Raw genomic sequence first — 144,179 nt, 5'->3', positions numbered from 1 at the left:
CTAACTCTACCCCATACCTAAACTTAACCCTAAACCTAACCCGTCACCTAACTGACGTTAAAGGTAAAGCGTCAGTTGTATGACGGCCCGGGATCGCCATCTACCGACGTTTAAGGGGGCCCTAAAAAGGCGGATATTGACGTATGGTCAAAATACGTCCCAAAACGTCAGTTATATGACGATTTGGGATGAGACTGTGTTAACTGATTCGAAAGCGTATACTTTGATCACCTTGACGAAGCACTATACTGCAGTGTACAGACGATTGGTGTATGACATCACAGTACTGATTCGAAAGCATACACTATACTTTGATCACTTTGACGAAGCACTGGGGAGACCGGGGGCAATTGTAACAGGGGGCAATTGTACCACACTCAATTCCTCCAATCAGAAACAAGCTAGAGTGATGACACTTAATCTGTACATGCCCAATAGTATTCTCTCTCTATCTGTGGAAAAGAAGCGTGACATTTTCAACTTTAGCAGAAGTTATTAACGACAAACTGATTTTGTGGTGTGAAAGTTATTTTTTGGATGTACAGTATTTTTCTTCTGCTGTCTAAAGTTTAGATGTCTGTCAATTTAAACTTGTATACATTTTATCCCTAGGTTATTGATTAAAAACGAACATGAACAACACTGTAACACTGTGTTACAGTTGCCCCCGAGCCACAAGGTCCATTGTAATAAGCTTGTTTGTGTGTGTTGACATACTTTTCTGTAAAAAAAAATGAACATATTTCACTAAATTCTATTGTAAAACTTCATTTTAAAAGGGTGTATTAAAATAAATGTTTGTTCCAGTATTAACAAATCATCAATTAACATTTTTTATATAAAATAATGAGTGTTTTATATGTGCTTGACAAAGTGGGAATATTATATAAACTCTTAAAATTAACAGCAGTAACGTGATTACTTTGACGTATGCTTTTATTTGAGATAAAGTGGGTTAATAGGAGTTATTTCTCAGTGTTACAATTGCCCCCACACTGCATTTAATTAAATATTTTAGTCTTGTACTTATAAGTGAAAATATATAAATTGTATTATTAATTAGTGCACATATATATGTTTCTTGTATCAAAAGATGACTAGTCTATCTCAAGTAGTTTGTGAGTTATTAAGGAAAATGTAAAATACCTTACAATTGCCCCCGGTCTCCCTTACAGACGATTGGTTTATGACATCACAGTCCTGATTCGAAAGCATACAGTATGATCTTAAAGCAGCACTGTACAGAGTACATACGATTGGTGTGTGACATCACAGTACTGATTCGAAAGCATACAGTATGATCTTGAAGCAGCACTGTACAGAGTACAGACGATTGGTGTATGACATCACAGTACTGATTCGAAAGCATGTATGATCTTGAAGCAGCCAAAAACCAATACTTATAAAAGTAATTGGATCAAACATAAAAAATTAAGTATTCCTAACTTTTCAACGTTTACTTAACATATAGCCTAACAAAAAAAATATAAGTTACTAGGTTCACTTAAATGTATGCATAAATAAAATAATAAAAAAACATAATGCATGTCAACTACTACAATAATTGCATAAAAATTAAGTAAATCGATTGTATCATTTTAAGTAACTGTATGAGCCAGGTGATATAGGCTACAATTTCCCGTGATGCCTATCCAGACAAAAAATTATGAAACACATGTGAAGACGTTGAGAAGCGGTAAGCTTATTTTTTGTACTTAGGCCTACACATGATCATTTATTGCATTTTTGGTCAAAAAATTTACTTTTAACTGAATTTCAGAATTGCTACAAATTTTGCATCAACAATTAGAAACGTTTCTTACAAATGCAAACATTTGTAGTCTACATGTTAACGAATGAAATAAGTGTTTTGCACGCGAGTAGCTATATATTGTGTTTTTTCAAAATATATGACCATGATGTTGGCTCGTATATGCATTAATGGTGTGTTCACACCGAACGCGAATTTAATTGCGATAGCAGAGTACATTCATAGTCAATGCAAAGACGCGAAGACGCATCATTCGCGCCGGGCGTCGCGAATTGGGTGACTCGTTTGCCGCGAACGTCTTTCTCAGTAGAACATTTTTAACTTGAGCGGGCTGCGGAAGATTCAAGCGTCTAAATAGACGCGACGTGTTTGACACGTTCGGTGTGACCAATTCGGATTGCGCTCTCTCTCCCACGGATAGATTATAGGCCTACTTTATTAGCGAGTTGTTTTTGGATAAAACAAATGTACTTTGCATACTTAATTCCCATGTTCTCTATCTCTATTGTCTATAGGCCTACATGGATCGCGGGAAAGGGGGCCTTGGGCGCGGGTTAGCCTACTTTTGGTAACGTTAACATACAAATATTAAATTCGAAAGCACATTGCCTACAGATCCGTGTGCACGATTTATCATTAAATAATGGCAATCTTGATTCTAGCACAATATTATTCTTAAATGACAGCGACAATTCAGTAAATTAAACCTTCAAAATTATTATCAAAATAAGTAAATACCCTTTAAACAAAAGTTTAGCTTCAAATAAAGATTGTAGATCTTTACTGTTTTCCAGTAGTTACTGCTAAAATGTTTTTGAAGAGATTCGTTCATAACCTCTGGAGGAAAGTCATTAATTAACTTCTGTTTTGTTTAAATTAATAGATATTATTTAATAGACTATTTTTTTATATATTTATAGGCATTTAATAATGGACTAATTTGTTGCATTTAATTGTTTTTTATTGATTTTTGAAAAAATTAATATGTATATATATATATATAGACACACACACACACACACACACACACACACACACACACACACACACACACTAAGATTGTTTAATATTTTTAAAAGAAGTCTCTTCCGCCCACCAAGCCTTCATTTCTTTGATCCAAGAAAAACTTTAATATTGTGACTATATTATTATTATTATTTTAACAACTATTTTCTATTTGAATATATTTTAAGATGCAATTTAAATAAATAATAAAGTGAAATGCTTTATTGTGTGTGATTTGCATGTTATTTATTTTAAGACATGTAAGCTGAAGATCTAAACTAAGTTAAAATGGTTGGTTCAACTGATTTAATTGTCTTATTTTATATATATCAATGAGCTTAAATTTTAAGTTAACAGAACTAAGATTTGTTTTGATCTCACATGGCCTGCACTGTGTTGGATTTACTTAAAAGATATGTGCACATTTTTTGATACAAAAATGGTGCATATATATTTTAAGTAAATCCAACTCATCATTTTTTAGAGTGTGGACAATATGAAACTAAAACGACATAAGCTTAATTTAAAATGTCTTAGGAACTACTGGATATTTAGAGGTGGATAAACGCAATTGAAAGGTGGATAAACGCACTTTGGATGTGCAAACGCAATTCCCGAATATTGGGAGGTGGGTAAACGGCATTTACGTGCATTTAGCCTCCACTACATCCCTGGGTGTATGTATGACATCACAGTACTGATTCGAAAGCACATACAGTGATCAAATAGAAGCAGCACTATACAGAGTACAGACGATTGGTGTATGACATCACAGTACTGATTCGAAAGCATACAGCAGACAGTGATCGACAGCACTGTACAGAGTACAGACGATTGGTGTATGCAGAGGTGTAGTTGTAAAAAAAGAGGTGGGTAAACTATAAATTCTGGTGGACCAAGACGTGGTCACCAGGTAAGGTGGGCCACTGCCTACCGGTGTATGTGTGTCTCCTGATGACATTGCTATATAGGGAGGGCTCGACATTAAGCCTTTTCATACGCTAAGTAAATCTGCCTTTCACTTGTCCGAGTAAAAAAGTTGCTTGTTCGGATTTTTTTTTTAAATTTGACTTATTCTTAAAAAAATATTCTCATCACTGATATATCAGCTTTGATATTTAAATCACCATATTGTAATTTCTGCACCTTTAAAGGGCACCCCCTCCCCCAATATTATTAAATGTATATGCTTCATATTTCATTTTAAATTCCTAAATTTGATCAATAAATTCAATTATTTCTAATAATAAGACACCATAGGGCTGTTACCCTAGGGGTTGATCAAATTAAATCATTTACACTGAACAATTACAATTGCATGAAATAATGTTATGAAATTGATTTTAATTTACATATAAGAAAGAATGATGCTACTTTTAAACATTTAACACTAAACCGCCAGTAGGTGGTGGCAGGCGACCGTCTTAATGAGTGAAAAAGTTCGTCTTAGGTTTAACAACCTATACTAAATTAACTAAATTAAAGAAACTAAATTAACGACATAAGCTTAATTTAAAATGTCTTAGGAACTAGGATATTTAGAGGTGGATAAACGCAATTGAAAGGTGGATAAACGCACTTTGGAGGTGGGTAAACGCAATTCCCGAATATTGGGAGGTGCGTAAACGGCTTTTGTGCATTTAGCCTCCATTACATCCCTGGGTGTATGACATCACAGTACTGATTCGAAAGCGTATACTTTGATCACCTTGACGAAGCACTATACTGCAGTGTACAGACGATTGGTGTATGACATCACAGTACTGATTCGAAAGCATACACTATACTTTGATCACTTTGACGAAGCACTGGGGAGACCGGGGGCAATTGTAACAGGGGGCAATTGTACCACACTCAATTCCTCCAATCAGAAACAAGCTAGAGTGATGACACTTAATCTGTACATGCCCAATAGGATTCTCTCTCTATCTGTGGAAAAGAAGCGTGACATTTTCAACTTTAGCAGAAGTTATTAACGACAAACTGATTTTGTGGTGTGAAAGTTATTTTTTGGATGTACAGTATTTTTCTTCTGCTGTCTAAAGTTTAGATGTCTGTCAATTTAAACTTGTATACATTTTATCCCTAGGTTATTGATTAAAAACGAACATGAACAACACTGTAACACTGTGTTACAGTTGCCCCCGAGCCACAAGGTCCATTGTAATAAGCTTGTTTGTGTGTGTTGACATACTTTTCTGTTAAAAAAAAATGAACATATTTCACTAAATTCTATTGTAAAACTTCATTTTAAAAGGGTGTATTAAAATAAATGTTTGTTCCAGTATTAACAAATCATCAATTAACATTTTTTATATAAAATAATGTGTGTTTTATATGTGCTTGACAAAGTGGGAATATTATATAAACTCTTAAAATTAACAGCAGTAACGTGATTACTTTGACGTATGCTTTTATTTGAGATAAAGTGGGTTAATAGGAGTTATTTCTCAGTGTTACAATTGCCCCCACACTGCATTTAATTAAATATTTTAGTCTTGTACTTATAAGTGAAAATATATAAATTGTATTATTAATTAGTGCACATATATATGTTTCTTGTATCAAAAGATGACTAGTCTATCTCAAGTAGTTTGTGAGTTATTAAGGAAAATGTAAAATACCTTACAATTGCCCCCGGTCTCCCTTACAGACGATTGGTTTATGACATCACAGTCCTGATTCGAAAGCATACAGTATGATCTTGAAGCAGCACTGTACAGAGTACATACGATTGGTGTATGACATCACAGTACTGATTCGAAAGCATACAGTATGATCTTGAAGCAGCACTGTACAGAGTACAGACGATTGGTGTATGACATCACAGTACTGATTCGAAAGCATGTATGATCTTGAAGCAGCCAAAAACCAATACTTATAAAAGTAATTGGATCAAACATAAAAAATTAAGTATTCCTAACTTTTCAACGTTTACTTAACATATAGCCTAACAAAAAAAATATAAGTTACTAGGTTCACTTAAATGTATGCATAAATAAAATAATAAAAAAACATAATGCATGTCAACTACTACAATAATTGCATAAAAATTAAGTAAATCGATTGTATCATTTTAAGTAACTGTATGAGCCAGGTGATATAGGCTGCAATTTCCCGTGATGCCTATCCAGACAAAAAATTATGAAACACATGTGAAGACGTTGAGAAGCGGTAAGCTTATTTTTTGTACTTAGGCCTACACATGATCATTTATTGCATTTTTGGTCAAAAAATTTACTTTTAACTGAATTTCAGAATTGCTACAAATTTTGCATCAACAATTAGAAACGTTTCTTACAAATGCAAACATTTGTAGTCTACATGTTAACGAATGAAATAAGTGTTTTGCACGCGAGTAGCTATATATTGTGTTTTTTCAAAATATATGACCATGATGTTGGCTCGTATATGCATTAATGGTGTGTTCATACCGAACGCGAATTTAATTGCGATAGCAGAGTACATTCATAGTCAATGCAAAGACGCGAAGACGCATCATTCGCGCCGGGCGTCGCGAATTGGGTGACTCGTTTGCCGCGAACGTCTTTCTCAGTAGAACATTTTTAACTTGAGCGGGCTGCGGAAGATTCAAGCGTCTAACTAGACGCGACGTGTTTGACACGTTCGGTGTGACCAATTCGGATTGCGCTCTCTCTCCCACGGATAGATTATAGGCCTACTTTATTAGCGAGTTGTTTTTGGATAAAACAAATGTACTTTGCATACTTAATTCCCATGTTCTCTATCTCTATTGTCTATAGGCCTACATGGATCGCGGGAAAGGGGGCCTTGGGCGCGGGTTAGCCTACTTTTGGTAACGTTAACATACAAATATTAAATTCGAAAGCACATTGCCTACAGATCCGTGTGCACGATTTATCATTAAATAATGGCAATCTTGATTCTAGCACAATATTATTCTTAAATGACAGCGACAATTCAGTAAATTAAACCTTCAAAATTATTATCAAAATAAGTAAATACCCTTTAAACAAAAGTTTAGCTTCAAATAAAGATTGTAGATCTTTACTGTTTTCCAGTAGTTACTGCTAAAATGTTTTTGAAGAGATTCGTTCATAACCTCTGGAGGAAAGTCATTAATTAACTTCTGTTTTGTTTAAATTAATAGATATTATTTAATAGACTATTTTTTTTTATATATTTATAGGCATTTAATAATGGACTAGTTTGTTGCATTTAATTGTTTTTTATTGATTTTTGAAAAAATTTATATATATGTATATATATATATATATAGACACACACACACACACACACACACACTAAGATTGTTTAATATTTTTAAAAGAAGTCTCTTCCGCCCACCAAGCCTTCATTTCTTTGATCCAAGAAAAACTGTAATATTGTGACTATATTATTATTATTATTTTAACAACTATTTTCTATTTGAATATATTTTAAGATGCAATTTAAATAAATAATAAAGTGAAATGCTTTATTGTGTGTGATTTGCATGTTATTTATTTTAAGACATGTAAGCTGAAGATCTAAACTAAGTTAAAATGGTTGGTTCAACTGATTTAATTGTCTTATTTTATATATATCAATGAGCTTAAATTTTAAGTTAACAGAACTAAGATTTGTTTTGATCTCACATGGCCTGCACTGTGTTGGATTTACTTAAAAGATATGTGCACATTTTTTGATACAAAAATGGTGCATATATATTTTAAGTAAATCCAACTCATCATTTTTTAGAGCGTGGACAATATGAAACTAAAACGACATAAGCTTAATTTAAAATGTCTGAGGAACTACTGGATATTTAGAGGTGGATAAACGCAATTGAAAGGTGGATAAACGCACTTTGGATGTGCAAACGCAATTCCCGAATATTGGGAGGTGGGTAAACGGCATTTACGTGCATTTAGCCTCCACTACATCCCTGGGTGTATGTATGACATCACAGTACTGATTCGAAAGCATATACAGTGATCAAATAGAAGCAGCACTATACAGAGTACAGACGATTGGTGTATGACATCACAGTACTGATTCGAAAGCATACAGCAGACAGTGATCGACAGCACTGTACAGAGTACAGACGATTGGTGTATGCAGAGGTGTAGTTGTAAAAAAAGAGGTGGGTAAACTATAAATTCTGGTGGACCAAGACGTGGTCACCAGGTAAGGTGGGCCACTGCCTACCGGTGTATGTGTGTCTCCTGATGACATTGCTATATAGGGAGGGCTCGACATTAAGCCTTTTCATACGCTAAGTAAATCTGCCTTTCACTTGTCCGAGTAAAAAAGTTGCTTGTTCGGATTTTTTTTTAAATTTGACTTATTCTTAAAAAAATATTCTCATCACTGATATATCAGCTTTGATATTTAAATCACCATATTGTAATTTCTGCACCTTTAAAGGGCACCCCCTCCCCCAATATTATTAAATGTATATGCTTCATATTTCATTTTAAATTCCTAAATTTGATCAATAAATTCAATTATTTCTAATAATAAGACACCATAGGGCTGTTACCCTAGGGGTTGATCAAATTAAATCATTTACACTGAAAAATTACAATTGCATGAAATAATGTTATGAAATTGATTTTAATTTACATATAAGAAAGAATGATGCTACTTTTAAACATTTAACACTAAACCGCCAGTAGGTGGTGGCAGGCGACCGTCTTAATGAGTGAAAAAGTTCGTCTTAGGTTTAACAACCTATACTAAATTAACTAAATTAAAGAAACTAAATTAACGACATAAGCTTAATTTAAAATGTCTTAGGAACTAGGATATTTAGAGGTGGATAAACGCAATTGAAAGGTGGATAAACGCACTTTGGAGGTGGGTAAACGCAATTCCCGAATATTGGGAGGTGCGTAAACGGCTTTTGTGCATTTAGCCTCCATTACATCCCTGGGTGTATGACATCACAGTACTGATTCGAAAGCGTATACTTTGATCACCTTGACGAAGCACTATACTGCAGTGTACAGACGATTGGTGTATGACATCACAGTACTGATTCGAAAGCATACACTATACTTTGATCACTTTGACGAAGCACTGGGGAGACCGGGGGCAATTGTAACAGGGAGCAATTGTACCACACTCAATTCCTCCAATCAGAAACAAGCTAGAGTGATGACACTTAATCTGTACATGCCCAATAGGATTCTCTCTCTATCTGTGGAAAAGAAGCGTGACATTTTCAACTTTAGCAGAAGTTATTAACGACAAACTGATTTTGAGGTGTGAAAGTTATTTTTTGGATGTACAGTATTTTTCTTCTGCTGTCTAAAGTTTAGATGTCTGTCAATTTAAACTTGTATACATTTTATCCCTAGGTTATTGATTAAAAACGAACATGAACAACACTGTAACACTGTGTTACAGTTGCCCCCGAGCCACAAGGTCCATTGTAATAAGCTTGTTTGTGTGTCTTGACATACTTTTCTGTTAAAAAAAATGAACATATTTCACTAAATTCTATTGTAAAACTTCATTTTAAAAGGGTGTATTAAAATAAATGTTTGTTCCAGTATTAACAAATCATCAATTAACATTTTTTATATAAAATAATGTGTGTTTTTTATGTGCTTGACAAAGTGGGAATATTATATAAACTCTTAAAATTAACAGCAGTAACGTGATTACTTTGACGTATGCTTTTATTTGAGATAAAGTGGGTTAATAGGAGTTATTTCTCAGTGTTACAATTGCCCCCACACTGCATTTAATTAAATATTTTAGTCTTGTACTTATAAGTGAAAATATTTAAATTGTATTATTAATTAGCGCACATATATATGTTTCTTGTATCAAAAGATGACTAGTCTATCTCAAGTAGTTTGTGAGTTATTAAGGAAAATGTAAAATACCTTACAATTGCCCCCGGTCTCCCTTACAGACGATTGGTTTATGACATCACAGTCCTGATTCGAAAGCATACAGTATAATCTTGAAGCAGCACTGTACAGAGTACATACGATTGGTGTATGACATCACAGTACTGATTCGAAAGCATACAGTATGATCTTGAAGCAGCACTGTCCAGAGTACAGACGATTGGTGTATGACATCACAGTCCTGATTCGAAAGCATACAGTATGATCTTGAAGCAGCACTGTACAGAGTACATACGATTGGTGTATGACATCACAGTACTGATTCGAAAGCATGTATGATCTTGAAGCAGCCAAAAACCAATACTTATAAAAGTAATTGGATCAAACATAAAAAATTAAGTATTTCTAACTTTTCAACGTTTACTTAACATATAGCCTAACAAAAAAAATATAAGTTACTAGGTTCACTTAAATGTATGCATAAATAAAATAATAAAAAAAAACATAATGCATGTCAACTACTACAATAATTGCATAAAAATTAAGTAAATCGATTGTATCATTTTAAGTAACTGTATGAGCCAGGTGATATAGGCTGCAATTTCCCGTGATGCCTATCCAGACAAAAAATTATGAAACACATGTGAAGACGTTGAGAAGCGGTAAGCTTATTTTTTGTACTTAGGCCTACACATGATCATTTATTGCATTTTTGGTCAAAAAATTTACTTTTAACTGAATTTCAGAATTGCTACAAATTTTGCATCAACAATTAGAAACGTTTCTTACAAATGCAAACATTTGTAGTCTACATGTTAACGAATGAAATAAGTGTTTTGCACGCGAGTAGCTATATATTGTGTTTTTTCAAAATATATGACCATGATGTTGGCTCGTATATGCATTAATGGTGTGTTCACACCGAACGCGAATTTAATTGCGATAGTACATTCATAGTCAATGCAAAGACGCGAAGACGCATCATTCGCGCCTGGCGTCGCGAATTGGGTGACTCGTTTGCCGCGAACGTCTTTCTCAGTAGAACATTTTTAACTTGAGCGGGCTGCGGAAGATTCAAGCGTCTAACTAGACGCGACGTGTTTGACACGTTCGGTGTGACCAATTCGGATTGCGCTCTCTCTCCCACGGATAGATTATAGGCCTACTTTATTAGCGAGTTGTTTTTGGATAAAACAAATGTACTTTGCATACTTAATTCCCATGTTCTCTATCTCTATTGTCTATAGGCCTACATGGATCGCGGGAAAGGGGGCCTTGGGCGCGGGTTAGCCTACTTTTGGTAACGTTAACATACAAATATTAAATTCGAAAGCACATTGCCTACAGATCCGTGTGCACGATTTATCATTAAATAATGGCAATCTTGATTCTAGCACAATATTATTCTTAAATGACAGCGACAATTCAGTAAATTAAACCTTCAAAATTATTATCAAAATAAGTAAATACGCTTTAAACAAAAGTTTGGCTTCAAATAAAGATTGTAGATCTTTATTGTTTTCCAGTAGTTACTGCTAAAATGTTTTTGAAGAGATTCGTTCATAACCTCTGGAGGAAAGTCATTAATTAACTTCTGTTTTGTTTAAATTAATAGATATTATTTAATAGACTATTTTTTATATATATTTATAGGCATTTAATAATGGACTAATTTGTTGCATTTAATTGTTTTTTATTGATTTTTGAAAAAATTACACACACACACACACACACTAAGATTGTTTAATATTTTTAAAAGAAGTCTCTTCCGCCCACCAAGCCTTCATTTCTTTGATCCAAGAAAAACTGTAATATTGTGACTATATTATTATTATTATTATTTTAACAACTATTTTCTATTTGAATATATTTTAAGATGCAATTTAAATAAATAATAAAGTGAAATGCTTTATTGTGTGTGATTTGCATGTTATTTATTTTAAGACATGTAAGCTGAAGATCTAAACTAAGTTAAAATGGTTGGTTCAACTGATTTAATTGTCTTATTTTATATATATCAATGATCTTAAATTTTAAGTTAACAGAACTAAGATTTGTTTTGATCTCACATGGCCTGCACTGTGTTGGATTTACTTAAAAGATATGTGCACATTTTTTGATACAAAAATGGTGCATATATATTTTAAGTAAATCCAACTCATCATTTTTTAGAGTGTGGACAATATGAAACTAAAACGACATAAGCTTAATTTAAAATGTCTTAGGAACTACTGGATATTTAGAGGTGGATAAACGCAATTGAAAGGTGGATAAACGCACTTTGGATGTGCAAACGCAATTCCCGAATATTGGGAGGTGGGTAAACGGCATTTACGTGCATTTAGCCTCCACTACATCCCTGGGTGTATGTATGACATCACAGTACTGATCCGAAAGCATATACAGTGATCAAATAGAAGCAGCACTATACAGAGTACAGACGATTGGTGTATGACATCACAGTACTGATTCGAAAGCATACAGCAGACAGTGATCGACAGCACTGTACAGAGTACAGACGATTGGTGTATGCAGAGGTGTAGTTGTAAAAAAAGAGGTGGGTAAACTATAAATTCTGGTGGACCAAGACGTGGTCACCAGGTAAGGTGGGCCACTGCCTACCGGTGTATGTGTGTCTCCTGATGACATTGCTATATAGGGAGGGCTCGACATTAAGCCTTTTCATACGCTAAGTAAATCTGCCTTTCACTTGTCCGAGTAAAAAAGTTGCTTGTTCGGATTTTTTTTTAAATTTGACTTATTCTTAAAAAATATTCTCATCACTGATATATCAGCTTTGATATTTAAATCACCATATTGTAATTTCTGCACCTTTAAAGGGCACCCCCTCCCCCAATATTATTAAATGTATATGCTTCATATTTCATTTTAAATTCCTAAATTTGATCAATAAATTCAATTATTTCTAATAATAAGACACCATAGGGCTGTTACCCTAGGGGTTGATCAAATTAAATCATTTACACTGAAAAATTACCATTGCATGAAATAATGTTATGAAATTGATTTTAATTTACATATAAGAAAGAATGATGCTACTTTTAAACATTTAACACTAAACCGCCAGTAGGTGGTGGCAGGCGACCGTCTTAATGAGTGAAAAAGTTCGTCTTAGGTTTAACAACCTATACTAAATTAACTAAATTAAAGAAACTAAATTAACGACATAAGCTTAATTTAAAATGTCTTAGGAACTAGGATATTTAGAGGTGGATAAACGCAATTGAAAGGTGGATAAACGCACTTTGGAGGTGGGTAAACGCAATTCCCGAATATTGGGAGGTGCGTAAACGGCTTTTGTGCATTTAGCCTCCATTACATCCCTGGGTGTATGACATCACAGTACTGATTCGAAAGCGTATACTTTGATCACCTTGACGAAGCACTATACTGCAGTGTACAGACGATTGGTGTATGACATCACAGTACTGATTCGAAAGCATACACTATACTTTGATCACTTTGACGAAGCACTGGGGAGACCGGGGGCAATTGTAACAGGGGGCAATTGTACCACACTCAATTCCTCCAATCAGAAACAAGCTAGAGTGATGACACTTAATCTGTACATGCCCAATAGGATTCTCTCTCTATCTGTGGAAAAGAAGCGTGACATTTTCAACTTTAGCAGAAGTTATTAACGACAAACTGATTTTGTGGTGTGAAAGTTATTTTTTGGATGTACAGTATTTTTCTTCTGCTGTCTAAAGTTTAGATGTCTGTCAATTTAAACTTGTATACATTTTATCCCTAGGTTATTGATTAAAAACGAACATGAACAACACTGTAACACTGTGTTACAGTTGCCCCCGAGCCACAAGGTCCATTGTAATAAGCTTGTTTGTGTGTGTTGACATACTTTTCTGTTAAAAAAAAATGAACATATTTCACTAAATTCTATTGTAAAACTTCATTTTAAAAGGGTGTATTAAAATAAATGTTTGTTCCAGTATTAACAAATCATCAATTAACATTTTTTATATAAAATAATGTGTGTTTTATATGTGCTTGACAAAGTGGGAATATTATATAAACTCTTAAAATTAACAGCAGTAACGTGATTACTTTGACGTATGCTTTTATTTGAGATAAAGTGGGTTAATAGGAGTTATTTCTCAGTGTTACAATTGCCCCCACACTGCATTTAATTAAATATTTTAGTCTTGTACTTATAAGTGAAAATATATAAATTGTATTATTAATTAGTGCACATATATATGTTTCTTGTATCAAAAGATGACTAGTCTATCTCAAGTAGTTTGTGAGTTATTAAGGAAAATGTAAAATACCTTACAATTGCCCCCGGTCTCCCTTACAGACGATTGGTTTATGACATCACAGTCCTGATTCGAAAGCATACAGTATGATCTTGAAGCAGCACTGTACAGAGTACATACGATTGGTGTATGACATCACAGTACTGATTCGAAAGCATGTATGATCTTGAAGCAGCCAAAAACCAATACTTATAAAAGTAATTGGATCAAACATAAAAAATTAAGTATTTCTAACTTTTCAACGTTTACTTAACATATAGCCTAACAAAAAAAATATAAGTTACTAGGTTCACTTAAATGTATGCATAAATAAAATAATAAAAAAAAACATAATGCATGTCAACTACTACAATAATTGCATAAAAATTAAGTAAATCGATTGTATCATTTTAAGTAACTGTATGAGCCAGGTGATATAGGCTGCAATTTCCCGTGATGCCTATCCAGACAAAAAATTATGAAACACATGTGAAGACGTTGAGAAGCGGTAAGCTTATTTTTTGTACTTAGGCCTACACATGATCATTTATTGCATTTTTGGTCAAAAAATTTACTTTTAACTGAATTTCAGAATTGCTACAAATTTTGCATCAACAATTAGAAACGTTTCTTACAAATGCAAACATTTGTAGTCTACATGTTAACGAATGAAATAAGTGTTTTGCACGCGAGTAGCTATATATTGTGTTTTTTCAAAATATATGACCATGATGTTGGCTCGTATATGCATTAATGGTGTGTTCACACCGAACGCGAATTTAATTGCGATAGTACATTCATAGTCAATGCAAAGACGCGAAGACGCATCATTCGCGCCTGGCGTCGCGAATTGGGTGACTCGTTTGCCGCGAACGTCTTTCTCAGTAGAACATTTTTAACTTGAGCGGGCTGCGGAAGATTCAAGCGTCTAACTAGACGCGACGTGTTTGACACGTTCGGTGTGACCAATTCGGATTGCGCTCTCTCTCCCACGGATAGATTATAGGCCTACTTTATTAGCGAGTTGTTTTTGGATAAAACAAATGTACTTTGCATACTTAATTCCCATGTTCTCTATCTCTATTGTCTATAGGCCTACATGGATCGCGGGAAAGGGGGCCTTGGGCGCGGGTTAGCCTACTTTTGGTAACGTTAACATACAAATATTAAATTCGAAAGCACATTGCCTACAGATCCGTGTGCACGATTTATCATTAAATAATGGCAATCTTGATTCTAGCACAATATTATTCTTAAATGACAGCGACAATTCAGTAAATTAAACCTTCAAAATTATTATCAAAATAAGTAAATACCCTTTAAACAAAAGTTTAGCTTCAAATAAAGATTGTAGATCTTTACTGTTTTCCAGTAGTTACTGCTAAAATGTTTTTGAAGAGATTCGTTCATAACCTCTGGAGGAAAGTCATTAATTAACTTCTGTTTTGTTTAAATTAATATATATTATTTAATAGACTATTTTTTTATATATTTATAGGCATTTAATAATGGACTAGTTTGTTGCATTTAATTGTTTTTTATTGATTTTTGAAAAAAATAATATATATGTATATATATATATATATATATAGACACACACACACACACACACACACACACACACACACACACACACACACTAAGATTGTTTAATATTTTTAAAAGAAGTCTCTTCCGCCCACCAAGCCTTCATTTCTTTGATCCAAGAAAAACTGTAATATTGTGACTATATTATTATTATTATTTTAACAACTATTTTCTATTTGAATATATTTTAAGATGCAATTTAAATAAATAATAAAGTGAAATGCTTTATTGTGTGTGATTTGCATGTTATTTATTTTAAGACATGTAAGCTGAAGATCTAAACTAAGTTAAAATGGTTGGTTCAACTGATTTAATTGTCTTATTTTATATATATCAATGAGCTTAAATTTTAAGTTAACAGAACTAAGATTTGTTTTGATCTCACATGGCCTGCACTGTGTTGGATTTACTTAAAAGATATGTGCACATTTTTTGATACAAAAATGGTGCATATATATTTTAAGTAAATCCAACTCATCATTTTTTAGAGCGTGGACAATATGAAACTAAAACGACATAAGCTTAATTTAAAATGTCTGAGGAACTACTGGATATTTAGAGGTGGATAAACGCAATTGAAAGGTGGATAAACGCACTTTGGATGTGCAAACGCAATTCCCGAATATTGGGAGGTGGGTAAACGGCATTTACGTGCATTTAGCCTCCACTACATCCCTGGGTGTATGTATGACATCACAGTACTGATTCGAAAGCGTATACTTTGATCACCTTGACGAAGCACTATACTGCAGTGTACAGACGATTGGTGTATGACATCACAGTACTGATTCGAAAGCATACACTATACTTTGATCACTTTGACGAAGCACTGGGGAGACCGGGGGCAATTGTAACAGGGGGCAATTGTACCACACTCAATTCCTCCAATCAGAAACAAGCTAGAGTGATGACACTTAATCTGTACATGCCCAATAGGATTCTCTCTCTATCTGTGGAAAAGAAGCGTGACATTTTCAACTTTAGCAGAAGTTATTAACGACAAACTGATTTTGTGGTGTGAAAGTTATTTTTTGGATGTACAGTATTTTTCTTCTGCTGTCTAAAGTTTAGATGTCTGTCAATTTAAACTTGTATACATTTTATCCCTAGGTTATTGATTAAAAACGAACATGAACAACACTGTAACACTGTGTTACAGTTGCCCCCGAGCCACAAGGTCCATTGTAATAAGCTTGTTTGTGTGTGTTGACATACTTTTCTGTTAAAAAAAAATGAACATATTTCACTAAATTCTATTGTAAAACTTCATTTTAAAAGGGTGTATTAAAATAAATGTTTGTTCCAGTATTAACAAATCATCAATTAACATTTTTTATATAAAATAATGTGTGTTTTATATGTGCTTGACAAAGTGGGAATATTATATAAACTCTTAAAATTAACAGCAGTAACGTGATTACTTTGACGTATGCTTTTATTTGAGATAAAGTGGGTTAATAGGAGTTATTTCTCAGTGTTACAATTGCCCCCACACTGCATTTAATTAAATATTTTAGTCTTGTACTTATAAGTGAAAATATATAAATTGTATTATTAATTAGTGCACATATATATGTTTCTTGTATCAAAAGATGACTAGTCTATCTCAAGTAGTTTGTGAGTTATTAAGGAAAATGTAAAATACCTTACAATTGCCCCCGGTCTCCCTTACAGACGATTGGTTTATGACATCACAGTCCTGATTCGAAAGCATACAGTATGATCTTGAAGCAGCACTGTACAGAGTACATACGATTGGTGTATGACATCACAGTACTGATTCGAAAGCATACAGTATGATCTTGAAGCAGCACTGTACAGAGTACAGACGATTGGTGTATGACATCACAGTACTGATTCGAAAGCATACAGTATGATCTTGAAGCAGCACTGTACAGAGTACAGACGATTGGTGTATGACATCACAGTACTGATTCGAAAGCATGTATGATCTTGAAGCAGCCAAAAACCAATACTTATAAAAGTAATTGGATCAAACATAAAAAATTAAGTATTCCTAACTTTTCAACGTTTACTTAACATATAGCCTAACAAAAAAAATATAAGTTACTAGGTTCACTTAAATGTATGCATAAATAAAATAATAAAAAAACATAATGCATGTCAACTACTACAATAATTGCATAAAAATTAAGTAAATCGATTGTATCATTTTAAGTAACTGTATGAGCCAGGTGATATAGGCTGCAATTTCCCGTGATGCCTATCCAGACAAAAAATTATGAAACACATGTGAAGACGTTGAGAAGCGGTAAGCTTATTTTTTGTACTTAGGCCTACACATGATCATTTATTGCATTTTTGGTCAAAAAATTTACTTTTAACTGAATTTCAGAATTGCTACAAATTTTGCATCAACAATTAGAAACGTTTCTTACAAATGCAAACATTTGTAGTCTACATGTTAACGAATGAAATAAGTGTTTTGCACGCGAGTAGCTATATATTGTGTTTTTTCAAAATATATGACCATGATGTTGGCTCGTATATGCATTAATGGTGTGTTCACACCGAACGCGAATTTAATTGCGATAGCAGAGTACATTCATAGTCAATGCAAAGACGCGAAGACGCATCATTCGCGCCGGGCGTCGCGAATTGGGTGACTCGTTTGCCGCGAACGTCTTTCTCAGTAGAACATTTTTAACTTGAGCGGGCTGCGGAAGATTCAAGCGTCTAACTAGACGCGACGTGTTTGACACGTTCGGTGTGACCAATTCGGATTGCGCTCTCTCTCCCACGGATAGATTATAGGCCTACTTTATTAGCGAGTTGTTTTTGGATAAAACAAATGTACTTTGCATACTTAATTCCCATGTTCTCTATCTCTATTGTCTATAGGCCTACATGGATCGCGGGAAAGGGGGCCTTGGGCGCGGGTTAGCCTACTTTTGGTAACGTTAACATACAAATATTAAATTCGAAAGCACATTGCCTACAGATCCGTGTGCACGATTTATCATTAAATAATGGCAATCTTGATTCTAGCACAATATTATTCTTAAATGACAGCGACAATTCAGTAAATTAAACCTTCAAAATTATTATCAAAATAAGTAAATACCCTTTAAACAAAAGTTTAGCTTCAAATAAAGATTGTAGATCTTTACTGTTTTCCAGTAGTTACTGCTAAAATGTTTTTGAAGAGATTCGTTCATAACCTCTGGAGGAAAGTCATTAATTAACTTCTGTTTTGTTTAAATTAATATATATTATTTAATAGACTATTTTTTTATATATTTATAGGCATTTAATAATGGACTAGTTTGTTGCATTTAATTGTTTTTTATTGATTTTTGAAAAAAATAATATATATGTATATATATATATATATATAGACACACACACACACACACACACACACACACACACACACACACTAAGATTGTTTAATATTTTTAAAAGAAGTCTCTTCCGCCCACCAAGCCTTCATTTCTTTGATCCAAGAAAAACTGTAATATTGTGACTATATTATTATTATTATTTTAACAACTATTTTCTATTTGAATATATTTTAAGATGCAATTTAAATAAATAATAAAGTGAAATGCTTTATTGTGTGTGATTTGCATGTTATTTATTTTAAGACATGTAAGCTGAAGATCTAAACTAAGTTAAAATGGTTGGTTCAACTGATTTAATTGTCTTATTTTATATATATCAATGAGCTTAAATTTTAAGTTAACAGAACTAAGATTTGTTTTGATCTCACATGGCCTGCACTGTGTTGGATTTACTTAAAAGATATGTGCACATTTTTTGATACAAAAATGGTGCATATATATTTTAAGTAAATCCAACTCATCATTTTTTAGAGCGTGGACAATATGAAACTAAAACGACATAAGCTTAATTTAAAATGTCTGAGGAACTACTGGATATTTAGAGGTGGATAAACGCAATTGAAAGGTGGATAAACGCACTTTGGATGTGCAAACGCAATTCCCGAATATTGGGAGGTGGGTAAACGGCATTTACGTGCATTTAGCCTCCACTACATCCCTGGGTGTATGTATGACATCACAGTACTGATTCGAAAGCATATACAGTGATCAAATAGAAGCAGCACTATACAGAGTACAGACGATTGGTGTATGACATCACAGTACTGATTCGAAAGCATACAGCAGACAGTGATCGACAGCACTGTACAGAGTACAGACGATTGGTGTATGCAGAGGTGTAGTTGTAAAAAAAGAGGTGGGTAAACTATAAATTCTGGTGGACCAAGACGTGGTCACCAGGTAAGGTGGGCCACTGCCTACCGGTGTATGTGTGTCTCCTGATGACATTGCTATATAGGGAGGGCTCGACATTAAGCCTTTTCATACGCTAAGTAAATCTGCCTTTCACTTGTCCGAGTAAAAAAGTTGCTTGTTCGGATTTTTTTTTAAATTTGACTTATTCTTAAAAAATATTCTCATCACTGATATATCAGCTTTGATATTTAAATCACCATATTGTAATTTCTGCACCTTTAAAGGGCACCCCCTCCCCCAATATTATTAAATGTATATGCTTCATATTTCATTTTAAATTCCTAAATTTGATCAATAAATTCAATTATTTCTAATAATAAGACACCATAGGGCTGTTACCCTAGGGGTTGATCAAATTAAATCATTTACACTGAAAAATTACCATTGCATGAAATAATGTTATGAAATTGATTTTAATTTACATATAAGAAAGAATGATGCTACTTTTAAACATTTAACACTAAACCGCCAGTAGGTGGTGGCAGGCGACCGTCTTAATGAGTGAAAAAGTTCGTCTTAGGTTTAACAACCTATACTAAATTAACTAAATTAAAGAAACTAAATTAACGACATAAGCTTAATTTAAAATGTCTTAGGAACTAGGATATTTAGAGGTGGATAAACGCAATTGAAAGGTGGATAAACGCACTTTGGAGGTGGGTAAACGCAATTCCCGAATATTGGGAGGTGCGTAAACGGCTTTTGTGCATTTAGCCTCCATTACATCCCTGGGTGTATGACATCACAGTACTGATTCGAAAGCGTATACTTTGATCACCTTGACGAAGCACTATACTGCAGTGTACAGACGATTGGTGTATGACATCACAGTACTGATTCGAAAGCATACACTATACTTTGATCACTTTGACGAAGCACTGGGGAGACCGGGGGCAATTGTAACAGGGGGCAATTGTACCACACTCAATTCCTCCAATCAGAAACAAGCTAGAGTGATGACACTTAATCTGTACATGCCCAATAGGATTCTCTCTCTATCTGTGGAAAAGAAGCGTGACATTTTCAACTTTAGCAGAAGTTATTAACGACAAACTGATTTTGTGGTGTGAAAGTTATTTTTTGGATGTACAGTATTTTTCTTCTGCTGTCTAAAGTTTAGATGTCTGTCAATTTAAACTTGTATACATTTTATCCCTAGGTTATTGATTAAAAACGAACATGAACAACACTGTAACACTGTGTTACAGTTGCCCCCGAGCCACAAGGTCCATTGTAATAAGCTTGTTTGTGTGTGTTGACATACTTTTCTGTTAAAAAAAAATGAACATATTTCACTAAATTCTATTGTAAAACTTCATTTTAAAAGGGTGTATTAAAATAAATGTTTGTTCCAGTATTAACAAATCATCAATTAACATTTTTTATATAAAATAATGTGTGTTTTATATGTGCTTGACAAAGTGGGAATATTATATAAACTCTTAAAATTAACAGCAGTAACGTGATTACTTTGACGTATGCTTTTATTTGAGATAAAGTGGGTTAATAGGAGTTATTTCTCAGTGTTACAATTGCCCCCACACTGCATTTAATTAAATATTTTAGTCTTGTACTTATAAGTGAAAATATATAAATTGTATTATTAATTAGTGCACATATATATGTTTCTTGTATCAAAAGATGACTAGTCTATCTCAAGTAGTTTGTGAGTTATTAAGGAAAATGTAAAATACCTTACAATTGCCCCCGGTCTCCCTTACAGACGATTGGTTTATGACATCACAGTCCTGATTCGAAAGCATACAGTATGATCTTGAAGCAGCACTGTACAGAGTACATACGATTGGTGTATGACATCACAGTACTGATTCGAAAGCATACAGTATGATCTTGAAGCAGCACTGTCCAGAGTACAGACGATTGGTGTATGACATCACAGTACTGATTCGAAAGCATACAGTATGATCTTGAAGCAGCACTGTACAGAGTACAGACGATTGGTGTATGACATCACAGTACTGATTCGAAAGCATGTATGATCTTGAAGCAGCCAAAAACCAATACTTATAAAAGTAATTGGATCAAACATAAAAAATTAAGTATTCCTAACTTTTCAACGTTTACTTAACATATAGCCTAACAAAAAAAATATAAGTTACTAGGTTCACTTAAATGTATGCATAAATAAAATAATAAAAAAACATAATGCATGTCAACTACTACAATAATTGCATAAAAATTAAGTAAATCGATTGTATCATTTTAAGTAACTGTATGAGCCAGGTGATATAGGCTGCAATTTCCCGTGATGCCTATCCAGACAAAAAATTATGAAACACATGTGAAGACGTTGAGAAGCGGTAAGCTTATTTTTTGTACTTAGGCCTACACATGATCATTTATTGCATTTTTGGTCAAAAAATTTACTTTTAACTGAATTTCAGAATTGCTACAAATTTTGCATCAACAATTAGAAACGTTTCTTACAAATGCAAACATTTGTAGTCTACATGTTAACGAATGAAATAAGTGTTTTGCACGCGAGTAGCTATATATTGTGTTTTTTCAAAATATATGACCATGATGTTGGCTCGTATATGCATTAATGGTGTGTTCACACCGAACGCGAATTTAATTGCGATAGCAGAGTACATTCATAGTCAATGCAAAGACGCGAAGACGCATCATTCGCGCCGGGCGTCGCGAATTGGGTGACTCGTTTGCCGCGAACGTCTTTCTCAGTAGAACATTTTTAACTTGAGCGGGCTGCGGAAGATTCAAGCGTCTAACTAGACGCGACGTGTTTGACACGTTCGGTGTGACCAATTCGGATTGCGCTCTCTCTCCCACGGATAGATTATAGGCCTACTTTATTAGCGAGTTGTTTTTGGATAAAACAAATGTACTTTGCATACTTAATTCCCATGTTCTCTATCTCTATTGTCTATAGGCCTACATGGATCGCGGGAAAGGGGGCCTTGGGCGCGGGTTAGCCTACTTTTGGTAACGTTAACATACAAATATTAAATTCGAAAGCACATTGCCTACAGATCCGTGTGCACGATTTATCATTAAATAATGGCAATCTTGATTCTAGCACAATATTATTCTTAAATGACAGCGACAATTCAGTAAATTAAACCTTCAAAATTATTATCAAAATAAGTAAATACCCTTTAAACAAAAGTTTAGCTTCAAATAAAGATTGTAGATCTTTACTGTTTTCCAGTAGTTACTGCTAAAATGTTTTTGAAGAGATTCGTTCATAACCTCTGGAGGAAAGTCATTAATTAACTTCTGTTTTGTTTAAATTAATATATATTATTTAATAGACTATTTTTTTATATATTTATAGGCATTTAATAATGGACTAGTTTGTTGCATTTAATTGTTTTTTATTGATTTTTGAAAAAAATAATATATATGTATATATATATATATATATAGACACACACACACACACACACACACACACACACACACACTAAGATTGTTTAATATTTTTAAAAGAAGTCTCTTCCGCCCACCAAGCCTTCATTTCTTTGATCCAAGAAAAACTGTAATATTGTGACTATATTATTATTATTATTTTAACAACTATTTTCTATTTGAATATATTTTAAGATGCAATTTAAATAAATAATAAAGTGAAATGCTTTATTGTGTGTGATTTGCATGTTATTTATTTTAAGACATGTAAGCTGAAGATCTAAACTAAGTTAAAATGGTTGGTTCAACTGATTTAATTGTCTTATTTTATATATATCAATGAGCTTAAATTTTAAGTTAACAGAACTAAGATTTGTTTTGATCTCACATGGCCTGCACTGTGTTGGATTTACTTAAAAGATATGTGCACATTTTTTGATACAAAAATGGTGCATATATATTTTAAGTAAATCCAACTCATCATTTTTTAGAGCGTGGACAATATGAAACTAAAACGACATAAGCTTAATTTAAAATGTCTGAGGAACTACTGGATATTTAGAGGTGGATAAACGCAATTGAAAGGTGGATAAACGCACTTTGGATGTGCAAACGCAATTCCCGAATATTGGGAGGTGGGTAAACGGCATTTACGTGCATTTAGCCTCCACTACATCCCTGGGTGTATGTATGACATCACAGTACTGATTCGAAAGCATATACAGTGATCAAATAGAAGCAGCACTATACAGAGTACAGACGATTGGTGTATGACATCACAGTACTGATTCGAAAGCATACAGCAGACAGTGATCGACAGCACTGTACAGAGTACAGACGATTGGTGTATGCAGAGGTGTAGTTGTAAAAAAAGAGGTGGGTAAACTATAAATTCTGGTGGACCAAGACGTGGTCACCAGGTAAGGTGGGCCACTGCCTACCGGTGTATGTGTGTCTCCTGATGACATTGCTATATAGGGAGGGCTCGACATTAAGCCTTTTCATACGCTAAGTAAATCTGCCTTTCACTTGTCCGAGTAAAAAAGTTGCTTGTTCGGATTTTTTTTTAAATTTGACTTATTCTTAAAAAATATTCTCATCACTGATATATCAGCTTTGATATTTAAATCACCATATTGTAATTTCTGCACCTTTAAAGGGCACCCCCTCCCCCAATATTATTAAATGTATATGCTTCATATTTCATTTTAAATTCCTAAATTTGATCAATAAATTCAATTATTTCTAATAATAAGACACCATAGGGCTGTTACCCTAGGGGTTGATCAAATTAAATCATTTACACTGAAAAATTACCATTGCATGAAATAATGTTATGAAATTGATTTTAATTTACATATAAGAAAGAATGATGCTACTTTTAAACATTTAACACTAAACCGCCAGTAGGTGGTGGCAGGCGACCGTCTTAATGAGTGAAAAAGTTCGTCTTAGGTTTAACAACCTATACTAAATTAACTAAATTAAAGAAACTAAATTAACGACATAAGCTTAATTTAAAATGTCTTAGGAACTAGGATATTTAGAGGTGGATAAACGCAATTGAAAGGTGGATAAACGCACTTTGGAGGTGGGTAAACGCAATTCCCGAAAATTGGGAGGTGCGTAAACGGCTTTTGTGCATTTAGCCTCCATTACATCCCTGGGTGTATGACATCACAGTACTGATTCGAAAGCGTACACTATACTTTGATCACTTTGACGAAGCACTGGGGAGACCGGGGGCAATTGTAACAGGGGGCAATTGTACCACACTCAATTCCTCCAATCAGAAACAAGCTAGAGTGATGACACTTAATCTGTACATGCCCAATAGGATTCTCTCTCTATCTGTGGAAAAGAAGCGTGACATTTTCAACTTTAGCAGAAGTTATTAACGACAAACTGATTTTGAGGTGTGAAAGTTATTTTTTGGATGTACAGTATTTTTCTTCTGCTGTCTAAAGTTTAGATGTCTGTCAATTTAAACTTGTATACATTTTATCCCTAGGTTATTGATTAAAAACGAACATGAACAACACTGTAACACTGTGTTACAGTTGCCCCCGAGCCACAAGGTCCATTGTAATAAGCTTGTTTGTGTGTGTTGACATACTTTTCTGTTAAAAAAAAATGAACATATTTCACTAAATTCTATTGTAAAACTTCATTTTAAAAGGGTGTATTAAAATAAATGTTTGTTCCAGTATTAACAAATCATCAATTAACATTTTTTATATAAAATAATGTGTGTTTTATATGTGCTTGACAAAGTGGGAATATTATATAAACTCTTAAAATTAACAGCAGTAACGTGATTACTTTGACGTATGCTTTTATTTGAGATAAAGTGGGTTAATAGGAGTTATTTCTCAGTGTTACAATTGCCCCCACACTGCATTTAATTAAATATTTTAGTCTTGTACTTATAAGTGAAAATATATAAATTGTATTATTAATTAGTGCACATATATATGTTTCTTGTATCAAAAGATGACTAGTCTATCTCAAGTAGTTTGTGAGTTATTAAGGAAAATGTAAAATACCTTACAATTGCCCCCGGTCTCCCTTACAGACGATTGGTTTATGACATCACAGTCCTGATTCGAAAGCATACAGTATGATCTTGAAGCAGCACTGTACAGAGTACATACGATTGGTGTATGACATCACAGTACTGATTCGAAAGCATGTATGATCTTGAAGCAGCCAAAAACCAATACTTATAAAAGTAATTGGATCAAACATAAAAAATTAAGTATTTCTAACTTTTCAACGTTTACTTAACATATAGCCTAACAAAAAAAATATAAGTTACTAGGTTCACTTAAATGTATGCATAAATAAAATAATAAAAAAAAACATAATGCATGTCAACTACTACAATAATTGCATAAAAATTAAGTAAATCGATTGTATCATTTTAAGTAACTGTATGAGCCAGGTGATATACATAGTTCCCACATGACGTCACAACATACGGGCATTTGCCGACCCGGCGCCATTGCTTAGGGCAAAACATAAGAAGAAGCAATACGAGTTGAACGAAGTGAAATGAGTTTCGTGCTATAAAGTGAAAATGGTCATCTCTTGCTGAGTCAATGGATGATAAAATCGTGCCGGATGTTCAGTTAAATCGGGATTTTACACTATACCCGTCATTAGACTCCATATGGATGTGAGAAGACTAAGCTTTTGTCCGAACAACGACGGAGATTATGGCTGGCGAGCATAAACAGGAAAGAAACTCACTCAAAACACGCAAGAATTTGTTTGACAAAAGCACAATGTTGTTTTATTGCGAGTGTAAATAAATATAAGTTAACACATTGCAGTTTGAATAATGTCCTGTATGAACAAAATGACGAGGTATTAAAAACATACTAAACAACATTGTTTCCACTGTTCGATCTCACATTCCAGCATTACAATCTCAGATTATGTCCCTAAAGATCCCGCGTATAATGTAGTTCCTCATTTATTACATTAATTAAATTGCACGCGAGTTATTTATTTTAATATTCATGCACCGAACCATGACGCCCGCAAGTACATGCATATTACAGAAATCACCGGTGACTGGGGAACATAGGAATTAAGTTGTGCAGGCTATGGCTTTTTAATAGACAGATTAGCATCATGCTACTTCGCTATGATGACTTAAGTTACTTTTCCATTGATTGCACTTGAGCAAACGTCACCAAACCAACCCCACGTCAATCTGATCGTACACCTCCAGTGATTTCCAGGCTTGGAATTGCTCACATGTGTAAAAACTCCTCACCAATACCAGATAATTGTACACATGAAAATACTGTATCTGAGGCAAAGTTGCATAATCGGTGCTCAGTGCTTCTTTTGTTGCATAAGGATACACACCATTTATGAATGAAATTTTCGCATTGTACCTCTCTATGTCTTGTTTTAATAGTCTCTTTATAATCTATTACACTTTGTCTTTTCATGATTTGCATAACAATATAAACAGACATAAATATTTGTTTGTAAAACGACATTCTCTGATAAAACGTTGTAAACGCCTATGGTAAACACAGCGGTTTTGCCCTCAAAGATGGCGTCTCCGGGGAGGTCACGTGACAATTTTTTTGCCTGTGGGAACTATGTATAGGCTGCAATTTCCCGTGATGCCTATCCAGACAAAAAATTATGAAACACATGTGAAGACGTTGAGAAGCGGTAAGCTTATTTTTTGTACTTAGGCCTACACATGATCATTTATTGCATTTTTGGTCAAAAAATTTACTTTTAACTGAATTTCAGAATTGCTACAAATTTTGCATCAACAATTAGAAACGTTTCTTACAAATGCAAACATTTGTAGTCTACATGTTAACGAATGAAATAAGTGTTTTGCACGCGAGTAGCTATATATTGTGTTTTTTCAAAATATATGACCATGATGTTGGCTCGTATATGCATTAATGGTGTGTTCACACCGAACGCGAATTTAATTGCGATAGTACATTCATAGTCAATGCAAAGACGCGAAGACGCATCATTCGCGCCTGGCGTCGCGAATTGGGTGACTCGTTTGCCGCGAACGTCTTTCTCAGTAGAACATTTTTAACTTGAGCGGGCTGCGGAAGATTCAAGCGTCTAACTAGACGCGACGTGTTTGACACGTTCGGTGTGACCAATTCGGATTGCGCTCTCTCTCCCACGGATAGATTATAGGCCTACTTTATTAGCGAGTTGTTTTTGGATAAAACAAATGTACTTTGCATACTTAATTCCCATGTTCTCTATCTCTATTGTCTATAGGCCTACATGGATCGCGGGAAAGGGGGCCTTGGGCGCGGGTTAGCCTACTTTTGGTAACGTTAACATACAAATATTAAATTCGAAAGCACATTGCCTACAGATCCGTGTGCACGATTTATCATTAAATAATGGCAATCTTGATTCTAGCACAATATTATTCTTAAATGACAGCGACAATTCAGTAAATTAAACCTTCAAAATTATTATCAAAATAAGTAAATACGCTTTAAACAAAAGTTTGGCTTCAAATAAAGATTGTAGATCTTTATTGTTTTCCAGTAGTTACTGCTAAAATGTTTTTGAAGAGATTCGTTCATAACCTCTGGAGGAAAGTCATTAATTAACTTCTGTTTTGTTTAAATTAATAGATATTATTTAATAGACTATTTTTTATATATATTTATAGGCATTTAATAATGGACTAATTTGTTGCATTTAATTGTTTTTTATTGATTTTTGAAAAAATTACACACACACACACACACACTAAGATTGTTTAATATTTTTAAAAGAAGTCTCTTCCGCCCACCAAGCCTTCATTTCTTTGATCCAAGAAAAACTGTAATATTGTGACTATATTATTATTATTATTATTTTAACAACTATTTTCTATTTGAATATATTTTAAGATGCAATTTAAATAAATAATAAAGTGAAATGCTTTATTGTGTGTGATTTGCATGTTATTTATTTTAAGACATGTAAGCTGAAGATCTAAACTAAGTTAAAATGGTTGGTTCAACTGATTTAATTGTCTTATTTTATATATATCAATGATCTTAAATTTTAAGTTAACAGAACTAAGATTTGTTTTGATCTCACATGGCCTGCACTGTGTTGGATTTACTTAAAAGATATGTGCACATTTTTTGATACAAAAATGGTGCATATATATTTTAAGTAAATCCAACTCATCATTTTTTAGAGTGTGGACAATATGAAACTAAAACGACATAAGCTTAATTTAAAATGTCTTAGGAACTACTGGATATTTAGAGGTGGATAAACGCAATTGAAAGGTGGATAAACGCACTTTGGATGTGCAAACGCAATTCCCGAATATTGGGAGGTGGGTAAACGGCATTTACGTGCATTTAGCCTCCACTACATCCCTGGGTGTATGTATGACATCACAGTACTGATCCGAAAGCATATACAGTGATCAAATAGAAGCAGCACTATACAGAGTACAGACGATTGGTGTATGACATCACAGTACTGATTCGAAAGCATACAGCAGACAGTGATCGACAGCACTGTACAGAGTACAGACGATTGGTGTATGCAGAGGTGTAGTTGTAAAAAAAGAGGTGGGTAAACTATAAATTCTGGTGGACCAAGACGTGGTCACCAGGTAAGGTGGGCCACTGCCTACCGGTGTATGTGTGTCTCCTGATGACATTGCTATATAGGGAGGGCTCGACATTAAGCCTTTTCATACGCTAAGTAAATCTGCCTTTCACTTGTCCGAGTAAAAAAGTTGCTTGTTCGGATTTTTTTTTAAATTTGACTTATTCTTAAAAAATATTCTCATCACTGATATATCAGCTTTGATATTTAAATCACCATATTGTAATTTCTGCACCTTTAAAGGGCACCCCCTCCCCCAATATTATTAAATGTATATGCTTCATATTTCATTTTAAATTCCTAAATTTGATCAATAAATTCAATTATTTCTAATAATAAGACACCATAGGGCTGTTACCCTAGGGGTTGATCAAATTAAATCATTTACACTGAAAAATTACCATTGCATGAAATAATGTTATGAAATTGATTTTAATTTACATATAAGAAAGAATGATGCTACTTTTAAACATTTAACACTAAACCGCCAGTAGGTGGTGGCAGGCGACCGTCTTAATGAGTGAAAAAGTTCGTCTTAGGTTTAACAACCTATACTAAATTAACTAAATTAAAGAAACTAAATTAACGACATAAGCTTAATTTAAAATGTCTTAGGAACTAGGATATTTAGAGGTGGATAAACGCAATTGAAAGGTGGATAAACGCACTTTGGAGGTGGGTAAACGCAATTCCCGAATATTGGGAGGTGCGTAAACGGCTTTTGTGCATTTAGCCTCCATTACATCCCTGGGTGTATGACATCACAGTACTGATTCGAAAGCGTATACTTTGATCACCTTGACGAAGCACTATACTGCAGTGTACAGACGATTGGTGTATGACATCACAGTACTGATTCGAAAGCATACACTATACTTTGATCACTTTGACGAAGCACTGGGGAGACCGGGGGCAATTGTAACAGGGGGCAATTGTACCACACTCAATTCCTCCAATCAGAAACAAGCTAGAGTGATGACACTTAATCTGTACATGCCCAATAGGATTCTCTCTCTATCTGTGGAAAAGAAGCGTGACATTTTCAACTTTAGCAGAAGTTATTAACGACAAACTGATTTTGTGGTGTGAAAGTTATTTTTTGGATGTACAGTATTTTTCTTCTGCTGTCTAAAGTTTAGATGTCTGTCAATTTAAACTTGTATACATTTTATCCCTAGGTTATTGATTAAAAACGAACATGAACAACACTGTAACACTGTGTTACAGTTGCCCCCGAGCCACAAGGTCCATTGTAATAAGCTTGTTTGTGTGTGTTGACATACTTTTCTGTTAAAAAAAAATGAACATATTTCACTAAATTCTATTGTAAAACTTCATTTTAAAAGGGTGTATTAAAATAAATGTTTGTTCCAGTATTAACAAATCATCAATTAACATTTTTTATATAAAATAATGTGTGTTTTATATGTGCTTGACAAAGTGGGAATATTATATAAACTCTTAAAATTAACAGCAGTAACGTGATTACTTTGACGTATGCTTTTATTTGAGATAAAGTGGGTTAATAGGAGTTATTTCTCAGTGTTACAATTGCCCCCACACTGCATTTAATTAAATATTTTAGTCTTGTACTTATAAGTGAAAATATATAAATTGTATTATTAATTAGTGCACATATATATGTTTCTTGTATCAAAAGATGACTAGTCTATCTCAAGTAGTTTGTGAGTTATTAAGGAAAATGTAAAATACCTTACAATTGCCCCCGGTCTCCCTTACAGACGATTGGTTTATGACATCACAGTCCTGATTCGAAAGCATACAGTATGATCTTGAAGCAGCACTGTACAGAGTACATACGATTGGTGTATGACATCACAGTACTGATTCGAAAGCATACAGTATGATCTTGAAGCAGCACTGTCCAGAGTACAGACGATTGGTGTATGACATCACAGTACTGATTCGAAAGCATACAGTATGATCTTGAAGCAGCACTGTACAGAGTACAGACGATTGGTGTATGACATCACAGTACTGATTCGAAAGCATGTATGATCTTGAAGCAGCCAAAAACCAATACTTATAAAAGTAATTGGATCAAACATAAAAAATTAAGTATTCCTAACTTTTCAACGTTTACTTAACATATAGCCTAACAAAAAAAATATAAGTTACTAGGTTCACTTAAATGTATGCATAAATAAAATAATAAAAAAACATAATGCATGTCAACTACTACAATAATTGCATAAAAATTAAGTAAATCGATTGTATCATTTTAAGTAACTGTATGAGCCAGGTGATATAGGCTGCAATTTCCCGTGATGCCTATCCAGACAAAAAATTATGAAACACATGTGAAGACGTTGAGAAGCGGTAAGCTTATTTTTTGTACTTAGGCCTACACATGATCATTTATTGCATTTTTGGTCAAAAAATTTACTTTTAACTGAATTTCAGAATTGCTACAAATTTTGCATCAACAATTAGAAACGTTTCTTACAAATGCAAACATTTGTAGTCTACATGTTAACGAATGAAATAAGTGTTTTGCACGCGAGTAGCTATATATTGTGTTTTTTCAAAATATATGACCATGATGTTGGCTCGTATATGCATTAATGGTGTGTTCACACCGAACGCGAATTTAATTGCGATAGCAGAGTACATTCATAGTCAATGCAAAGACGCGAAGACGCATCATTCGCGCCGGGCGTCGCGAATTGGGTGACTCGTTTGCCGCGAACGTCTTTCTCAGTAGAACATTTTTAACTTGAGCGGGCTGCGGAAGATTCAAGCGTCTAACTAGACGCGACGTGTTTGACACGTTCGGTGTGACCAATTCGGATTGCGCTCTCTCTCCCACGGATAGATTATAGGCCTACTTTATTAGCGAGTTGTTTTTGGATAAAACAAATGTACTTTGCATACTTAATTCCCATGTTCTCTATCTCTATTGTCTATAGGCCTACATGGATCGCGGGAAAGGGGGCCTTGGGCGCGGGTTAGCCTACTTTTGGTAACGTTAACATACAAATATTAAATTCGAAAGCACATTGCCTACAGATCCGTGTGCACGATTTATCATTAAATAATGGCAATCTTGATTCTAGCACAATATTATTCTTAAATGACAGCGACAATTCAGTAAATTAAACCTTCAAAATTATTATCAAAATAAGTAAATACCCTTTAAACAAAAGTTTAGCTTCAAATAAAGATTGTAGATCTTTACTGTTTTCCAGTAGTTACTGCTAAAATGTTTTTGAAGAGATTCGTTCATAACCTCTGGAGGAAAGTCATTAATTAACTTCTGTTTTGTTTAAATTAATATATATTATTTAATAGACTATTTTTTTATATATTTATAGGCATTTAATAATGGACTAGTTTGTTGCATTTAATTGTTTTTTATTGATTTTTGAAAAAAATAATATATATGTATATATATATATATATATAGACACACACACACACACACACACACACACACACACACACACACACACACACTAAGATTGTTTAATATTTTTAAAAGAAGTCTCTTCCGCCCACCAAGCCTTCATTTCTTTGATCCAAGAAAAACTGTAATATTGTGACTATATTATTATTATTATTTTAACAACTATTTTCTATTTGAATATATTTTAAGATGCAATTTAAATAAATAATAAAGTGAAATGCTTTATTGTGTGTGATTTGCATGTTATTTATTTTAAGACATGTAAGCTGAAGATCTAAACTAAGTTAAAATGGTTGGTTCAACTGATTTAATTGTCTTATTTTATATATATCAATGAGCTTAAATTTTAAGTTAACAGAACTAAGATTTGTTTTGATCTCACATGGCCTGCACTGTGTTGGATTTACTTAAAAGATATGTGCACATTTTTTGATACAAAAATGGTGCATATATATTTTAAGTAAATCCAACTCATCATTTTTTAGAGCGTGGACAATATGAAACTAAAACGACATAAGCTTAATTTAAAATGTCTGAGGAACTACTGGATATTTAGAGGTGGATAAACGCAATTGAAAGGTGGATAAACGCACTTTGGATGTGCAAACGCAATTCCCGAATATTGGGAGGTGGGTAAACGGCATTTACGTGCATTTAGCCTCCACTACATCCCTGGGTGTATGTATGACATCACAGTACTGATTCGAAAGCATATACAGTGATCAAATAGAAGCAGCACTATACAGAGTACAGACGATTGGTGTATGACATCACAGTACTGATTCGAAAGCATACAGCAGACAGTGATCGACAGCACTGTACAGAGTACAGACGATTGGTGTATGCAGAGGTGTAGTTGTAAAAAAAGAGGTGGGTAAACTATAAATTCTGGTGGACCAAGACGTGGTCACCAGGTAAGGTGGGCCACTGCCTACCGGTGTATGTGTGTCTCCTGATGACATTGCTATATAGGGAGGGCTCGACATTAAGCCTTTTCATACGCTAAGTAAATCTGCCTTTCACTTGTCCGAGTAAAAAAGTTGCTTGTTCGGATTTTTTTTTAAATTTGACTTATTCTTAAAAAATATTCTCATCACTGATATATCAGCTTTGATATTTAAATCACCATATTGTAATTTCTGCACCTTTAAAGGGCACCCCCTCCCCCAATATTATTAAATGTATATGCTTCATATTTCATTTTAAATTCCTAAATTTGATCAATAAATTCAATTATTTCTAATAATAAGACACCATAGGGCTGTTACCCTAGGGGTTGATCAAATTAAATCATTTACACTGAAAAATTACCATTGCATGAAATAATGTTATGAAATTGATTTTAATTTACATATAAGAAAGAATGATGCTACTTTTAAACATTTAACACTAAACCGCCAGTAGGTGGTGGCAGGCGACCGTCTTAATGAGTGAAAAAGTTCGTCTTAGGTTTAACAACCTATACTAAATTAACTAAATTAAAGAAACTAAATTAACGACATAAGCTTAATTTAAAATGTCTTAGGAACTAGGATATTTAGAGGTGGATAAACGCAATTGAAAGGTGGATAAACGCACTTTGGAGGTGGGTAAACGCAATTCCCGAATATTGGGAGGTGCGTAAACGGCTTTTGTGCATTTAGCCTCCATTACATCCCTGGGTGTATGACATCACAGTACTGATTCGAAAGCGTATACTTTGATCACCTTGACGAAGCACTATACTGCAGTGTACAGACGATTGGTGTATGACATCACAGTACTGATTCGAAAGCATACACTATACTTTGATCACTTTGACGAAGCACTGGGGAGACCGGGGGCAATTGTAACAGGGGGCAATTGTACCACACTCAATTCCTCCAATCAGAAACAAGCTAGAGTGATGACACTTAATCTGTACATGCCCAATAGGATTCTCTCTCTATCTGTGGAAAAGAAGCGTGACATTTTCAACTTTAGCAGAAGTTATTAACGACAAACTGATTTTGTGGTGTGAAAGTTATTTTTTGGATGTACAGTATTTTTCTTCTGCTGTCTAAAGTTTAGATGTCTGTCAATTTAAACTTGTATACATTTTATCCCTAGGTTATTGATTAAAAACGAACATGAACAACACTGTAACACTGTGTTACAGTTGCCCCCGAGCCACAAGGTCCATTGTAATAAGCTTGTTTGTGTGTGTTGACATACTTTTCTGTAAAAAAAAATGAACATATTTCACTAAATTCTATTGTAAAACTTCATTTTAAAAGGGTGTATTAAAATAAATGTTTGTTCCAGTATTAACAAATCATCAATTAACATTTTTTATATAAAATAATGTGTGTTTTATATGTGCTTGACAAAGTGGGAATATTATATAAACTCTTAAAATTAACAGCAGTAACGTGATTACTTTGACGTATGCTTTTATTTGAGATAAAGTGGGTTAATAGGAGTTATTTCTCAGTGTTACAATTGCCCCCACACTGCATTTAATTAAATATTTTAGTCTTGTACTTATAAGTGAAAATATATAAATTGTATTATTAATTAGTGCACATATATATGTTTCTTGTATCAAAAGATGACTAGTCTATCTCAAGTAGTTTGTGAGTTATTAAGGAAAATGTAAAATACCTTACAATTGCCCCCGGTCTCCCTTACAGACGATTGGTTTATGACATCACAGTCCTGATTCGAAAGCATACAGTATGATCTTGAAGCAGCACTGTACAGAGTACATACGATTGGTGTGTGACATCACAGTACTGATTCGAAAGCATACAGTATGATCTTGAAGCAGCACTGTACAGAGTACAGACGATTGGTGTATGACATCACAGTACTGATTCGAAAGCATGTATGATCTTGAAGCAGCCAAAAACCAATACTTATAAAAGTAATTGGATCAAACATAAAAAATTAAGTATTCCTAACTTTTCAACGTTTACTTAACATATAGCCTAACAAAAAAAATATAAGTTACTAGGTTCACTTAAATGTATGCATAAATAAAATAATAAAAAAACATAATGCATGTCAACTACTACAATAATTGCATAAAAATTAAGTAAATCGATTGTATCATTTTAAGTAACTGTATGAGCCAGGTGATATAGGCTGCAATTTCCCGTGATGCCTATCCAGACAAAAAATTATGAAACACATGTGAAGACGTTGAGAAGCGGTAAGCTTATTTTTTGTACTTAGGCCTACACATGATCATTTATTGCATTTTTGGTCAAAAAATTTACTTTTAACTGAATTTCAGAATTGCTACAAATTTTGCATCAACAATTAGAAACGTTTCTTACAAATGCAAACATTTGTAGTCTACATGTTAACGAATGAAATAAGTGTTTTGCACGCGAGTAGCTATATATTGTGTTTTTTCAAAATATATGACCATGATGTTGGCTCGTATATGCATTAATGGTGTGTTCACACCGAACGCGAATTTAATTGCGATAGCAGAGTACATTCATAGTCAATGCAAAGACGCGAAGACGCATCATTCGCGCCGGGCGTCGCGAATTGGGTGACTCGTTTGCCGCGAACGTCTTTCTCAGTAGAACATTTTTAACTTGAGCGGGCTGCGGAAGATTCAAGCGTCTAACTAGACGCGACGTGTTTGACACGTTCGGTGTGACCAATTCGGATTGCGCTCTCTCTCCCACGGATAGATTATAGGCCTACTTTATTAGCGAGTTGTTTTTGGATAAAACAAATGTACTTTGCATACTTAATTCCCATGTTCTCTATCTCTATTGTCTATAGGCCTACATGGATCGCGGGAAAGGGGGCCTTGGGCGCGGGTTAGCCTACTTTTGGTAACGTTAACATACAAATATTAAATTCGAAAGCACATTGCCTACAGATCCGTGTGCACGATTTATCATTAAATAATGGCAATCTTGATTCTAGCACAATATTATTCTTAAATGACAGCGACAATTCAGTAAATTAAACCTTCAAAATTATTATCAAAATAAGTAAATACCCTTTAAACAAAAGTTTAGCTTCAAATAAAGATTGTAGATCTTTACTGTTTTCCAGTAGTTACTGCTAAAATGTTTTTGAAGAGATTCGTTCATAACCTCTGGAGGAAAGTCATTAATTAACTTCTGTTTTGTTTAAATTAATATATATTATTTAATAGAATATTTTTTTATATATTTATAGGCATTTAATAATGGACTAGTTTGTTGCATTTAATTGTTTTTTATTGATTTTTGAAAAAAATAATATATATGTATATATATATATATATATATAGACACACACACACACACACACACACACACACACACACACACACACACACACACACACACACACACACTAAGATTGTTTAATATTTTTAAAAGAAGTCTCTTCCGCCCACCAAGCCTTCATTTCTTTGATCCAAGAAAAACTGTAATATTGTGACTATATTATTATTATTATTTTAACAACTATTTTCTATTTGAATATATTTTAAGATGCAATTTAAATAAATAATAAAGTGAAATGCTTTATTGTGTGTGATTTGCATGTTATTTATTTTAAGACATGTAAGCTGAAGATCTAAACTAAGTTAAAATGGTTGGTTCAACTGATTTAATTGTCTTATTTTATATATATCAATGAGCTTAAATTTTAAGTTAACAGAACTAAGATTTGTTTTGATCTCACATGGCCTGCACTGTGTTGGATTTACTTAAAAGATATGTGCACATTTTTTGATACAAAAATGGTGCATATATATTTTAAGTAAATCCAACTCATCATTTTTTAGAGCGTGGACAATATGAAACTAAAACGACATAAGCTTAATTTAAAATGTCTGAGGAACTACTGGATATTTAGAGGTGGATAAACGCAATTGAAAGGTGGATAAACGCACTTTGGATGTGCAAACGCAATTCCCGAATATTGGGAGGTGGGTAAACGGCATTTACGTGCATTTAGCCTCCACTACATCCCTGGGTGTATGTATGACATCACAGTACTGATTCGAAAGCATATACAGTGATCAAATAGAAGCAGCACTATACAGAGTACAGACGATTGGTGTATGACATCACAGTACTGATTCGAAAGCATACAGCAGACAGTGATCGACAGCACTGTACAGAGTACAGACGATTGGTGTATGCAGAGGTGTAGTTGTAAAAAAAGAGGTGGGTAAACTATAAATTCTGGTGGACCAAGACGTGGTCACCAGGTAAGGTGGGCCACTGCCTACCGGTGTATGTGTGTCTCCTGATGACATTGCTATATAGGGAGGGCTCGACATTAAGCCTTTTCATACGCTAAGTAAATCTGCCTTTCACTTGTCCGAGTAAAAAAGTTGCTTGTTCGGATTTTTTTTTAAATTTGACTTATTCTTAAAAAATATTCTCATCACTGATATATCAGCTTTGATATTTAAATCACCATATTGTAATTTCTGCACCTTTAAAGGGCACCCCCTCCCCCAATATTATTAAATGTATATGCTTCATATTTCATTTTAAATTCCTAAATTTGATCAATAAATTCAATTATTTCTAATAATAAGACACCATAGGGCTGTTACCCTAGGGGTTGATCAAATTAAATCATTTACACTGAAAAATTACCATTGCATGAAATAATGTTATGAAATTGATTTTAATTTACATATAAGAAAGAATGATGCTACTTTTAAACATTTAACACTAAACCGCCAGTAGGTGGTGGCAGGCGACCGTCTTAATGAGTGAAAAAGTTCGTCTTAGGTTTAACAACCTATACTAAATTAACTAAATTAAAGAAACTAAATTAACGACATAAGCTTAATTTAAAATGTCTTAGGAACTAGGATATTTAGAGGTGGATAAACGCAATTGAAAGGTGGATAAACGCACTTTGGAGGTGGGTAAACGCAATTCCCGAATATTGGGAGGTGCGTAAACGGCTTTTGTGCATTTAGCCTCCATTACATCCCTGGGTGTATGACATCACAGTACTGATTCGAAAGCGTATACTTTGATCACCTTGACGAAGCACTATACTGCAGTGTACAGACGATTGGTGTATGACATCACAGTACTGATTCGAAAGCATACACTATACTTTGATCACTTTGACGAAGCACTGGGGAGACCGGGGGCAATTGTAACAGGGGGCAATTGTACCACACTCAATTCCTCCAATCAGAAACAAGCTAGAGTGATGACACTTAATCTGTACATGCCCAATAGGATTCTCTCTCTATCTGTGGAAAAGAAGCGTGACATTTTCAACTTTAGCAGAAGTTATTAACGACAAACTGATTTTGTGGTGTGAAAGTTATTTTTTGGATGTACAGTATTTTTCTTCTGCTGTCTAAAGTTTAGATGTCTGTCAATTTAAACTTGTATACATTTTATCCCTAGGTTATTGATTAAAAACGAACATGAACAACACTGTAACACTGTGTTACAGTTGCCCCCGAGCCACAAGGTCCATTGTAATAAGCTTGTTTGTGTGTGTTGACATACTTTTCTGTTAAAAAAAAATTAACATATTTCACTAAATTCTATTGTAAAACTTCATTTTAAAAGGGTGTATTAAAATAAATGTTTGTTCCAGTATTAACAAATCATCAATTAACATTTTTTATATAAAATAATGTGTGTTTTATATGTGCTTGACAAAGTGGGAATATTATATAAACTCTTAAAATTAACAGCAGTAACGTGATTACTTTGACGTATGCTTTTATTTGAGATAAAGTGGGTTAATAGGAGTTATTTCTCAGTGTTACAATTGCCCCCACACTGCATTTAATTAAATATTTTAGTCTTGTACTTATAAGTGAAAATATATAAATTGTATTATTAATTAGTGCACATATATATGTTTCTTGTATCAAAAGATGACTAGTCTATCTCAAGTAGTTTGTGAGTTATTAAGGAAAATGTAAAATACCTTACAATTGCCCCCGGTCTCCCTTACAGACGATTGGTTTATGACATCACAGTCCTGATTCGAAAGCATACAGTATGATCTTGAAGCAGCACTGTACAGAGTACATACGATTGGTGTATGACATCACAGTACTGATTCGAAAGCATACAGTATGATCTTGAAGCAGCACTGTACAGAGTACAGACGATTGGTGTATGACATCACAGTACTGATTCGAAAGCATGTATGATCTTGAAGCAGCCAAAAACCAATACTTATAAAAGTAATTGGATCAAACATAAAAAATTAAGTATTCCTAACTTTTCAACGTTTACTTAACATATAGCCTAACAAAAAAAATATAAGTTACTAGGTTCACTTAAATGTATGCATAAATAAAATAATAAAAAAACATAATGCATGTCAACTACTACAATAATTGCATAAAAATTAAGTAAATCGATTGTATCATTTTAAGTAACTGTATGAGCCAGGTGATATAGGCTGCAATTTCCCGTGATGCCTATCCAGACAAAAAATTATGAAACACATGTGAAGACGTTGAGAAGCGGTAAGCTTATTTTTTGTACTTAGGCCTACACATGATCATTTATTGCATTTTTGGTCAAAAAATTTACTTTTAACTGAATTTCAGAATTGCTACAAATTTTGCATCAACAATTAGAAACGTTTCTTACAAATGCAAACATTTGTAGTCTACATGTTAACGAATGAAATAAGTGTTTTGCACGCGAGTAGCTATATATTGTGTTTTTTCAAAATATATGACCATGATGTTGGCTCGTATATGCATTAATGGTGTGTTCACACCGAACGCGAATTTAATTGCGATAGCAGAGTACATTCATAGTCAATGCAAAGACGCGAAGACGCATCATTCGCGCCGGGCGTCGCGAATTGGGTGACTCGTTTGCCGCGAACGTCTTTCTCAGTAGAACATTTTTAACTTGAGCGGGCTGCGGAAGATTCAAGCGTCTAACTAGACGCGACGTGTTTGACACGTTCGGTGTGACCAATTCGGATTGCGCTCTCTCTCCCACGGATAGATTATAGGCCTACTTTATTAGCGAGTTGTTTTTGGATAAAACAAATGTACTTTGCATACTTAATTCCCATGTTCTCTATCTCTATTGTCTATAGGCCTACATGGATCGCGGGAAAGGGGGCCTTGGGCGCGGGTTAGCCTACTTTTGGTAACGTTAACATACAAATATTAAATTCGAAAGCACATTGCCTACAGATCCGTGTGCACGATTTATCATTAAATAATGGCAATCTTGATTCTAGCACAATATTATTCTTAAATGACAGCGACAATTCAGTAAATTAAACCTTCAAAATTATTATCAAAATAAGTAAATACCCTTTAAACAAAAGTTTAGCTTCAAATAAAGATTGTAGATCTTTACTGTTTTCCAGTAGTTACTGCTAAAATGTTTTTGAAGAGATTCGTTCATAACCTCTGGAGGAAAGTCATTAATTAACTTCTGTTTTGTTTAAATTAATATATATTATTTAATAGAATATTTTTTTATATATTTATAGGCATTTAATAATGGACTAGTTTGTTGCATTTAATTGTTTTTTATTGATTTTTGAAAAAAATAATATATATGTATATATATATATATATATAGACACACACACACACACACACACACACACACACACACACACACACACACACACACACACACACACACACACACACACACTAAGATTGTTTAATATTTTTAAAAGAAGTCTCTTCCGCCCACCATTCTTTGATCCAAGAAAAACTGTAATATTGTGACTATATTATTATTATTATTTTAACAACTATTTTCTATTTGAATATATTTTAAGATGCAATTTAAATAAATAATAAAGTGAAATGCTTTATTGTGTGTGATTTGCATGTTATTTATTTTAAGACATGTAAGCTGAAGATCTAAACTAAGTTAAAATGGTTGGTTCAACTGATTTAATTGTCTTATTTTATATATATCAATGAGCTTAAATTTTAAGTTAACAGAACTAAGATTTGTTTTGATCTCACATGGCCTGCACTGTGTTGGATTTACTTAAAAGATATGTGCACATTTTTTGATACAAAAATGGTGCATATATATTTTAAGTAAATCCAACTCATCATTTTTTAGAGCGTGGACAATATGAAACTAAAACGACATAAGCTTAATTTAAAATGTCTGAGGAACTACTGGATATTTAGAGGTGGATAAACGCAATTGAAAGGTGGATAAACGCACTTTGGATGTGCAAACGCAATTCCCGAATATTGGGAGGTGGGTAAACGGCATTTACGTGCATTTAGCCTCCACTACATCCCTGGGTGTATGTATGACATCACAGTACTGATTCGAAAGCATATACAGTGATCAAATAGAAGCAGCACTATACAGAGTACAGACGATTGGTGTATGACATCACAGTACTGATTCGAAAGCATACAGCAGACAGTGATCGACAGCACTGTACAGAGTACAGACGATTGGTGTATGCAGAGGTGTAGTTGTAAAAAAAGAGGTGGGTAAACTATAAATTCTGGTGGACCAAGACGTGGTCACCAGGTAAGGTGGGCCACTGCCTACCGGTGTATGTGTGTCTCCTGATGACATTGCTATATAGGGAGGGCTCGACATTAAGCCTTTTCATACGCTAAGTAAATCTGCCTTTCACTTGTCCGAGTAAAAAAGTTGCTTGTTCGGATTTTTTTTTAAATTTGACTTATTCTTAAAAAATATTCTCATCACTGATATATCAGCTTTGATATTTAAATCACCATATTGTAATTTCTGCACCTTTAAAGGGCACCCCCTCCCCCAATATTATTAAATGTATATGCTTCATATTTCATTTTAAATTCCTAAATTTGATCAATAAATTCAATTATTTCTAATAATAAGACACCATAGGGCTGTTACCCTAGGGGTTGATCAAATTAAATCATTTACACTGAAAAATTACCATTGCATGAAATAATGTTATGAAATTGATTTTAATTTACATATAAGAAAGAATGATGCTACTTTTAAACATTTAACACTAAACCGCCAGTAGGTGGTGGCAGGCGACCGTCTTAATGAGTGAAAAAGTTCGTCTTAGGTTTAACAACCTATACTAAATTAACTAAATTAAAGAAACTAAATTAACGACATAAGCTTAATTTAAAATGTCTTAGGAACTAGGATATTTAGAGGTGGATAAACGCAATTGAAAGGTGGATAAACGCACTTTGGAGGTGGGTAAACGCAATTCCCGAATATTGGGAGGTGCGTAAACGGCTTTTGTGCATTTAGCCTCCATTACATCCCTGGGTGTATGACATCACAGTACTGATTCGAAAGCGTATACTTTGATCACCTTGACGAAGCACTATACTGCAGTGTACAGACGATTGGTGTATGACATCACAGTACTGATTCGAAAGCATACACTATACTTTGATCACTTTGACGAAGCACTGGGGAGACCGGGGGCAATTGTAACAGGGGGCAATTGTACCACACTCAATTCCTCCAATCAGAAACAAGCTAGAGTGATGACACTTAATCTGTACATGCCCAATAGGATTCTCTCTCTATCTGTGGAAAAGAAGCGTGACATTTTCAACTTTAGCAGAAGTTATTAACGACAAACTGATTTTGTGGTGTGAAAGTTATTTTTTGGATGTACAGTATTTTTCTTCTGCTGTCTAAAGTTTAGATGTCTGTCAATTTAAACTTGTATACATTTTATCCCTAGGTTATTGATTAAAAACGAACATGAACAACACTGTAACACTGTGTTACAGTTGCCCCCGAGCCACAAGGTCCATTGTAATAAGCTTGTTTGTGTGTGTTGACATACTTTTCTGTTAAAAAAAAATGAACATATTTCACTAAATTCTATTGTAAAACTTCATTTTAAAAGGGTGTATTAAAATAAATGTTTGTTCCAGTATTAACAAATCATCAATTAACATTTTTTATATAAAATAATGTGTGTTTTATATGTGCTTGACAAAGTGGGAATATTATATAAACTCTTAAAATTAACAGCAGTAACGTGATTACTTTGACGTATGCTTTTATTTGAGATAAAGTGGGTTAATAGGAGTTATTTCTCAGTGTTACAATTGCCCCCACACTGCATTTAATTAAATATTTTAGTCTTGTACTTATAAGTGAAAATATATAAATTGTATTATTAATTAGTGCACATATATATGTTTCTTGTATCAAAAGATGACTAGTCTATCTCAAGTAGTTTGTGAGTTATTAAGGAAAATGTAAAATACCTTACAATTGCCCCCGGTCTCCCTTACAGACGATTGGTTTATGACATCACAGTCCTGATTCGAAAGCATACAGTATGATCTTGAAGCAGCACTGTACAGAGTACAGACGATTGGTGTATGACATCACAGTACTGATTCGAAGCATGTATGATCTTGAAGCAGCCAAAAACCAATACTTATAAAAGTAATTGGATCAAACATAAAAAATTAAGTATTCCTAACTTTTCAACGTTTACTTAACATATAGCCTAACAAAAAAAATATAAGTTACTAGGTTCACTTAAATGTATGCATAAATAAAATAATAAAAAAACATAATGCATGTCAACTACTACAATAATTGCATAAAAATTAAGTAAATCGATTGTATCATTTTAAGTAACTGTATGAGCCAGGTGATATAGGCTGCAATTTCCCGTGATGCCTATCCAGACAAAAAATTATGAAACACATGTGAAGACGTTGAGAAGCGGTAAGCTTATTTTTTGTACTTAGGCCTACACATGATCATTTATTGCATTTTTGGTCAAAAAATTTACTTTTAACTGAATTTCAGAATTGCTACAAATTTTGCATCAACAATTAGAAACGTTTCTTACAAATGCAAACATTTGTAGTCTACATGTTAACGAATGAAATAAGTGTTTTGCACGCGAGTAGCTATATATTGTGTTTTTTCAAAATATATGACCATGATGTTGGCTCGTATATGCATTAATGGTGTGTTCACACCGAACGCGAATTTAATTGCGATAGCAGAGTACATTCATAGTCAATGCAAAGACGCGAAGACGCATCATTCGCGCCGGGCGTCGCGAATTGGGTGACTCGTTTGCCGCGAACGTCTTTCTCAGTAGAACATTTTTAACTTGAGCGGGCTGCGGAAGATTCAAGCGTCTAACTAGACGCGACGTGTTTGACACGTTCGGTGTGACCAATTCGGATTGCGCTCTCTCTCCCACGGATAGATTATAGGCCTACTTTATTAGCGAGTTGTTTTTGGATAAAACAAATGTACTTTGCATACTTAATTCCCATGTTCTCTATCTCTATTGTCTATAGGCCTACATGGATCGCGGGAAAGGGGGCCTTGGGCGCGGGTTAGCCTACTTTTGGTAACGTTAACATACAAATATTAAATTCGAAAGCACATTGCCTACAGATCCGTGTGCACGATTTATCATTAAATAATGGCAATCTTGATTCTAGCACAATATTATTCTTAAATGACAGCGACAATTCAGTAAATTAAACCTTCAAAATTATTATCAAAATAAGTAAATACCCTTTAAACAAAAGTTTAGCTTCAAATAAAGATTGTAGATCTTTACTGTTTTCCAGTAGTTACTGCTAAAATGTTTTTGAAGAGATTCGTTCATAACCTCTGGAGGAAAGTCATTAATTAACTTCTGTTTTGTTTAAATTAATATATATTATTTAATAGACTATTTTTTTATATATTTATAGGCATTTAATAATGGACTAGTTTGTTGCATTTAATTGTTTTTTATTGATTTTTGAAAAAAATAATATATATGTATATATATATATATATATAGACACACACACACACACACACACACACACACACACACACTAAGATTGTTTAATATTTTTAAAAGAAGTCTCTTCCGCCCACCAAGCCTTCATTTCTTTGATCCAAGAAAAACTGTAATATTGTGACTATATTATTATTATTATTTTAACAACTATTTTCTATTTGAATATATTTTAAGATGCAATTTAAATAAATAATAAAGTGAAATGCTTTATTGTGTGTGATTTGCATGTTATTTATTTTAAGACATGTAAGCTGAAGATCTAAACTAAGTTAAAATGGTTGGTTCAACTGATTTAATTGTCTTATTTTATATATATCAATGAGCTTAAATTTTAAGTTAACAGAACTAAGATTTGTTTTGATCTCACATGGCCTGCACTGTGTTGGATTTACTTAAAAGATATGTGCACATTTTTTGATACAAAAATGGTGCATATATATTTTAAGTAAATCCAACTCATCATTTTTTAGAGCGTGGACAATATGAAACTAAAACGACATAAGCTTAATTTAAAATGTCTGAGGAACTACTGGATATTTAGAGGTGGATAAACGCAATTGAAAGGTGGATAAACGCACTTTGGATGTGCAAACGCAATTCCCGAATATTGGGAGGTGGGTAAACGGCATTTACGTGCATTTAGCCTCCACTACATCCCTGGGTGTATGTATGACATCACAGTACTGATTCGAAAGCATATACAGTGATCAAATAGAAGCAGCACTATACAGAGTACAGACGATTGGTGTATGACATCACAGTACTGATTCGAAAGCATACAGCAGACAGTGATCGACAGCACTGTACAGAGTACAGACGATTGGTGTATGCAGAGGTGTAGTTGTAAAAAAAGAGGTGGGTAAACTATAAATTCTGGTGGACCAAGACGTGGTCACCAGGTAAGGTGGGCCACTGCCTACCGGTGTATGTGTGTCTCCTGATGACATTGCTATATAGGGAGGGCTCGACATTAAGCCTTTTCATACGCTAAGTAAATCTGCCTTTCACTTGTCCGAGTAAAAAAGTTGCTTGTTCGGATTTTTTTTTAAATTTGACTTATTCTTAAAAAATATTCTCATCACTGATATATCAGCTTTGATATTTAAATCACCATATTGTAATTTCTGCACCTTTAAAGGGCACCCCCTCCCCCAATATTATTAAATGTATATGCTTCATATTTCATTTTAAATTCCTAAATTTGATCAATAAATTCAATTATTTCTAATAATAAGACACCATAGGGCTGTTACCCTAGGGGTTGATCAAATTAAATCATTTACACTGAAAAATTACCATTGCATGAAATAATGTTATGAAATTGATTTTAATTTACATATAAGAAAGAATGATGCTACTTTTAAACATTTAACACTAAACCGCCAGTAGGTGGTGGCAGGCGACCGTCTTAATGAGTGAAAAAGTTCGTCTTAGGTTTAACAACCTATACTAAATTAACTAAATTAAAGAAACTAAATTAACGACATAAGCTTAATTTAAAATGTCTTAGGAACTAGGATATTTAGAGGTGGATAAACGCAATTGAAAGGTGGATAAACGCACTTTGGAGGTGGGTAAACGCAATTCCCGAATATTGGGAGGTGCGTAAACGGCTTTTGTGCATTTAGCCTCCATTACATCCCTGGGTGTATGACATCACAGTACTGATTCGAAAGCGTATACTTTGATCACCTTGACGAAGCACTATACTGCAGTGTACAGACGATTGGTGTATGACATCACAGTACTGATTCGAAAGCATACACTATACTTTGATCACTTTGACGAAGCACTGGGGAGACCGGGGGCAATTGTAACAGGGGGCAATTGTACCACACTCAATTCCTCCAATCAGAAACAAGCTAGAGTGATGACACTTAATCTGTACATGCCCAATAGGATTCTCTCTCTATCTGTGGAAAAGAAGCGTGACATTTTCAACTTTAGCAGAAGTTATTAACGACAAACTGATTTTGTGGTGTGAAAGTTATTTTTTGGATGTACAGTATTTTTCTTCTGCTGTCTAAAGTTTAGATGTCTGTCAATTTAAACTTGTATACATTTTATCCCTAGGTTATTGATTAAAAACGAACATGAACAACACTGTAACACTGTGTTACAGTTGCCCCCGAGCCACAAGGTCCATTGTAATAAGCTTGTTTGTGTGTGTTGACATACTTTTCTGTTAAAAAAAAATGAACATATTTCACTAAATTCTATTGTAAAACTTCATTTTAAAAGGGTGTATTAAAATAAATGTTTGTTCCAGTATTAACAAATCATCAATTAACATTTTTTATATAAAATAATGTGTGTTTTATATGTGCTTGACAAAGTGGGAATATTATATAAACTCTTAAAATTAACAGCAGTAACGTGATTACTTTGACGTATGCTTTTATTTGAGATAAAGTGGGTTAATAGGAGTTATTTCTCAGTGTTACAATTGCCCCCACACTGCATTTAATTAAATATTTTAGTCTTGTACTTATAAGTGAAAATATATAAATTGTATTATTAATTAGTGCACATATATATGTTTCTTGTATCAAAAGATGACTAGTCTATCTCAAGTAGTTTGTGAGTTATTAAGGAAAATGTAAAATACCTTACAATTGCCCCCGGTCTCCCTTACAGACGATTGGTTTATGACATCACAGTCCTGATTCGAAAGCATACAGTATGATCTTGAAGCAGCACTGTACAGAGTACAGACGATTGGTGTATGACATCACAGTACTGATTCGAAAGCATGTATGATCTTGAAGCAGCCAAAAACCAATACTTATAAAAGTAATTGGATCAAACATAAAAAATTAAGTATTCCTAACTTTTCAACGTTTACTTAACATATAGCCTAACAAAAAAAATATAAGTTACTAGGTTCACTTAAATGTATGCATAAATAAAATAATAAAAAAACATAATGCATGTCAACTACTACAATAATTGCATAAAAATTAAGTAAATCGATTGTATCATTTTAAGTAACTGTATGAGCCAGGTGATATAGGCTGCAATTTCCCGTGATGCCTATCCAGACAAAAAATTATGAAACACATGTGAAGACGTTGAGAAGCGGTAAGCTTATTTTTTGTACTTAGGCCTACACATGATCATTTATTGCATTTTTGGTCAAAAAATTTACTTTTAACTGAATTTCAGAATTGCTACAAATTTTGCATCAACAATTAGAAACGTTTCTTACAAATGCAAACATTTGTAGTCTACATGTTAACGAATGAAATAAGTGTTTTGCACGCGAGTAGCTATATATTGTGTTTTTTCAAAATATATGACCATGATGTTGGCTCGTATATGCATTAATGGTGTGTTCACACCGAACGCGAATTTAATTGCGATAGCAGAGTACATTCATAGTCAATGCAAAGACGCGAAGACGCATCATTCGCGCCGGGCGTCGCGAATTGGGTGACTCGTTTGCCGCGAACGTCTTTCTCAGTAGAACATTTTTAACTTGAGCGGGCTGCGGAAGATTCAAGCGTCTAACTAGACGCGACGTGTTTGACACGTTCGGTGTGACCAATTCGGATTGCGCTCTCTCTCCCACGGATAGATTATAGGCCTACTTTATTAGCGAGTTGTTTTTGGATAAAACAAATGTACTTTGCATACTTAATTCCCATGTTCTCTATCTCTATTGTCTATAGGCCTACATGGATCGCGGGAAAGGGGGCCTTGGGCGCGGGTTAGCCTACTTTTGGTAACGTTAACATACAAATATTAAATTCGAAAGCACATTGCCTACAGATCCGTGTGCACGATTTATCATTAAATAATGGCAATCTTGATTCTAGCACAATATTATTCTTAAATGACAGCGACAATTCAGTAAATTAAACCTTCAAAATTATTATCAAAATAAGTAAATACCCTTTAAACAAAAGTTTAGCTTCAAATAAAGATTGTAGATCTTTACTGTTTTCCAGTAGTTACTGCTAAAATGTTTTTGAAGAGATTCGTTCATAACCTCTGGAGGAAAGTCATTAATTAACTTCTGTTTTGTTTAAATTAATATATATTATTTAATAGAATATTTTTTTATATATTTATAGGCATTTAATAATGGACTAGTTTGTTGCATTTAATTGTTTTTTATTGATTTTTGAAAAAAATAATATATATGTATATATATATATATATATAGACACACACACACACACACACACACACACACACACACACACACACACACACACACACACACACACACTAAGATTGTTTAATATTTTTAAAAGAAGTCTCTTCCGCCCACCAAGCCTTCATTTCTTTGATCCAAGAAAAACTGTAATATTGTGACTATATTATTATTATTATTTTAACAACTATTTTCTATTTGAATATATTTTAAGATGCAATTTAAATAAATAATAAAGTGAAATGCTTTATTGTGTGTGATTTGCATGTTATTTATTTTAAGACATGTAAGCTGAAGATCTAAACTAAGTTAAAATGGTTGGTTCAACTGATTTAATTGTCTTATTTTATATATATCAATGAGCTTAAATTTTAAGTTAACAGAACTAAGATTTGTTTTGATCTCACATGGCCTGCACTGTGTTGGATTTACTTAAAAGATATGTGCACATTTTTTGATACAAAAATGGTGCATATATATTTTAAGTAAATCCAACTCATCATTTTTTAGAGCGTGGACAATATGAAACTAAAACGACATAAGCTTAATTTAAAATGTCTGAGGAACTACTGGATATTTAGAGGTGGATAAACGCAATTGAAAGGTGGATAAACGCACTTTGGATGTGCAAACGCAATTCCCGAATATTGGGAGGTGGGTAAACGGCATTTACGTGCATTTAGCCTCCACTACATCCCTGGGTGTATGTATGACATCACAGTACTGATTCGAAAGCATATACAGTGATCAAATAGAAGCAGCACTATACAGAGTACAGACGATTGGTGTATGACATCACAGTACTGATTCGAAAGCATACAGCAGACAGTGATCGACAGCACTGTACAGAGTACAGACGATTGGTGTATGCAGAGGTGTAGTTGTAAAAAAAGAGGTGGGTAAACTATAAATTCTGGTGGACCAAGACGTGGTCACCAGGTAAGGTGGGCCACTGCCTACCGGTGTATGTGTGTCTCCTGATGACATTGCTATATAGGGAGGGCTCGACATTAAGCCTTTTCATACGCTAAGTAAATCTGCCTTTCACTTGTCCGAGTAAAAAAGTTGCTTGTTCGGATTTTTTTTTAAATTTGACTTATTCTTAAAAAATATTCTCATCACTGATATATCAGCTTTGATATTTAAATCACCATATTGTAATTTCTGCACCTTTAAAGGGCACCCCCTCCCCCAATATTATTAAATGTATATGCTTCATATTTCATTTTAAATTCCTAAATTTGATCAATAAATTCAATTATTTCTAATAATAAGACACCATAGGGCTGTTACCCTAGGGGTTGATCAAATTAAATCATTTACACTGAAAAATTACCATTGCATGAAATAATGTTATGAAATTGATTTTAATTTACATATAAGAAAGAATGATGCTACTTTTAAACATTTAACACTAAACCGCCAGTAGGTGGTGGCAGGCGACCGTCTTAATGAGTGAAAAAGTTCGTCTTAGGTTTAACAACCTATACTAAATTAACTAAATTAAAGAAACTAAATTAACGACATAAGCTTAATTTAAAATGTCTTAGGAACTAGGATATTTAGAGGTGGATAAACGCAATTGAAAGGTGGATAAACGCACTTTGGAGGTGGGTAAACGCAATTCCCGAATATTGGGAGGTGCGTAAACGGCTTTTGTGCATTTAGCCTCCATTACATCCCTGGGTGTATGACATCACAGTACTGATTCGAAAGCGTATACTTTGATCACCTTGACGAAGCACTATACTGCAGTGTACAGACGATTGGTGTATGACATCACAGTACTGATTCGAAAGCATACACTATACTTTGATCACTTTGACGAAGCACTGGGGAGACCGGGGGCAATTGTAACAGGGGGCAATTGTACCACACTCAATTCCTCCAATCAGAAACAAGCTAGAGTGATGACACTTAATCTGTACATGCCCAATAGGATTCTCTCTCTATCTGTGGAAAAGAAGCGTGACATTTTCAACTTTAGCAGAAGTTATTAACGACAAACTGATTTTGTGGTGTGAAAGTTATTTTTTGGATGTACAGTATTTTTCTTCTGCTGTCTAAAGTTTAGATGTCTGTCAATTTAAACTTGTATACATTTTATCCCTAGGTTATTGATTAAAAACGAACATGAACAACACTGTAACACTGTGTTACAGTTGCCCCCGAGCCACAAGGTCCATTGTAATAAGCTTGTTTGTGTGTGTTGACATACTTTTCTGTTAAAAAAAAATGAACATATTTCACTAAATTCTATTGTAAAACTTCATTTTAAAAGGGTGTATTAAAATAAATGTTTGTTCCAGTATTAACAAATCATCAATTAACATTTTTTATATAAAATAATGTGTGTTTTATATGTGCTTGACAAAGTGGGAATATTATATAAACTCTTAAAATTAACAGCAGTAACGTGATTACTTTGACGTATGCTTTTATTTGAGATAAAGTGGGTTAATAGGAGTTATTTCTCAGTGTTACAATTGCCCCCACACTGCATTTAATTAAATATTTTAGTCTTGTACTTATAAGTGAAAATATATAAATTGTATTATTAATTAGTGCACATATATATGTTTCTTGTATCAAAAGATGACTAGTCTATCTCAAGTAGTTTGTGAGTTATTAAGGAAAATGTAAAATACCTTACAATTGCCCCCGGTCTCCCTTACAGACGATTGGTTTATGACATCACAGTCCTGATTCGAAAGCATACAGTATGATCTTGAAGCAGCACTGTACAGAGTACATACGATTGGTGTATGACATCACAGTACTGATTCGAAAGCATACAGTATGATCTTGAAGCAGCACTGTCCAGAGTACAGACGATTGGTGTATGACATCACAGTACTGATTCGAAAGCATACAGTATGATCTTGAAGCAGCACTGTACAGAGTACAGACGATTGGTGTATGACATCACAGTACTGATTCGAAAGCATGTATGATCTTGAAGCAGCCAAAAACCAATACTTATAAAAGTAATTGGATCAAACATAAAAAATTAAGTATTCCTAACTTTTCAACGTTTACTTAACATATAGCCTAACAAAAAAAATATAAGTTACTAGGTTCACTTAAATGTATGCATAAATAAAATAATAAAAAAACATAATGCATGTCAACTACTACAATAATTGCATAAAAATTAAGTAAATCGATTGTATCATTTTAAGTAACTGTATGAGCCAGGTGATATAGGCTGCAATTTCCCGTGATGCCTATCCAGACAAAAAATTATGAAACACATGTGAAGACGTTGAGAAGCGGTAAGCTTATTTTTTGTACTTAGGCCTACACATGATCATTTATTGCATTTTTGGTCAAAAAATTTACTTTTAACTGAATTTCAGAATTGCTACAAATTTTGCATCAACAATTAGAAACGTTTCTTACAAATGCAAACATTTGTAGTCTACATGTTAACGAATGAAATAAGTGTTTTGCACGCGAGTAGCTATATATTGTGTTTTTTCAAAATATATGACCATGATGTTGGCTCGTATATGCATTAATGGTGTGTTCACACCGAACGCGAATTTAATTGCGATAGCAGAGTACATTCATAGTCAATGCAAAGACGCGAAGACGCATCATTCGCGCCGGGCGTCGCGAATTGGGTGACTCGTTTGCCGCGAACGTCTTTCTCAGTAGAACATTTTTAACTTGAGCGGGCTGCGGAAGATTCAAGCGTCTAACTAGACGCGACGTGTTTGACACGTTCGGTGTGACCAATTCGGATTGCGCTCTCTCTCCCACGGATAGATTATAGGCCTACTTTATTAGCGAGTTGTTTTTGGATAAAACAAATGTACTTTGCATACTTAATTCCCATGTTCTCTATCTCTATTGTCTATAGGCCTACATGGATCGCGGGAAAGGGGGCCTTGGGCGCGGGTTAGCCTACTTTTGGTAACGTTAACATACAAATATTAAATTCGAAAGCACATTGCCTACAGATCCGTGTGCACGATTTATCATTAAATAATGGCAATCTTGATTCTAGCACAATATTATTCTTAAATGACAGCGACAATTCAGTAAATTAAACCTTCAAAATTATTATCAAAATAAGTAAATACCCTTTAAACAAAAGTTTAGCTTCAAATAAAGATTGTAGATCTTTACTGTTTTCCAGTAGTTACTGCTAAAATGTTTTTGAAGAGATTCGTTCATAACCTCTGGAGGAAAGTCATTAATTAACTTCTGTTTTGTTTAAATTAATATATATTATTTAATAGACTATTTTTTTATATATTTATAGGCATTTAATAATGGACTAGTTTGTTGCATTTAATTGTTTTTTATTGATTTTTGAAAAAAATAATATATATGTATATATATATATATATATAGACACACACACACACACACACACACACACACACACACACTAAGATTGTTTAATATTTTTAAAAGAAGTCTCTTCCGCCCACCAAGCCTTCATTTCTTTGATCCAAGAAAAACTGTAATATTGTGACTATATTATTATTATTATTTTAACAACTATTTTCTATTTGAATATATTTTAAGATGCAATTTAAATAAATAATAAAGTGAAATGCTTTATTGTGTGTGATTTGCATGTTATTTATTTTAAGACATGTAAGCTGAAGATCTAAACTAAGTTAAAATGGTTGGTTCAACTGATTTAATTGTCTTATTTTATATATATCAATGAGCTTAAATTTTAAGTTAACAGAACTAAGATTTGTTTTGATCTCACATGGCCTGCACTGTGTTGGATTTACTTAAAAGATATGTGCACATTTTTTGATACAAAAATGGTGCATATATATTTTAAGTAAATCCAACTCATCATTTTTTAGAGCGTGGACAATATGAAACTAAAACGACATAAGCTTAATTTAAAATGTCTGAGGAACTACTGGATATTTAGAGGTGGATAAACGCAATTGAAAGGTGGATAAACGCACTTTGGATGTGCAAACGCAATTCCCGAATATTGGGAGGTGGGTAAACGGCATTTACGTGCATTTAGCCTCCACTACATCCCTGGGTGTATGTATGACATCACAGTACTGATTCGAAAGCATATACAGTGATCAAATAGAAGCAGCACTATACAGAGTACAGACGATTGGTGTATGACATCACAGTACTGATTCGAAAGCATACAGCAGACAGTGATCGACAGCACTGTACAGAGTACAGACGATTGGTGTATGCAGAGGTGTAGTTGTAAAAAAAGAGGTGGGTAAACTATAAATTCTGGTGGACCAAGACGTGGTCACCAGGTAAGGTGGGCCACTGCCTACCGGTGTATGTGTGTCTCCTGATGACATTGCTATATAGGGAGGGCTCGACATTAAGCCTTTTCATACGCTAAGTAAATCTGCCTTTCACTTGTCCGAGTAAAAAAGTTGCTTGTTCGGATTTTTTTTTAAATTTGACTTATTCTTAAAAAATATTCTCATCACTGATATATCAGCTTTGATATTTAAATCACCATATTGTAATTTCTGCACCTTTAAAGGGCACCCCCTCCCCCAATATTATTAAATGTATATGCTTCATATTTCATTTTAAATTCCTAAATTTGATCAATAAATTCAATTATTTCTAATAATAAGACACCATAGGGCTGTTACCCTAGGGGTTGATCAAATTAAATCATTTACACTGAAAAATTACCATTGCATGAAATAATGTTATGAAATTGATTTTAATTTACATATAAGAAAGAATGATGCTACTTTTAAACATTTAACACTAAACCGCCAGTAGGTGGTGGCAGGCGACCGTCTTAATGAGTGAAAAAGTTCGTCTTAGGTTTAACAACCTATACTAAATTAACTAAATTAAAGAAACTAAATTAACGACATAAGCTTAATTTAAAATGTCTTAGGAACTAGGATATTTAGAGGTGGATAAACGCAATTGAAAGGTGGATAAACGCACTTTGGAGGTGGGTAAACGCAATTCCCGAATATTGGGAGGTGCGTAAACGGCTTTTGTGCATTTAGCCTCCATTACATCCCTGGGTGTATGACATCACAGTACTGATTCGAAAGCGTATACTTTGATCACCTTGACGAAGCACTATACTGCAGTGTACAGACGATTGGTGTATGACATCACAGTACTGATTCGAAAGCATACACTATACTTTGATCACTTTGACGAAGCACTGGGGAGACCGGGGGCAATTGTAACAGGGGGCAATTGTACCACACTCAATTCCTCCAATCAGAAACAAGCTAGAGTGATGACACTTAATCTGTACATGCCCAATAGGATTCTCTCTCTATCTGTGGAAAAGAAGCGTGACATTTTCAACTTTAGCAGAAGTTATTAACGACAAACTGATTTTGTGGTGTGAAAGTTATTTTTTGGATGTACAGTATTTTTCTTCTGCTGTCTAAAGTTTAGATGTCTGTCAATTTAAACTTGTATACATTTTATCCCTAGGTTATTGATTAAAAACGAACATGAACAACACTGTAACACTGTGTTACAGTTGCCCCCGAGCCACAAGGTCCATTGTAATAAGCTTGTTTGTGTGTGTTGACATACTTTTCTGTTAAAAAAAAATGAACATATTTCACTAAATTCTATTGTAAAACTTCATTTTAAAAGGGTGTATTAAAATAAATGTTTGTTCCAGTATTAACAAATCATCAATTAACATTTTTTATATAAAATAATGTGTGTTTTATATGTGCTTGACAAAGTGGGAATATTATATAAACTCTTAAAATTAACAGCAGTAACGTGATTACTTTGACGTATGCTTTTATTTGAGATAAAGTGGGTTAATAGGAGTTATTTCTCAGTGTTACAATTGCCCCCACACTGCATTTAATTAAATATTTTAGTCTTGTACTTATAAGTGAAAATATATAAATTGTATTATTAATTAGTGCACATATATATGTTTCTTGTATCAAAAGATGACTAGTCTATCTCAAGTAGTTTGTGAGTTATTAAGGAAAATGTAAAATACCTTACAATTGCCCCCGGTCTCCCTTACAGACGATTGGTTTATGACATCACAGTCCTGATTCGAAAGCATACAGTATGATCTTGAAGCAGCACTGTACAGAGTACATACGATTGGTGTATGACATCACAGTACTGATTCGAAAGCATACAGTATGATCTTGAAGCAGCACTGTCCAGAGTACAGACGATTGGTGTATGACATCACAGTACTGATTCGAAAGCATACAGTATGATCTTGAAGCAGCACTGTACAGAGTACAGACGATTGGTGTATGACATCACAGTACTGATTCGAAAGCATGTATGATCTTGAAGCAGCCAAAAACCAATACTTATAAAAGTAATTGGATCAAACATAAAAAATTAAGTATTCCTAACCTTTCAACGTTTACTTAACATATAGCCTAACAAAAAAAATATAAGTTACTAGGTTCACTTAAATGTATGCATAAATAAAATAATAAAAAAAACATAATGCATGTCAACTACTACAATAATTGCATAAAAATTAAGTAAATCGATTGTATCATTTTAAGTAACTGTATGAGCCAGGTGATATAGGCTGCAATTTCCCGTGATGCCTATCCAGACAAAAAATTATGAAACACATGTGAAGACGTTGAGAAGCGGTAAGCTTATTTTTTGTACTTAGGCCTACACATGATCATTTATTGCATTTTTGGTCAAAAAATTTACTTTTAACTGAATTTCAGAATTGCTACAAATTTTGCATCAACAATTAGAAACGTTTCTTACAAATGCAAACATTTGTAGTCTACATGTTAACGAATGAAATAAGTGTTTTGCACGCGAGTAGCTATATATTGTGTTTTTTCAAAATATATGACCATGATGTTGGCTCGTATATGCATTAATGGTGTGTTCACACCGAACGCGAATTTAATTGCGATAGTACATTCATAGTCAATGCAAAGACGCGAAGACGCATCATTCGCGCCTGGCGTCGCGAATTGGGTGACTCGTTTGCCGCGAACGTCTTTCTCAGTAGAACATTTTTAACTTGAGCGGGCTGCGGAAGATTCAAGCGTCTAACTAGACGCGACGTGTTTGACACGTTCGGTGTGACCAATTCGGATTGCGCTCTCTCTCCCACGGATAGATTATAGGCCTACTTTATTAGCGAGTTGTTTTTGGATAAAACAAATGTACTTTGCATACTTAATTCCCATGTTCTCTATCTCTATTGTCTATAGGCCTACATGGATCGCGGGAAAGGGGGCCTTGGGCGCGGGTTAGCCTACTTTTGGTAACGTTAACATACAAATATTAAATTCGAAAGCACATTGCCTACAGATCCGTGTGCACGATTTATCATTAAATAATGGCAATCTTGATTCGAGCACAATATTATTCTTAAATGACAGCGACAATTCAGTAAATTAAACCTTCAAAATTATTATCAAAATAAGTAAATACGCTTTAAACAAAAGTTTAGCTTCAAATAAAGATTGTAGATCTTTACTGTTTTCCAGTAGTTACTGCTAAAATGTTTTTGAAGAGATTCGTTCATAACCTCTGGAGGAAAGTCATTAATTAACTTCTGTTTTGTTTAAATTAATAGATATTATTTAATAGACTATTTTTATATATATTTATAGGCATTTAATAATGGACTAATTTGTTGCATTTAATTGTTTTTTATTGATTTTTGAAAAAATTACACACACACACACACACACTAAGATTGTTTAATATTTTTAAAAGAAGTCTCTTCCGCCCACCAAGCCTTCATTTCTTTGATCCAAGAAAAACTGTAATATTGTGACTATATTATTATTATTATTTTAACAACTATTTTCTATTTGAATATATTTTAAGATGCTATTTAAATAAATAATAAAGTGAAATGCTTTATTGTGTGTGATTTGCATGTTATTTATTTTAAGACATGTAAGCTGAAGATCTAAACTAAGTTAAAATGGTTGGTTCAACTGATTTAATTGTCTTATTTTATATATATATCAATGAGCTTAAATTTTAAGTTAACAGAACTAAGATTTGTTTTGATCTCACATGGCCTGCACTGTGTTGGATTTACTTAAAAGATATGTGCACATTTTTTGATACAAAAATGGTGCATATATATTTTAAGTAAATCCAACTCATCATTTTTTTAGAGTGTGGACAATATGAAACTAAAACGACATAAGCTTAATTTAAAATGTCTTAGGAACTACTGGATATTTAGAGGTGGATAAACGCAATTGAAAGGTGGATAAACGCACTTTGGATGTGCAAACGCAATTCCCGAATATTGGGAGGTGGGTAAACGTCTCGGTTACGTATGTAACCCTCGTTCCCTGAGTAGGGAACGGAGACGTTACGTCAGAAGTGACGGAGATTGGGGGTTTCGCATAGAAAGCCAATCCTCTTCGAGTATTAAAACACGAGCCAATGGCATGCAATGCCTTGGGGCTGCGGAAATTTGCATAGCGTACTCCGCCCTACTCCGTGAGTATAAAAGGAGGAAGTGAACGCAACCGCAGTATGTCTTCGCTGAGGAGCCAAGACTGAACTCGGCCTCTACCCAGCGATACAGCAGAAGTGGCAGGGAGACGTAACGTCTCCGTTCCCTACTCAGGGAACGAGGGTTACATACGTAACCGAGACGTTCCCTATCGTAGTCACTTCGAGTTACGTCAGAAGTGACGGAGATTGGGGGTCTGTGCCATCACGCCATCTTCAAGCTGTCTTCCAGTGCCCTGCGAAAGACTGAACCCCCGAGCCTTACCTCTTTTTTTTTTTTTTTTTTTTGGGGATCCGACTTTGACACAGGATTACCAAGGTACACTGGGAACATATCCCGAAGGGGACATGCTACCAGCTGCCTACCGAAGGGAGGACTTAAGAATACACATATGGCCACATAGGAACGCATATGGAACACTGGAGTACCAACCGCAGGTGGCTACTGATTTAACTCCAGGGGTGGCAGATGGCTTGCCAAGGGAAGACACATGCTCAGAGAGGCTTACAGTGGATAATACACATGAGACGGTTACCATGGGGAACCGTGCGCATGGAGGCACCTAGCTAGCATCCAGAGCAACGCAGTGGTGCCCGCATCGTCGGTGCTGGAGGACTCAAGACTTCAATGGAAGAACTGAGGAAATATCGCACTTATCCAGTCCGGGGAGTGGAGTGGCGAGCAAGCGAAGACACCTGAGCGGATCCAGAACTGGCCGAAACGAGTACGTGAGAGGATACCGGCTCAATTCGCAGATTATAGAATCTGGCGAAGGTGTTGGGTGTCGCCCAGCCTGCAGCTCTGCAGATGTCTGTTAGCGAGGCGCCGTGCGCTAAAGCCCAAGAGGAGGCTACACTCCGAGTGGAATGGGCCGTCACACCAAGGGGGCACGGAAGGCCTTGCTGCTGGTAAGACAAAGCAATGGCATCCACTATCCAGTGGGACAGCCGTTGCTTTGAGAGAGCCCTTCCCTTCTGGCTCCCCCCATGACAGACAAAGAGCTGGTCTGAGGTCCTGAAACACTGCGTTCTGTCGACATAGGTGCGGAGAGCACGTACCGGACAGAGCAGTGCCAAGGCTGGGTCTGCCTCCTCCAGGGGCAGCGCTTGCAGGTTCACCACCAGGTCCCGGAGGGGAGTGGTAGGAACCTTGGGCATATATCCAGGCCGGGGTCTCAGGAATACGTGAGAGTAAGCCGGCCCGAACTCCAGGCACACTTCGTCAACAGAGAGTGCGTGCAGGTCCCTTACTCTCCTGATGGATACCAATGCAATCAGGAGTGCTGTCACATAGGACAGGGCAAAAACTCTACCGACTGCAAAGGCTCCAGGGGAGGCCTCTGCAGAGCACCCAGGTCTACTGAGAGGTCCCCAGAGGGCAGGAGGGGAGGGAGGCGGATTTAGCCCCCTCACTCCCCTCAGGAACCTGATGACCAGGTCATGCTTCCCATAGACTTACCTTTCACTGCATCATGAGACGCGGCAATGGCCGCGACATAATCCAAAGGGTGGAGGGCGACAGCCTGCGCTACAACCCCTCTTGCAGGAAGGAAGCATGACTCCGATCGAACATCTCCGGGGGTCTTCTCAGCGAGAAGAACACCAATTGACGAAGAGGTTTCACTTCAACGCATAAAGGTGTCACGTGGACGACGCTCTTGCGGAAGTGATGGTTGCCGCCACCGCAGGTGGCAGCGAACTCAAACCTGCCTCGTCCCGTCCTGGAGCCACACGTGCAGCCTCCAAGATCGGGACGAGGGTGCCACAGAGTGCCCCGTCTCTGAGAGAGTAGGTCCGGTCTCAGAGGAATAGGCCAAGGAGGTGCTGTCGCGAGGAGCAAGAGTTCGGAGAACCACGTCTTGGTGGGCCAGTAGGGGGCTACCAGCAAGACCTGCTCCTCGTCCTCCTTGATCTTGCACAACACCCGTGCAAGGAGGCTCACTGGGGGAACGCACACTTGCGTGGGCCCCGTGGCCAGCTGTGCGCCAGCGCATCCGAGCCGAGAGAGCCGCGGGTCAGAGAATAACTGGGCGCAGTGGGACGAGTCCCGAGAGGCGAACAGGTCTAACTGTGCCTCCCCGAACTGGTCCCAAATCAGCTGGACCGACTGGGGATGGAGTCGCCATTCGCCGGAGATGGGACGGGCCCGGGACAGCTCGCGGCTGCCCGATTCCGGTCTCCAGGAATGTAACTGCACGAAGGGACCTCAGGTGCTTCTGACTCCATATCAAGAGGTGGCGGGCGAGCTGCGACAACCGGCGCGAGCGTAGACCCCCCCTGGTGGTTGATGTACGCTACTGCCGTAGTGTTGTCTGAGCGGACAAGCACATGCTGGCCCTAGAGCACGCTCGGAAGCGGTGCCGGGCGAGCCGTACTGCCAACAGCTCGAGGCAATTGATGTGCATGAGGCGCTGGGCTCCTGTCCAGGAACCGGCGGCTGCATGCCCATTGCACATGGCACCCCAACCCGTGGTAGACGCATCCGTGGAGACAACGAGATGCCTGGAAACTCGCTGAATAGGGACCCTGTCCGTAAAAAGCTGAGGTTCGACCACGGGAAGAAGGATCGGCGGCACGTCGGAGTCACTGGAACTCGGAGCGAGCCGCGATGCCATGCCCACCTCGGGACTCGATCGCGAAGCCACAGCTGAAGCGGTCTCATATGAAGCAAACCGAGCGGCGTTGCCGCGGCCGCGGATGCCATATGCCCCAGGAGCCTCTGAAAAGTTTCAGTGGAACCGCACTCTTGCCCTCGAACTGTCGAAGACAAGCCAGCAGTGAGTGCGCGCGCTCGTTCGTGAGCTGCGCGGACATGGCGACCGAGTCTATCTCCATGCCGAGAAAAGAGATCCTCTGCACGGGGCAAAGTTTGCTCTTTTCCCGGTTGACCCGAAGGCCCAGACGGGCTAGGTGCCGTAGCACCAGGTCTCTGTGTTCGCAAACCTGAGCTCGAGAGTGTGCTAGTAACAGCCAGTCGTCGAGATAGTTCAGGATGCGAACCCCGTGTTCGCGAAGGGGAACAAGGGCTGCCTCGACGATCTTCGTGAAGACGCGAGGGGACAGAGCTAACCCGAATGGGAGAACGGCGTACTGGTATGCCTGGCCCTCGAAGGCAAACCGAAGAAACGGTCTGTGTCGAGGGAGAATGGAGACATGGAAGTACGCGTCCTTCAGGTCGATCGCTGCAAACCAATCCTGATACCGAACACATTCGAAAATGCGTTTGGCCGTGAGCATTTTGAACGGTAGTAGATGGAGAGAACGGTTCAAAATGCGCAGGTCCAGGATCGGTCGTAACCCACCGGTCTTTCTTGGGGACAATGAAGTAGGGGCTGTAAAGCCCGGACCTCACCTCGGCTGGAGGGACCGTCTCGATTGCACCCTTCGCCAGCAGGGTCGCAATCTCCGCTCTCAAGACTGGGGCATTGCCACCAACCATCGTGGAGCGAACTCCCCTGAAGCGGGGAAGAGACCGTGCGAACTGAATCGCGTAGCCGAATCCGATCGTTCTGATGACCCAGCGGGAACCCCGGGAAGCGCTAGCCAGGCTTCCAGGAAGTGAGCCAACGGGGTCATGCGAACCACAGACGTCCCCCCGGAGGGGCAGCGAGGCGGGTCGACCGGCATGCGTGCAGGAGTTACCCCGTCCGGATGCACCGTCGAAACCCGCTCCCCGACAGAAGAGACCAGGGAAGGCAGAGCGTTCCACGGGGGTCTGTTCTGCCGGGGGTCTGGCGACAGAGGGGGAAGGGATTGGCGTAGCCCGGGGACGACACACGCACCCTTCCGCGCCCTCCGAGACAGAGAGGAATGAACGGGGCGACGCACTGGACGTCGTGCGCGCTCATTCCAGTCTGTGTGCTCAATGACAGTGTCAGCTTTTCCTCAACCAGCTCAGGGAGCTAGCTAGAACAAAAGATTCTCCACCGGCCCTCCACCGGGGAAGGAGGGGCCCTGCCACCGCCTCCTGAGAAAAACCATGACACTATCACTGAGCGGCCCGCCTCAGGAACATCGCTTCGCCTGGCATCTAGCGGGGCACGCGGCCTGAGGGGGGGCTCTTTTCTTGGGACGCTTACCTGTGGCCTCCTCCGCGACGCGAACCGGCTGAAGGCTGCTGCTGGGGCCGCGTGGGAGGGAAGGGAGCCGCAGGGGGGCGTCCTCGGCGGCGAGCTGGCGGAGGCGTCCGAGCCGACGGCTGGTTGGAGGCAGCAGCTGGCCGTCGGGGCAGAGAAACCGCCTTCGTCTGCTCCTAGGCGGTCGAGAAGTGCTGGGCAAAGTCCTGGACCGCACCGCCGAACATTATGATGCTCCTGGACCACAGCGGTGGGCATCACCTGACCAAGGGAGCGAGCGACCGCCTCCGTGACCCGTTTAAGGACAAGGTAGGCGACAGGCTCGCAGCTCGCTTGGTCCGTCACCTCCTCGTGCACATTCCTGAGCAGCTAGCTTTGTAGGTGCTCATCATATGCAGGGCGGAGGCTGCCTGTCCCGCCGCTCTACAGAATCGCGCCGCCATAGACGACGAGAACCCATAGGCTTTGGAGGGGCATCTGAGAGCAACCGCCGGTTGACCGGGGGAGCCCCAGCGTACCCACAGACAGCCGCATCGCCGAGGGGAGGAAGGGCGGGGAACTAAGCACGCTTTTTTTTTTTTTTTTTATTTATTTATTTTTTAGTGCGTGTCAGTTCCGCATGCAACTCGGGGAAAAAAGGAAATTGGGGTTGGCCGTGGCCGTAAGGCGGCAGCGTTACCCAAAAACCAATTATTCAGCCGCGAGAGATCGGGGAGGGGCGGAGTTCCACCCCCACCCGATGCTCACGGACGCCCGAGATAGCACGGCCATCATCGCGGGATCAGACACGGCGGCGCTGACGCTCCCGAGGGAGGCAACGCGGCCGCATCCTCACTTCCCGAGGAGTCAAGCCCGCCTAGTGATGCTGTGATCGACATCGCATCATCATCTGGAGCGCTGCCCGAAGCAGCCGGTGCCACCGAAGAAGCAACCGACTGAATCGAACTAACGCTCGCTGGCTCTCGCACTGAGGCGGGAGGTGTGGCCCGAGGAATCGTCGGGGCTTATCCCACACCATCACCGTAAATCACCAGGTCCCCGGGTCGACGGGCCCCCTATGGAGGAAACCGATCGAGCGGGGGGGACCGGGACTCTCACTCAAGTGAGATCATTGAGTCTCGACCTCAGTGTAGAGATGGTCATGTTCCCACAGAAGGAAAATGAGTCATCCACGAACGCTGCTGCTGCATGCTGAAATGCCCAGGCATACAAAGCAGCGATCGTGACCATCAGATGACGACAGAAATCAATCACACCCAGAAGAGCACGGGCGAACCGTCTTTAAAAAGACGTGCGCGTGCAGCTCTTTCAATGAGAGGAGGAAATTCACTCTTTCAGCGCTGAAGCGACCAGGGAGAAGCGCAAAGTCTGGCAGACCACTGCTCAGATCGCAGGCGATGCAGAATCTCGCTGGGTACCGCCGTCACACCAACACTGAAGAGGACGCTCGTCTCGAAGAGTCTTGAACAGTGCTTTCAGGAGTGAAGAGGTTCTCTTGGCTCCGAAGCGAAAACATACTGCGGTTGCGTTCACTTCCTCCTTTTATACTCACGGAGTAGGGCGGAGTACGCTATGCAAATTTCCGCAGCCCCAAGGCATTGCATGCCATTGGCTCGTGTTTTAATACTCGAAGAGGATTGGCTTTCTATGCGAAACCCCCAATCTCCGTCACTTCTGACGTAACTCGAAGTGACTACGATAGGGAACGGCATTTACGTGCATTTAGCCTCCACTACATCCCTGGGTGTATGTATGACATCACAGTACTGATTCGAAAGCATATACAGTGATCAAATAGAAGCAGCACTATACAGAGTACAGACGATTGGTGTATGACATCACAGTACTGATTCGAAAGCATACAGCAGACAGTGATCGACAGCACTGTACAGAGTACAGACGATTGGTGTATGCAGAGGTGTAGTTGTAAAAAAAGAGGTGGGTAAACTATAAATTCTGGTGGACCAAGACGTGGTCACCAGGTAAGGTGGGCCACTGCCTACCGGTGTATGTGTGTCTCCTGATGACATTGCTATATAGGGAGGGCTCGACATTAAGCCTTTTCATACGCTAAGTAAATCTGCCTTTCACTTGTCCGAGTAAAAAAGTTGCTTGTTCGGATTTTTTTTTAAATTTGACTTATTCTTAAAAAATATTCTCATCACTGATATATCAGCTTTGATATTTAAATCACCATATTGTAATTTCTGCACCTTTAAAGGGCACCCCCTCCCCCAATATTATTAAATGTATATGCTTCATATTTCATTTTAAATTCCTAAATTTGATCAATAAATTCAATTATTTCTAATAATAAGACACCATAGGGCTGTTACCCTAGGGGTTGATCAAATTAAATCATTTACACTGAAAAATTACAATTGCATGACATAATGTTATGAAATTGATTTTAATTTACATATAAGAAAGAATGATGCTACTTTTAAACATTTAACACTAAACCGCCAGTAGGTGGTGGCAGGCGACCGTCTTAATGAGTGAAAAAGTTCGTCTTAGGTTTAACAACCTATACTAAATTAACTAAATTAAAGAAACTAAATTAACGACATAAGCTTAATTTAAAATGTCTTAGGAACTAGGATATTTAGAGGTGGATAAACGCAATTGAAAGGTGGATAAACACACTTTGGAGGTGGGTAAACGCAATTCCCGAATATTGGGAGGTGCGTAAACGGCTTTTGTGCATTTAGCCTCCACTACATCCCTGGGTGTATGACATCACAGTACTGATTCGAAAGCGTATACTTTGATCACCTTGACGAAGCACTATACTGCAGTGTACAGACGATTGGTGTATGACATCACAGTACTGATTCGAAAGCATACACTATACTTTGATCACTTTGACGAAGCACTGGGGAGACCAGGGGCAATTGTAACAGGGGGCAATTGTACCACACTCAATTCCTCCAATCAGAAACAAGCTAGAGTGATGACACTTAATCTGTACATGCCCAATAGGATTCTCTCTCTATCTGTGGAAAAGAAGCGTGACATTTTCAACTTTAGCAGAAGTTATTAACGACAAACTGATTTTGAGGTGTGAAAGTTATTTTTTGGATGTACAGTATTTTTCTTCTGCTGTCTAAAGTTTAGATGTCTGTCAATTTAAACTTGTATACATTTTATCCCTAGGTTATTGATTAAAAACGAACATGAACAACACTGTAACACTGTGTTACAGTTGCCCCCGAGCCACAAGGTCCATTGTAATAAGCTTGTTTGTGTGTGTTGACATACTTTTCTGTTAAAAAAAACATATTTCACTAAATTCTATTGTAAAACTTCATTTTAAAAGGGTGTATTAAAATAAATGTTTGTTCCAGTATTAACAAATCATCAATTAACATTTTTTATATAAAATAATGTCTGTTTTATATGTGCTTGACAAAGTGGGAATATTATATAAACTCTTAAAATTAACAGCAGTAACGTGATTACTTTGACGTATGCTTTTATTTGAGATAAAGTGGGTTAATAGGAGTTATTTCTCAGTGTTACAATTGCCCCCACACTGCATTTAATTAAATATTTTAGTCTTGTACTTATAAGTGAAAATATATAAATTGTATTATTAATTAGTGCACATATATATGTTTCTTGTATCAAAAGATGACTAGTCTATCTCAAGTAGTTTGTGAGTTATTAAGGAAAATGTAAAATATCTTACAATTGCCCCCGGTCTCCCTTACAGACGATTGGTTTATGACATCACAGTCCTGATTCGAAAGCATACAGTATGATCTTGAAGCAGCACTGTACAGAGTACATACGATTGGTGTATGACATCACAGTACTGATTCGAAAGCATACAGTATGATCTTGAAGCAGCACTGTCCAGAGTACAGACGATTGGTGTATGACATCACAGTACTGATTCGAAAGCATACAGTATGATCTTGAAGCAGCACTGTACAGAGTACAGACGATTGGTGTATGACATCACAGTACTGATTCGAAAGCATGTATGATCTTGAAGCAGCCGAACAACCAATACTTATAAAAGTAATTGGATCAAACATAAAAAATTAAGTATTCCTAACTTTTCAACGTTTACTTAACATATAACAAAAAAATATAAGTTACTAGGTTCACTTAAATGTATGCATAAATAAAATAATAAAAAAAAACGTCTCGGTTACGTATGTAACCTTCGTTCCCTGAGTAGGGAACGGAGACGTTACGTCAGAAGTGACGGAGATTGGGGGTTTCGCATAGAAAGCCAATCCTCTTCGAGTATTTAAACACGAGCCAATGGCATGCAATGCCTTGGGGCTGCGGAAATTTGCATAGCGTACTCCGCCCTACTCCGTGAGTATAAAAGGAGGAAGTGAACGCAACCGCAGTATGTCTTCGCTGAGGAGCCAAGACTGAACTCGGCGTCTACCCAGCGATACAGCAGAAGTGGCAGGGAGACGTAACGTCTCCGTTCCCTACTCAGGGAACGAGGGTTACATACGTAACCGAGACGTTCCCTTTCGTAGTCACTTCGAGTTACGTCAGAAGTGACGGAGATTGGGGGTCTGTGCCATCACGCCATCTTCAAGCTGTCTTCCAGTGCCCTGCGAAAGTCTGGACCCCCGAGCCTTACCTCTCTTTTTTTTTTTTTTTTTTGGGGATCCGACTTTGACACAGGATTACCAATGTACACTGGGAAACATATCCCGGAAGGGACATGCTACCAGCTGCCTACCGAAGGGAGGACTTACGAATACACATATGGCCACATAGGAACACATATGGAACACTGGAGTACCAACCGCAGGTGGCTACTAATTTCAACTCCAGGGGTGGCAGATGGCTTGCCAAGGGAAGACACATGCTCAGAGAGGCTTACAGTGGATAATACACATGAGACGGTTACCATGGGGAACCGTGCACATGGAGGCACCTAGCCAGCATCCAGAGCAACAGCAGTGGTGCCCGCATCGTCGGTGCTGGAGGACTCAAGACTTCAATGGAAGAACTGAGGAAATATCGCACTTATCCAGTCCGGGGAGTGGAGTGGCGAGCAAGCGAAGACACCTGAGCGGATCCAGAACTGGCCGAAACGAGTACGTGAGAGGATACCGGCTCAATTCGCAGATTAGAATCTGGCGAAGGTGTTGGGTGTCGCCCAGCCTGCAGCTCTGCAGATGTCTGTTAGCGAGGCGCCGTGCGCTAAGCCCAAGAGGAGGCTACACTCCGAGTAGAATGGGCCGTCACACCAAGGGGGCACGGAAGGCCTTGCTGCTGGTAAGACAAAGCAATGGCATCCACTATCCAGTGGGACAGCCGTTGCTTTGAGAGAGCCCTTCCCTTCTGGCTCCCCCCATGACAGACAAAGAGCTGGTCTGAGGTTCTGAAACACTGCGTTCTGTCGACATAGGTGCGGAGAGCACGTACCGGACAGAGCAGTGCCAAGGCTGGGTCTGCCTCCTCCAGGGGCAGCGCTTGCAGGTTCACCACCAGGTCCCGGAGGGGAGTGGTAGGAACCTTGGGCATATATCCAGGCCGGGGTCTCAGGAATACGTGAGAGTAAGCCGGCCCGAACTCCAGGCACACTTCGTCAACAGAGAGTGCGTGCAGGTCCCTTACTCTCCTGATGGAGACCAATGCAATCAGGAGTGCTGTCACATAGGACAGGGCAAAAACTCTACCGACTGCAAAGGCTCCAGGGGAGGCCTCTGCAGAGCACCCAGGTCTACTGAGAGGTCCCCAGAGGGCAGGAGGGGAGGGAGGCGGATTTAGCCCCCTCGCTCCCCTCAGGAACCTGATGACCAGGTCATGCTTCCCATAGACTTACCTTTCACTGCATCATGAGACGCGGCAATGGCCGCGACATAAATCCAAAGGGTGGAGGGCGACAGCCTACGCTCCAACCCCTCTTGCAGGAAGGAAGCACGACTCCGATCGAACATCTCCGGGGGTCTTCTCAGCGAGAAGAACACCAATTGACGAAGAGGTTCCACTTCAACGCATAAAGGTGTCTCGTGGACGACGCTCTTGCGGAAGTGATGGTTGCCGTCACCGCAGGTGGCAGTCGAACTCAAACCTGCCTCGTCCCGTCCTGGAGCCACACGTGCAGCCTCCAAGATCAGGACGAGGGTGCCACAGAGTGCCCCGTCTCTGAGAGAGTAGGTCCGGTCTCAGAGGAATAGGCCAAGGAGGTGCTGTCGCGAGGAGCATGAGTTCGGAGAACCACGTCTTGGTGGGCCAGTAGGGGGCTACCAGCAAGACCTGCTCCTCGTCCTCCTTGATCTTGCACAACACCCGTGCAAGGAGGCTCACTGGGGGAACGCACACTTGCGTGGGCCCCGTGGCCAGCTGTGCGCCAGCGCATCCGAGCCGAGAGAGCCGCGGGTCAGAGAATAAACTGGGCGCAGTGGGGCGAGTCCCGAGAGGCGAACAGGTCTATCTGTGCCTCCCCGAACTGGTCCCAAATCAGCTGGACCGACTGGGGATGGAGTCGCCATTCGCCGGAGATGGGACGGGCCCGGGACAGCTCGACGGCTGCCCGGTTCCGGTCTCCAGGAATGTAACTGCACGAAGGGACCTCAGGTGCTTCTGACTCCATATCAAGAGGTGGCGGGCGAGCTGCGACAACCGGCGCGAGCGTAGACCCCCCCCTGGAGGTTGATGTACGCTACTGCCGTAGTGTTGTCTGAGCGGACAAGCACATGCTGGCCCTTGAGCACGCTCGGAAGCGGTGCCGGGCGAGCCGTACTGCCAACAGCTCGAGGCAATTGATGTGCATGAGGTGCTGGGCTCCTGTCCAGGAACCGGCGGCTGCATGCCCATTGCACATGGCACCCCAACCCGTGGTAGACGCATCCGTGGTGACAACGAGATGCCTGGAAACTCGCTGAATAGGGAACCCTGTCCGTAAAAAGCTGAGGTTCGACCACGGGAAGAAGGTTCGGCGGCACGTCGGAGTCACTGGAACTCGGAGCGAGCCGCGATGCCATGCCCACCTCGGGACTCGATCGCGAAGCCACAGCTGAAGCGGTCTCATATGAACAAACCGAGCGGCGTACCGCGGATGCCATATGCCCCAGGAGCCTCTGAAAGTTTCAGTGGAACCGCACTCTTGCCCTCGAACTGTCGAAGACAAGCCAGCAGTGAGTGCGCGCGCTCGTCGTGAGCTGCGCGGACATGGCGACCGAGTCTATCTCCATGCCGAGAAAAGAGATCCTCTGCACGGGGCAAAGTTTGCTCTTTTCCCGGTTGACCCGAAGGCCCAGACGGGCTAGGTGCCGTAGCACCAGGTCTCTGTGTTCGCAAACCTGAGCTCGAGAGTGTGCTAGTATCAGCCAGTCGTCGAGATAGTTCAGGATGCGAACCCCGTGTTCGCGAAGGGGAACAAGGGCTGCCTCGACGATCTTCGTGAAGACGCGAGGGGACAGAGCTAACCCGAATGGGAGAACGGCGTACTGGTATGCCTGGCCCTCGAAGGCAAACCGAAGAAACGGTCTGTGTCGAGGGAGAATGGAGACATGGAAGTACGCGTCCTTCAGGTCGATCGCTGCAAACCAATCCTGATACCGAACACATTCGAAAATGCGTTTGGCCGTGAGCATTTTGAACGGTAGTCGATGGAGAGAACGGTTCAAAATGCGCAGGTCCAGGATCGGTCGTAACCCACCGGTCTTTTTTGGGGACAATGAAGTAGGGGCTGTAAGCCCGGACCTCACCTCGGCTGGAGGGACCGTCTCGATTGCACCCTTCGCCAGCAGGGTCGCAATCTCCGCTCTCAAGACTGGGGCATTGCCACCAACCATCGTGGAGCGAACTCCCCTGAAGCGGGGAAGAGACCGTGCGAACTGAATCGCGTAGCCGAATCTGATCGTTCTGATGACCCAGTGGGATACCCGGGAAGCGCTAGCTAGGCTTCCAGGAAGTGAGCCAACGGGGTCATGCGAACCACAGACGTCCCCCCGGAGGGGCAGCGAGGCGGGTCGACCGGCATGCGTGCAGGAGTTACCCCGTCCGGATGCACCGTCGAAACCCGCTCCCCGACAGAAGAGACCAGGGAAGGCAGAGCGTTCCACGGGGGTCTGTTTTGCCGGGGGTCTGGCGACAGAGGGGGAAGGGATTGGCGTAGCCCGGGGACGACACACGCACCCTTCCGCGCCCTCCGAGACAGAGAGGAATGAACGGGGCGACGCACTGAACGTCGTGCGCGCTCATTCCAGTCTGTGTGCTCAATGACAGTGTCAGCTTTTCCTCAACCAGCTCAGGGAGCTAGCTAGAACAAAAGATTCTCCACCGGCCCTCCACCGGGGAAGGAGGGGCCCTGCCACCGCCTCCTGAGAAAAACCATGACACTATCACTGAGCGGCCCGCCTCAGGAACATCGCTTCGCCTGGCGTTTAGCGGGGCACACGGCCTGGGGGGGGGGGGGGGGGGCGCTTACCTGTGGCCTCCTCCGCGACGCGAACCGGCTGAAGGCTGCTGCTGGGGCCGCGTGGGAGGGAAGGGAGCCGCAGGGGGGCGTCCTCGGCGGCGAGCTGGCGGAGGCGTCCGAGCCGACGGCTGGTTGGAGGCAGCAGCTGGCCGTCGGGGCAGAGAAACCGCCTTCGTCTGCTCCTAGGCGGTCGAGAAGTGCTGGGCAAAGTCCTGGACCGCACCGCCGAACATTATGATGCTCCTGGACCACAGCGATGGGCATCACCTGACCAAGGGAGCGAGCGACCGCCTCCGTGACCCGTTTAAGGGCAAGGTAGGCGGCAGGCTCGCAGCTCGCTTGGTCCGTCCCCTCCTCGTGCACATTCCTGAGCAGCTAGCTTTGTAGGTGCTCATCATATGCAGGGCGGAGGCTGCCTGTCCCGCCGCTCTACAGAATCGCGCCGCCATAGACGACGAGAACCCATAGGCTTTGGAGGGGCATCTGAGAGCAACCGCCGGTTGACCGGGGGAGCCCCAGCGTACCCACAGACAGCCGCATCGCCGAGGGGAGGAAGGGCGGGGAACTGAAGCACGCTTTTTTTTTTTTTTTATATTATATTTATTTATTTATTTATTTTTTTTTTTTTTGTGCGTGTCAGTTCCGCATGCAACTCGGGGAAAAAAAGGAAATTGGGGTTGGCCGTGGCCGTAAGGTGGCAGCGTTACCCAAAAACCAATTATCCAGCCGCGAGAGATCGGGATAGGGCGGAGTTCCACCCCCACCCGATGCTCACGGAGGCCCGAGATAGCACGGCCATCATCGCGGGATCAGACACGGCGACGCCGACGCTCCCGAGGGAGGCAACGCGGCCGCATCCTCACTTCCCGAGGAGTCAAGCCCGCCTTGTGATGCTGCGATCGTCATCGCACCATTCTCTGGAGCGCCGAGCGAAACAGACGGTACCTCAGAGAGGCAGACGTCTGAAGCGATACAGCGCTCACTGGCTCTAACACTGAGCGGTGGGTGTGACCCGAGGAACTAACGTCGGGGTTTTTTGTCACACATTCACCGTCATATCACCCTATCCGCGAGTCGAACAGCTTCTATTTTAAGAAGCAGAACGAGTAACGGACACGGGGACTCTCACTATCAGATCATTGAGTCTCGATCACAGTGTAGAGATGCCCATGTTCCCATTCAGAAGGAACATGAAACATCCGCGAACGCTGCTCTGCATGCTGAAGCCCAGGCACACACAGAGCAGCGATCGCGACCATCAGAGAATGACATGAGACGAACGCACCCAGAAGAACACGGGCGAGTCGTCTTTAAAAAGACGTGCCGCGTGCAGCTCTTTCACTTAAAGAGAGGAGGAAATTCACTCTTTCAGCGCTGAGGCGACCAGGGAGAAGCGCAAAGTCTGGCAGACCACTGCTCAGATCGCAGGCAATGCAGAGTCTCGCTGGGTACCGCCGTCACACCAACACTAAAGAGGACGCTCGTCTCGAAGAGTCTTGAACAGTGAGAATGGCTTTCAGGAGTGAAGAGTTCTCTTGGCTCCGAAGCGAAAACATACTGCGGTTGCGTTCACTTCCTCCTTTTATACTCACGGAGTAGGGCGGAGTACGCTATGCAAATTTCCGCAGCCCCAAGGCATTGCATGCCATTGGCTCGTTTTTAAATACTCGAAGAGGATTGGCTTTCTATGCGAAACCCCCAATCTCCGTCACTTCTGACGTAACTCGAAGTGACTACGAAAGGGAACTAAAGCACCCTGGTACAACAGTGCTACGCATGCTATCAAGAGAGAAACTCGTAAGTTAGAGCGTAAATGGAAACAAACTAATTTAGAGGTCTTTAGAATCGCGTGGAAAGACAATATGTCACGTTATAAAAGGACACTAAAAACAGCCAGGGCTGTGCATCTCCGCAAACTAATAGAAAATAACCAAAATAATCCAAGGTTTTTATTTAACACCGTGGCTAGACTAACAAATAAACAGACATCACCAGAGCAAAATATACCGTTACAGTTTAGTAGTAATGATTTTATGAATTACTTCAATGAGAAAATAGAAAGCATCCGAAACGCAATTATAATTGTACAATCTTCTATGGTGTCTTATGATTCAGCTTCAATTATGGCCCCTCTAGAACAACTAAACCGCTTTACAACGATAGGACAGGAAGAGCTAAATAAACTCATTGCACCTAAACCAACAACATGTTTATTAGATCCAATACCCACTAAACTACTGAAAGAACTATTACCTGTAGTGGAAGAGCCTCTCCTCAATATTATTAACTCGTCTTTATCTTTAGGTCATGTCCCAAAAATATACAAGCTGGCTGTAATAAAACCGCTCATTAAGAAACCGCAATTAGATCCAAATAACTCAGCAAATTACAGACCCATTTCAAATCTTCCATTTATGTCCAAAATACTAGAAAAAGTGGTGTCCGCTCAATTGTGCTCTTTTTTGCAAGAAAATGACATCTATGAAAAATTCCAGTCAGGATTCAGACTGCATCATAGTACAGAAACTGCGCCAGTTAAAATTACAAATGATTTAATTTTAGCTTCTGACCAAGGCTGTATCTCAATACTAGTTCTACTTGATCTTAGTGCTGCGTTCGACACTATAGATCATAAAATACTCTTGGATCGACTACAAAACTACACTGGTGTTCAGGGACAGGCATTGAAGCTGGTTTAGATCGTATTTATCGGACCGTTATCATTTTGTCTGTTTAAACGGGGAAAAATCGAAGATAACGTCAGTAGACTATGGAGTACCGCAACGATCGGTTTTAGGCCCTCTGCTATTCTTAATATATATGCTGCCACTTGGTAATATCATAAGAAAACATGGAATTCATTTTCACTGTTACGCTGACGACACTCAATTATATATTTCATCACGACCAGATGAAAACACTAACTCATCTAAATTGACAGAGTGTCTCAAAGATATAAAATGCTGGATGACGCGTAATTTCCTGCTATTAAATTCAGATAAAACGGAGGTATTACTTATTGGTCCAAAAAACTACTCACAAAGCCTCTTACAATACAACTTTAATATAGACGGATGTCCTGTTACTTTATCCACTACAGTAAAATAGCTGGGTATTATACTAGACCGCAACTTGTCTTTCGAAAATCATATTTCATATGTTACAAGAACAGCCCCCTTAGAAACATTGCTAAGCTGCGTAACATGCTATCAATTTCTGATGCAGAAAAATTAGTTCACGCATTCATGACCTCGAGACTAGATTACTGTAATGCTTTATTAGCCGGTTGCCCTGCATCCTCAATAAACAAGCTACAGTTAGTGCAAAATGCAGCTGCTAGAGTTCTTACTAGGTCAAGAAAATATGATCATATAACACCGATTTTATCATCTCTACACTGGTTACCTATTAAGTTCCGTATCTATTACAAAATACTGCTACTGACCTATAAAGCCCTAAATGGTTTAGCTCCTATGTACTTAACGGACCTTCTTTCGCCCGACAATCCTCCGCGTTCCTTAAGATCACTAAATTCAAGGCTTCTGGTCATTCCTAGGATATCTAAGTCCACTAAAGGAGGGAGGGCGTTCTCACATTTAGCTCCAAAATTCTGGAATAGCCTTCACGATACGGTCCGAGGCTCTGACTCTGACACAGTTTAAAGGGCACCTATTATGGAAAATTCACTTTTACATGGTGTTTGAACATAAATGTGTGTTGGCAGTGTGTGAGCAAAACCACCCTAGAATGATAAAAATTCACCCAGTGGTTTTTTTCAATCTCAATAAATCATATGCACTGTCTCAGAACGAGCTGTTCTGAGATTCAGCTCTTTGTGACGTAGAAAGTGAGAAAGGGGTTTGATTGACAGTGTGGTTATGGCCTAGTCCCCGCCCTCTGTGATCTGTACACACCATCCTCCATTGTTTCAACGACAGCCGGTAATGTGTCTTGGAATCATAAGTGTTCTGTCGTGGACTCGTGGGTTAATCCTGTTGTTGTGGCTTAAAAATTAATCCTCAAGTGTGGATCGTCATCTACTGTTTGCGATCCAACATCACCTCTAGTAAGTGCATTTTATGATTTTTGAGCAAATAGTCATTTCAGTCTGTCAGCCAATTCAACAACAAATTATGCGTCTAAAGTTGTTGTCGTCGTAGGATGTCTGTGTATATAATTTAAACATTGTTTGTATGGTGTGTAGACTTCCACTGTTCAGTTTGACCCAGCTGGGATTGCTATTGTGCTGGAAGGTGACATTGTTCTAAGGGACATTTCCAGGGTGGCTGATGCTTTTCTTTTGATGTTTGATATATGCATTACATCTCAAATACCCCAAAGAGCTGACACACACATTTAAAGGAGTAGTTCACTTAAAAAAAAAAAAAACTTTTGCTGATAATTTACTCACTCCCATGTCATCCAAGATGTCCACGTCTTTCTTTCTTCAGTCGAAAAGAAATTAAGGTTTTACATGAAAACATTCCAGGATTTTTCTCCATATAATGCACTTCAATGGGGTCCAAACGGTTCAAGGTCCAAATGAGAGTTTCAGTGCAGCTTTAAAGGGCTTTAAACGACACCAGACGATGAGTAGGGGTCTTGTGCAGTGAAACGATCGGTCATTTAAAAACAATAAAATAAAGTTTTAAGTAGTACAAATGGTTGCCTTGCTCTTTTCTGTGATGCTCGTTAGTGACCTGATGTCACATGAACATGCATCACAGAGCAGAGCAATGCGAGCATTTGTGCTTATAAAACTTAAAGTTCTTTATTTATTTATTTTTAAATGAGCAATCGTTTCACTGGATAAGACCCTTATTCATCGTCTGGTGTCGTTTAAAGCCCTTTGAAGCTGCACTGAAACTCTCATTTGGACCTTGAACTGTTTGGACCCCATTGAAGTCCATTATATGGAGAAAATCCTGGAATGTTTTCATCAAAAACCTTAATTTCTTTTCGACTGAAGAAAGAAAGACATGGGCATCTTGGATGACATGTGGGTAAGTAAATTATCAGAAAACGTTTTTTTTTTTTTTTTTAATTGAACTACTCCTTTAACTTTATCCAAAAAAGCTTACTGGGATTGGATGACTCAAAGCCACTAGCACCCAGATTTTTATTTGTATTTTTTACTGATATTTATTTGTAGATTTTATGGATGCACAAGAGACTGTTTATTGTATTTGATTTCACTTGTGACTAATATTATTACAGTCTATTGTAATACTTATCTCAAATTTCGAAATTTTCAAGAACACAATTTGTGTTCACTTCTTATTTACTGGGATTGCATTACTAAAAGATGGCCCAGATCGCTGTTTAAAAAAAAAAGGTTTACTTGTTAAAGAGTTTTTCCTGCATCTCTGGACGTTTTCTACACCTTATCAGTCCTTTTCATTTGTTGTGACTAATACAGTTACATTCTAATGTACACAGAGGTCTGTTATAATGCTGGCATGAACGGTGTAAAAACTTCTGAAATATTTTAATGTATTATTACACTTTCTAAAATGTCTAGATATTGTGACACTTTTGTTACATTCTCAAAAGGTAATGGCAGTGACACATGTTAATGGTTTGAATTCCTTTTGCTAAATAAAATGTACTTTCATGTATGGAGTTTGAAATTGTCTTCCTTTCTAATGTTTAAGGAATAATATTTGCTAATGTCAATTTTGATGTCATATTTCTTGAAAATTAAGTATTACATATATTTTAAAATGTAAAACAAATTTGGTATTCATTTCTAATTAATACAAATTAAAATTAAAAAGTTTATTAAATTAAGTAATTTTGAGTGAATCTGCTCTATAGATTTAAGTGTGTAACTGACTTTTTGTAACTGAAGTTTTGAGTTAATCTTAAAACAATTAATTTTATCAACTTAAAAGTTTCGAGGTAATAAGTTTCCTCAAATTTTTTGAGTTATCTTAACTTATCAGGGTTTACAGTGTGGAAGGTACAATGGAATTTGATTAATAAATCAAATAACACCCAATATTCATGAAAATTGAAACCCAAGGGCATTTACAAGGAAAAAAAAAAGTTGGATCAAGGATAGATCCCTGGGGAACACCACAGGAGAGATGTGCTGCGGATGATGATGTATGTTGTCTGATACAAACTCAAAAACTAAAAAAGACTAATTGAGCAACTTGCAAGCACCTTTTCCAGAATTTTTTAAGGACACAGGAGATTAGAAATTGGTCTAAAATGACCTGTTGTGAATGTATGACAGTAACATTACGTTCAGGTTTCTTCAGTAGTGGAGTAACTGAAGCATGTTTTAGGCTGTACGGGACCGTGCCATTGCTCAAACAGAAGATCAGGCCCTATAGTAGTAACAATTTGCCTAAGAAAGCGCGGAGGAATAATATGAATGACTTTAAGTAGACCTAAAATGTTCAATAATAACTTTACAGAAGAGAAATTTCATGCAGATTATGTACTCGAACGCTTGACATGGTGTTTAAAGTGTTGCTAAACTGACTGATACACACATCTGCACCAGAGTTTCATGATGACGAGAGAGAGAGAGAAATTAGTATGCGTGAGAGTCGCGCACACACTAAGAAATCCAACCGCTTGCTGGGACAGCAAATGGGAATATTAAAATCACCCAACAGTAAAATTGATCATGCATTGTTACAACATTGCCCAAAATGTTCTCAAATTCATTAAAAAAAAAAAAAAAAAAACAAAAAAAAAAAAACAGTATTTAACTGTGAGGGTCAGTAAAGCACTGCAAACAGCCCTGGATTGGCCAAGTCCTTCAGAAACACACACATGCGTTAGCAATATAGCTATTAGATTGCTGACCTTAGATCTGTTTGGTTGCGTCATTTATGGTACAACTACGGTTGATATTTCTTTGGGTTATAGTTCGACTGGCATGGATCATCATGACTGATATATTTGAAATATCTCATTCACTCACCAGTCAGTGTTACTAATAATCTAACAACTGGAATACAGGAACGATGTGAGGAACAATAAAGTGGAAAACAAAATTCCATTTACGTATAAAATTTGACTTCTGACCACAGAGAATAGAACATGGCTGATGATATTTGTACGTATAGGCACCAAAAACACAACAGAACAACATGAGGCTTTACAAAAATGTTTTACTCGTCTGCAAGGTCAAAGGCACGTTTGTAAAATGGCATAAAACAAAATCATCCAGTTTTTCTAGAGAAATATTATAAACATTTAAAGGCTCTTTGGGTCCATGTGCTACACATCAGCGGTCACTCAGAGGTCATGCCCAGATGTATGTGTGTGTGTTCCTGCGTGGCTCTGAGCAAACCCTCCTGCTGCAAGATCATCGCTAACTGCAGAATATCACAGCGCACAGATTTAAGATTGTTTTATGTAACATCTGTAGTAACCGGTTTATTTATATGAGGAGCAGACCGCAGTAAACACCGACATGGACCAAGCTGTGAAAGAAACGAACATGAAGACAAACACAATATTGTTACAATGTTTGTGAAGATGATGATTAGAACGAAAAGAAAATACTATACAATAAGATCCAAAAACCGTGACATCAAAATTGTATATTCACAATGTTATGAATGTTTTTTAAAAACCTCTAAGTCAAAGTATTTGATTACAAATGTAAACATGAGTGTTATGCATCTGGTTGATAAGACTCATCTTTGCCTTGGTGAGATTTAATCTTAATTAAATATTTAATTTCAAAAGAAACGGACCCTCTGTAGGACAACAGATGCATTCTGGTCATGATGACACGTGTTTTTATTTCCATCGTACAGACTGGGACGCCGTCATTTATTCATATCAAACTCAAGTATAATCAAGGGCATAATATTCAATTGAATCAATAATTTAAAAGAGCGACACTAGTTTCTCTGCCCTGTAGCTGGTTTATTCAGACATGATGCAGAAACGCAGCTGATGAAAAGGTTCTCTCTCGCTGGATAATGTGAGTCAGCTCAGGCGTGTGATGGGACATGACGGAGAACACAGGACACCTACAGATGGAAAGGTGATTCCTGCGCTGTTCTGGGAATCTGCGGTCTGTGTGACGCAGCGGCATCTGATGTTCACACTGTCCTGGAGGGCAAACGCAGCTTGTACATGCCAGCCAGAGCCCTGGCAGCAGAGAAGATCATCTGCCGGCGGGGCGTCCCGGTGAAGGCCTGGTGCCAGTCTGTGCGGCTCACGTTGGGCACACTTCTCTCCAGAACTTCCCCCACCGTCACTAGCAGACCGGACCAGCGCAAGTTATAGTCAGGAGGAGTCAGGGACTGTGCCTGGAGGAGAACAGCACACACACACACACACACACATCAGTTCATGTGACAGCACTAAATATAAATACATCACGTGAGTTCAGTGCTAAACTTCCATAGTAGGAAAACAAATAATGGGGTCCATCAACTGTCTGGTTTCCAACATTCTTCAAAATATTTTCTTTTGTGTTCATCAGAAGATAGAAACACATACAGGTTTGAAACAACTTGAGGGCGAGTAAATGATGACAGAACCTCATTTTGAGGTCACCTATTCCAGTTTAGATTCTTTTCATCTAAACTGGTTATAATCTCGTAAGCCCAGTAGTAAATGTTTTATGAGCAGTAGGATAATGCATGCAAATGGTGTACCTTTAATGCAAACTGTTTGCAATCGCATTGTTTACTAGATGGCACAAATGGTGATTAAATTGCAGGACAAATGCTGATTTTTCAGCCAATGAGATTGCATGCTCAACAGAACCCGTCCACCTCCCCCAGCTCCACCTGTCTAGATCTCAGCATATCTCACATGCCCACAGCAGCGTGCGTGTGCATCTATTGGCAGCAGTGTGCGTATCTATCGGCAGGATAGCTTGTGTATCTATAGCTTGTGTATCTATCGGCAGGAGCGCGCTTCTATATCTATCGGCAGCAGTGTGTGGCAGAAAACATTAACAGATGTATAATAAATCAGTTAGCGTAGGAATCAAGGTTTTGTCATGACAACATTCCTGCAATGCACATGTTTCTTAGAAGAGTAATTAGACAACATTTTAAGATTGTAAGACTGGAGAAACTGGAAGAGAGGGCTGCTCTCTGAGAATATAAAGTATATATTTGTATATTCTCTTTATTACAGAGCATTTGATGTTTTGTATTTATTATCTTTGAGCCGATTATGAAATTGGCATGATACTTTTACCTGACATAATAACATTTGATTTGTTACATTTAATTTTATTCCGACTGAATCTGAAATTTTTTCCCTAGTAGATTAAACTGATTTGTATGTTAGCGCAAATTTTGCATCAGACGTACGTGGTTCGCAAAGACAGGAAGTGAAGTACTATGTACTTACATTAAAAAATAAGTACAATTTTCTTATTGTGTTCAGGTTGTATTGTAAAACACTTTTGCTGCTATTGAGGTGTGATACAGGTAAGGTTAGGCTCAGGTGTGGTGGTATGGGTCGGTTTAAGGGTAGGTTAAGGTGTAAGGGAAGGGGAAACAGTGTAATTGACCTATGGCTAAGCCACGCCCCCTCCACTCACTCGGACAAACACGGCACGGGCGCTATGGCAGCTGTCACAGTAGGAGACATTTCACAGGAGGCAATTGGTGATTTTTGGAAACAGCAAAATTATATATCATCTTGAAGTCACCTAAAGGGCATGAACTATGCATTGGAGGGTTATATTAATAATTTTATTGTTGAGAACGTCAATGAAAAGCTTCAGCTCCAGGCAAAAATGTACAGGTCACAGTGTAAACATGATAACCCGCATATCGTTGCCATCACCGTTTGGTGCTACAGTATTTACATGAATCATTCAGCACAACATTGTTAACATTTGTTATCTCGGTTATTTACAGATATATGTTAATGAAGCTAATTGACATGATGTACAACGCAGCTAGAAGCTAACGTTAATGTTTTCTAATGTACGTCTAAAGTTAGACTAACGTTACGTTAGAGATTTTAAAGATAACGTTCAAATACGTTGTTGACTAACTTAGATCAGATGTAGACATCCTTGTTTAATTTATCTGCGTTTATTTGGTGTTGTGGTCTAGCTATCGCATAACTTTATCCAGAGCAGACACTTATCTTGGTTGAGATGTGGCTTGGGAAAGGGTAAAAAAATACACACCGTCGCCTAACCTCTCAGGAAACTAGTGTCAGAGTTGCATGTACCCCATGCACACCGTTTGACCATTTTAAACTTAAAATAAGTCAAGTCACATTTATTTATATAGCGCTTTTCACAATACAGATTGTATCAAAGCAGCTTCACAGTGATAACATGAAAGTAGTACAACACAGATCAATAATATTGTTAAATATTAAATATCCCCAACTAAGCAAGCCAAAAGCAAGGCAACAGTGGCAAGGAACCAAAAATCCATCAGATTGGATGGAGGAAAAAAAACCTTGGGAGAACCCAGGCTCAGTCAAGAAAAAACGAAAGAAAACTGACTAACTCCAATGCATTTCAATGGAAGTGGAAGCAGAGAATGTGTGAGTGTAATGAGGTTAGCTGCGCACTGTGATTGGTTCATGTGATTGGTTGAGGGCGTGGCATAGCCATAGGTCAATTAGGGCCCAAGCCCTGAAAGGGTGAAGGCCCTATTGTTTTCCTTAGAATTATTATTATTAGGGCCCAAGCCCTGAAAGGGCGAAGGCCCTATTGTTTTCCTTGGGATTATTTCTTCTTCTTCTTCTTTATTATTAGGGCCCAAGCCCTGAAAGGGCGAAGGCCATATTGTTTTCCTTAGGATTCTTCTTCTTCTTATTAGGGCCCAAGCCCTGAAAGGGCAAAGGCCCTATTGTTTTCCTTAGGATTATTAGGGCCCAAGCCCTGAAAAGGCGAAGGTGTGTGAGTGTATTGAGGCGGCTCGTCAGCGCCCCCTGGAACGGGGTCCGAACACTTGGTCCATAACTCAAACACGCTTGCATGTAATAATATGAAACTCGGTACACATGTTGATCTCATCGTTTCATCTATACCTCACCCTCTTACTTTTTACCCCAGCCCAACAGGAAGTCGGCTATTGAGGTTTGTTTGTAAAAAACACGCAATGGAATGTGAAATACTCCTCCTAGAGCTTTGATCCAAATTCGACGAAACTCGGTCAGCGTGAAGTCAAGACATTGAGGATGAAAGCTTGTGTGGGGATTTTTGATATCTCGAACGGTTTGGCCGTGGCGAGGAAACGAAATCATGGCGAGAAACGTGAAACAGGAAGTGTGTTATAACTTCAGCATACATAAACTGATCTTGATGAAACTTCAGCAGTGTGTTCGCTGTAAGAGGACGATCACATGGATGTGACTATTGTGAGTCAAAGTTATAGCGCCACCAACTGGTAGAAGGAAGTGTGTCACTTTCAAAATGCTTTGAAATCACTCTCTTATTTTTACCCGATTTGCTTCAAACTTCATCTGTATAATGTAAATATACGGCAGATGTAGACCTGTGAATGGATTCTTGATATCTTTTAAACAGTTGCTGTGGCAATGCATCAAACTTTACCATTCTTTTAGGATGCTTTTGAGACACTTAACATGATTTAAATTGCATGAAACTCAGACACATCACATTTATTAGCCAGTAGACGTGCAAAGTTTCAGAAACGGGCGTGGTGAGGGCTCAGTAGCACCACCTTTTGACAAAAGTGGGGTTGTTAGTTTTATCTACAGTTACAAAAATCAGTATGTATAATGTACTCCTCGAGCTGGACAACTTTCTAATTGACACTCATTAGCTAGGACCCACAGAAAGTCAGATATGTTTGTTTGAATGTGGTCATGCTCAATCTGAGCCTACGTCTCTGTCTCTGTGTGTGTGTGTGTTTTTAGGGGGAGGGGGCTTAACCATTTCACTGCTGTGTGTCTGGCCTGCATAAAAAAATACATTTCTTAACCCTCTGAGACCGACGGCATCGTCGACGACGCCACGCGACTCCTCCGATAAATATTGATATTATTTGATGAAAAATTGATGGATTTTCTTACCGTTTTTTGCAGCAGAAAGCTAACAAGCTAGCCGTCACGGCGGTGTCTTTGGTGTCTTTCTAGCCTTTACAGAAGGTTTTCTATCCAGCCTGGAACTTGTGCGTCCTTTCAGACTATTTCAGCAATAAATCCATATGTGTATATCCAAGTTTTGATCACTTGAAGTCCATAATTTATCAATTTTCCGTCATATTTGCCGCTAGCTCGATGCTAGCTGCCATTTTGGACATCTCGCAATGCTTTTCGTGAGGTTTTTGACCAATGACAGGCTGATCCGTCGTCCACGTTGGTGTGCGTCATTACGCATGAACCAAGGGTGATATTTTGGAGAGAGAGAGACGCACGGCACAGTGTTTGAGGAGAGAGAGAGAGACGCGAGTTTTGAAGAATACACAGAGAAACACGGAGAATAATGGATCCTCAGAGATTGAGAAGTAAGAGTTGTAGATTACACTCTTTGTCTCTCAGCCATTGTTTGTCTGAGTTTATTTACTGTAAAAAGTATAAAAAAGAAAAAGCTAATATGATAAAATATACATGTTCTAAATACGTAAAAAATGAGTTCTGTAAAAGTAGTATTTAATTTTTTCATGTTTGTTACAGAGTTGTGGATTACACTTTGTCTCTCAGCCATTGTTTGTCTGAGTTTACCTAGAGATACAAACAAAGGATGTTGTAGTGGGGGGTTGGTCACACCTTTTACCTGTGGAGAGAATAGAGGGGGGTTGGTCACACCTTTTGGCTGGAGAGAGAATGGTCATATTATAGCTGTGGTGGGTACAGTACAGTAGCTATCTCAGCCATGGTAATCTTATGTGAAATCAAATACAAAAACACTAAATGATCTAATATTTTGCTTTATTTATTTGTTTTACAGTCGTGTAAATGAAGAAGACACCATCCCACCCACCCAAGCCAGACAGGAAAGCTCCTATTCTTCCACTGAGGAGGCCCCTTCCACTTCTGCTGCAGCATCCCAGCCTTCCACTTCTGCTGAAGTATCCCAGCCCTCCACTTCTGCTGCAGTATCCCAGCCTTCCACATTTGCTGCAGCATCCCAGCAGCTGCCAGGAATTGGTCATGGACAGCTGCAGTCACGGTCACGAGGGAGAGCGCGGTCAAGGTCAAGATCCAGATCCAGATCTGGCAGCTTGAGGGGACGACAGAGTCCTGAATCAACAAGGTCAAGATCTAGATCACCACAGCCAGCAGCCCCAACTCCAACTCCATCATGGAACAGTGAGAGTCAGCCAGACATCCCTCCAGTGCCCAAAAGGTTCGTCCCAACAAGAAAGCCAGGACATCAGCTCAGCCCCACATCCATTTACACACCATTGGACCTTTTCAAACTCTTTGTCAGTGACAGTGCAGCAACCACTCTGTGTAATAACACAAACACAAACGCTGCAAAAAACATTGCCAGTGGCAAAAAATATTCCTGGAAAAACTTCACCGTTGGAGAATTTTTCAAATATTTAGGACTGACTTTCTTTTTTGCACTGGTGAGACTGACAAATATCCGGGACTACTGGAGGACAAACACCATTTTCAGCCAACAGTTTCCCCACTCAGTGATGACACGTGACAGGTATCAGGTAATTTCCTGGAACATCCACATGAGCGACCCTGATGAAGATGTCCACAATGACCGGAAGAGAGGGACACCAGCTTATGACCGGCTGTTTCGTCTGAAGCCCCTTTTAGATGATATCAAACATGCATGCAGAGCATTTTATCACCCACGGCAGAACCTTTCAGTGGACGAGAGGATGGTGGCAACAAAGGCTCACACAGGCATGACCCAATTTATGAAGGCAAAACCAACTAAGTGGGGCTTCAAACTTTTTGTGCTGGCAGACAGCAGCACTGGGTACACTTTAGACTTCGCTGTATACACGGGGAAGTCTGTGTTTGCTTCTGGTGTAGGACTGGCATACGACTCGGTTATGTCCCTCTTGAAGAAATCATCTCTAGGGAGTGGCTACAATTTGTATGTAGACAACTTCTACACAAGTCCAAAGCTATTCATGGATCTGTACAGCTTGAACTTTGGAGCATGTGGCACCTACAGGGACAACAGACGAGGATGCCCCCGCACAACAACAAATGCCATGAACAAAAAGGATCCCAGGGGCACCATCAGGTGGATCCGTGACGGCCCTCTGGTTTTTGTAAAGTGGATGGACACTCGGGAAGTCTCTGTCTGCTCCACAATTCACCCGGCATTCTCTGGCAACACCGTTCAGAGAAAGGTAAGAACTCCGGATGGAGGTTGGAACACCAAATCCATTCCATGCCCAACCCCAATCACTGAATACAACAAGAATATGGGAGGTGTTGATCTTTCTGATCAACTCATCCAATACTACTCAGTTCACCATAAAACAATGAGATGGTACAGGACACTGTTTTTCCATTTTTTGGACATTGCTGCGACCAACAGTTTTTTACTTCACAAGGAAATTTGTGCAGAGAAGCAGCAACAGCCCATGACCCACAGGGCTTTTCTGGAGGAGCTGACAGCCCAACTGTGGTGTTACAGTTGCAGTTCCTCCCACCCAGCAACAAAGTAACCATGTACCCGTCCAAACATCAGACCAAACTGAAGCAAGCAAGAAGGCCTCCTATGGAAGAAGGTCATGTGTGAACTGCAAGCAGACAAGGCAGGTCAAACAGGCCACCCCCTGGAAATGCAAAGCCTGTGATGTGGCCCTCTGTGTGATTCCTGATAGGAACTGTTTTGAGGCTTGGCATCAGTGATTTTCATGAGGCCCAAAACGCCAGGACTTCCTTTGGAAAAATGTAAATATTTTTTGTTCTGTTGAAGTTATAATGTTCATTCCTGTGCTCAAGGACTCCAAAGACTTAAACAAACTGTTTTCCAGAGGAAAATTGCTTAGCTTTTATTTATTTGTGTGTGATTTCAATAAATATTTGAGTGATTCAATTTCCGATTTATTTTTTCATTTGTCTTTGTGGTCCCATAACTTATTCTACATTCAGGTGACATCAATGCAACACAAATATAATGAAAGTTCAATTTGTCCTGAAAAAAAAGAGGTGTGTCAATTGTCTGTGCACCAAAGGGTTGATGTTTTACAAGCTTTTTTAGTGAACAACACCAGGCGGAATATTTATTGCAAAAATACCCTTAGGTCTCAGAGGGTTAAACCTGGTATGTTTTAAATTAAGTTAATTAAATTAAGTTTTTATTAAAATTTTTATAAGTAAAGGCATAATATAACCAGTTTAATTGTAGTGCATAGACAATAGTTTTATATAATTAGTTAATTAATTAAATTAACTTGGTCCATAAACTTGATCTGAAAATTTGGTCCATAAATCAAACACACTTGCATGTAATAATATGAAACTCGGTACACTTATAGATCACATCAGGCCAAACAACTTTCTTGCTCTAAGTTTTACAACAGTTCAAATGGAAGTCGGGAATTATGGGTTGTTTGACTAAATCTCCTAGGAGAAATACATCAAATTACAACGCATGTTTTTACCAATCACCACCAAACTCGGTGTGCATGAAGTCAAGACATTGAGGATGCTCAATTCCAGAGGGATTTTTGATATCTCGAATGGTTTGGCCGTGGCGAGGAAATTAATTTTATGACTAATAAAGGACACATAAAATGTGTTATAACTTTGCTCGTTTTACAAAACTTGCCACGTATATTGTTCTTGTCAAGCCGATCAACTTTCTAATTAACAGTAAGAAGCTCAGACCAAAAGAAAGTCAGATATTGTAGTTTGGATTTGTATCTTGTCTCTATCAGTGTCTGTGTGGGGAGGAGGGGGGGTGCTGGTGTGTGTGTTTGTGTGTGTGTGCGTTGGTGTGTGTGGCTGACTGTAGATTTTTCCTGCAAGTCCTTGTCTTTTGCATAACAATTTTGTATTGTTTTAAATGACAAAATATGCATATAACCCTAATCTTTTAAATGTATAGTTTGCTTAAAATAAAAATAAGATAAATTGGTAAACTACAAATTGGTAATTGAAGCTGAATGAATTTAAAATTCATGTGCTATATTAGCTATATATTTTCTGTATAAAATAATACTCTGATTAAAAAAGAAACATCAAATATGTTTTTAGTCAATGTAGAATGTGTAACTTAAAAATAAAAAGATTAGTGCTCTGTTTGAGGACAATCCTGTGTGGGGAGTCGGCAGGGGGATTTCTCTGTTGAGTGAGAATTAATTAAAATTTTTGTTTTTCAATGTAGCATTCTAATCAGGTAAAACAAGTAATATTCTCTGTCTTTATATATAGTTATGTGTGTGTGTTTGTATATATATATATATATATATATATATTGCAGAGCCCTCACTAATGCAAGCTCTTCAGCACACTTCTCTTCGATAGTCAAAGCGGGGGTTAAGTTTTTGCACGTCGTGCAGAATAACCCTCTTTATATATATATATATATATATATACTTAAAAAAGAGTGGGTTAAGTCGTGCACAATAACACTAAAGGCACCATATATATACTTAAATATAGCTGCGAGCAGCGATGAAGGGCCAAAGCTGGCGGTACCGCCATCCAGGTGCCTTTAGGTAACTAAAGGTGCCGGGGTTGCGGTGCCACCGGCTTGGGCCCGCAATCGCTGCTCGCAGCTATATTTAAGTATATATATGATGCCTTTAGTGTTATTCTTTAGTGGAATTTGAAATACTCCTCCTAGATAATTCAAATACACGGCACGAATCGAAAAATGATAATCGATTCAAGATCTTGAGAATCGGAATCAAATCGATTCTTGAAATTTAAATCGAAACCCAGCTCTAATGGCAAGCCCTTTTAACATTTAAAAGCTAAGTTTGACTATCCGGAATTAACATTGTAGATAACAACGTCTTTCTGACTAGTCGTAATTACATTTTGGATAGTTTGTATTATCATTTAAGATATCTGTAACGTAATTGTGACTAGGACAGATTGGCAAGCCGTTTTAACATTCAATCATTTTAACCTACTAGTCTCTATTTCCATGCTACCGTTGTAAAGAACGATACTTTTAAACATAACCTAAATCACCATAAGGTGTCGCCAGGCGACCTTCTTAATGAACGAGTCATGGATTCATTCGTTCAAAATGCTGAATCATTCAGTAATGAGAAAACACATTGCTTTGAGATGCGCAATGGTTCGCTGTGATCTTTGTCTAACTATTTTCTCTGCTGAAACAGAAAAAAAGTCAATATTGCATCCAAAATGTAAGTGATGTGTCTTGTGTGTGTGACTACGTTTGTTGCAGTGATAAGAGTTGCACCCTTGTTAAAGTGTAAGGCCTTGTCTTTCTGGATATAGGTCTTCTTTTTTAACAAAATATGCATACAAGATTGTATTTTTGATAATTGAACCTGAATGAATTTAAAACGAATGTGCTATATTTCAGATCATATATTTGTTTTTCTTAAAATTTGAACTAACCTTAACTTTATTCTCAGCTGAATTATAAATCATTTATTTCTTTATAAAATAAAAACACATTTGATTTTTATTTTTTAATCAATGTTGAACGTGTAACTGAAAAATAAACAGATTAGGGCTCTGTTCGAGGACAAGAAATTAAAACCAATGTGACATGATGAATGTCCAAAAGATGGCAGAGAGAGAGAGAGATTTTGGTTGCAGGATGACTGGATAGCTCATGACGTCATAAACAGTGAAGCCACCGCGCCGCCATATTGTGATTCCCTAGTGAGCTCACGCGTTCTATTGAATCAATAGGAAATTGTATGAATTGACTGAGAAAACATTGCATAACGGGACACCGTTTTAAAATCTAAAGTCTCCCTGAACAGTCTTACAATGCAAACACCCTAAACATTTAAATGGGTATTTGTTTAAAGTGGAAAATTATTCCTGCTTATTAAAAATTAAGTATGTGTATTGTGAACTTAAAATATAGCTCTTTCGGATTGTTTTACATATAGATCTGTTCAAGTATTTGATTAGTTAGCAAAAACATGTTCAGAAAATGAATATACAAATTGAAAGGGTTAAAGGAACACTCCGACTTTTTGGGACTTTAGCATATTCACCTTACCCCCCAGAGTTAGATAAGTCCATACATACCTTTTTCATCTCCGTGCGTGCTATAAGTCTGTTTGACGCACCCACCGCTAGCCTAGCTTAGCACAAAGACTGGATGTGAATGGTTGCAGCTTTCATACTAATCCAAATGAGTGACAAAAGAACGCAAACGTTTTCCTATTTACATGTTGTGGTTTGTATAGTCACAGAGTGTGCAAATATCAAGGCCATATGAGACACAGACATCTTTTGACCGTATAAATACTATATTTTCTGAAGGCGAAGCACTGCTACTTGGGCAGAGTGATAACCATCACCTGAGACGCACCGTGACAAGGAGCAGAGTGTTCGCTCAGTGTTGGAGTAAAGAGTCAGCAATTACTAACGTTAGATAGAAAAGCATAGTTTATCATGGGTGTTTGCTTTATTGTATGAGCTGTGACAATAAACAGGGGAGACCAGGTAAGTACCATGTTTCATTGATTTCCAACCAAAAACGCACCCAGATTTATAAATATCACATGAATAAATAATTATTATTACAGGAATCAATATATTTTAAATGCAATTTATAAGCAGAACCAAATGTATTCAACAGTAGCCTATATAATATACAATATAATTGCATTACTATAGGATAGAATAAGGGGAAAGTAATAGCACAAATTGTTTTTGCACAATGAACTCACAGCCTATCGTACCCTTTTGCACGCTCAAGTTCGTTATTTCCATGGTTATTTCAAATTTAGGCTACTAGGTGCGCCGCGCGCAGGGTGCAAGTTCAGCGCGGTGAACGCGCTCGTTTTTTTTCCAAGCGCGTCCGCACCGCATCAAGATAAAAACATATTCATACCCTAATCATATAATAGTGTCACTAACGTTACATTAGCTCTGGCTAATGGCACTGTTACAGTAGGTCATCTAAAAACATAACGGAACACTTACCTCAGCCGCAGGTGATCCACTTGTCCTGTCTGTGCTATCGATGGGATGGCCGTATCCTTCAGCACATTATGGTCCGTGTGGCAAATTCCATTTTTTCAAAATAGTCGTCCATTGAAATGTACCGAGCAAACATAATGTCCCTTGATAATCTATTTAGGTGTGTTTGGATAAATATCCAGAGTAAGTTAGCCATTTCTTCATCCAGTCAGCGTTTTTAGTTGGAATTCTGTGAAACATGGTTACCTCCCCTGTTTACTGTCGCAGCTATTTACAATAGAGCGAAAACCCATGACTCTAAACTACGCTTTTACTATTTATAAATTGCTGACTCTGTTACCCAAACACTGAGCGAACTCTCCGCTCCTCACCACGGCGTGTCTCAGGTGATGCGGTTATTACTCCGTCAATGTAGCAGTGCTTCGCCTTCAGAGAATAGTTCCCAGGTTTTATACGGTTAAAAGATGTCTGTGTCTCATTTGACTTTGTACATTATCTGACTATACAAATCACAACATGTAAATAGGAAAACGCTTGCGTTATTTTGCCACTCATTTGGATTAGTATGAAAGCTGCAACCATTCACATCCAGTCTTTGTGCTAAGCTAGGCTAGCGGTGGGTGCGTCAAACAGACTTATAGCACGCACGGAGATGAAAAAGGTATGTATGGACTTATCTAACTCTGGGGGGTAAGGTGAATAGGCTAAAGTCCCAAAAAGTCGGAGTGTTCCTTTAATGTACGCCTGTTTCACCTCTTATTTACCCATACACTGCACACGTTCACGTTTGCGCCCACTCTAGTCAATGCATGTGAGTGAACCAGCCGTGACGCGGCGCGTTGCCAAAGATAGGCGCCGAGTCTTTTTTCGACGGACATCGCGTCCAAGTCGCACCGTCAAAACACTGTCAATTTCAAAATAAACATCCTGTGCAGACTCAGTTGTATTGCATACCAATATGCCATCCTTGGTAGAAACCATTGTTTAAGGTAGAAATCCAAAAATCAAGAAAAAAACACGTCGGATGTCATTCCCTCACCCAGTCTATTTCTGCTGTGTTGCAGGCGCTGAAGAGATCCTTTTTTGTAGATCCTTTTGTGGACTTCGTTTAACACTTGTTTATGCACAGTGGGTCCTCTTAAAAGTGCTGTCAGAGCTACTATCTCTGTATAACGGCCATTGGAGCCCTCTGCTGGTAGGGAATCGTAAGATGGCCGCTCAAACACTTCCGTTGGCTTCACCGCCTAGTGGCAGTTTAGAACGCCATGAGCTATCCAGTCATTATATAGATCAGTGGGTTTTACCTGCTGTACGTGCTGCAGGGCCACCGGTGTAGCCTGAGTGAACGTCTCAATGTGAATCCCATTCCCAGGATCATCCAAGATCAGACAGCCGATGTCAAACCACCTGATGGAGACAGACAGATACAGATGCCCAGTTTCTCCTGTCATGATGAAGGTCTTTTGACATGAAACATGTGATAGAGGAAAAGGAAGCAGAACAAAAGCGTTTGCTTCCTTTAAGCTTTTCCAGGTACATTTGGAGAACTGTCAGTAAGACTGGTCCAATCAACACGCTTCATTAGCAAATCGAGGCATCACAATAGGAGGCAGTCATGAACTGAATTTACAAGGAATTCTGTCATCCTAGAGTGCAGATCCGAAATCTCATCACACCCCTAGACAACACATCCTGTTTTTGGTTCGTATAGATGTTTTTGGTTCATGTTGCGTTCATATCGAATAAGATCAGAGTTTGTTTGGAGGCAGACTGAGACCGCCTGCAAAGAGTTCATTTGAATGCAACCAAACCTGCTAAGTGTGAATGCTTCATTTCCAGTGTAGACACTGAATATAATGAGGGGTTTTGCCAGAGTGCATGTTGCATAACTAGTGGTAGACTAAAGATGGGGAATGTTCCTTTCTCTATAAAACTCTATTTCCAGTTTGAATTACTATTTTGTTGTTTTTCCATGCTAGACAACCAGTGTGAAGTCTTGTTTTTTTAATACATAAAATTAAATAAACTAATTCATGAATGGTTTCTTAGCTTGTTTTTGTCAGTGTAGGCAGAAAGTGACATGACGTTCCCCAAACACAATTCAGAAACATTACTCTGCCATGAAACAATCACTATCAGTATTGTACAGTATTATAAAAAGCCCTATATAAATAAATGTGACTTGACAATATGAGGAGCAACAATCGAAAACAATGATTTTTATCATAACATTTCAGCCCTACCATTTAGTGAGATTTTGTTTGAGCAGTCAGTTTACATCATGTAATTGTTGTGTTAACACAAGTATCCACCTTTGAGTAACATTAAACAGTCTGAGAAATAAACATGTTAATGTCAGTGCAGCTTCAGTTTCACCTTTACAGTAAGTGTACAGATGAATTTTGTTGATGTTGAAAGGATGTTATTGATAATAGCCCACAGTAATGGACTACTTGCACAACTACTTCCGCGTTCTACTCATTACATAGCAGGAGTTTCCGGTTAAAATGTTCTTCGCACGTCCATACATGAGAATGCAGATTATCACTACGTTTTATGGATGCCAATTGATTAAAACAATGAATAACGATCTCTGTATTAATTATCTTGAGCCTGCTGAAATGTTCCTGTAAATATATTTTCTTTCTAACTGTTCGATTCTGAATAATAAATAGGCTAAATATATTTATCCACTAACCTGCAGTAGTCTTCTGTCTTCTCATTAAAAAGAGTATTAGCCTACTTATATTCTATACTTGAGTTTACATTTTTTAATGAATTTGACTAATAAAAAGTGTGCATTGATGCTTTATTCCTTTTTAAAATAGTTTAATGAATGAATGAATGATCGCTAGGTGCCTAGCTACGATCAGAACTCACGCAGCTAGAATGACAGTCAGCTTCTCTGAATATTAATTAAGCATTTTGGGCATGAACATGTAATAGTAAAATGATTGACATTGGAAAAACGACACTGAATTGATTACAATATGTATCTACTGATGTTTGTTTACAGACAATATTTATTTACTGACATAATGATGTTTCAGCGTCGCGGTCACTAGTGTAGACGAACACTGACACCCTGTGGTGATATAATGGTGTATTTTTAACAGCCGCAGCTTTCTCGTATTGGCTTGGTTTGGATTTAAACTTAACGTTCCGATGAGTTTTGAAAATTCTGCACACGGTTAACATCAGAATATCCCTTCTTCTGTCAATAAAAATGTCGAAAATATAAAATCTTATTACAAACACTCATTTAGATGGTGTTTGTTCAACTCATTGACCGCAGTACATTGAAAGTAAACGTAACCGGAAATAAGTGATATGTATTGTTTCCAAACGGAAGTGCGTCGCGAAGCTCAGTGCAAGTAGTCCATATGGCTGAGGCTGAAGTATTTGGTTAAATGCAAGATGCTTTTGCTGTTTTTGTCTTTACAGAATGAACATCTTACTTGTCTGGAAAGAGTTCAGCTATGAAGTTCTCCACCGAGACTACTGGCTGCTTCTCATGAATGATAGCCGCGCGACGCAGACTGTCAATGCGCTCCTGAGCTCCCTACACACACACACACACACACACACACCCTTCAGGTCAGTTCAGAAGTCAGCTGATTTTCTATTTCCTGTGAAATGTTCTGTTTTCATGAGGAGAACATGAAGCAGAGGCGCGTTCACCTTGACCCCTGCGGCGTATCCCACCGGCTGCGGGGCGATGTTGGACTGACCCGCCTCTCCAGTCACCATGGCCAAACCAAACACTTCCTGGAAGGCGTCGCGCACCGCTGCCACCTTCACTTCTTTATCTGATGTCACAACGATGTCCACGTCTCCTCCAGACTCTGAAACACACACCATTCAACAATGACAATCACATGAAGTGCTTTACCTCCATCAAGCCGAGCATTTCTGAGGAAATCAAGTATCGGTTCCAGAGGGATTTCCATTACAGTGCGGTTCTGTGCACATTTCTCAGCAGTTAGCTAAACGTACTGTATGAAACAGTTTTGGCGATGTGGCTGACATCTAGAATTACATATGAAATATGAAACTGTAGGTTTCATATTGTTTGTATGACGTCATGCAATGAGGTGTTGTGATGATTTGTGGGTAAAGAGGACAAAATAAAATAACTGATCTGAATTGAACTGAAATAGTCAATTATTTAGAAACAAAACAAAACCCTACTTAAGCATTAAAGTGTAAATTGCAGGTTAACCACCACAACCAATTAATGTGTAAATTAAAGTGCTAAATATGTATATATTAAAAAAATTCTGTCTTAAAATGCGTTAAAATAACATTTATTGGGGTTTCTTCAAAGGTAGCATGTTTTTTACAGTAACTGGGTGATGACGTCATAAATGGGAGCGTGGGCGGTAATGCACTCACTCTGTGTGTGCGGTTTGAGGGAGAATAAAACGATTCGCAGGACTCGAAGATAACGGATAATTGAAGATAACCTCAGTAGACTATGGAGCAGAGGTGGGGACAAGTCACACATGGTCAAGTCCAAGCAAGTCTCAAGTCTTAACCATCAAGTCTCGAGTCAAGTCTCAAGTCGCAGTTCAGATAAATCAAGCAAGTCAAGTCAAGTCAAGTCAAGGGTTCACCCTAAGCAAGTCAAGTCAAGTCCTGATAAGTTTCAAGTAAAGTCAAGTCACACTACTAAAATAAATAGAGGTAAATTTTTTCGATACATATTTATTTTTGCACAGAAAAGATGAACTTTTATACATATATTATGTATCTTACATTTGCTATATTAATCATATGCATATCTGTGCTACATTAATATCTGAAAATAAAATAAAATTGTGTTGTTTACACAAAACGTTCAGAGTCTAAGATGTATCGATTCTAAGATGTATAATCCAATCTGTCTAATTCAATTTAATTGAAACGGTCTAAAATGTATGAAATCTAAAATGTAATATCTTATATCTTATATAAATGTAAAATATAAAATGTATGAAATGTATGAGAATATAAAATGCAATTTTTTTTTTAATTCAGTAATTTTTCTTATCATAGCCAACAAATGTCTTCGGAAACTCCTTTTCCTCGATTTACTGAAACCTATATGTAAAACGCATTTGCAGCTGCACAGCCGTGTACTGTATATATATATATGCTGCATATACAGACATCCCAACCTACAAGAATTCATTTCAGGGAGGTATATCTCAATGAATGTAATGTTAGGGGGGGGGGGGGGGGGTTAATATATGTTATATTAACATATTTAAAATATGTTTAAAATAAATATAAAATAAAAATGGTAATATGTTATATTAACATATTTTATATTTAATAAATATTACATATTAAATAATATTATGTATATTATATATTAAATTTACATAAATATTAACAAATGATTGTTTTAATTATGGAATTCTCCATAATTAACTCCTAAACTTCAGTAGAGAACAATTCTTTGTAAGGAAGGAGGGGTTTCTTTATTGTACATTTATTTGCATGTAGTATGTAGCATATGGTTTGCGTTGCTTTAAATTGGTCAGTACAGCGCTGACTATTGAGTGTCGCTAGGAAACACGTCCGCGCTGCGCTGACGAATCGGCTGCGCGGCTCGGATCATTGAACCGTGCAGATGACATGTCTGCGCGGCACGAGCTCTGTAAAGCCCCGCTGTCTCGTCCCACTTTTGGTTTGTTTGGCTTCCCATATCTCTGCCGTGCACACGCCGCACGCTATGTATGTTATACGCGCAGTATCTCGCTCTAGATTCCGGGAGATTTTAACTCATTTGCGGGCATCAGGGAGACGCTATCAATATGCGTGAGACTCCCGGAACTTCCGTTTGGCGCGGTTTGAATTGAGCAGCGTAAAGGCACAGATGCCGATATATTGATGCTGACGTCATAATATATATTTTAATTAACTGTATTGCTGTTTGTTTATTATATGTTCAAGTCATTGTCGAGTCTTCCACTTCAAGTCAAGTCAAGTCTCAAGTAACTTGTTCTCAAGTCAAAGTCAAGTCAAGTCATTTTTGTACTTTAATCAATCAAGTCACAAGTCCTGAAAATTGTGACTCGAGTCAGACTCGAGTCAAGTCATGTGACTCGAGTCCCCCACCTCTGCTATGGAGTACCGCAAGGATCGGTGTTAGGCCCTCTGCTATTCTCAATATATTTGCTGCCACATGGTAATATTATAAGAAAACATGGAATTAATTTCCACTGTTATGCTGATGACACTCAATTATATATTTCATCACGACCAGATGAAAACACTAACTCATCTAAATTGGCTGAGTGTCTCAAAGATATAAAATGCTGGATGATGCGTAATTTCCTGCAACTAAATTCAGATAAAATGGAGGTATTATTTATTGGTCCAAAAAACTACCCACAAAACCTCTTACAATACAACTTTAAAGGAGAACTTGTTGGAGAATTCTGCTTGTCCTATGTACATGTGAAAAAAGAGTGCTGTACATGTGAAAGAAGCATGCATGTGATGTAATGCCAAGCAGAAAAAACTAGGGTCTTAGGGCACATGAGGACAGGGACGAGAGAGTGGAAAAGTACCCAAAAAACACTTGTAGCACAGATGCAGGTGTTGGGAGGCACTGGGAGAGAAACAGATTGTATACAATGTAACAATGTGCCACTGGGAAAAGTGTACTGAAACAAGGAGCCCATTGTGTAAAAAGAAATGATACGCATGCGCAGAGAAGTTTGCCCCAATTAAAAATAAAATGATGATGCAGGTGTTTTTAATCTGGGAGGAGTAATAAGGAGGAGCCAGGAGAGAAGAGATAACAATTTGAGCGCTAATTGGCTACCACAAGGTATAAGAAATGAGTGCAGACCATTGTAAGATCAGATGGCCAGCTGGCATCTCACTTTATTGAACTGCTCAATAAAGTTACTTCTTCTGAGACCTGAAACCTTGACTCTGAGCAATTTCTTCAAGACCTGAACCAGACTTTGATGATTTGAATTGGGACTGAAAATCTGCCACAACAAACTCCAGTGCAAAATGAACCTTTGGTCTAATTACACATTGTTACCTAGTCAACCGTTATCTGAGATTTGTTTTCATGATTCATGATCTATGAACGCCGATCCAAGTGCGCTGAACTGTGCAGAATCTCATATGGTCCGTTGTTTCCGGAAGAAACACAAACACGAACCATTTTCTTCTCTTCAATATGTACACATAGCCTACTGTTCGCGCTCACCTTATTCACATCTCATCAGCGCACTTGGATCGGCGTTCATAGATCGACTGGTAGAGACTATTTTTCAAAGATGGCTTCTTCCTGTATTCGCGAAGTTGACTGTGTGTATAAAGTATCTTCTTATTAAACTTTATGGACACTGACAAAGTTCTCAATGCTTCGCTTTGAATGTAGAGACCCTTATTATGCTACCGTTTTACTGTGGGGCTATTTTGAGCCTTGTTAGTGGTAATAACAAGCGATTTTTAGTTGTCATTACTCTATGCCCTATATACTAGCGTTATAGACTAAACTGTTTTTAGAGATAAAACTATTTACATTCAGCAATCATGAAAACAAATCTCAGATAACGGTTTACTAGGTAACAATGTGTAATTAAACCAAAGGTTCATTTTGCGCCGGAGTTCTCCTTTAATATAGAAGGATGTCCTGTTACTTTATCCACTGCAGTAAAAGACCTGGGTGTTATACTAGACCGTAACCTGTCTTTCAAACACCATATTTCATATGTTACAAGAACAGCCTTTTTCCACCTTCAGGGATGTGATTTTTCCAGATTAATCCGGAATTCCGGATTTTCCGACCTGAAAATGTGACCTACGTGAATCATGCAGATCTTAAAAAAAATGCAGTAAAAAAAACTGACATGCAGTTAAAAAAAAAAGAGGGGGACGGGTGTCGGCAGCCGGAGTGAAAAGGAGAGAATATGAGGACATAACCCATAACTGGCTGACGTGCGTACAGAAAGTTCCTTTCAAAGTATCAACAAGGACGTATTTGTGTTCAGCCAGAGAATGTCTAATTGGTTCAGCTTGTTCTCCTGCTCAATTCGTATCTCAGTCGCTCTCACGCTGGTATCGTTGTCAGTTGACAAGAACATCACAGTTAGGTCACCAGGGCTGGGCGATATATCGATATATTTCAAATTTGCGCTATAATCCTTGCTTCAAGCAAGCTGCTGACTGCTTTTGTAGAAATATGTAGCAGCTATATCGTACATTCTGTCAGTTGCAGTCCTGACACCTCCGTCTCAACAGCATTAGTGTACAACGCGACAAATACTCGCAATATTAAAGGTTCTCTAAGCGATTTGGGGCCAAAACATTTTTTGTCACATACATCAAACGTCTCCTCACTATCGGCTAGCTGCCTGTCCCCTAAACACACTGTAAAAAAACGCGGTCTCTGTAGACACCACAGGCTCCACAAACGGCAACAAAAACAATCATGTCTCACCCGGACCACGAAACCTAACAAACAGTGTTCCAGCCAATCACTGGCAAGAAGTATTTGAGGGTGGGTCTGGGGAGTTAGTGCGCGTGCACATGAAGGGGGTCTGTGTGTGAAGGAGAGAGAAGCATCTATGGAAGCATCAGAGGGAAGTTTGAAAAATGGCCGACACACGACCAAAGAGACGTCGTTCTGAAGAACAAATTAAAAAGAAGAAGGAGTCGGATAAAGAACGTGCGAAGTTTCGAATTTACATCGGTAGCAAAGCTTTTGAACGATGGCGAGAACTCCAGCGGCAGAAGGGCTTCCAGTCAGACATTCAGGTTGCTCTGTTTTTGCTGGACAGGTGGGTAACGTTAAATTGTTTGTTGTTTGTTCTTCTAAATTGACGCTTATGTTCGCCAAACCCACACAAGGATATAATTAGCTAGAACTATGCACGTTCACAATTATTTCAGGAAGCACGGAAGGGAGGGGGAGGAGATGAGATGCGGAGGAGGGAGTGTCTAGCTAGCCTCCGATTTGTTTGAAAATATTCCGAACGTCAACACCCAGGATCGCTTAGAGAACCTTTAACGCAGAGGAACGGCTACATCAGTTCAGCGAGTTCACAGAAGTTAATTTGCATGTGCTTTAAAGCCTTGCCGCCAGTTAAACATGTCATTCACTGCTGATGCGCTGTTCTGAGCGCGAACACCCGACGTGCACATGCACTAAAAGCTTGTCTAACAGCGCCTGGTTGCTGGACTAAGTTATCTTTCGAGTATTATTTCGCTATAATACTCTCAAATACACACAAGGTTAACATAAGAACATTTTTTTATGTCTAAACTCAAAGCAAACCGAGAAAATTGAGAGAAATCTGCTTGTCAAATGCTCCGTGTATATTAGACGTGTCGCGTACAGGTCTTAAAGTGACAGTAGCCCTAATAATAAAAATGCAGTCGCTTGTTCTTAAAGGGATAGTTGACCCCAAAATAAAAATTCTGTCATTATTTATTCACTGTAATGTTGTTCCAAACCTGTATTAATTTATTTCTTGTGCTGAACAAAAAAGAAGATATTTTGAAGAATGTGGGTAACCAGACAGTTGCTGGTCCCCATTGAGTTCCATAGGGAAAAATTTACTATGGAAATCACTGGGGTACATCAACTGTTTGGTTAGGTTTAAAACAACTTGAGAGAGTAAATGATGACAATTACAATTTTTGGGAGAACTATCTATTTAATGTTAATTAAACAACAAAACACAGAGGAAATCACTCACTGCTCTTGACTGAGAACTTTAATAGTAGCTTTAATAAGAATCAATGTATAATTTATACAGTGAAGACTATATTTGACTTTGCTTATACATTTGCTCTCACTTTGCAGAAAAGATATTGGGATATATATCCAATGGGGGGGGGGGGGGGGGGGCTCGGTATATTTCCTGCTTTTTTGTCCTTAGCCAATCACATGCCTGCACCTTAGAAACATTGCTAAGCTACGTAACTATCTATTTTTGATGCAGAAAAGTTAGTTCATGCATTCATGACCTTGACACTAGATTACTGTAATGCTTTATTAGCTGGTTGTCCTGCATCCTCAATAAACAAGCTACAGTTAGTGCAAAATGTAGCTGCTAGAGTTCTTACTAGGTCAAGAAAATATGATCATATAACACCAATTTTATCATCTGTACACTGGTTACCTATTAAATTCCGTATCTATTACAAAGTACTACTACTGACCTATAAAACCCTAACTGGTTTAGCTCCTGTGTATTTAATGGACCTTCTATCGCCCTACAATCCATTGTGTTCTTTAAGATCACTAAATTCGAGGCTTCTGGTCATTCCTAGGATATCTAAGTCCACTAAAGGAGGGAGAACATTCTCGCATTTAGCTCCAAAACTCTGGAATAGCCTTCCTGATATTGTTCGAGGCTCTGACTCGCTGTCCCAGTTTAAAACTAGATTAAAGATGCTTCTCTTTAGCCAAGCATTCACATAATGCTTACCTTTTATTCCTCTGTTGAATCAGATCGAATGCATTTAATATTATAAAACTTAAGTCTATAGGTTATTTATATAGGTTGGATAGTATTTACAGTCATTACGTTCCTGTGTATATTGCGTGAATGACGGGTGGTTGACAGATATTGTGTTTTGCCGTTGGTGGTGTGCCATACGGAACCGTTGCCACTGAAACTGCATTAACCCACCAGTGGGGCTCGACAGCCTTAGTCAAACGGGTTGGCACGTATGGTTTGGTTGTGGAGAGATTGTGAGATCTACCTCGGGTATGCTAACACTTATAGGCACGAATCAGTCGTTTGTTGTTGGGGAACTTGTGGAGCCTGTCCCCCGTTTTTTATGTATTTGTACATCCCGTACAAACACAATAGTTAACATTTTTGCTAGCTTGGTCTCCAATATAACTGCTAGCCTACTTGCCGTTTAGACTAACTCTAACTCTAGGCTTGGAGCATTGACCAGGCATAGACCGTAAAAGCTTGGAGTCCCTTTTATGACGTCACGCCCAGCCTAGTGGAAGGGAGTTCTTAAAAACACTGTAAAACGTACCAACTTTTCATATTATATGCAGCATTTTGGTATATAAAAAAAAAAACTATTGTGGGCGGTTCTTATCTTTATGTTTAGTAAGCACGTTGGCATTATCTTTGTGAAAAATTTAACCTGCAATTTACACTTTAAAGGGGCTATTTGTAAAATTCAGAAACCTGTGATTTAGCAACACCAGTGGCAATCGAGTGAACTGCAGCCGGTGACTACTTGCACTTGTGCACAACTAGAGACTGATCGTGATTCAAGGCCCCGATATACTCACAGAGAAGGTCTTTTCCGTTTTTCGCTTAGAAGTAAAAAGGAATTGGAAATACCTTTACAGCGATATACTGTTAACAAACATGCTGACACTGTCCACTCTGCTGAGAGCAACGTTTAGATGAATATGAAAATATGTGCTGTGTGCTTTCCTCAATAACAAGATAAACAACAGCATGTCAGCGGTGAGAAAACAGCAGTTCAGAAAGCATCTGATCATAGCGATGAGGATGTCTGCTCCAGTCCTGCGATTCACCGGCATCATGACGACTGACAAGGTCATTCAAATTACACTGATATGATAGTTTTATTATAAAGTATACTTGAGACTACAGACTATATAGATTTGACTATGTGAGACTAGAGTTTGAAATAATTTTGCATTATCCTGAACATCAGCTTTCGATTAATGCGTCACTGAACAGAAGAGAGGCTCTCAAGAGCTTAAAGGGTTAGTTCACCCAAAAATGAAAATTCTGTCAGTATTTACTCACCCTCATGTTGTTTCAACCCCGTAAGACCTTCGTTCATCTTCGGAACACAAATTAAGATATTTAAGATATTAAGATCGCTCCTGCATACAGTCCATAGGCTTCTTGAGGTACTGGCTCTTGCTGTCCTCGAAAAGTCATTAAAGACATCGTTAAAATAGTCCAAGTGACTACAGGGGCTCAATCTTAAGTTTATCAAACGACGAGAACACTTTTGTGCGCAAAAAAACAACAAAAATAACGACTTTATTTCAACTATCACTTCCTTCTCCATGAGCCTGTAAGTCAGTTAACGTAGTGTGATTGCGTAGAGCTACGTCACACGTAGGCTCACTATTGGCTGACGCTGGTCATGTGTGTGTGATGCGTGTGACGTACAATAACAGAAGCTTACGCTATTAAACCAGTAACCTGACTCGCGCAGAGGGAGAAATAAACGAATAGTTGAAATAAAGTCGTTATTTTTGTTGTTTTTTTGCGCACAAAAGTGTTCTCGTCGTTTGATAAACTTAAGATTGAGCCCCTGTAGTCACTTGGACTATTTTAACGATGTCTTTAATGACTTTTCGAGGACAGCAAGAGCCAGTCCCTCAAGAAGCCTATGGACTGTATGCAGGAGCGATCTTAATATCTTAAATATCTTGTGTTCCGAAGATGAACGAAGGTCTTACGGGGTTGGAACAACATGAGGGTGAGTAAATACTGACAGAATTTTCATTTTTGGGTGAACTAACCCTTTAAATCCTTTAGATTTTTTTAGAAGAGTCCTTCACATAATAATCAGTCTACAGACTTTCATACACAACCTAGGTTTTTTTTTTCAAGTTCCATTACAAATGGTTCATACATTGGCAATACAAAAAGCAATTAATACATGAAAATTCTTACATATAGCCCCTTTAATAAAATGAAAAAGCTAAAACTAAGCAAAATACAATCTATTGAATAGATTGTATTTTGCTTATTGTTCTGCAGTGCGGGACACACAGTACTTACTGATGTAAGGTGCCATCCCAGGATCCAATGTTGTTATCATGGATTCCACAGAGTATTTGGTTTTATCCAGGACAGACTTGACCATTGGGTTCCCAGCTACACCCTGCGATTACGAGACAACTGCATCAGGTGCACAGAGAAACGACATCACGACATTGTGGCCTCACTTAGCCTGGGAAAACCTAGACAACTTCCGGCAGATTTAGATTTGCTCTGAAAGTTAGTCTGGCAAAGAGCTCATTCAAGCCCATTTCCAATCCGCCGAAATCGCGGCACCAATCAGAAATGGTGGGGCGGGCTTTACACAATGACGACAGCACAGCGACGGTGAAGCAGATTTTGTACATTCACAAAGGGGTATGACGGTTATAGTTGAACACCGTCATTAGAACTCTATAACCGCCAAAACCATGTTATTAAAATATTTTTTTCACAAACATTTTTTTTATCAGAGCGCGCGCTGACACGGAGTAAAGCCTAGTTTATACTCGACGCGTCCGACGAGCGTGAAGGTGCGCGGCAAAAAATGACGCGTTTGTTGCGCAAGACCGACACAATTCCCCTTGGCTGTGTGCACGGCTTTTTTTGTAGCGGCGCCGCATCCGAGGATGAACGACTTCAAGCCGAATCTGCCCGAGCATGTATGTTCACCCATAGACAGTAAGGTCTCATCATACCGGCACACAGTTTGCGTGTCTAAATTGCAAAGTTCATTGCAAAGTTTTTTGGAAACACTTTATAATAACTACACGCTAATAATCATTAGTTAAGCATAAGTAAACCATTACTTCATCATTCATAAAGCATTAATAGACATTAATAAGCAGTTCATAAATACAGCTATAAATGCTTTCTTCTTGATTTAAAAGCATATCTATAATTTGTTTAATAATTGTATTTTCATCCTTTATTAATGACCAATTTATCATTTCTAAATGAAGAATTGCATTTTTTATAAACCAGTTATTTAAGAGTTGTCCGTGGTTCATACGATTACTTAGAGCGAGTAAGTAAATGATTAATAAACTATTTAAATGTACATTCATACATCTTATTATTCACACATATAGTGATGGTTACTTAATGTGTTAATAAATGCTTTATTAACATGTATTAATGCTGTAATTAAGGATTAATTTGGGTAGTTATAAAGCATTTAGTAGTGGTCAGTTAACTATTTTTGTGAGGTAATCTAAAGTGAGGACTAGTCATGCCTTGTAAAGCATTTTTAAAGGCTGTTAAATATTTCTATGTTCTGTATCAATGCGTTGTGTTTGATACATTTTACTGTTTAGAAGATTGACGAGTCTTTAAATCGCCTTTATAAATGCTTTACAAAGCATGAATAGTCCTCACTTTAGATTAGCTCACAAAAATAGTTAACTGACCACTACTAAATGCTTTATAACTACCTGTATTTACTACATTTACTTACACTTTCTAAGTGGTCTTATGAATGAATGACAACTTTTAAACAACTGGTTTGCAAATAATGTTATACTTCATTTAGAAATTATTAATTGATCATTAACAAAGTATGAAAATACAATCATTAAACGCATTATAGATATGCTAATAAATCAAGAAAAAAGCATGTATAGCTATATTTATAAACTGCATATTAATGTCTATTAATGTTTTATAAATGATGTATTAACTGTTTACTCATGCTTAACTAATGATTAATAGCGTGCAGTTATTATAAAGTGTTACCAGTTTTTTTTTGTTAAAGGAGAACTCCGGCGAACAATGAACCTCTGGTCTAATAAAACATTGGTACATAGTCAACCGTTCTCTGAGATTTGTTTTCATGATAATCGAATGTAAAGAGTTTTATCTCTAAAAACTGTTTAGCGTATAATGCTAGTAATGGGGGCATTGACTAAGTAAAAAGAAATCACTAGTTTATACCACTAACAAGGCTCAAAATAGCCCCACACTAATGCAGTAACATAATGAGGCTCCATACATGCAAAATGAAGTATCGAGAAGTTTGTAAGTGTACAGACCGTTTAACAAGAAGTTACTTTATGAAGACAGTTCACTTCGTGTATACAGACAGGAGCCATCTTAAAAAATAGTCTCGATAAGTCAAACCACGAACGTCGTGCTGAGTGATCTGAACTCTATGAAGTTCAACGAACTTCTGAACTGTATGAACGGCGTTCGGGGATCGACTTATCGAGACTATTTTTTAAGATGGCTCCTGTCTGTATACACAAAGTGAACTGTCTTCATAAAGTATCTTCTTATTAAACGGTCTGTACACTTACAAAGTACTCAATGCTTCGTTTTGCATGTATGGAGCCTCATTATGTTACTGCGTTAGTGTGGGGCTATTTTGAGCCTTGTTAGTGGTATAAACTAGCGATTTCTTTTTACTTAGTCAATGCCCCCATTACTAGCATTATACGCTAAACAGTTTTTAGAGATAAAACTCTTTACATTCGATTATCATGAAAACAAATCTCAGAGAACGGTTGACTATGTACCAATGTTTTATTAGACCAGAGGTTCATTGTTCGCCGGAGTTCTCCTTTAAGGTTTTGTTTACTGTGTGTGATTTATATAATGGAAAGCACATTCAGTTATAGTTGTTTTGCTGTTAATTTTAAATAAACGTAGAGCAAGTAGCTAATCGAATTGTCTGCTCGTTTATTCAAATAGATGAACGTCGCTCTGCAAACGTCATCTCCTTCAGCACTCTGATTGGTTTTAGTTCTATCCAATTGCACCCAGAGACATTTGAGCTAGGCGGAGCTACGTCCGTTGGTGACGCCCCTTTGGAAATTATTTGCCTATGAAGCTTTGCCAGACCATAACATAAGTTACAAACTGAGAATGGTCTGGTTTTAACCAGGCTAGGCCTCAATATATGTCCAGTACCTTGATGAAGCCCCATAATCCACCAGGTGTGTTGCCGTCCGGAGTAACTCTGGGATCTTCAGTGTCCTCAGGAAACGTGATGGGCGAGCTCACGTCCAACCCTCCAGACACCGGCTGCTGCATCATGGGATTGGTAACAATCCCTACAAAACACAACGACATCAGCACAATATGATCTGCTGAGAGTACGTTATTTATTCCCTGTAATAATGACTAAACTTAACTGACTAGAGATGTGGCCAAAATCACCCATGATCCCCTTATACAGTGCACTGTTTTATAGTGGTGGACAAGACCATAGAGCCAATTCTCTAGAGCACTCCTCTAGCGCACTCGTTGAATAATGCACTGTTAAGGTCTGGTGAAATTAAATATCATGATGCACTACAGTCCTACTTCAGTGTCTGAGTTTGCTTACACATTTCTGTTCAGTATTTTCTCACTACTATACGACAGTGTAAAGTGAACAAGGAGAAAGGGATTTTCCTTTGATTATTCAGCTTTTCCATTAGTTAAAACATTGAGTTATACATATTATTACTTAAATTTAATAAAAGAAAATCAGTTCAGCTTTTGAAATAGTTGTTTTAATGAACTTTGAGCCAACTAAACAGGTCATTCTTTTTAAGTTTTCTGATTTCGGTCCAACTCCAATCACATAAAAATGCTCTCTAAGCATTGTTTAATAGGAACACTGCTTTTCTTAGAACTGAAACAGAAAAAAAGGACATTTACTTCAGGACATTTATTACTTCAGGACCATTATTATAAATATAAAATTACAATCTTTTTTTACATGACAATTGAGCTGACAAAGACGTTCTCTCTCACCTTTTAATTTACAGAATGGAAAAGAAAAAGTAACTGCCATGATATCCTTCCTAACATCTCCTTTTGTAAGTCTTCATGATTATGGAACAAAATACAGGCAAGTGATAAGACTATAATACCTAATAGTGTTACAATAATAAAAACAGCCCTGACTAAGCTCGATCAAGCTTTATTCTATGCAAAATAAATCATCACATTACTGTAATTATATTATTATTGATAATATTATTACTATTATTAGTAGTATTGCATTCTCTAATAAAGAGATTTACGTTACCACTAGTTAGTTAGCTCCAGCTGGAGAACACTCAATTCTCACCGGCTCATATTTTGGCGGCATGTTTCCTCTTTAAGTGCTCCAACATGCATCTTGTGCTCCCATGAAAAGCAAGTTCCGCCTTGTATGTATTGCACATGACAGCATTGTTGGTTTTAAGTTTTGTGAAAGTTTCCCAAACCTTGCTAGTTCGGATTTGTTTGCACTCTGTCATAATTTGCGCTGTTTTTTTCTTTTACCATAAGAGCATTTGTAAAGGGCTGCATTACACTCTAGCCCTGTAGAGGTCAAATCGTGATATTGCACACCCTTACATTTGGTCAAGTGAGATCAAACGACTACTCGACAACAACGATATTTGTTGACAATTTTTTATTGTCGAAAATGTCGACTAATCATTTCAGCCCTATTAGCAAGATCCATGCTCAATCAATACCAACACATTTATAAGGGCACCTTTATACTGTATGTATGCGATTTTTGTATACTTGTGGTTTCAGCTGTTCTGACATTTTCCCATAAATTTTGAGTAAATTTCACAAAAGTTTAATGAATCAAGATTTCACACACAAATTCATGCGTACACACTGGTGCCTAAAGAGGCTCGCTGAACACGTGAGGCACTCAGGCAGGAGTAAACGAGGTCAGGCAGGTTGATATTTTTGAATTATACCTGGCATAGGGGCGGCACTGGAGAAACTGGGCATCAGGGGTGTCTGAGGGGTGCGGCCAGCGTGGCCCCGTGTGATGTCATATCCTGCACTCACAGAGAAGCCGGTGGTGGGTGGACCCATGGGGGGGGCAGAGAGGACGGGGCCCAGATGGGCAGCAGGGGCTGCAGACGGGGGGGTGAAGGGGGCACTGGGGTTGGAGTACGGGCCACTCAGACCCAGAGGAGACGACACCGGGCCGAGAGAGAGAGGCGGGGGAGGCAGCGAGGAGGGAACAGGGCTGGAGAACCCCCCCAGGGGAAAGGCTGAGCTGCTAGAGGGAACAGGGCTGGTAAACCCCCCCGGGGCAAATGCTGAGTTGCTGGAGGGAACAGGGCTGGTAAACCCCCCTGGGGCAAATGCTGAGTTGCTGGAGGGAACAGGGCTGGACCCCACCCCCGGGGAAAACGCTGAGATGCTGGAGGGGCTGGAGATGGTTGGAGGGCCGGAAACACCTGAACAAAAGAAGAGACACGCTCAAATAAATGGATGAACTATCAATAGATGATGAAAAGCATTATCAGTGCATAATGGGAATATTAAATGACATAATATGGCGTTTAGTGACATAATATGGCGTTCAGTGACATCACCATGATGATCAGTGTGGGTGGGGTTAATGAGGTAGCAGTGACATCATCATCATGATGATCAGTGTGGGTGGGATTAATGAGAGTGCAGTGATATCATCATGATGATCAGTGAGGGTAAGGTTAATGAGAGAGCAGCGCAGTGAGAGGATTGCTCCCGTCTTCTCGATTGCTCCTGTCTGCCTTGCTGCTCTGCTGAGCTCTGCTGGGTTGCATCTGTAGCTTCGTATATTTTTCTGTTTTGAATCATTATTTACTGTAGGGTCTGGACCCATAATTATTCATTATATACAAAGGTTTATGAAACTCCAAATCTAACATCCCAAAGAAAACGAACACTAGGGCTGAAACAGTGTCATGTTACAGGACTGATAAGGAGGTTTTACGACCACATTCCTTTGGAAGAGAGTGCATGTGCAAGAGAGAGACAATGGGAAGACAGAAACTTTCTTTAATACAGACTTTGCTGCATTAATCATAGACAAACATGCTTCATAGCATTGTGTAAATGATTTACTGTCTTGTGTACTATTATGTATACATTATGGTATGTACCTTGGTATACAACCAACTAACGATCAATGTAACCTCACCTGTATCATGCCTCCTACCTAATTAATCCTCATTTAATGACTCACACTTTGATGTACATCACCTTCTTCTAGAATGCAGTGTGGATGTGTTATCTCTATCTGAGCATTAACCCTCAAACTAAAGGCCCGTACACACCGGGACGAATATCAGCGCGCGTTATTCGTCAGCGTTTTTCAACGCGTTTTTTGTGTTCACACCCAAGCGTTTTTTGCTGACGATGAGCTGAGTGAACATGCAAATTCATTCCCTGACATTAGATGGCGCTTAATGTAAAACAGAAATAATATCAGAATATACTAGGGTCAAGTCAAGTCAAGTCACATTTATTTATATAGCGCTTTTCACAATACAGATTGTATCAAAGCAGCTTCACAGTGATCTGTATTGTGAAAAGCGCTATATAAAAATAAATGTGACTTGACTTGACTAGGGTGATCATATTCATGTCTCAATGTTTTATTATGACGAAAAAACGAATGAAATAATGATAGAAATAATGTGTTCTGTATTAGAAAAATAAATATATAAATAATAAATAACTAAATGCCTCCAAATGTAAGAAAAAATAGCTCTCACAAACTTACAAAAACGAACTAACAAAATCTATTTATATCTTTAGTTTTCATCCTCTTTATCCTGTTTTTCTTCCTCATCCACCTTGTTTGTCCATCTATATTTTGCTGTAGAACTGATCTTTCCCAGCAGTTTTTTTTGAAAACCAGGACATTTTCATCACTTAAAAACAGCCAGGACAGGACGTGGAAACAGGACATGTGTAACGCAAAGTTGAGATGTTGCCCAGGGATAAAAACATAGCACTAGTTGTCGGAAGAACAGATGCACGAGAGACGAGAGTTGTCGTATTTCCTCGTAAACCAAAAAAACGAACCCGAGGCGTTTTTTTTAAAAATGACGCTTTTACGCGTGGCATTTTTCGCGTCGGTGTAAAAACACTCACATTGGCGCCCATTGTTTAGTCACGAGGCGTTAAACGTCGACGAACATCGCGCGCGAAATTCGTCCCGGTGTGAACAGACCTTAAGGTGTTTCTGGAGTCCTTGAGATGTTTTGACATGCTGTGACATTTGTGCTTTTTTCAGTTGCTTATAAACATATTAATGGCACAGGTGAAATTACACTCTATTTAGCACAAACAGGGCTACCATAACATGTGAGCAACATGTATGTACATGTTTATGTTTTTGAGAGAATATGGTTTATTGAAAAAACTAAAACTGAAAGTTTCTGAAATAAGGCCATACTAAATATGCGCCCACAACACTTTTGACAAATGGATGTTGTGGCTGTAAGACGGGAAAACTGGAACTGGTTGATATAATCAGTCTGACCACTGTCTTCTGAAGACAAAAGGACCTTGCTTGAACAACACACACACCCACTCTTGCAGAGGAAACTCACACAAGAATATATATATGGTCTTAATGTGAATGTGATAATCTTTAATGAGTATTTAGAATCATTTTGAAAGTCCCAGGGTGACAGGTAATAATGTCTCATTTCCAAAGTAATAAAAGAAAAGGTAATAAGGTTTTTAAGAATATAGAAATATCTTGCACAAAGAAGGATGTGTCTTTTGACTTCACACGTCTGGCCCTTTTGTCTGAATGCAACTTACAACCAAGCAAATGGTCTGCCCCCAATAAACATGGTAGGGGGATTTAGTAACTTTCCATTGTAACCTGGTGATTAACATATCAGATAAGGTCTGATATGGCTCCTGGCTCTATTTAAAGGGGTGATGAACTGAGAAATCAAATTTTCCTTGAGCTTTTGACATCTAAGAGGTCATCATATTATAAGAATATCCTGTAAGTTTCAGAACTGAAAACGTCCTTGTTAGTCCAATAAAAGCTTTTATTGACACAGCCTCTGAAAACGACTCGTTTTTAAAAGTGGGGAACTATGACGACGAAGAGGATAAAACACCACCCCCACAGAAGATGATCAACGCCTGCTTCACCACGGCAGGTTTAGCCCCGCCCACCGATTCGCGCATTACACACATAGCTAAATAACATACATGTACATGCTTACCTCGTGATGACAAACTGGATCCCTACCGAGCAATACAGAATTGTGCAGTGCCTGGTTGTGGAAGACAGTCGCTGCATAAGCTTCCTGTGGATTCCAATAGGACTGCATGGATAAACTTTATTTTTCATGACGTTCCAGTAGAGGCCTGCATTTCAGCCCGAGCCCGACGGGCCCCGACTTATTTACACTCTTTGGGCCGGGCTTCGGGCCAATTTTAACGTCACAGTTCACACGCAGGCCGGGCCTCAGGCCTGTTTTAGGCTTATCTTTTTATAGCCTATTTTAGATATTACTTAAAATAAAATATGAGAAGATGACTATTGAAAAGCAAACATAGAAAGACGTTTTATAACCTATCATACTGACATATATGACTGACAGTCTGCTCACGGCACGCACACGCGCACACAGGTTTCCCGGCAACGCGATCCGCGCGACCGGCTCGTTCTCTGTTTAGTGTCCCGCCAGCAGCAGAAGTAGTGAGCGTGACTTCAGCGCAGCTGGAAAAAGTATGACTGGATTAAAACTTTACACGGTGGATGGTGCTTTTTCTGCACGATGCTCTGTAAGAGACTGTTTAGGAGGTTGTCTTGATGTTTTTTGTTTGATTGGACTTTAGTTTCATGAGTCTGTTGGAAACTTTTGGAAATACGAATGGCCATGTTCTGTAGTGAAGACTTGATTTTTGAGGTAAGATAACCTGCATGTTTGTTTTTAATGTAATTTATTTGATTTGTTTAGATTGCATTCTCTGTATTGTAGCCTATTGTATTGTAAATGCATTTACGAGCGCTGTTGCGAGCAGCAGAGCAGTTTGCCTCAGCTTTTCAAAAATGACAATAAACGTTTCACAAACGTTTAAACTAACGTTAACTGTCTGTGTGAATATGTTTAAGTTGTTTTATATCTATGGATTTTATTGTAGCCAAGTAAAGTGTTGATTTGAGAGGCTATAAATGGATCAAACATGTCTAACTCGCTGTCGGGTGCTTGGTCGTCATAAAAAAATAAATAAAAAGAAATATTTGTCTTAATTAACTTTATAAAGAAATGAAAATAATCTAAACGGTAACTACTTTGCCATTGAGGACAAAACATATCTGTTTAAATGACTGCTGCAACAGGGCAGGCTGTGTAAGGTGTTTTTTTTTTTTTTTTAAACGGGCTCGGGTAGGACTCGGGCTGATCATTCTGATGAGCTGTCGGACACGGGCCGGGCTAGGGCCTGGACGTCTCGGGCCAGGGCCGGGCTAGGGCCTAGATTTGAGGCCCGTGCAGGGCTCTACGTTCCAGTTGATGAGGGTAAAACATCGTCGTCTGTTCGCTTCATTTCACTGAGGATTGTTTTGTCAACAAGACTGGATTTGCAGACCGATTAAGAGTAAAGAACGGTGCTGTGTCGTCTATATTGGATCTGACAGGAATATTGTGCAACACACGGACTCTGGGTTGAACATATATGGGCGAATCCGGTTGCCATTTTACAACATTGGACGTTTTCCCCCACATACACCGACGGTTGAGTGAAACTCATTATAATATGCAAAACTGTTCTCCACTCGCAGCAGTGGGTGTTTACTTCCAAGTCTTCAGTGCGACACGCCCATAAAAACCGACTGTTTTTAGGTAGGCTCACAACCAGGGCACAAAATAGCCTATTACTTGTTCATTTTTATGTTTTTGAATGCAAAAACCAAGCGAACGTTATAAGTTGACCTCAGACAACAATATAAAAAAATTTAAAAAGCCAGTTCATGACCCCTTTAAGGAAAATGCAACAAGAGTTCGGCACTGCTTTCTGTATTCAGATCAGCCCATGATGTTGTGTCTTCTAGCCTCAGCTCATGTAATAAATTGGGTAAAGTTCTTTGAAACATTTGATGGGTTGCATTGATTATCTTGTGGAATTGTAAAAATACATTTACCTGACATAATAAATTGTTATATTTGGCTATTCTAACTGACTTTGCATTAACGTATTAAATGATGCAGATATCATTGATAAACCTTTTTCATTTTATGGAGTCAGATGAAACGAGTTAATACATAAGATTAAATGTGTTGCATTTAATTAAAATTCACTTTGTAATGGGAAAGACGGAACACACTTGAGACCTTCACCACGCATCGAACTCCGCCATTGGATCGATTTCGTGCGGACTTTACATGGCCTAGAGTTTTTTCTTCAAAATGATCTGAAAATCATCCTGTCTAAACATTCGGATAAAACTGTGAATTGGGTTATATTGTGAAAAACATTTTTTGTTTGCCAAGGCAATATGCGAATGGGTGTGAACAGCCCACCCTTGTCATAAATAATTAGGTGTAGTAGTCAAAATAACGATTTACGATAAGAACGATAAGAACGATTTACTACATCAGCTGAATCCGTGCTCCTCGAAATGAAACAGCACTTCTGAGGTAACTTTTCCAAGATTACTGGTATTATTTCTCACTGCGCAGCAAGACGAAAGGTTCGGACGAGGTAAGATTTGTAATAAAATCCAGCTGAAGTGGGCATTTTCATGGCTTGCCTCAACATTAGCGATTGAATAGCGCGCGCTTTCAGTGGGCGTGTCACATTACGTTATAATTAGGTGAAAGAAAAAATACTGACAAGTCTCTATTTTCATTCAGATTACATCAACTACTTCATTTAAAAGAAGAGAATTTCAGCTTCATAAAGATAAATCTTTTGTGTTTCTGTGACAAGTATTTACTGAGTTACAATTAATTTTTCGGATGCATTTCAGAAAGATTTTTGTGAAGACAAAGTAAGCTGAAAGCGCACCCTGTTTATTTTATTTATTTTACAAAAACACAAGGTTTTGATGTTAATAAGAGTGTACACAAAAAAAGAAGACCCTCTATAGTTTATAATCATGTATTGATTTAATTTACATGACCATTAATGACAGAATATTTTAAGTCTATGTTGCAGCTATGTGAAAAAAACCCCCAGCAAAACATGCCGGAGCGTTTGCCGATCTCAGAGCAGTGACAACTAACAATGCATTTATACTGCAATTACAACACCATATATAATTATTTTAATAAAGAGAAAATTCTATATTATTATATAAAATTATATATAAATTATATATTTTGAAATTTTGAAATTAAAACCGCCAATAGGTGGCGCCAAATCACCGTCTTAATGTACGAATCATAGAAGCATTCATTCGTTCAAAACGGTAGATTCATTCTGGAACTAAGCCACTCTTTGTTTACTGAACTGTTTACTAAATATCACATGTTATAAAAAAAACAAAAATTTATAGCCCACTAGGGCCATTTTTTCCACCACATCTTGAATTTTGGGTGCATATTAATTCTGCTGGCATTTTACCCCCAACCCCCTGATAACATATGACCCAGATTCAAGAGAAACATAAAACACGACACAACTGTGTGATTGCGTGACGCTGCACAAGCACATGAAAAACATCACGGTGAGCGCCCTAAATACAAAAAACATCTCCCACCATCATTTCTTTTTGGATATAAACACTATAGAAACACTATAGACTATACTCCTAAAAGAAGATTTGTTGTACGCATAATAACTGGCAAGGGATATATTCACCAAGTGCGCTGGTGAGATGTGAAAGAGCCAGAACTTGACTCGGCGTTCGTGGTTCAACTGCTCAAGACTGTTTTCTAAAGATGGCTCCTGCCTGTTTTCACGAAGTGGACTGTCTTTCAAAAATATCTTCTTATTAAATGGTCTGTACACTCACAACGTTCTCAATGCTTCGGTTTGCATGTAGGGATCCTGATTATGCTACAGTGTTAGTGTTGGGCTATTTTGAGCCTTGTTAGTGGTATCAACTAGCGATTTTAGATACAGATACAAGATACAAATAAAAAATGCCTTGTTTAGCCAATTAGATGAATACAAACACCGCTTTGTAAATTTTGAAAATGTTTCTTAATTTTATTAAAGGTGCCCTATAATGGTTTTTTAAATTATTTTATAATGTTTCCTGGGTTGCCCTTATAATGTTAGTATGTTTTTTAGATCAAAAATAGTCATAATTTAGAAATAAAAGGCATTTTTCCTAGCCTGATTTTAGCCTCTGCTTTGAACACTCTGATTGAAGGGGTGTGTCTGCTGTGTGTAACCGGCCTCTGCTGTGATTGGCTGACATGCTTGCATATGAAATAGCTATGTATTACATGTGAAACTCTCTCGAATAATTTTACTACAGCTTTTATAGGTTTTTACTATTACAGCTATCGAGATTAACGAATCGTGAGATGTTTTTGAAGTATTTAGATCTATTCCCATCACATAAAGTGTTGCTGTTATGAGCATTGAGCAAGCAAAGGACAGTGAGTGTGTCGATCGCGAGAATGAAGATCTTATCATTGCAATGCAGTCTCTACTCTCTAATGCAGCAGACACGATGATGTACAGTTAGAGCTTCGTTGTGCAGTGTCATTGAATTCATAACGAGTTTGGTAAGTGTCCAGATAAACTCGCGCTGATTGTTCTTTGATCGCTTTCTTTCTGTATATAATTCACAATTTAAATAAGATTTTTTTTTCTTCATCCTACTAAAAGAAACGATGTGAAGTTGATTATTAATCACTGGCCTGACTTACTGATGCAAAAACAGTATTGAACGATTTTAAAGTGAAAGATTACCTGTCTGAACTTGAACAACAACACATATTTTAGGCTGAAAAAAGCCTGTTTTCAATTACATTACAATACCTAGTATGTCTATTTAACGGTTGTGAGTGTGGGGTGGGGCGGGGCAGGTTGTAAAAAAAGATACAGTGCGTGGCGGGTTGTAAAAATAGATACAGTGCTGTGGGGGCGTGCTGCGGGGCAGCCTGGGGCAGACAAATAATTTCATAAAAGTATCAATACTCAATATCATTCTCAATATCATTAATTCCAAAAACTTTTAAGCGGGCTATGATTAAACCACTTGTTAAAAAAAACCACAACTTGATCCTACAGAATTAGTCAATTACAGATCTCGAATCTACATTTTCTGTCAAAGATACTAGAAAAGGCAGTATCTTCACAACTATGTTCCTTTTTAGGAGGAAATTATATCTGCATGGATTTCCAGTCCATAGTACTGAGACAGCTCTATTTAGTCACAAATGCTTTGCTCTAATCATCCTATCATGGTTGTATCTCTCTATTTGTGTTACTAGATCTTAGTGCTGCATTTGATACCATTGACCACAACATTCTTTTAAATAGACTCGAAAATTATGTTGGCATTAGTGGAATTGAATTAGCATGGTTTAAAACATATCTGACCGTTATCAGTTTGTAGCAGTAAATTAAGAGATGTCTTATCGATCACAAGTTCAGTATGTAGTACCACAAGGCTCAGTACTAGGACCGTTGCTGTTCCCTCTGTACATGCTAAAGAAGATATCATTAGGAAGCATGGGAGATATCATTAGGAAGCATGGCATTAGTTTGCACTGTTATGCTGATGATACTCAAATCTATATTTCTTCACGCCCAGATGAAACTTATCAATTCACAAAATTAATGGAATGCATAGCTGATATAAAAAAAACTGGATGACTACTAGTAATTTCCTACTACTAATTTGAATATATGTGGAGAATATATGAATATATGTGGAGTCGTTTTTGTGTAAATCGTGTGTAAAGTGGTTCTGGCGTAAATTTTCGGATTCATTAAAATTTTCCAAATTTTAGTTGGTACGCAAGAAATCTACACCTGCTCCCAGCCACGCGTAAATGGTGCGCTTAACATCCGAACGTTTTGCTCATTAATAAGGCTGCATTTTTATTCACCTTAATCGGGTACATATTTAAACAGCATTTTGAAAAAATATTTTATATTAGTAATTACATACGGTTTTTCTTTTTACTTTTATTATGAGAGCCAGTAGGCTAATAGAAGATCTGGTGATCGATGGTGGACCTTCTCCAGTTTAAATACGATTTTTCCTAGGTGAACTAATTCGCTTTTTGCGGTCAAGCTTAATGTCGAACCATTTTCTTCTCACTTCTGGGACTGTTCGATTAAAGGGGACATATCATGCAAAATCCACTTTTTTAGCCCTTAAATGCATTTTTTGTTGTATATTTTCAGTGTTTATAAGTACAGAAAAGATGAAATTATTCTCTTCAGGTGCTTTGTTTATATCTTTATATTCTGTTTTGATCATATTTTTCAACCTGTTCAGATTTTTCTGTTCTCTATGACGTTTTTTGAACTATCACATCACAGTATTTGCAGCGGAACTGCCAAATAAGGACATTGACTACCGGCCCAACACTTCGAGCAATCCGCCATTATTATTTCTCGCTCCGATTTTGTAGTCCGAGCTCAGTGATGCAGAAGTTACGAGAGGGCAAGTCAAAATGTTCAGTTGTTGGATGTAGTGACCTGAAGCACTTCAAGGATTCCCACTTCAAAAACCTCCGCCAGTATAAAGAAGGGTTTGCCGATTGACTTCGTCTGAATGAGAGGTAAATCCCTTCTATCTTTGGAGACGACGAACAGAGCATTTCGATAAGCTGTAAATATCGTTAATAAAAATAAAGTACTTTACTTTCTTAAAACACATGGTGGTCATGGTTTAGCAGTACCTTTGTCTTTCTTTGTTTTTGTTTTGAAGTAACGTTACACGTCTGCAGTATTTTTGTTCTTGAGTTTCATCAATGGTCATTTAGCTGCTGTGTTTTCTGATGCTTTTCTAAACGCATCATATTATCAATACAGATTTTTTTGTGGTAAGATTAGACCGTAGTCATTTATCTTGTCAGTGTGCTTATTTTAACAAGAGAAATAGTCGACTTTCACTAATAACACAAAACAGTTAACTTACATACATCCATATGAAGAGGTTGTTCTGCAGGTTCGTCGTCGTCTTTATCAACTCACTCGCTCTGGCTCGAATATGTAAGGCTTGATGGACAAGTCTTCTGTTGTTGACATTTTATTAACGTGTGAATAAAAATGTTCTTTGAAGGTATCGGATATAATCGTATATCTCTAATCAAACTACAATAATGGCCGAACGGGGGAGTTGAACCGACCGTGAACTCATCGACCTGGAGAGCGGGCAGGGTATGACGCATCTCCTTTTTATTTAAAGGGGCCGCTTTGAAACGGGTCGCTCAAAAACGCACATCAGAAAAGGGGTAGAAAAGGGGCTTGTGGAGCTATAATAATGAGGAATTCAGACCCAAGCATTGCAGTTATGTTTTATATAGACCACAACGGTATGATTTATATGTAAAAATGAATGATTTAAAAGCATGATATGTACCCTTTAACAGATGAAACTCCATTAACTGCATCTGTAATATGCTGCCAAGCTTCCTTTTTTTAGGACCTGATATGCCACATGTACGCTTGAAAATAAAATTGGCGTTTTGAATGAACTTCTGATAATAAAACTTCAATTTCTGCATCCGATAAATCTTTCTTTTTCATTCACATTCATGTTATTATATGCCTAATAGATGTCAGTCGGATATAATGGGCGGGATTTATGGTAATTAAGAAAGAACGTGCAAGCGCATCCCATTTACGACTGCACACACACACATTTCACTATCACATCTGACGTTACGAAGTATTTGTGAATCAGTTGAAGAGTTTTCGGGAAGGTCTCTTTACGTGCAAATCACTCTCATATTTACTCGTATATTTACGAATGTTTCATGAATGAGACCCACTGTCAGCAGTATTGACAGCAAAATAGACCACAGAATATTTTGTTCTGTATTGACAGGTGCAATATTTGAAAATTGATTCTTTTTTATTTATTTATTTTCAAATTATATTTGTATCTGAATTTATGTCAAAACCTAGACTTTCAACCATCAAAAATGTATTAATATGTATTTGTGTACAAAATAACATATTGTAGCGACTGTCAATGGCTGTCTGGCTGTCAATCAGCTATCTGGAACCCCGGGCACGCTGTTGGTTGGCCTGGGGAGAGGGGGGCAGGTTGAGAAAGTTTGTCTGTTATTTTGGTTGCGCTGTTCTGAAGCTATGTTTCTGAATGCTTGCACGTTGTGCCTGGCGAATAAACAAGTTAACTGAACTCTGACCTCGTGTGAGATGCGACAATATAAACAGCTTCTCTATTCTATTTTGCCTGGAAAAGTGTCGCGTGAAAAATAGGCGTTGGTTCTATTTCTAGCATGCACGCGTTTTCCTCACGGCTCGAGCGCGCAAGTCATTCAGGCAGTCTGCAAGCTCTAACCTGTTAACATGGGAGCCGAAATAAAAATGGACACGCCATGCAGCCAGTGTGTCACAGGGCACTCTGTGCCACCGCATAACTATAGATGTGTTAAAAAATAATGAGAATATATATATATATATATATACACACACACATGTATCCGAGTCCTGATCAGGAGGTAACATCCGATTCCGATCGATTCTGAAACCATGTGATCGGGCCCCATTTCCGATCACTTGATCGGATCGGGACATCCCTACTCGCTACCTGTATTATTAGCACCTGTTTGAACCTGTTATCTGTATAAAAGACACCTGTCCACAGCCTCAAACAGTCACACGCCAAAACTCAACCATGGCCAAGACCAAAGAGCTGTCGAAGGACACCAGGAAGAAAATTGTAGACCTGCACCAGGCTGGGAAGAGTGAATCTACAATAGGCAAGCAGCTTGGTGTCAAAAAAATCGACTGTGGGAGCAATAGGTGGTTTGCAGTCACGTGATTGTGTTGACGCGCGGAATGCAGATGGAGGTCAAGGAGTGAAGAGCGCAATGGACGAGATGGAGGAAAATCCGTACTGTACTACTTTGACGCTATTACAAGAGAAATATATAAACAGAAAATCGAAACATATGTTGGACGTGATACTTACGTTATGAAGAAGACCGATTTTCAACTGAATTGAGAGATTTGCCTTCCATCGAGGCTATAGATATCAGCAACTAACTCGTCTTACAGACATACTTAGACTTTACAAGTTTGGAAACTGGTACGTTACACAAACAGCCACATAAGTGTATTTAACCACCTGAATAATGTAATTATAAGCCACATAAATAATGTATTAACTCACATTTGATGAAGTGATCACTGCACACACACACAGGCATTTTCCCATTCGGCTCATCCCGACCGCAGACGTAGGTTTGCAAGGCATTTTTCCCGATGTTTTTCAGTCAATTTCTTGTATTTTCCACCCTTATGAACAACAACTTTTGGCACACGATAAAAACTCCTCGTGGTTTGATCGATTTGAGCAACCATAAACGACGCAAAACATAGGCATTTTGAGTGTGTTATAGTGCTTCCTAAATATAGAAAATCACTTCCTGCCCTCCATCTGCGTTTTGCGCCATGGCAACGCAGTGGCGTGACGTCATGTGAAAACAAGCTATTGTAAGAAAATGGAAGACATACAAGACCACTGATAATCTCCCACGACCTGGGGCTCCATGCAAGATCTCATCCCGTGGGGTCAAAATGATCATGAGAACGGTGAGCAAAAATCCCAGAACTACACGGAGGGACCTGATGAATGACCTGCAGAGAGCTGGGACCAAAGTAACAAAGGCTACCATAAGTAACACACTACACCGAGAGGGACTCAAATCCTGCAGTGCCAGGCGTGTCCCCCTGCTTAAAAGACAACTCCGGTGCAAAATGAACCTTTAGTCTAATTACACATTGTTACCTAGTCAACCGTTATCAGAGATTTGTTTTCATGATTGCCGAATGTAAGTAGTTTTATCTCTAAAAACAGTTTAGCCTATAACGCTAGTATAATGCTAGTATATGGGGCATAGAGTAATGACAAATAAAAATCGCTTGTTATTACCACTAACAAGGCTCAAAATAGCCCCACACTAACACGACAGCATAATAAGGGTCCCTACATTCAAACCAAAGCATTGAGAACTTTGTCAGTGATACAGTTTAATAAGAAGATATTTTATACACACAGTAAACTTCGCGAATACAGAAAGAAGCCATCTTGGAAAAATATTCTCTACCAGTCGATCTACGAATGCCGATCCAAGTGCGCTGGTGAGATATGAATAAGGTGATATAAGTGAATAAGTGAGCACGAACAGTAGGCTACGTGTACATATTGAAGAGAAGTAAACGGTTTGTGTTTCTTCTGGCAACAACGGACCATATGAGATTCTGCACAGTTCAGCGCACATGGATCGGCGTTCGTAGATCGACAGGTAGAGACTTTTTTTCAAAGATGGCTTCTTCCTGTATTCGCGAAGTTGACTGTGTGTATAAAATATTGGCATTATACTAGCGTTATAGGCTAAACTGTTTTTAGAGATAAAACTATTTACATTCGGCAATCATGAAAACAAATCTCAGATAACGGTTGACTAGGTAGCAATGTGTAATTAGACCAAAGGTTAATTTTGCGCCAGAGTTCTCCTTTAAGCCAGTACATGTCCAGGCCCGTCGGAAGTTTGCCAGAGAGCATATTGATGATCGAGAAGAGGATTGGAAGAATATCATGTGGATCAGATGAAACCAAAAGAGAACTTTTTGGTAAAAACTAAACTTGTGTTTGGAGGAAGAAGAATGCAGAAGAGTTGCATCCCAAGAACACCATACTTAATGTGAAGCATGGGGGAGGAAACATCATGCTTGTTTTTTCTGCAAAGGGAACAGGAAAACTTATCCGTGTTGAGGGAACAATGAACGGGGCCATTTATTGTGAGATTTTAAGCCAAAACCTCCTTCCATCAGTGAGAGCCTTGAAGATGAAACAAGTCTGGATCTTCCAGCATGACAATGATCCCAAACACACCGCCCGGGCAACGAAGGAGTGGCTCCGTAAAAAGCATTTCAAGGTCCTGGGGTGGCCTAGCCTGTCTCCAGACCTCAACCCCATAGAAAATTTGTTGAGTGCGTGTTGTCCAGCGACAGCCCGAAACATCACTGCTCTAGAGGAGATCTGCATGAAGGAATGGGCCAAAATAGCTACTAATAGCTGTAATAGCTACAGCTACAGTGTGTGCAAACCTGGTGAAGACTTACAGGAAACGTTTGACCTCTGTCATTGCCAACAAAGGTTATGTTACAAAAGTATTACAGTCATGGTCAAAATTAATGGCACCCCTGGTAAATATGATGAAAACTGGCTGTAAAAAATAATTCTGCCTTGTTTGTCCTTTTGATCTTCCATTCAAAAATTGCCAAAATTCTAACCTTTCATTGAAGTAAAAGAATTGAAAGTGGAGGTAAATCACACTATTAAATAAATGTTTTTCTCCAAAACACTCTGGCCATAATTATTGGCACCCTGTTACTAAAAACTTTTTGCAACCTCCTTTTGCCAAGATAACAGATCTGAGTCTTCTCCTATAATGCCTGATGAGTTTGGAGAACACCTCACCAGAGATCAGAGACCATTCCTCCATATAGACCATTTCACAAGATGTAAACAACACTGGTCCAGAAGCACTTCCTGTTTCCGTTTGTAAGTGTTTTCTTTATTTCACATGTAAAGGAAACATCTTAAAGATGTTTGTTTAACTTTTTGATTCAGTTTTAAATGTTCTATTGGTTGTATTTTATCCCAGCTTTTATGTAGTGTTAAAAAACTGAAACAGGAAGTGTTTCTGGACCAGTGTTGTTTACATCTCGTGAAATGGTCTATTCGCCTTATTCACGGCAGCGCCATCTTTGATTTTTAATGAGAATGAAAGCGAGGCTGTGAGGGATAGACTTGCATCTCTTCAATGGGCTGTACTGTTATTTAATGTGTTTTTGGGTTGTTCTGCTCATGAAACACTGGAAAAATATAATTCAAAGAAATGTCAGTTGACGAAAAAACTCCCGACAATGTAAGCTGTGGAAAATTGTAAGTAATCTAGCCGCTATATTCAGCTTTTTACAGCGGATGCCATTGGAAACACGGTAAGTCTATCCCTCACAGCCTCACTTTCATACCTGTCATGGCGCTGCTCTGAATAAGGTCTATAGACTCTCTCCAGATCCTGCAGATTCCCAGATCCATGTTGGTGCTTCATCTCTTCAGTTCACTCCACTCATCGAGAGCGCAGTGACTAGGGGTGTGCACGAATATTTGAATTTTCGATTATTCGATCTGCAATTAATTTTTGAAAAATAAAATACTATTCGTATTTTACTACATTGCTTTGCTGGCCGTAAATGCAGTGAATCCATGATAAATCACAAGCACTAACTCGCAATTATAATTAAATGCACTGGGTGGCACTGTGGACTGTAACAAGTTGTGTGTATTTGATCACATAATGCTGTCGTCTGCCTCGTGAAGTTTGGAATTACTTGAAAATGATCTTACAAAATGAAATTACTTTTGATCAAATTAATTAATCTGAGTTATAATTTCATCACCACAATGGAAAATCACATCAAATTCAAACAAGGCAGCTGACCATCACTGCATCACGACTGTAGGTAAGCGCAGCTAGACCCTGCGTGATCAAAGATGATAAGTTATAGCAAAATTATTTTTGAGACATATACTTCCTTTAAAGGGCACCTATTATGGAAAATTCACTTTTACATGGTGTTTGAACATAAATGTGTGTTGGCAGTGTGCGAGCAAAACCACCCTAGAACGATAAAAATCCACCCAGTGTTTTTTTTACAATCTCAATAAATCATATCCACTGTCTCAGAACTGTTCTAAGATTCAGCTCTTTGTGACGTAGAAAGTGAGAAAGGGGTTTGATTGACAGTGTGGTTGTGGCATAGACCCCGCCCTCGGTGATCTGTACACACCATCCTCCATTGTTTCAACGACAGCCGGTAATATCTTTATAAACATAAATGTTCTGTCGTGGGTTAATCCTGTTGTTGTGGCTTAAAAGTTAATCCTCAAGTGTGGATCGACGTCTACTGTTTGCGATCCACCGACACATCCATTAACAGTAAGTGTATTTTATGAATTTTGAGCAAATAACTTGTTGTTGTCGTCATCCTAGGATGTCTGTTTATATAATTTAAACCTTGTTTGTATAGTGTGTAACCGTACGTTTATATATATATATATATATATATTTAAAGATATTGTATCAAAAACTGCATATATGTTGTTGTCCTGTAAGTTAGCCATCTTCTCACATTTGCCACAGAAGCACCTGTATGACAAGCTAAACATGACGCAACAGGTCCCTCGTATAAATGTATTTCGCTTGTACATAGCAAACTTTATCACAGTATGTGTATGTAGTTTCAAAAAAGCCAGCGTTAGTGTTTGTGTATGTCTGTGTGTGTGTTGCACATCCATAATTGCAAATGGGACGCGATTACAACTCTATACATAAATGTATCAAATAACCATACCAAGACGTACTGGTCCATTCTCATTTGTGTTTATTCTGCCGGAGTCTCTTCGTACTATTTATATATTTCGATTCAAACGTATACATACAGTCGGCAACGTGTCATAGTTGGGGGGCGTGGTCGGCGTGGGGGAAAGCAGCACGACCATCCTATGTATTTGAATGACAAAAATGTCATATTGCGAGTCATTTATGCCTGCCGACCGGCAACGGTACATTGCAAAATTAACTGTAATAGGTTATGATTGCCCATATTTAATTAAAAACTGGGTCAATGACCCAACCAAATGGCCAGAGGTGTCGTTCCCAGACTATTGTAATCTGGTTGAATCTCCAGGTAAGACATCGCGTAAGCTACCGGCAACACAAGCCTATAACTCAATCAACTTGCGTATAAGTTACTATAAGTCCATAAAACCATGTCACTTACCAATTGTATGCTTCACTCCACTATTAATCCTTTTGTAAAACGGTGATCAGTAGTAGCTACGAAGTTGCAGAGGGACTTTGCTGACAGTTATCCGAATTCTTACAGACTGCAGTCTGATAACTATGAGCTGATAACGCTAATGTGAATGAGACATCCCTTATGAAAAACAACTATAGGAATCTTGTAGTATTTTAGGACAAATATTATAGTAACGTTAATCCTATAGGAATACTATAGTATTTTGGGACATAGCCTAGAAGTATAGAGGTATTAAAGAACATCACAGAAGTATTATACACTACTATAGAATACTAATAGCCATAGGATTACAATAGTTCTTTTTCGTAAGGGATGTAACGTCAGACAAATCTGGCCCACTGCCTAATACGAGTTAAACATCTACTACTATCACACAGGGATCTCTACTCACACAGTAATCTAATAAGATATGATTAATTTTGCCATTTTGTCCTCCTATCCGGTTCTGTATGCATGTAAGAAAGGCTGTAGAACTTCAATTTATAATTTGTTAGTTTATTGGTGGTACAGAAAACGACACAGCAACTCTTCGGCATGATTGTCGCATCTATTTCAATGAGCGCCAAGGCAATGTTTTCCCCCATGGGCTAAATTCACATCACGTGACGGGGCGTTCCCAGACCAACCGACTGTATCTATGCTGAATGACATTCAAAACAGCTCGTCTCTCAGCCCATCTGCTTAGAGTGACTGCCGATAGGTATCAGGTTACGCCCTCATCCAAAGGCAGGGTGGGGATATGCAGCTAGGGCTGGGCGATATATCGAGTTTGTACGATGTATCGTTATATTTTTTGAAACGATATGGAATGAGGCAATACCGTTTATATCGATACAGTAGTTTGATATGAGCACATCTGAAAAATAGCGGAGGTTGCAGTGTGAGCTGCTGCAGTGAAAGTAGCTAGGCTACGTAGTACAATTTGTCCTAAACATGACACAAGCTTATATTAATTGCGTCAAAATCACTTTGATATAGTTAACAAGTTTAAGGCAGCTTGCCGCCCTGTCAAATGCTCTGACAGACACTGTTGCTGACTGACAAGATATACTTGCTCTGTTTAATGCGTTTGAGATGTGGTGCTTTCCTCAGTGCTCAACTTACATTTCACAGGTATATTCTCCATCTGTAAAAGTTAGAAAGTAAAGCAAATATGTCCATTTCACAACAAATATGTCCATGTCAGAAGAGGACGAGTTTCTGGAAGTGAATCTCCGCTAAAATTCATGCTTCCTTGAACGAGCGCCGGCGCGCGCATGCGCGTGAATAGTACTACGTAGTACGCAATAATTCTGACTAAAATAAACATATTGCTAAAATATTTGTTGTTGGAGAAAATAAATGTGCCATATGTGGAATTTTAAACCTACAAGTATATATTTTTAATGAAAGTGAAAGTGATTATTATAATGGGGTAATCAAATGCAGGCTAATATAATTAGTTTGTGCTTTTGTTTTTATTTTCATTTTTAGTTTAGCCTTTAGTCAATATAAAAACAAAAGCTTTTTGCACATAATATATTGCATAGCCTATATTATATTTGTTTCCATATCCTTCAATATCAACATTGTTTGTAGGATATCATTGGGCCGAATGTGAATATATATATATATATATATATATATTTTTTTTTTTTAAATATAAAGATTTTCTTTATCTAAATAGAAAACGTAGAAAGTACAGAGATATATATCGTATATCGCCATTTGACCAAAAAATATCGAGATATGATTTTTTGGCCATATTGCCCAGCCCTATATGCAGCTCATTTGCATTAAGGTGGTATACCTCCAAAACAGCTCATTTTTAAAGAGGCCCCAAAATTACATTTTCAAATGGTTATAATAAATTAACTGTGGGGTATTTTGAGCTGAAACTTCACAAATACATTCTGGGGACACCTGAGACCAATATTACATCTTGTAAAAAGGGGCATAATAGGTGCCCTTTAAGTTTCATTGAGGCAGACCGGTTTAAGAACAGAAAACGCAAAGTGCTGTTAGAAACTTAGAACATCGATATCTTTGTGTCTCTGAAGCGTCTGTCAGCAAAGCGGCTTTTTATTTCTCAATAAACGTGAAACAATATAAACACGATAATCATTTGCTGATGCGAGTGTGTACGTTCTGTACGATATCTGGGAAAATCTGCTTTATTATGCGTTTTTTTCCCCGTTCGCGCTGCTTGAGCATGTGTTTATTAATGCTTTTGTTTTTTTATATATTTTGTTTACACATAGGCCTACTGTTTACTGTTTTCAACTAAAAGAAAACTTTAACATATATTGTAACCTTGTTGTGTATATTGCCTAATTGTTACCTTGTTCAGAAATGGTGACAAAAAAAAAAACTGTAAACTTAAAAAATAACCTCTTTTTCCTATTAAACGTCATATAAATAAACAAATATTCGATTTTTATGAGCCCGAATATTCGAATGCAGTATTTTTTAAAAATGCCCATCCCAAGCAATGACATAATCATGATGATCAGTGTGGGCGGTGTTAATGAGAGCGGAGTGACATCATGATCAGAGAGGGTGGGGTTAATGAGAGCGCAGTGACATCATCATGATGATGATCAGAGAGGGTGGGGTTAATGAGAGCGCAGTGACATAATCATGATGATCAGGGAGGCTGGGGTTAATGAGAGCGCAGTGACATAATCATGATGATCAGGGAGGCTGGGGTTAATGAAAGCACAGTGACATCATCATTATCATCAGTGGGGTTACCGCTGGAGAGTGGCGGGGGGCCGGTGGCCGCTGTCGGGAGAGGTGGAGGGGTGCCCGGCGGGGTGCTCTCGATGCCACTCTCTTCCATCATCTTCACTCTGTCCTGTACACACCACATGACAAACTGTAAACTTCTTCGACTTAAATATGACAAGCAGAAAATGATAATAAACATTTGACATAAGATACTGGGTGTGTAACAATATATTGCACTATAAAAATGCAACAATGTGTATCGTGGAGAGGCTCATTATGTATTGTGTATAGTTCACCCAAAATTATATAGCAATTCTCTAGTGCACTTGTTGAATCCTCTAATGCACCGAAATAAGTAGTGTACAACCCATTAACAGTTCATCACTGTTAAAGGAACACTCCGACTTTTTGGGACTTTAGCCTATTCACCTTACCCCCCAGAGTTAGATAAGTCCATACATACCTTTTTCATCTCCGTGCGTGCTATAAGTCTGTTTGACGCACCCACCGCTAGCCTAGCTTAGCACAAAGACTGGATGTGAATGGTTGCAGCTTTCATACTAATCCAAATGAGTGACAAAATAACGCAAACGTTTTCTTATTTAGATGTTGTGATTTGTATAGTCACAGAGTGTACAAATAACAAAGTCAAATGAGACACAGACATCTTTTAAGACACCGTATAAAACCTGGGAACTATTCTCTGAAGGCGAAGCACTGCTATCTTGACGGAGTAATAACCGCATCACCTGAGACACGCCGTGGTGAGGAGCGGAGAGTTCGCTCAGTGTTTGGGTAACAGAGCCAGCAATTTATAAATAGTAAAAGCGTAGTTTACAGTCATGGGTTTTCGCTCTATTGTAAATAGCTGCGACAGTAAACAGGGGAGGTAATGTTTCACAGAATCGCTGACTGGATGAAGAAATGGCTAACTTACTCTGGATATTTATCTAAACACACCTACAGTAAATAGATTATCAAGGGACATTATGTTTGCTCGGTACATTTCAATGGACGACTATTTTGAAAAAATGGAATTTGCCACACGGACCATAATGTGCTGAAGGATAAGGCATCTATCCCATCGATAGCACAGACAGGACAAGTGGATCACCTGCGGCTGAGGTAAGTGTTCCGTTATGTTTTTAGATGACCTACTGTAACAGTGCCATTAGCCAGAGCTAATGTAACGTTAGTGACACTATTATATGATTAGGGTATGAATATGTTTTTATCTTGATGCGGTGCGGACGTGCTTGGAAAAAAACGAGCGCGTTCACCGCGTTGAACTTGCACCCTGCGCGCGGCGCACCTAGTAGCCTAAATTTGAAATAACCATGGAAATAACGAACTTAAGCGTGCAAAAGGGTACGATAGGCTGTGAGTTCATTGTGCAAAAACAATTTGTGCTATTACTTTCCCCGTATTCTATCCTATAGTAATGCAATTATACTGTATATTATATACTGTTGAATACATTTGGTTCAGCTAATAAATTGCATTTAAAATATATTGATTCCTGTAATAATAATTATTTATTCATGTGATATTTATAAATCTGGGTGCGTTTTTGGTTGGAAATCAATGAAACATGGTACCTGGTCTCCCCTGTTTATTGTCACAGCTCATACAATAAAGCAAACATCCATGATAAACTATGCTTTTCTATCTAACGTTAGTAATTGCTTACTCTGTTACCCAAACACTGAGCGAACTCTCTGCTCCTCGTCACGGTGTGTCTCAGGTGATGGTTATCACTCTGCCCAAGTAGCAGTGCTTCGCCTTCAGAATTATTTATACGGTTAAAAGATGTCTGTGTCTCATATGGCCTTGATAATTTGCACACTCTGTGACTATACAAACCACAACATGTAAATAGGAAAACGTTTGCGTTATTTTGTCACTCATTTGGATTAGTATGAAAGCTGCAACCATTCACATCCAGTCTTTGTGCTAAGCTAGGCTAGCGGTGGGTGCGTCAAACAGACTTATAGCACGCACGGAGATGAAAAAGGTATGTATGGACTTATCTAACTCTGGGGGGTAAGGTAAATAGGCTAAAGTCCCAAAAAGTCGGAGTGTTCCTTTAAGGTCTGGTGAAATTAAATATCACAATGCTTCAGAGAGTCCTACGTCTGAGTTCACAGAGAACAAGCATATTCGTCTACAATATTTCAGTGTTTTCAGCTTCAGAATCATGAATATTGTTCTTATTCATTCACACACAAAACGTAACACCAAATTTAGCATTTTAATCAATAATATTTGTTTTAACCTTTTATCATGTCTTGATATAATATTGTTCAGAATCGTGACATGAGAGTATCGTTACACCCCTATAAATCACAATCACATGCTGACAGGCTAAAACCATCATTTAATCAACAGGAATAATCTGGACTGATTGCACAAAAAAAAAAAAAAATATTCGTACTTAATATTTTTGTCTGGTTTCCCAGTACCAAAATCTAAACATTCTTACATTCAGATACATTTACTTGAGAAGCCTTGTTTTTCAAAAAGAAGTGCATTTGTTTATGCATGAAATAAGAAAAATATATCTGGCAGTGAGGTAACACTCGGGGCGGCAGTGGCTCAGTGGTTCATGTAGTTTGTCTACAAACCAGAAGGTTGGTGGTTCAATCCCTGGTTCCACCTGGCCAAGTGTTGAGGTGTCCATGAGCAAGACACCTAACCCCAGCTGCTACCGACGAGCTGGATGGCGCCTTGTGTGGCTGACACCACGGTCGGTGTATGAATGAGTGTATGAATGGTGAATGTGAGGCAAAATGTAAAGCGCTTTGGTGGCCATTGGCTCTGTGAAAGCGGTATATAAATACAGTCCATTTACCATTTTACCATAAAACAAAAAATAAAAGGGAATTTATTTTCCTGACCCTGGACTGCTGTCAGTTATTTCTTCTTGTTTTAAGCACTTAATTTTTAATTTGGCTTCTCAAAGTAAATATATTGATTTAATGAATGTTTACATATTTTACTGAAAAACATGACAAAAACAAACATAATTTGCAGTGTGAGCAACACAGCCACATGACATCATTAATGGAGAATTACATCACAGCTGTAAGTAACAGGTCAGTCAGAAGTAGTCAAACGCTGTCTTCATCTGTGTGTCCTGCTGTCTCATAAGGACCGTCAGTCAGAAGTAGCCAATGTTGTCTCATGAGGACAGTCAGACAGAAGTAGGCAAACAATGTCATAATCTGTGTCCTGCTGTCTTATGAGTACAGTCAGTCAGAAGTAGTCAAACACTGTCTTCATGTGTCCTGCTGTCTCATGAGGACAGTCAGTCAGAAGTAGTCAAACATTGTCTTCATCAGTGTGTCCTGCTGTCTCATGAGGAGAGTCAGTCAGTAGTCAAACATTGTCTTCATCTACGTCTCCTGCTGTCTCTTGAGGACATTCGGATTCGGCACTTTCAGACTGAGCATGCGCGGACAACATATTTAAATGGAGGTTGGAGCAGGCTTCACTCAAAGTTTATATCTCAAATTGTTTTAAGAGTGCTGGCCTAATAATGACAATGCATGTATGGAAGAGAGAGGCCGCACTTTGCATATACAGTTTTATTATACACAAACGCGTTTCGGCGCGTGCCTTCTTCAGTGTCCAAAAGAACAATACCTTATCCAGTCTTAAATGCCCACACCAGTTAACACACCCATAATCACATCAACCAATTATTAAAATATTTATTAAGTATGAAACTACCAAGTCGTTCAAGTCGTTGTAGTGCATCGTTCTAAATCATTGGTTGATGTGATTATGGGTGTGTTAACTGGTGTGGGCATTTAAGACTGGATAAGGTATTGTTCTTTTGCACACTGAAGAAGGCACGCGCCGAAACGCGTTTGTGTATAATAAAACTGTATATATAGCATATATGCAAAGTGCGGCCTCTCTCTTCCATACGGACAACATATTTAAAATAATATATTATGAACATTGATGAAATGTTGACATCCATAATATTAATAAAATAATTAATTCAATTGTGAAAAATAATTTAGAACGTTGTAGTGCGTTCTTATGAGAATAAATCTGTGTAATATCACGTATAATATTCGTAATGGACCAAGCAGTATGATGGAATTGATCGTCAGGAGTAGCTATGTGATGATATGTGATGTGATGTAAAACTCACAGCTGATCACTGATCGATTCATAGTAGCCTAATTTCGATTATTACTGCGAACACACATTTTCATTCACACACATACGGTGGGAAAATTGCACTACACAAATCACGTTTTACTTCGGTTACACTCATGACGCCACTGATGTCTCATTCATGATGAAATATCAATATCTGATAGTGAAACGCACTAACGTTATATACTGCTAATGTCTCTGTGAATTTTGCTTCAGGTAACATCATTTTCCAACAGACGGCGCTATTTAAGTGTTTTTTTTCCTGCAAAATATTCACTGAATAATGAATAAAAAAATTACAATTCTTACCTGACGCGATTAAAAGGAGTGTAAGTTTTGAAACGGGAGCAGAAGTGCGAGAAAACAACAGTGGAACACGGCCGCGCGCTGATGACGTCACACAGTGCCACGTCTGAAGCTGTCTGAGTGCGATTCAACAAACAGTTTACAGGGATTTCACTCTTCATTAAATAATTTAGAATTTATTTAGACATTTTATAAATACATAATACAAATATTAACAAGAAAATACAAGCCAGAATTAAGTTACTTATGTGTAGTTGTTCAGTTGCGAAGGGTGACTCGTTTTAACGAATCGGCTCTCTTGAATTATTGCTGTCAGGATATTGCCGTGCACATAATAATCCCCTTTCATGTTGTTATATCCGATTTATTAATAATTCTAATGGCTACAGTACTTGTTTTGGTCTCGGGCATGTTGCACAATGCAAAAATGATTTAATGATTTAAAAACTGTATTATATAATAATTCAGAGCTGCCAACTATTGTACTAATTTTAAAATCACCTACGGCTACGTGCATTATAGCTTTGACGCGCTTCCACATCGCATGATACCTAAAGGGAACGTCTGTTGTTAAATCCTCCAAGTTGTTAAAACGTATAATTTAAAAACAGACATGATCGAAATCCAAAGCTTGATTGTACTGGTAGTAGACTGACGCAGCTGTTTTTTCCCAATACCTCCCTTCATTTATTTATGTAAACCATTCTTTTTTATGAAATTTCTGTAATAAAGGAAATTTCTGTAAAATATAAACTTTTTTTTCTCTTTTATTATGTTTCAAACGTTGTAGTTCCTATTAATCAGACTGACTTACAACAGGTAACATTGTGCCAATAGCTCCCTGCATGCAGAGTATAACAAATTTGTTTGTTTGTTTTTTAATAAAAACATTAGGACTAGCTACTGGACCAGGACTTATTACAGGTGAAATTGTGCCAATACCTTCCTGTAATTCTGCAATTCACCAAATGGTTTTTATTTTTATTTTTCAAATTATATTACGTGGAAAGTGCTATAATTTTCAGATATTAGTAAACAAGTGTTTAATAGAATATTGTTCACAGTGATATCACAGTGATATATAATAGATTAATGGTGAAGTCTGTAGTTTGAGAGCATATGTTATTTATTGGGAATATAATTATATTTTTTAAAGTAAACAATTTTTTAAAAAGACAATGCTGAGGGGTAAAACGCCCCCCAAGGGGCATAGTTTCTCTTTATCGTAATTACTATAGTAACATATTTCTGTTCATCAAAGTCTTTATTTTACACTTTAATGCAGTATAACTAGATGGTAAAATCAAGATATTTGAACAAAACATGAAAAAATTACCCCAATTGAGCATTATCTAGCTAGCTTGGTGGATGCAATGATGTGAGGTGGTCAGGTGACCCAACAATAAAACATAGTGACTTTTAATGCATTTTTGGAATATATTTCACTATAAATATACTAATTTATGTTTAATATTTATTTAGGGTTTCCTGTTTTTCTTGATGATAGTGGTGAACAAATACTACATCAATTATCAACCCCATATAGGCCTAGTGTAGAAATCAAAATATTAAAATGTTAGAAATTTGGCTATTTGGTACATTCCTGAAATAAATATTAATAGGTATATATATACACATGTTGTTGCATTACTTGCCTTTTACTTTCAGAGATTAAAAACTATGTTCATTTTGCTGTTGATCTACTGGTTGGTAAGAAAGGGGGCATTTTACCCCACCTTGGAGGACGTTTTACCCCACCGCTGGGGCAAAACGCTCCCTTTGTACAAAAATATTTTCAGTCAAAAAAATAAATAACTATGAAGGTTGAGCAATTTTAATATTTGGTAAATAACTCCCGCCATAGTCACTCAAAACTGGGATGGTAATTCTAGTCACATTTATGTTTTGTTTCACAGTAATGTCACATTTTCCTTAAGGAGGGCGTTTTCCCCCACTCTACCCTAATCCTCTTCTCTTCAAATACGTCGCTGGGGTCAGCTTCTCCATGGAGATTGCTATATCCCCGTTGTCAACGTAGTGCATAGCAATAGTAAAAATGTATCTTGATTCATTCTAGTGGTTATTTTGGGAAAAACGGGTAGGGTGCGTTTTACCCCAGGGGGGGGCATTTTCCCCTACTCTACCCTAATAAAACTACATTTTAAGCAATTGGTGGGATTGCCAGACGTTTAGGGATCATGTGCTGTGGTAGCGCATCAAATCATTCTCGAGTATTAAATACACAGCTATCCACAAGTTTCCTACGCCCCATGAGAACTTGCGTCAAAACAAAAGTGGGCGCGACTTCCGGTTTGAAGTAAACAAAGCGCTACTTGACATGCTTGACACTCGTTCATTCAACAGTTGACAGTCATTCAAGTTATAGCGATCCAAACTAGCTAACGATGTGGGAACACAACCTCAACGAAATTAAAAAGGGTGAAATAACAGTGCCTTTACCCTCCGCAGTAGTTGATTGGGAGTAATAACATTATTAATAATCAATACTCATCAAGGCATGGTGACAGACAGTTGTGCGAGCTGACAAACAATTAAAATAAAAAATACACACTTAGTCATTGTGCTTTGGAGTTTTTTTTAAATGAAAATTATAAATGAATGTGCTACTTGAATACATTAACTGGCACATTTGGTATTCTGTCACCTCAGGCTTTGATCCTGAGTTTAGGTGTAACATCAGTAGCGAACAGCCAAACACATATGCTGATAGAGTTTATAGAATATTAAGAATTTAAACAAATGTACACAGGAAGATTCGTTGTCTTTTGGGAGGTGATGGAAACTACAGTCGTTGCTAGGATCACTGTGATTTCGTTTTCAGCTTATGTTCAAAACAATCACGTTTAAGCCACTGAATTAGTTTAGTCCGGTTATACATACAACCGCGAACAGCGCATGTTGTCCCTGAGCTCCGTAACGACATCTCTCATAAAGATTGGCGTCTTTAAATAGTAAAATAATTCTCCGAAAAACAGATCAGAAACATGCTCTTGGTGATTGGAAGAGAGTGATCACTGTGCGTAACCACTGTAACCACTCGGCTCCAAAGCAAAAATCTGGAGTGCAAGCAAAATATCCAGCCTACCCAAGTACTCCTACCCAGCTTAACATACCGTATATCTGGGTAGGAGTGGCTCGGCATGCACATTTAATTCGCAATTATTCTTTGGGCAGTTTGTTTTTTTACTACTTAGAGGTGATTTTGGCACCCAAGTGAGACCATAATACGTTAGCGAACTAAGCGGCTGCTTAGGGCCCAACCGCCACCAGGGGGCCCCCTAACTACAGATGGTATAGACCATTTCACAAGATGTAAACAAGACTGGTCCTGACACATGTCCTGTTTCAGTTTGTAACTGTTTTCTTTATTTCACATGTAAAGAAAACATCTTAAAGATTTTTGTTTAACTTTTTGATTCAGTTTTAAATGTTGGTTGTACTTTATTATCCCATCTTTTATGTAGTGTAAAAAAATTGAAACAGGAAGTGCTTCTGGACCAGTGTTGTTTACATCTTGTGAAATGGTCTATAGTCGCCGCTCAAAGTGTCAAAGTGTGGGGCGCGTCCCTCTGGTGGGGAATAAAGACGTGACAGGTGGGGAGTATAGGGTTTTTAAGTTATTTAATCAATATAAAGGGCGCTCAAAGTGTCAAAGTGTGGGGCGCGCCTCTCTGGTGGGGAATAAAGACGTGACAGGTGGGGAGTATCCACAAGTTTCCTACGCCCCATGAGGCCTTGCGTCAAAAGTGGGCGCGACTTCCGGTTTGAAGTAAACAAAGCGCTACTTGACATGCTTGACACTCGTTCATTCAACAGTTGACAGTCATTCAAGTTATAGCGATCCAAACTAGCTAACGATTGTGGGAACACAACCTCAACCAAATTAAAAAGGGTGAAATAACAGTACCTTTACCGTCCGCAGTAGTTGGCAGTATTATAATAACATTATTAATAATCAATACTCATCAAGGCATGTTGACAGACAGTTGTGCGAGCTGACAAACAATTAAAATAAAAAATACACACTTAGTCATTGTGCTTTGGAGTTTATTCAAAATTATAAATGAATGTGCTACTTGAATACATTAACTGGCACATTTGGTATTCTGTCACCTCAGGCTTTGATCCTGAGTTTAGCTGTAAACATCAGTAGCGAACAGTATCAGATGCTGATAGAGTTTATAGAATATTAAGATTTTAAACAAATGTAGACAGGATGATTCGTTGTCTTTTGGGAGGTAGGAAAGGAAACTTCAGTCGTTGGTAGGATCACTGTGATTTCGTTTTCAGCTTATGTTCAAAACAATCACGTTTAAGCCACTGAACTAGTTTAATCCGGTTATACATACAACCGCGAACAGCACATGTTGTCCCTGAGCTTCGTAACGACATCTCTCATAAAGATTTGCGACTTTAAATAGTAAAATAATTCTCCGAAAAACAGCTAGCCTCTTCGCTAACTAACGCACAAAATACCATTGGAATGCTACTTCCGCCGCGTCACCGGAAGTTTCACCCACTTTATTTTTTACATGAGCGCCGCCCCTCGGAAACTTGTGGATAGACCATTTCACAAGATGTAAACAACACTGGTCCAGAAGCACTTCCTGTTTCAGTTTGTAACTGTTTTCTTTATTTCACATGTAAAGAAAACATCTTAAAGATTGTTTTTTTTAACTTTTTGATTCATTTTTAAATGTTCTGTTGGTTGTATTTTATCCCAGCTTTTATGTAGTGTTAAAAAACTGAAACAGGAAGTGCTTCTGGACCAGTGTTGTTTACATCTTGTGAAATGGTCTATAGGATTTTCAATATAATAAGTTATCAATATAAAACAATATAAAGGGGCGATTTTACTTACTTTTCTACTTATTGGTTAAATAAACAAATAGTCGAGTAGAAAAAAACTTTAGTCGGAGGCAGCCCTTATCCACATATTTTCGAGCCAGCAGGGTTGAGCGCGTGACCGAGCGGAATGAAATGCAATATTAAAATGAAATGAATTCAGCGCTCTCCGCTCACATGCTCTGATCGGAACAAAGGAATATTGAAACAATTAATCATTAGTTTATATCTCATGCACTGCCCATCATTTTAATTCCATATCAACACAGGAGCCGTTTATGTTTTTTGTTTGCATGATAGTTTATTTTGTTTGGATATATTTATATTAGTATTTAGACACTAGGTGGCAGTGATTAGATGCACATGGTTGTATTTAAAGGGGCATAGGTGATAGGAAATGGAATTCTCACCAGACCATGGATTAGAACACCCAACTCACAACTGGAAACAAGACAAGAAAACAACTGGTATGTTCATCTTTGATGTACTTTTACTTAAATAAACCACAAATCTCAACTGCAATAACGGCTGGAAAATCTTGTGTGTCTGCGTAGAAACTTCACTCCTGTACATGATGGCAAAGAAATATTATTAAACGAAGGGCTAAAGGTACAGCCAAGCAAAGATTGCCATTATAATTAGTGAGAACTCTGCTTTATGTGTGAAATTTGAGCATGTAACAGTATTGGAAGTGGATACACATTGTTTTCACAGGAGAACCGATTGTTTTCATTCATAAAACTGGACGCCGCCATTCCCAATCAACGAAACATTGACGCCACCTGTGCAGAGCTGATTGAGGGAGATTGGACACTCTGAACGAGCAACTTGCAGGCGGAGGGGTACAACATTAAGCTTTATTGGAAAAGCTGTAAAACAGAGATCAGAAACGGTTATACTTTTGCATTTCATTGACTGAAACCTATACTGTCACAACAATATCAGCTGTTTGAAACATTCTGCCATCGGCGTGTGGTTTACTGGATCACGGTAAAAGTGAAACAAATATGACTATAGTCCAGTCTGACGTGCGATCACAAGAAGGCGCTGTTGCACTGGATTCTGAAAAGGAAAAAAGGGTTATTAAACACACTGCTAAAGGTTTGGAAATGTTCATTGAAAACTGTCAGAAAACAAGAAACTTGAAATGTAAACAAGCCATGAAATTAATGACCCAGATGAAAGAGCTCATGAAATGATGAAGCCAAAAGAAATCATGAGCCATTGGTGAAGCTACCACTCCCTGAACATTAACTTGAAAAACAAAATCACTGGTTTCAACAAAAAATTAACACTTTTGAAGGTTTTAGCCATGATGGAAATGTGTGGTTTTCAGAGGTTGGATGGCATAAAAAAAACACACCATTGCTGAAAGTGTGAACACAGATGACATCGGACCGGATGACAGTGTTTCTAATGTGTCAAAGCCTAAATCAAGCCACAAATCAAGTTCTTCATCATGTGCATCGTCAACATCCTCTGCTCGCATTAAAGCTCAGGCAGAAAAGGCTGCTCTCATGGAACGGGTTTCCGCCCTGCAGAAAAAGCATGACCCTTCAAGAAACAGCTCAAGAGTATCTGATGGGATGAATTCCTATTTGAGAAAAGGAACTGCACAGCAGAAAACATCAGTCAAATTAAATCAACATGCAAAGACCTATTTACCTGATCAAGTGCAACAAAGACAGAATATTTGGATGGGAACTGCATCTTCTGCATTTTCTTCACAGCAGGTTGTTCGACCAAAGGTGTAGTGAAGTTTTTATTCTTCCACGCAACAGACCAGGAGACTCTTGAGGTATGTTTCACGCAGAAGTTCTTTATTGCGTCGCTGTAGTCATCTCAAGGATAGTCTAACTTAAAAGAACCTTACATTCTTATTTATACATTTCAAAGAGGGTGGGATTACCTAAAGGTGGAGACTGTCATGATTCTGCCTTCTTGTCTTTGATTTTTCTCTAGTCGTGAGGCAGGATCATGACAAAATCATGTTTTGTGTGCAAGCGCATGGGTTGTTTGGGCCATGTGCTTGTGTTGTCTCATTACGTTACCCCGCCCCCTTGTTATCCTTGTCTTGTGATTATTGTCTAGTCAGTTTCACCTGTCCTCGTCATTAGTGTTTCCTATTTAATCCCCTTGTGTTTGCTGTCCTGTGTCGGTTCATTGCCAAATGTTGCCTAATGTTACCTGTGAGTATTTTTGTGGAGAGCTTTGTCATAGAGAGTCGCTGTTAGCCATTTGTAGTGTTATACATAGTGTTTTTGGTTTCTTGTTCAGTCATTCTCTAGTCTAGTCTTGTCAGTAGTGATGGCAAAATGAGGCTTCCTGAACCACTGAGACCTCGCAGCCCATTGCTTCACCCAAAGGTTCATTACTCGAAGCTTCATTCATCATTGCTCACTAGTGACACCTAGCTACTGTGCAAAGAAATAGCAGACAAATTAAATCATTCTGAACCCATGACCCGCCCCCCTCCCGCTCTTTTTATTTATTTATCTTCTTCTCACTGTTAATGTCTCTGTAACCTTTCATTTGCAATAATAAAGAGATCAGTGCAAACTTTTGTCCATTGCCTGGATATTAACTAAAACGTGTATCTTTCTCTGTCTGCATTTTGTACAGAGACAACTGTCACACCATAGACTGTAAGTGTCACACACAATTATTATTATTATTATTTTTAAATGGAGTGACCCTATGAACAAAAAAAGTGACAGGTGTTGAGTGCAGTGCTTATGGTGGAGTGACTCGAGGGAGTGTAATAAAGTAAGCAAACTGCAGTAAACACTGCAGTTTGGAGTGGATGAAGGAAAGGGTTACAGATTTTTTTTTTTTTTTTTTTGAGAAAATGAATTCTTTTAACTGTGTTGGGGTTTAGACAATTCCTCTTCTTGGACAAAACCTCTCCACCCTTGGAAAAATATAATTTCACAAGGAACAGAGGACGTCAGTGTGTCAGCGGGTAAAAATGAAGATGCTGATGCTTCTGTTGAGCCCAGACAGGGTTGGATTTCCTTTTTCTTGTTGGCTCCATTACCATGAAAAAGGAAGATGTCATAAAAAAATAAAAAAATAAAAAAAAAATCCAAAAGGGCATCCAAATCAAAAAGCAGTTTAGTCCAGTCCAGAACCAAAAATCCAAAGCAATCGAAATAATCTAATTAATATAACAAGACTATAATATGGTTACTATAATTGATAATGACAAATATTAATTATTATTAATAACTATTCTAACCTGATATAGACCAGTGTAGTAATATACAGCCCTAGCACATATATGACACAATAACGATAATGAGATTTCTCTGACTCTGACGCTACTACAACTGCTTCTTCTGCTCATGAAACAGCCACAGGGTGGCGCGAGCCGAACCGCAGACCGAACCGATGACGTTTTTACACAAACCGAGGCCTCGTTTGTCATCAGTCACGTGATTTTCACGGTAACAACACAAGCCTCGAATCGCGGCTTCATCTGGCACGCCGATTTTTTCTCGACACAAGCTCCGAGGCCTCGGTTCAAATGTCACATCACTACTTGTCAGTCTAACTTCCCTTGTTTCGTCTGTTTTGCCCCCTCGTGGGCTTTGTTTTCCTTTTTTGTCCTAATAAACTCTGAGTTCATTGTACACTGTCTGCGTTTGGGTTCATCATCCTTCCACTTCATAACGGAATGAACCGACCAAAGCAGAACCCAGCAGACTGTTTGCCTTCATCTGGAGATCAGCAGTTGGATCTTCTAGAAGATTGGTGGCTCAAGACCATTTCTGACTCGAGAGGGGGCAAGCTCCCAATTCCCCCTCAGGGTGAGCTGCCTTTGAAGGAGTACGCTGAAGTCGCTGAAAGGAGGAGGTTTTTCTTACCTGACATCCTCCTAAATCGCTACTTCATAGCTGGCCTCAACGTTTCCCCACCTCTGGCTGAACGAGAGAGACTGGTTCATCGCCCATTCCGGGACATGGTGGATTGTCTTTGTCTAGAGGAGCCGCAGGGTCCCTCCTTGTTGTCGCCATCCGCCAAGCTGCCCGTGATCCCGGAGGGTCGTGTTCTAGCTGTGGTTACTCAAGCGGATCTGGTTTCTTCTCCTGAGGTTTCGTCCACACCTCCTGATCTCCGTGGCAAGCGAGGCAGACGGAGTTCATGGGATTCTCCTTCGGAATCATCCTCGACGGAGTCTACGCTGTCTGAGACTGCCCTTCCTGCACCAGTTACAGCCCCCATTGAGCTTCTCCAACCAGTCAAGGGTCCGTCTACTACGTCCGTGCCACGGCCTAGGAAGAAGAGGAGGAGGAGGGGAGCCTCTCGTCCTTCATCTCCGCTTGTCCCAGAGCCCGCTGCCGTAAGCGCTGTCCCAGAGCCCGCTGCCGTAAGCGCTGTCCCAGAGCCCGCTGCCGCAAGCGCTGTCCCAGAGCCCGCTGCCGCAAGCGCTGTCCCAGAGCCCGCGGCTGTAAGCGCTGTCCCTGAACCAGCTGCTGAAGTCACAGTTCCTGAGTCTGCTGTCGTAAGCGCCGCCGAGAGGGCTGCAGCTGATTCGGCTGCTGAGGCTGTTTTGCGGTCAGTGTCAGCAGATCAGGAGTTGCCTATTGCCGTTGCGGCAAGAACTTTGTCCAAGTACCTGTCAAGTCTAGCCAAGATTCTGGAGGTTCCAGCCAGATCTGGCATGTTGTCTTGTCCCGTGTCTACAGCCGCCGAGAGCGCCGAACCCGCGCCAGCCGCCGAGAGGCCGGATCATGACAGAATCATGTTTTGTGTGCAAGCGCATGGGTTGTTTGGGCCATGTGCTTGTGTTGTCTCATTACGTTACCCTGCCCCCTTGTTATCCTTGTCTTGTGATTAGTCTAGTCAGTTTCACCTGTCCTCGTCATTAGTGTTTCCTATTTAATCCCCTTGTGTTTGCTGTCCTGTGTCGGTTCATTGCCAAATGTTGCCTAATGTTACCTGTGAGTATTTTTGTGGAGAGCTTTGTCATAGAGAGTCGCTGTTAGTCATTTGTAGTGTTATACATAGTGTTTTTGGTTTCTTGTTCAGTCATTCTCTAGTCTAGTCTTGTCAGTCTAACTTCCCTTGTTTCGTCTGTTTTGCCCCCTCGTGGGCTTTGTTTTCCTTTTTTGTCCTAATAAACCCTGAGTTCATTGTACACTGTCTGCGTTTGGGTTCATCATCCTTCCACTTCATAACAGAGACACTGAAACAAAGCAAATGGAAATGCATGTGACCCTGGAACTCCAACTTCCAAGGCAAATGGTGTCAGACATTAACATACAGTAGCAGCTGTTCTAACATCAAACAGGCATTTTCACACGGTGAGACGAGAAACAGGAAAAGCATGGCTTTCCCGTGTGGTTAAAGGACAGTCAGGAGGGTCACACTGGGAATTCCTACTGTTTTCAGACTTTCTCCATTTAAAACATTAAATTAACCATGTTAATAAAATTTGTAATCTCACAAAGGAAAGAGCTGATGGACCATCTGTTAGAGCTCAGTATATGACTCATCTAATACAACAACCTGTATTTAATGATGGTAATCAGGACAACATCTATCACATAATTCAGAGGCAAAATGACATCACAGCTCTTCTCGCTCAACAAAATCTCTCTTCTACTTTACCACCAAGAGACATTCCTGTTTATGTCAGGGCATTTGAGAGAGGAGTGGAAAGAAAGACAGATGAGCCAAGCGACTGCCTGCATTTCCTAGAGCAATACACCAGAGGCCATCCAAAAGATTTAGTCCACAGCTGCCAACCTATGTCTTCAGCTGAGGGTTGTAAAAGAGCAAAAGATCTACTTAAAAAACATTTTGGTGATGAATATAAGATTGCCACAGCATACATGGACAAAGCATTTGCCTGGCCAGCAATCAAGCCAGAGGATGTGAAAGCACTGAAAGCGTTCTCATTATTCCTGAGAGGTTGTTGCAATGCAATGGTATAGCTTACTTATATGGAGGAGTTGAATGTTGCTTCCAGTATGAAGACCATTCTTCTGAAACTGCCTTACAAGCTCAGAGATAAGTGGAGGAATAGGGCATGTCAGCTCCAGGAACAAAATGGACGTCAAGCTAGTTTCTCTGACTTGGTAGACTTCATGGAGAGACAAGTAAAGATACTGTCGGATCCACTTTTTGGAAACATCCAGGATTCTAAGACAACTACATCTGTCAAAAGCTCCATCTTTGTCAAAGCAATAGACAAGCGGAGACCAAGAGGAAGCAGTTTTGCAACTACAACTACTTTTTAACACCTGTAGAAACACCAAACCAAGAAAAGATGACAACAAATGGAATGAAAAATATATGCCACTAATTCCCAAAATTCCTATTTGTTCTGTGACCGAGATGGTCATACATTGGTGCGATGTCCACAAATCAGGTAAAAGGGGCACAGGGATAAAATAGACTTCTTAAAGAAAAGGGGAGTTTGTTTTGGATGTTTGAAGGTAGGACAAATGAGCAAAGACTGCAATAGTCGTTTGACTTGTAACGTGTGCAACAAAAATCATCCTGAAATACTTCACATTGAACAAAGGACATGGGAAAGAAAACAGAACTGAATGATGGGAGATCAATTGGGCGCAATGCTGTTCTCTCACCTCTTACATGTGGGCATATTGGGGCCGCGGTGAAGAAGCCTGTCTCTTCTCTATTGTTCCAGTACAAGTAAAGACCCACAAGGGAAACACAGTGTTGCAAACGTTTGCATTTCTGGATCATGGAAGCTCATCTACCTTCTGTACCGAAAGCTTGATGAGAAGACTGAATGTAACAGGACAAAAGGCCAGTATTTTTCTGCATACAATGAACCAAGTGAAACCTGTGACCAGTCATCATCTCAAGTTTGGCGATATCAAGTCTGGATAAAAATGATTTCATACAACTCTCCAATGTATTCACCCATAAGACCATGCCTGTTTCCAAGCTCAACATTCCCAGACAAGAAGACCTGATTCGATGGCCTTACTTGAAGGATGTCAGGATTCATGAAATAGATGCTGGCATTGACCTGCTAATTGGCACAAATGCTTCTAAGTTATTGGAACCTTGGGAGGTGGTCAATAGCCAAGGGGATGGACCAATATGCTGTGAGGACCCTAC

The 144,179-nt window shown here is 38.4% G+C and overlaps 1 protein-coding gene across 1 annotated transcript; it reads right to left on the bottom strand.

The window, feature by feature from the left end:
* Positions 1-78,651: 78,651 nt before the first annotated feature.
* On the bottom strand, positions 78,652-132,331 carry prrc1 (proline-rich coiled-coil 1). The gene is made up of 9 exons (XM_089126584.1): positions 132,219-132,331; positions 127,761-127,863; positions 107,969-108,460; positions 106,188-106,330; positions 103,302-103,404; positions 94,222-94,385; positions 93,999-94,102; positions 91,845-91,947; positions 78,652-79,823 (listed from the first exon to the last, which is right to left on the bottom strand). The coding sequence occupies exons 2-9, from the start codon at positions 127,849-127,851 to the stop codon at positions 79,614-79,616; spliced, it is 1,410 nt and encodes a 469-aa protein (XP_088982710.1). The 5' UTR covers positions 127,852-127,863; positions 132,219-132,331; the 3' UTR covers positions 78,652-79,613.
* Between the last annotated feature and the right edge of the window lie 11,848 nt (positions 132,332-144,179).

Source organism: Pimephales promelas, chromosome 23 (genome assembly GCF_988280905.1).
Source record: "Pimephales promelas chromosome 23, fPimPro1.hap1.1, whole genome shotgun sequence".
NCBI classification, from domain to species: Eukaryota; Metazoa; Chordata; class Actinopteri; order Cypriniformes; family Leuciscidae; genus Pimephales; species Pimephales promelas.
Note: the sequence above shows the minus strand (reverse complement) of the source record. Positions and strands in the feature narration are given on the sequence as shown.

Excerpts from the sequence above, each read along its gene's own strand:
- prrc1 (XM_089126584.1), bottom strand. The coding sequence starts at position 127,851 with ATGATGGAAGAGAGTGGCATCGAGAGCACCCCGCCGGGCACCCCTCCA. Across the intron at positions 103,405-106,187 it reads GATTATGGGGCTTCATCAAG|GGTGTAGCTGGGAACCCAAT; the intron begins GTACTGGACATA and ends TCGTAATCGCAG. Across the intron at positions 79,824-91,844 it reads CCCTGCAGCACGTACAGCAG|GCACAGTCCCTGACTCCTCC; the intron begins GTAAAACCCACT and ends GTTCTCCTCCAG.